The sequence below is a fragment of the Diadema antillarum genome, unplaced genomic scaffold (assembly GCF_040938485.1).
Source record: "Diadema antillarum isolate AM-2024a unplaced genomic scaffold, OU_Dant_1.0 scf00000047, whole genome shotgun sequence".
NCBI lineage: Eukaryota > Metazoa > Echinodermata > Echinoidea > Diadematoida > Diadematidae > Diadema > Diadema antillarum.
The window spans coordinates 984,014-1,128,192 of NW_027270936.1; the positions used below are offsets into that span (position 1 = coordinate 984,014).

Below are 144,179 nucleotides of genomic sequence, written 5' to 3' on the forward strand. Positions count from 1 at the left end.
TAATTCCAATGATAACAACGCGTTGTTATTGCTGCACCCTCTCTCCCTCTCTCCCTCTCTCAAGCTATCTACCTCTCTTCTCTCTCTCTCTCTCGCTCTTTCTTTCTCTCTCAGTCTCTTGCCCTCCCTCCCTTTCTCATTCCGTAATTTAACTTATAGATGTATATCAATGGAGAATAGAGTTATTGCGACTAGCTCTCTGCGCAATGTACAAGCAACATTCAATGTCACTATTGAGGTGTAGATAAGAATGGATGAATGACGAGTGATTGCGGGAGGGGGGAGCACTGGAGTTTAGATGAAAATCGAAGAAAAGATGGAAATTTCTATCTTGTTATCCTCTGCTTTCTTTGACTCACAACAAATGCCTTTTTTTTCATATACCGAATTCGGCCTTTTTTAAGGAGCTGTCGATGTGTTGCGAATGTACATGTTAAAAAAAAGAAGAAAAATCCAGTCTCTGCATTCATCTTCATCGATACATTTCTCTTGTAATTTCGACAATTTAAGTCCAATTCAGCCGCCCCAAGCCCCCATGGCGCATCCTCTGGGATCCTCTCTTTTATAGAAAAGCAGATACAGAGAGGAAATGGCGGGAATTATTTTCTGCCAGTAATAAGAACAAATGACTTGGATTGGGTTCGAGGCGCTTGGGAGATTTCGAGGCCGTTACATTTGTCACTTTACAAATCCCCGCCACATCTCTCTCAGAATCGTTTAGGCTGGAAAGCAAGCCGACAATTGACATCGTTCCCTTCTTGTTAGCAACACGCGCCGAAATATCCGCGCGCGTCCGAAATTGATACCGCAACCCTCCGGTTTTTAGAGAGCAATAAATTACAATGGACAATCATATTGGCGCTTTATTGCCCCTTTTTCGCTTGACTCTCATCGTCGTTATTACGTGTGACTTATATGAATACAATGGCGAACGCAGGAAAATACCAATGAACCATTTTCCTGCAACTTCAGGGTTTGCTTCATAAGTCAGATAACTATTTCTTTCCCTCCCCCGTACACTTCCACAAACAAACAACAAGAGAACAAACATGTAACATGCACTCGCGCGCATGCACACAAACATGCACTCATATAGATTTCATTCTCAGGAACTGAGGTCTGCTAAAGCAAATCTGTGAGATGCCAAAATACAAAGAGCAGAGGTGAAGTTAAAAAAAAAACCTACCTACACACATATAGGCGTACAATTACACAAGTGCCTACTTTTTAAAACGGCATCTTAAAAAAATTGGAATACTGCTATACACTGTGATATGCTTCAAAAGTATATAGCAGCCATAATTTGCAAATCATGTAGAACTTGAGATTGAAAAGAAGCAACAGAAATAAACACTGAAGCATACAGGCTGTATATTGACGTCATTCTTAGCGCACAATAACCTATGATCATCACTGCACGGTGCATCGATCTTAGCTGTTAACACGACATCAAGACGTGAAGAGCGAAAGCGAAGTCATGCAATTAGTTACTGCTTGTGCGTATTTCTTTCTTTAAAACGTCTGTAAATGATACATAATGGCTCTCTTAATGTTGCACAGACGACATTAAAAATGTGCATCAGGAAATCGTTAAATTGCTGGGTCTCGTTGGCTCTCTGGATGCTTTACATCGAGTCATCCCGATCAAATTGAAAGCCATATTGCGGAAATCGTGTCTTATCATTGGTACCAGTTCCGCACAGATCAGATTAAATGACACTTTGGAATGGAAAACAATCATTATGTTTACAGGTAGACGGAATATAGGATTGCGGCAATAATATTCGTGATATCCGGGACAAGCCACCCAAGAGATCACATGTTTGTTGCGGGATTTTTCTCTCTTTTTTTTTGCGGGGGGGGGGGGGGGGGGAGGGGGAGCTACATGATACATTAATAAGTATACATAGCGGACGTCTGTTTATACAAAGAGACCACAATCATAAAAGACATGTTGGGTCCTCTTGAATAGGAAGTATTGGGCCCATATACTAAATGAATTCAAAATTATTAATATTTTTCCTTAAAGTCACATGGCAACTATAGCCACTTAAATCACCTGTTCCTAACTCGATCTCTGATTATAATAATTTCACTGCACAGAATCTAGTTTGCATACAACAGTTTATTGCTGTATCTGGAAAAACTAGAAAAATATATATAATTGCTGTCACGTACCTTTCCTTTGTTTTTAAGGTATGTGCGTAGAATAAGTTATTATGATTGCGTTAGTGTAAACAAGTCAATTTGATCGCTTCATTCTTACATAAAAAGTACGAGATGGAATTGACTCTTCACCTCTGACCACCTAGAGTTATCTGGATTTTAAAAAGCTTGAATTTCGGCATAAGGTCCCAGGACATACCAAATCGCAACGTCATTCTATTGACATGAGTATATACAAAGCATCCGCTAATGGCAGTCAACTGGTTAAACTCATTATTTTAGTGGAACTCTTTAAAGGGACTGTACAGTACTGGTTGAGGTGGGGATTCATGTTTTGCACATTCCTAAGTGAGATAGTGAGAAACCTCTTATGAAATATGAAAGAGCATGTAATTTTAAGAAGGGTTCAACGTTTATGTGATGAAAATTGGTTTTCAAATGGCTGAGATATCCAAAAAAGTGATAATAATAAAAGGCGACATGCCACAACTTTATTAGGATCTCTTTGTTTTACCTGTTTTTGGATATCTCAGCCATTTCAAAACCGATTTTCATCAAATAAACTTTTGATACCCCATGGAATTGCATACTCTTTGACATCTCATAGAGTAGTTTCTGAATATCTTGCAAAACATTAAAAGCTAAATCCTCACCTCAACCAGAACTGTACACACCCTTTAAGAAACCACGTGGAAAAAAAAGAGCAATTCAAAAGAGCAAAGGAACAATGTCATGTTTACTTATTCGTGACTAGACCTATAACGCCTAACATGTTGATGCTATGATCATGACCGTGTTATTGGAAGGGTTAACCTATCCGATTCGAAGATATACTCAATATGGGGTTACAGTCAGAAATATTCCCCTTGTGAATTAACAAATTAAATGTAGACTCAGGGAGAAAAACCTAGATATATATGGCTGTTTGTCAGTTCAGTTCAGTTTGTTTTATTCATCCACTACCTTTTGTACACATAAAAACAAAATAACCGTAGTGGATCAACGACAACAAAATCTGTGATAACTAAATTTACTCATAGCATAGATATACACAGGTTCCTATAGCACAGAGATACACAGGTGCAATAAAGAAATAACATATTAGTGGTGTAAACATTAACATATTTCGAGGTACGACAAGTGGGAGGAGACCGTAATTAATGAGCAATATGTTTGACTGGATGACGACCTCGGAGTAACATATACTTATATAAAGCAATTCAAAATTCAAAATTCTTTGCATGATCCAAACAAAAGTGTGACATGTTTAACTATCTTCAATGGTAGATAAAACTAACAGAAAGAGGAAGAATAGAGACGAGCCAAGTATATACATCGTTCATCTCATTCTACTGTATTTGTGGCCTCTTCAGATTTTTTTTTTTTTTTGCCACGCTTTGACTTTACATTAAGTGTGAGTTCAAGTAAACTTCGCTCTCAAAATAATGTTTCGCTATTTTACGAAATAGATGCGAATTTGTACCATAGTTTGACGATAAGACAATCGTAGCCCTTGCGTTCAGACAATCATAGCAAGTGTGTTCGGATTAAAAAGGTTTTATCTCTCCTGTTATTTCTAAATTTTCGTTTTCGTTTAGTGAGATCAACTTAGTAGATTGAATCTCATAGTGTTATGATGTAACTTTTGCGTGTACACGCTCGTATGTCATACATCTAATAATGATAATAATGATAATTATACTACTGCTGCTACTATGCTACAACGACGACTATAGCACTTATATAATGCTTAATACTGGCGTTTCTAAGCGCATTAACACGGATTATATCAGCATCAAGATAATTGTATCGACTTGAACATGGATAAGAACAAAATTAAAGAAAGAAACAATGCTGTCTATGCTATAAAGGATGCCTTTATACATAGGATACAGATAGAAACACTGCCAATGTCAGTGCGGTAGAATGCCACATCGTATGGCACCGTACCTCACACATCAACAGAAAACTGGCATTACAAAACTTAGCAAATACCTAAAGTGCAAGCGTTCAAATAACAGGGGGGGGGGGGGGGGGCTGCCCTTAAACACACCCCATTTAATGTGCTACGTAAACGCCGCATGCATATAAATGTGCAGCACTCATTTTTTTTTTTGTGAAAAAGGGAGTCCATTTTAATCAACTGCTCACATTATTAGTTGAAATACAAATAACGCGCTTTTTTTTCATCTCGCTCTCCGTCGTTTTCTCTTCATCTATCTATCTGACTACCTTTTTATTAATCTCTTTCTCTCTCCACTCTCTCCCCTATTTCTGTGTTCATCACCATCATCATTATCACTGTTTAAATTGCTATATTTCCTCAACACTCGATTAAACATTGCCAATCCGGCCCCGACCTTGATTCGCCACGGTGCAGTGGGCGCTCCCCGCTTCCTAGAGTGCTGCATCTCTATTCGTATTTATTTTGACAGAAGTAATTTGCCTCGCTTTCGAATCGCACTGGAATAATGGAAACGGCAAGTGCATTAGTAATTGCCGATTTCATTTTGTCGTCATATGAGACGATTACCAGAATATTTCCTCTTCCCAGCACCCTAAAAAGGGGAAAAAAAAAACTATTCGTATTGTTCATGCACTATTGGAGACGGGGTAGATCCATTTCCTATCATTTTTGTAATTCATTTGATGATCCGTTGCAAATGAAAGTAATTGCTTATATACGGGAAATGCACGGACACTATCGGTGAATATAGTGGTTTTACTATCGATCCAAGGTCTCAGCAGCCTTCAACAATTTCATAACATAGATAAAAAAAGAGCAAATGTGCTACATGCTTGGCGCTGAATTGACTACCGGTCTGTCCTGCCTATGAAAATGTTCGCATCCGATCCCAACGCTGCTTTTACTTAATTCAACCAAAACGAATAAAAAGATCGATTATGTTAATTGTTATCAAAATCTGCGGTCGGTAGTCAGGATGTACGAATTGACTGAAATCGCACGATCATAAACTAACACAAGCACAAGCATCTATGTTGCCACGTGTATTGTCCAAAGCTGAAATGGAAGGTGATATTTTGTGTTGCAACGGCTAAATAATTAATCGATGCGCAGCCGTAACACCTCCGCTGCACGGCGAAATCCCCGAAGATTTCCTTCTGCGCAGATCGTGCCATTTGGCGCTAAGAAAATAAATTGACGCGTTCTCGAATGAAAAGTAATGGGAGAGCTTACCGCTGATTCGAGGATACCCGGCTCAACAGTGCACAGTACAGTGCAGTCAAATTAACGTAATGTAAACTTTTAGTTTACGACGCGTCGATTAAACTTAGGGGTGTTCGTAGAAGCTCTGAACAGAGAGGGTGTAGTAAATTAGTCAACTTCACCATGTTTAGGAGAAGCAAGGAACGCAATTTCATATTGCATGGTCAGTGCAATATTCACTCTGCTAGGCAAGGGATTTCTGGTCCCTTAACTTTGTTGGAATTGTTTAGTATATGCTTTCTTCTTACTTGTCCGCTTAGACGGACATGTTAGACACCCCTCTCATGATAATGGAGTGACCCGTATTATGACCTATGTAGATGTTTGGATTTACACGCGAAGAACCAATGTGTAGCATTTATTGTCATTTGTAGAACGTGATCGCATGGTCGCCGCGAAAAAGAACAATTCTACAAATCGTCAGTCGAGATTTTGCGACCAGCTGGGAAGAACCGCGCGTGTGGATAGTTTAATTCATTTATTGGGAGCTCACCGTTGCGGACCTGACTCCGCTTCAACCAGGTTATTCTTTGCCGAGCAGCTTTCGTGCATCGCAGGGAAATCTCCCCATTCGTGCTGTGGAGTGATAGTTTAGAAAAGAGAGAAAGAGGAAAAAAATAAGATGGGAAGCCCACCACCAACGCAAGTTCCCTTGAGTAGTGTTCTCTACAAGCTCGATCGTGTGGCCTACAGTACCCCGCCGCCTGTGACAAACGATCCGGCCAACAACGAGTGCAAGTTGATCGAGTATAGAGGAGCGAAAATCGCCAGCTTCAACATAAATGGGGATGTAATGATCTGCCTCCCTCAAGCTTTTGAGTTGTTTTTGAAGCATCTTGTCGGGGGACTACACACAGTTTACACCAAGCTGAAGAGGTTGAACATTACGCCCGTGGTTTGCAACGTAGAACAGGTGCGCATCCTGCGGGGACTTGGGGCGATCCAACCAGGAGTGAACCGCTGCAAGCTACTGACCCGAAAACAATTTGATATTCTCTACGAGGACTGCACAACAGCCAGGTAAGGCTTTAGATACTGAGTATTATTTAAAAATCGTCAAACTGACTATGTACTAAGCAGGTCATTTACGTTTAAGGCTTGGTAGAATTGTTGAAATTTGATTTTGTAACCGAGGTGCTTCTACCTAGTCCTAGGCCACTAGCTAGCTGACAGTTAGGCGATATTTCGTTGTTAGAATTTGAATTCATTGTACGGCTGTCTGTCGTATCAACTCCAACTCGACTCCTAACCTGTCAGATATTCTATCATTCCATTATCCTGCACGCTTCTAGAACAGCAAAGTAGGCCTATTATTACTTGAATTTCTGTCGGAAAGGTGCGAAAGTGTATTTTTCCAAGTTTGCTACCCTGAGTGTTATTACACTAGGAATAGAGTCGAGAGTATTTCAGTTCTCAATTGTCTGATTGATGCGTTCAACGTCCAATTTTTTTTTTTAATTAACTTTGGATTTAAACAGAGGAGTAAATGTACAAAACACATTTAAGGTCAGTCGATAAGTGAAGAGTTACAGAAGTAGAACAACACAGTTACAGGAGAAATTGTGATGTTGGCCCTGCTGTTTCTTACGAGATCCGAGAAGTGCTGCCGCACTCGTCCTTTATGTATAGTGGAGCAAGGAATGGAGCGCTTGCTCATCAGCGGCCAACGAGGTTGTGCTCAGCGGGCACCTTTCCCGACGGAGGCCATTCGATGCTCCGTTGAACGCCGCTACACACGGCTCGTGTGCGGTGTGTGCCCCCTATTACTAGTACTACTCGGAATTGTCAAAGATAGACTTGTACAAGGATCCGATAGGGATACTCCACTTCTTTGGGTTTACTATTATGAGAGTGATATAATCATTAATTGAGTGTAGTCTTTAGGATTTTTTTATTGTAGGTCCCTATTGAAGTATTATATAAATTCATTCCTGTCATTAATGTTTTCACATTTTAGTGCAGACTTAATGTATCATCTCCCTTAATCAAACTTTGTATTGTCAGTATAAGTGCAAATTAACATGACTAAAACTCTCCATGACACATGTAGAAACAGTACTGATTAGAATTTCCAACTTGATATTCTCCAATTTCTATTTAGTTGTTGCAATATCCAATTATCGATGTTTTAAGTTTCATAAGGTTGATTTACTATTAAATGTGGCATTGATAGGCATCACTCTACCTTGCTAGATATTTATGAGAAAAAGCTTCTTGACTTAAAGTTTTTAAGTCAGACTGAGGAATAATGAGCTCTTTGTAAGGATTTCAACTACATGCCACTCTTTGAGAGAAAAGGAGACAAAGTGCGTATATAAGTACAGACTGAACATTCCTTTCATTATTTGTATGGGAAGTGTGCAGAAAGGGGTACAACTGTATTAAGTTGAATGTACAACATTGTTGTGTTATTTCATGGTATGCTCCTGTCTGTGATACAGTTGATAAAGAAGTGACACATTGTGTACAAATTTTCGTAAGGACTGTTATTCATTGAGGAAGAATTTCTTTTTAGTCAATCAGGAAGAGGAAGAATTTCAGATCATCCTGGCGCTTGACTGCTGTCAGATTCTTACTAACTTGATCTTTTTGTGAATTCTTGTTGTTCTTTTCATATCTATAGCCAGAATTAGCAACAATCCTCACATCATGACTGAAATTCCTATGTAAGGACCATGTGCTTGACAGAGAAGGGTGATAGATTGTTTCTCCCTCACTCCTGCCCTTCATTTGTCTGTGTGTCTGTCCATCTTTACCCCTCCCTCTGGCCTGCCTTGCTCCTTTCACTTTATTCAATTGCCTTCTGGAGGATACAAACCTCCTCTTTCAAAATCACTCTCCGTCTTCAGTGGGTTCCCCCTCCTGCCAGTTATTCTATGGCAGACTGGTGAATACGGGATGGCTCGGGGCGGTATCGGGTGGCAGTTGACAAGCCAAGTTGAGAGCGAGCGGTCAGGAGGTCTGACTGGTCAGAGGTGTTTGACGTGGCTTGTGATGGAGGAGCAATAAAGAGGGGTGGATGACAGGTCAGCCTATGAGTGATTGGGGGGGGGGGGGGGGGGCTGCTGAGCATTTAGGTTTGAGAAGACTGAGGACAAGGAGAAAGAAGTAAGCAGAGAGTTGAACCATTGAGCTGCTAGTCTCTTGTAGTGGCTCCATGGTTGAACATTTAAAAAAAGAAAACTTCTTGTTGTGTCATGAAGAGGATGAATAGATTTTGTCTTTTTATTTTCATAGCACATCATTGCTTTGATCATTAAAATGTGTGCTTCTTATTAGTAACTTTGATTGAAAAAATATACACCAAAAGAAATAGATGTAAAATGTCAATTTGTGTGGTGATTAAAACAAGACATGAAGAAGAAAGACTAGTTGGAGGCACAGTGATTGTTACTTCTTGTATTCTGCTTTCAGGGATAGTGACCAAATGGGAGAGTATTATTTGGTGGTCATAGTTAAATCATGGAATGTGTATCAAAGAGAATTATCTCACATGCTTAGAGAACTTCAGCAGAAGCAAATGTTTTAAGGAGGGAAATATGGATTTGGCTATAACACAATGGAACATTTTGGCAAGGCCTTACAAAACAAGAAATCATTATAATCAAACTGCACACATACGTAAACGACCACATGAATAAGAAGATCGTGGTGTTTGTGAACAGACACCGTCCAGGATTTTGGAACATTATGGCAGGGTGTTACCATTGTACCATTAAGAGGATTCTATGCCCACTTTTTCTTTGACCCACATTGGCAACAAAGTCCTAGGATCAGCTGAATGCACAAAGGGCGAGCAATTTAGATTTAATGATCTCGTGAAATGCATACAAAAGAATGTCCCAACAAGTTGGATGACAATAAAAAATCACACGGTCGAGAAGACCTGTTGGAATTTGCCAGATGATACCAAAGGTAATGCAAGCATTTGCAGTAGCTGTGGCAGTGAAGTAGGGGAAATGTGTGGAAGATCTGGCAATTCAAAAGAGTTTGGTTTTATGGGTGAAAACAAGCTCTGATGGAATGACAGGACCCTTTTGTCTATATGATTGTAGCTGCAGCATCCATTGAAATAAGTCAAGACATACTGTTTGGCTACATTCTTGGGAATAATCTTTTTTAAAAGGAGGAATAATGGCAAAATATGTTATATGAAAAGAGATGTGTCTTCATGATGACTGGTTGGGGCATATTTATTAAAGCTGGTACCCCAACTTGGAAGTAATGTGAAGATTCCTTTTAACTTATTTTAATTTTGTAGCCTACATGGATAAAGAAAAAGAGAGAAGAAAAAAAAGCCCTTCACATTAACTGTAGCCATCTCATTAACATGCACTTCAGAAGCAATTTCAAATCATGCAATGCATAAAAAATGACCTTAAGTAAAATATATAGCAAAAAATAAATTGATTGATTGATTTATGAGTGAATCCATTTGACCATTTGCTTATTGCTTTATATTGCAAAAATTATTGAGGGAAAAGGCTGGTGTGTCAAGCATGGAGAAAGAGAGAGAGCTCTGGATGTATACAGTGGTAGTCATGTAATGCTTGTCTGACAGTAGGAATGCAGATTTATGAGTTATTCATTTATTTTTGATGGATTTTGGCCTTCTCCTGGGAGGAAAGCCACCCAAATGAAGATTTTATTTAGACTTCAAGGATGCACTTATTTCTGACCTGCGGCGAGAACAATCCACTTGTACAGTTAAAATATGATAGACCCTATGTAATTGTCATTGGCATGCTTCTTAAATCTCCAGCCGCATAAACATGACCTGGTCAGCGGACCCAATAATAGTATGAAAGTGGGAACACATTAAATTAATGTTGTTTATTGGAATCCTAGTGGCAGAAAAATCCCAGCTCAGCAACATGAACGGACAGAAATTGAAGAGGGATAAAAAAACCCCAGTACCTGTAAGTAGGAAACATGGGGAAAAAGAGAGAGAGAAAGGGGGGACAAAAAAAAATCACATTCGGTCTTTTATTGACCAGACCATCTTGTGTCCATGCCATTTGGGTGGTCAGTGCAAGATCTTTATTTGCAGTTTATTGATGTTGACCAGTCCATTGAAGGTCAAGAGATAGCTAATGTTGTGGTCAGAGGGGAAAAATATTTAGATAAGCAATTCAGTGACCGCCATAATGGTCATTTATTTGGAAGGAGTAAGGAGGGCTGTAATGCAGGGATTTACTGCTTTGTGTTCCTGCTTAGACATCTTTCCTACTTGGTTAGTCATATTTTGCCCTGACTGATAATACTGGTTTTATCAGGTAGGCCTAAGCCCTGTACTCCAGTTATTTACTCGATAAAAAAGTAGGGGTGGAGGAAGAATAGTTTACGGTCTAATACATGTATACGTTTATATTGAATATTGTATGTATGCATATATTTTTCATTGTCTTTGAAATTCATTGTCAGAGTATTTAAAACTGTCATCATTGCTACAGGAGTTTAGGGTATTTGGAGACTTGTGTGAATTTGCTTTGCATTACTGGGTTCTTTCAGCAGCTATATCATGACTGGATTAGACAAAGAAAAAGTCACTCTTAATTCTTCAGTATGGCCTGCCAATATTGTATTTTACTCTTTCAAAATATAAACCAGCAACAGCAATTTCCTCTCTATTTCTGCCTGGTAGAATTACAGCAGCTTTGTTTTCCATCTTCATATATGCTGATATTATTGGTCAATAATAACCAGTTGTCTGAAATATTTTCAAATAAATATTACAACATGTGAGGTGAATTCAGCATTGAATTTCTACTTCTTTTTTGCAAATGCACAATAGCAAGCTGTCGATATTGTCATTTTCTTTATTAGAATAATTTTCCCTTGCCTGCCCTGTAAAATATATGACTGCTGTTTTTTTTTTCTGTCCTTAGAGTGGGATTCTTAGTCACTAACCAGCAATTGGCAGAAAATGTTTACAAATGAAGATTGTGTGAATTCGAGGTGAAATGGAGCCAAACAAAAGGCACGTCAACCATCATGTTTCAAGGAGTTCTTTTTTCTCCCATTATTATGGGGGGGGGGGGGGGAAGGGGAATGAAAGAAATAAGGATTGACTCGGAGAAGAGAATCAGTAGGACAAAGTGTCGTGTATGCAGGGAGAGGCGGATCAGACTGAACTTGACCCCGCAGCTTGAGTCGCCTGCCCCCAAGTCATGCTCGACGATTGACCTTCGCAGCCTGCCGGGGTCATTGACTCGGCAATTATTTGCCGATGAGAGAAGGTGCTTGCAGTCTGCACCACGTACGTGACCATTCATAGGAGTAGAGGGTTGGGCCGGTTTATTCGTTCCTCTTCAAATGTTTTTTGATTTCTGTTCAACCATTATTTCTGTGGCGAATGACAGGTTCCGATTACCTTTCTCCTTCCTGTCAACATTAACTCCATTTTGCAAGAATATCTCGCTGACAGAGTATTGTGAATGTATTTGTCACGTAATCGCACGATCAACACATCAGTACGGCATGTGAGTCAAAACAATGGAAATCGTTTGAGAACTGTAAGGATATAGCGACGGATTGTAATCATGCAGCTCATGTCCTCTTTGCTGTCCGTGTGAGGCCAAGTGCTCACAAATCAAGAAATGACTTCCTTCCCCCTGCAAAAAAGTGCAGCATTTGTTAATGACGTGTGTGATGACAGTTTGATTGCTGTCATGATATATTGATATGATGTTATGGGATGGGTGAATCATGTTTTAATTATTGTGCATTACATCTATCACTTGGCTTTGAGTGCAATGCTTGTGTGTGGACAGAGCCCCGTGTGAGAGAGCGGGAGTTGGTTGCAGTTGCCAAAGCCGTCGCTTGTAATGAACCAGAGGGGACGGTTTTCCACTTGCGCATAGTGCATGCACCCCTCGTCAGCAGAGAGAAAGAAGAAATCTGGCTGGTCGTCTAGAACTCCTCACTACCATCTGAAGAAGAAACTGCCTTCTCTCACTGATATCTCCTCCAAAAGCCACAGCAGAGAGAGAGAGAGAGGGAGAGATAGATAGAGAGAGATTGTAGGGAAGAATTAGAACTGATAGAATTTCTCCAGATGTGATCGTAATTCTGTCCTGATGGGGCTTCCTTTGTAGTGGAGGTGTCTTTTTGATCTTCGCCCGGCAAGGGCGATTTCTGGTTGCTCAATTGGCCGGCGACTGTTATAGCATCGCGACTCCCTGCTCGCTGGCCCAGATATAGGATAATAATTGTCAGCAATCAGCTCAGAGTGCGACATAATGTGATAACAATCATCATGTTCACTTGGGTGATTTTATGAATCTGAATCCCGAGTACTCCCGCAAAGGAAGTGGGTAAACGCACTTTGCCTTCTCTGCAAAGTGATAGCCTCTCTTTTTATTTGCTGAGACACTGCACAATTTCTTTCACTCCTGTTAAGTTTCACCTTCATTGGATCGCACTTGCTTGCATTTTTACCAAAACAGAAGGTGTGAGGAATATCACTTGCATAGACAATGTACTTCATGTATTTGATTGTTTTTAGCAACAGTTTTTCATGGTAACATTTGTAACTTTCCTCGTAGACCTAAAGGGGGAAATATATTTGTATTATTACATACAGGTCCACTTCAATCCTCCGCTCCAGATTGTACTTCAGTTTTATGCTTCTTTTTTATCTAGCCATCTGTTCTTTCTTGTTACTTCAGTCTTTGCAACTTTTCTTCTTGTTTTTTTTTTTTTGTCTTTCTCTTCATCTTCTAGTGTTTCTGTCTTTCCATGGCAGATGTTAGTGTTACTTCTTACCAACGTCATCAAGTCAACCTGTTAATGAGGAGTTGCTACATATATCAACTCCAGTCAATTTTCAACAAAGTCCTTGACTTATGCTTCTGGGCCTATTGGTGTGTGTATTTCTCTGCCAACACTTCAACCAACAGAATGAGATCATTTCTTCAACTCCCTTCCTTTTTTTTTTTGGGGGGGGGGGAGGTAAGAGGGACTCCAAGATGTTGTTCTATGGCACGCTACACCCGTTCATGGCGAGTTTGCCATCTGCACCAATAATGGGGCAAGACAGACATCATGAATTACTTTCCCATTTCCAATGACTATTTGGCGGTTCCTCCTCGTCGTCTTCAAAAAAACGGTGTCGAGCTCTCCCCCATCTCCACTCTATCATGAAGGTCTTCCAGAAGGAATCGTCATCGTCCAAACGCGCAGGAGTGTCCCCTCATCTGTTTGAACATCTTGTTGGGGACATGTTTCTTTGCTTCATCGGTTTTTCGCTATTGTACCAGCAGGGGTGATGTGTCAAAAGAGGAGGAACAGTTTCTTTGATCCCGGCAGTTGGTTCACTTCACAATTGCTATGTAAGAATACATGATATTGATATCATTGACACCTACACTGTATGTAGTTGTTGTAATAAGTGACGCTGTGCTCTACGTTCTGAAGAACCTACAAATTACTTGACTTTAAGCTTCCAGTATCAAATGATCAAATGTAATTGAACTCTAAAGAGTGTTTGTGCTTGAATGGAACACAATGTAGGCCTATGCTATCATGTAATTCTTCCAGGATGTGTCAAATGTCTTCAATATTCATAACTGCAATGCACATTCTGAGAATAGATGATTGCTCTATAATGGATGTAAACTTATACTCTGTAAATGGAAACATCTGCCTTAATGTGTGAGGGTTTTGTTTTGCTTTTTTTTTTTACAATTCAAAAAATTGTACATTTATTTTCTTCTGCATCAATCCTGAGCTGAGATACACTGTAGTGTATGGCAAGAATTTCCTTTTGTTCTGGTGGGCATCACATTGCAGTCAATTTGTGTGGAATGGAGCCATTAGGTGAGCCAGTGAATCAAACTTAGACTTTGAGTCAGCATACTGAATAAGCATAATTGTACATTTGTGAAAACACATCCAAATTCATGACATAATAGATGTGAGTTTTGATGGTCATCTCTCAACCTATTGATATATATTGCCTGTGACTCAGGGTTTGTGTTTTTGTTTGTGAAGTCTTGACATGAGCGGGAAGAAAAAAAAAAACGGGTAAGTATCGTAAATAGGAACAAGAAGAAAACAACAACTACAGGCGGAGAGTGAATCAGCACGTGTATGGATGTCAGCTCAATTAATGGAGAGGTATTGTGGTGATTTCCTAGATCGAGTGTGAGCGGTGTGACCCTGGCGATGTGCTTCTTCACCAACCTAAAAGTTGAGAGATTCGGCAGGGGGGGGGGGGAGGGAAAAGATGAAGATGACGACTTGGAGTAAGTCTTGCTCAGTCTCAATTATGATGTGTGGTATGATGATCGATAGGGCTTGACACGCCATAAGGTAAACTCGCTCCAAGACAAAAACAGAACATCTCTCAAGCCCAATTTCCGAGGAGATGTTACAAGCTTGGGGTACAAGTGTCTGGGAATGGCTCTGTTCTAATGTTGTTCAAATTTGATAAAATATTGGAGTTTCAAAAACAAAAACAACGAGAACAAAACACAGACAGAAAGTCTGGTTGCATCTTAAATGTTTGTGTAAAAAGGCAAAATTTTTTAAAAAAAGGTGCACAGTCAACAAATGTTTGATATACACATAACTCTCTACCAGTTGCTCGTTGGACCGCTTCACAGAAATATGGATAGAAACTGAATAATGTTACCACCAAAAGAAACAGACATTACTAGCATGTGAGAATAAAAAGTGTATGCATTTTTTGTTGTAACCCATTGGTGACTTGATCGTATACAATGACAATGGCATTTTTGAAAGATGGTCCTGAGATTGTTAAAGGTCCTGTTTACCTTTGGGAGGAGTGATTTCAAAACTTTTCAAGATATTTTTTCTCAATAAACTATAACTGTAGATGGTTTAGTGTGGAAACATTTTTATTATACTTATAGTTCACATTTTGTGTATTTAACAATACTTAACGTCGATTGTACGGATTCAAATGTTTACAGTGGTTGTTTCTATCCCTAACTCTCATTTTAGAACTATTTTAAAGCACTAATGCTGGGTTTTTGTTTCATCTGCAAATGTAAATTATGCCTTTAAGCAGTGGAGAAGAAGAAATGTAAGTCTGGAAAGGCATGGCAGGGAACCAAAGAACAAAGTCCCCAGTGGACAAAGCAAGGACTCATGAAGGAATTGGAAATGGAAAAATATTATATTACCTATTAACACCTGTCCTACCAAAAAGAGCTACACAGAGGAAAGTAAGCTGCTGTTGTAATTCTTCTTGGCTACATGTCTTTAGTGACACTGTTGTGGCTGATGGTTTCTCTTTTTACGAATAGTATTTCGATTTTTCTCACTTTGTTAGCCTTCACATCATAGTTTATGATTAGCAGATTTCACAAGAAAGCTGGTATCCATGTAAGGTTTACATGTCTTCCTGTGTTACCAACTGTTTCACATGGTTCATTACCCCTGGAACAATGAAACTAAACAAAAGGAAAACATGGAGGTGGAGTTTCAAGTATTTTCCTTTTTACTGATGCAGTTGTTTTTGTTTTTTCTTATTCCTTGAAAGTGTCACCATTCTGAAGGCGATAAAAAGCACACTATGCATACCAGCACAATGTCTTAGACAAGGTAGAATCCCCTCCCCCCCCCCCCCCCCTTGAAAATGGGTTGATTACACCCCTTGCTTCACTTTGCTATGTTGCTGCTGCTAACATTGATGTGGCAGTAATTTTCTCAGTAAAGGAGAGAGGTTTGGGCAAAAGTGCTGGTACAGTCAACAGTTTGTGTTTACGATATTAATTATGTGCCTTTGTAAATGCAGCCTGTCTCAATTTGTAGATGTGTGCAGTTGCACGACAAGCTTTTGGCACAATAGCGACAAGGAACTGAAGAGATTCTCAAATGGTAGAGGTTTATTTTTTTTCTGTCTCTTTTTTTTTTCAGATAATAATATTCCTACATCAGATATTGTGCTCTCTGTTTTAAACGTATCTTACTTGAAAATTTTATGTCTCAAATTGTCTTATAAGTGACTGCTAACAATATGTAAGAGCATTAAGGATATTTGTATTGTCTGGAAGTTGGGCAATACATGATGGAAAGGGAGTGCTTTTTATTGCAGGGATTCTCTATAAAATCTCAAACTGTGGTCACACGAAGATAAGGGAAAGGAGTTGTTAAGGTTAATTCTCACGTCCATCAAATGAATAGAGTCATGTTTATAATATGCTTTCGCCTCACATTTAACGATGTGTTTTCTTTCACAGATCAGAAGCGATAGTGTCTCTTGTTCGTGGACATTATTGAGTGGGACTTTGTGCGATGATAATCTGTAGATACGACCCCTCGGATATTAGGCAGAGACCAATTGTGCAACATGAGCGTGTCACAGATCATTTAATTGCATTTGCCAAATGGTTTGTGGTACATTGAAAGCAAGATTCAGACTAGATTGATGTGTGTGGTTTCCTCATCCACCGAGCCATGCTATTCATAGTAGGATGTGATAATACGCTGATGGCAAAGGAATGGGCATTTTGTTGGTTTTGTTAAGGACTCTGGTTTTGAGACCTCTTCAAAATCATCTCGACTCTAAAGTTGGGTAACCGCATCGACCTACACATCCCGCATTTCTACAAACTGTGGCAGCGTGGCTACATCATTCTTCATTCTCAAGCTGCATTCACAAATGATTTAACAAGATCCTCACTGCCTATGCCTTGTGTGCTGGTGGTGGGTAAAAACAGGGAGGTGGGAAGAGATGAAAACAGGAGCAATCTTTCCAGGAATCAGGAAAATAGGGCGAAGGGGAGCACAAAGCATGGGAAGTGTATACAGCACTGGTCATTCAGTGGATTCCCTATCTGCAAGATTAGCCACAACAATAGGAGAAACTTGGATGGTGGGGGTATTAGCTCTGGGGAGTCAAGAACTTGGAGGAAAACCAATAGTACTGACAATGAGTGTTTGACTTGACAATGGGTGGTAAATGGGAGATTTTGAAGAACTACCAGACAGATATCTTAGGTCATAGCAACCCCTTTTCCTGTGTGAGTGAGGAGTTGGGGGGGGGGGGGGAGGGATAGGGGATAATGGTTCATTGGAAAAGAATATGAATGCATTCATTTTGTGTGATGGCAGAGCCGCCATCTTCATAGCTGCTCAGAAGCAAAATGTGTCTGCTAGCTACTTTTCCTATTCCGAGCAACGGTGAAGTATAGTAGTCTCCTGTGTATGTATGTATACGTGAGGGAGTGTGTGTGTGTGTGTGTGTGTGTGTGTGTGTGTGTGTGTGTGTGTGTGTTTGTGTGTGTGTCTAAAGTCAGGAAATAGGCTGTGGATATTGCAGTATTGTGTGTAGCTCTCCCTATATGTAGTAACAATTTTGTATATGATATATGCACCTCTCTTTTCAGTGTAGGTTACTTGGCATTGGCCCCAGCACTGGAAATAGTTGACTTGGAATTGAATGCAGAGTCACCTCAGAATCATCATAAAAAATTCACAATGCAAGCACTGGTGTCACCTTTTTTTTTTTGTTATTTAGTTTAAGTAGGCTGACTTGCAAAATTATTGTTTTTGCACAGAAAAGAAAAGAAAAAAGAATGGGTGGGGGGGGAACAAGTTCATCATGAATATTGCTGAGTAAATAGTGTGTTTTCTTTTTCGTAGGTGACTTAAATGAGTCACTGTATGATGATGATATCTGTACTTGACAGGTTAGGATGGATACATTAGTGCATAGTAATGGTACTGGAGCTAGAGAATCATGGGTATGCAGCATTTGGATATGTAAGGAACCTTTTAAAATGGCAGACTTGACTGTAAAGAGTTGGAGGAGTTGAGGAATTGACCATGGTCAAATAAATGTCAGCTTAAATATAAAGTACAAGTAAACAAGTAATGGACAAGTACAGCTGAACTAACAATGAATGTCTTTGAAATGACTGTGTGTCTTTTGATAGTTTTTTTCTTTATCCCCCCCCCCCCTTCCCATGTCCCTTCTTCAGACTCCATTCTTCCAGTTTTTGTTTATTGCTCCCTACTGGTATGCAAGAAAATCCCCAGCTTATCTCCTCAATTTGAATGATAATGATAGTTGGAGAAAGATTGAAAGAAAGAAAGATAGAAAAAAAAAATCTTGAGTTTGTTTGGTCCCTTTGTTTGTGTGCCTGGCCACCATGGCTGACTGAGCTGATTTCCACTGGAGATGTGGCCAAATAAAAGCTCAAGTTCAAAAGAAGAAGTTGGCCATTAATCTTCAGCATTGGAGTGTAAAATGCAATGGGGTTACATATCAGTGGATTATGTCTTAGGCATCCAGTAATAAAGAAGAGAATGGGAGGGAGAGAGAGAGAGAGATGGAGAGAGAGAGCGAGACAAGAGACATTTTAGCTTGTAACCCAAAGACACCTCTGGCTCTATCAAACAAAGAAAGGATTGACTCTGGTTATCATCAGGGATAGAGTTTCTTTGTTCTGGGCAAGCGCTGATGCCAACTATAGGTGGAAATCGTCATCCCAACCCTAGAAGGAACTGGTGGCTGAATTTGAATAAAGGTCACAACAAAGGTTTAATTAACAGCTTATTGCTCTAATAGAAAACAAGAAGGGGGGGGGGGGGGGACTCAGTATGTCTCTGTACTGCCATTATCATATGGAGACTTTACAATTTGTGCCTCCTTGTTAACACTGCCGGAACAGCTAAGCATCATGTGTAAACTAGGTACAATGTAGGTGCACTGCTTTACCTGATGAACAAAGCAAGAGAAGAAACTTTTCCTGTAGTGCAGCAGATTTCCAGAGCGAGTTGTGTATTGTCAGTAAACACATAAATGGATTGGAATGTTTCTCAACCATTAGAGATGACAAGTTTTCATCAAAGTGAACACATTTTGCTGCCTACATAATCTCTTTGTGGGTATTCAAGCTTTTGAGTGTGATTTCAAAGGAAAATTATTTCTTGATCGATTGTAACACAAGAGTTGAAATTTTGTGCCTATTTACAATACCATGATTTGTTTCTTTTGAAAGAAAAATTTTGGAAACATTCATCAACTAATTTATGAATAAATATTCTGCCTTTTAATTAAGCCAGTGTCAAAAGTATACGGCATTAGGAATATGTCTATTGATATTCTTGAATAGAAATATGGTTCTTTAACAATTTCACAATTAAGAGGGGAATAAAAGGTTATGCAAGGCAAAATAGGAACAGGAAAACCAGAGGAAAAAAAAATACATATACTGTAATATATATATATATATATGTATATATATGAGAGGGATAGGAAAATGAATAGTAAATATTGATGGAAAGAGACAGAGCACAAGATGGTAAGGGTAGGAAGAAGAGGAGAGGCGTGATCAAACAAACAAGGGATGAATATTTTAAGATGATTAAAGTTCTAGATGAAAATCTAGTGCATTCGAAACAGGCAGAGCAGTGCAGAAAATTTCACCTAAAAAAAGAAGACGTTATATTAGGGCTAGTGAGAGGCCTGTATAAGATTAAAAGCATCATAAACTAGGCTAATAAATGCACTCACACACACACACACGAGAGGGGGTAACAGTCCCAGTCATTATTTGCTCCATTAACTTTTTTTTTTCTCTTGCAAGATTTGATAGGGAGAGAAAAATGGAAGGGTTGCAATATATGTCAGTTACAACTGACCAAATGTGACCCAGTTTTCAGCCCTGTTTTCATGCTATGGTGTGTTAACAAAATTTGATATTTAGCATATATCATGTAGACAACAATGACAAAACAAACAATGCATGTCCTGCCGTTCCCGCCCCAGTGCAAAAATGTCAGTCTGATTTGCGGAACGAGCCACATTCCAAACAAAAAAGTGGCCCGTCTGATCTCCATATTATGGAATCCTACTGTCATCATCATCATTTACCTAGATGTGGCAGCGATACAGCCCTGCCTTTCCACCTCTCGGCTCATTAGAATAGTTAATCTCCCCACCATTATCCACATTATAGTCTGATTGGAATATCAAATGCACCGTAATCTGAATATTTCATCGGTCATTTCGACATCGCTCTGTCATAAGTGTTAATATTTGATGTGCCGATGCTCTCCAGTTTTTTTTTTCCCCATCATTAGTCGATATATCTATCTGTGTGAGATCTCTGGCTCATGAATGCTAATTACTGCACCGACAAAGGCTAGCCGTATTAAAGTTTGATGATGGCTGTAAATTAGAGCCCTCCGATGCCACCTGATTCTTGCTGGAGATCGGGGGGATTCTGTTTCACATCGGAAATGCATGTACAGTTGTTTCATTTTTGCCCTCGCTATCTCTCTCTCTCTCTCAGTGTCTGCTCGTCCGAGACCTTGCGCCCTCGATCTTGTCTATACCTTGTGGTGATGACTCTCTCTGTGGCGTTCCCTTGTGGTCGCATCCTATCCCTCATTCTTGATCCTGCCGTTACATTTCCCTTTAAAAAAAAAGACTAACAAATCAACATGAGAGAGGTTATTGCTGTGAATGTAATGGAAAGAAATGTTTTTGTGTGGATGTGTGTTCTCAATCGAATAGTTCCTTGAAATTTGATTTCCGGCGGAGTAATTTTGGATATGTGACATTTAAAATTGCACTATTTCCATTTGGGATGATGCCAAGATTCAGTGCATGTGTTCATCTGCATTAGTATTCACTGTTACTTCCCTTCTTGGAATATTTGACGTCCCTTTTTGGAATATTTGGAAGGGAATTGTTTTACACTTATGACGTTTGAGTGTTGTTGTTTTTTTTCCATGTGGTAGCAAAGAGATGGAAAAATAAGGACAGTGGTGCCATTGCATAACATTGGCAAAGATTCCAAGGGTATTTACACTTTACATCTGAGACTCTCGAAGCATACACATTCACATTACACACAGACCTTCATTGGCTCAATTTCAAAATTTCTGAGATGGAAATTTTTTTGAGCAGAAGTCCAGGAAATGACTTCTTGTTGCACTCTCGGTGATTTTCTGCAGCAATTAATTCCCCCACCTACGCTGCTGTGTCGGGGAACCCGGTCACAACTCGGAAGAGCGAGCGGACAACTCTGCATGCCACGAGCTCGCGTCCACCCAGCCCTACAGGGCTGGCTGGTTGGCGAGCTGTGTGTGCTGGCTGCCTGTGCATTCTGTCTCTTCCTCTCTCTGTCCTCTTCTCTCCTCGCACTGCTGCTCATGGAACGGGGAGTAAACCAGGCATAGCAAGGAGACGGCCAGCCCAGCCAGCCAGCCAGCCAGCCAGCCAGCGACAAGGGGTTTTCCTCTTTGCTGTTTATCTTAGCTGCAATTGTTACAGCTGCGCTGATATTATTGCATTTCTCTCACGATTGTTTACCCTATAATCCATCCCTGTTCATGCATGCTCCATGGTCTACACAGGGCTGACTGGTGAATTTTTTTTTTTTTTTTTGTCAAGGGGAAAAGATTGGGAGGGGCTCTGTCATCTCAGATGATAGGGTGTGGGAGGTTACCCTTCCTTCATTCTGTGTATGAAGGTCAACATAATGTAATGAGGATGCATTACTAGATTTGGAATTCACCACAGGTGCACTGTATGAACAACAAGAAAATCTGCATCACAACAGTGCATAGTCAGTGGAATACAAAATACAGCACAATTGATGAACATATTTAAATTTTAAATGTTTAAATGTTTATGACACCTACATGATTCTTGGTGTGCTCCCTTCTGTATGAAAAGGGGGAGCACCCTCATTAGGAGGGCCAAAGTAACACTGGCAAGTGGCTACCACTTTCTTTGTGTACCACTACCAGCAGTGTACATACAATACCACTAGACAGTTGTGCAATCATGTTTCACTTTGTCATGTGATTAGATCCATTCGGATGGAAATGTATTAACATCATTGCACTGAAAAAGCAAAAGGGCACTGACTGCTAAGCTGCAGAGTCTGTGGAGCTAAAGCGCCTTTTGTTTCCGAACCGACAACATTACCAAAATTTCCGGCCGATGAGTGGGTACCTGTCATGTCAACCTGCTAAAAAATGATGTAAAAGCCGTGTGCGATGATGAAGGTGGGAGGAGGAGGAGGGGTGGATGCATGGAGGGAGGGAACGGAAGACGAACAAGAGTGGAACAGGAGAGGAAAGGAAACGAGAGATGGAGAGAAGGATGAGATGAGAGAAGGATTGAAATAGGAAGGATGATGAGGGAGAAGGAGGTAGGGTTGAGGGTGGAGGATTTGGTTTGGTGAGCCAAGCGGCCTGGAGGAGTGGGGAGGTAACCACGGCCACAAAAAAGGCCGTGGCACGATTTTGCCCGTCAAGTGACAGGCAGCCTGCTCGGAGGGTACACTTGTATTCACAGCATGCGTCTCCTTCTCGCATGGCGTAACTCAAGCTGCCGCGAAAATTGAGTCGTCTTTAATCCAGCCTCCCTCCAGACTGAATCGGGCTCTCACTACCAGACTTAATTGAAACAAAATAATATGATTGAAATGAGAGCAAATACAGAGGGAAGTTTCCGATTGTGGCAAATTTTAATTTCAGACCTGACTTGTTTGAACCAACATAGCTCTGATCCCCCAAATGAATGACCCCTCAGGAATATTATCCCCCTTTTTCCCTTTCTTTCTTTCAATTTTGGTTGGTTAATTCACTCTGTTTTTCTACCAAAAGGTGATTAATGTTGAGAAGGAGGAAATAAAACAAGAAACAGCATCAATCTTTGGCTGATTGGCATTTAATTTGCTGCATGTCTTTCAGAAAGAGTAATATTGTCAAGGAAAATTTTAGAAGAGAAAAAAGAGAGAAGGAGAAAGATATACAGTGGTACATAGAAAGGAAGGAGTTGATGTCTTGGACGGATGAAGTATTTGGGGAAAGGGGATTGCAAAGAACTAAATGTATGACAGTAGTAACAGTTAATGGTATGGTAGCAGCATTATTAAAGATGGAATCTTAGTCAAGCATGACACATGGACACCCACACACACAAACATACATGATTGAGTCACTTCTCAGTCTTTTAGTTCCCATTTTAAAGTCATTGCCATCGTAAACTTGAACATATCTTTCAGCAATGAATATGTAAAGTCATGAGAGAAATTTTGACAGTTTGTCAACTCTTCAAGTAAAACCTCACATTGCCAGTTCTGAACAGATAGGACAGTAACCCCTTTAAGCACAGACTTTGTACAGTGCTAATTTCTTTTTGTTTTTCAAAACTTAATTGCCTTACGTTTGCTCAACTCCTTAGACTTTGCTTTATTGTCAACACATTGATACTTCCCGACAGACGATATACATTGTATGATTGGATATGTAAACATGCTGTAGAATAAAAGCCAAATAGTGTTTCTTATTCTGCTTTCCAAATGGCGAAATGATATAGGCTTACCATTATCTTATCTGTAATAATATGACAAATTCTTGTAAGTAAAATGAAACAGAAAAACAAGAAATTGGTTCTGTAACATGATGTTGAAACATTTCCTCTGATGATAAGTAATATTTGTAGTCCCACAACATCATAAACATGTTGGATGCTGGTCGTAAATATCTTCAGTGAGCGTTTATAATTTTGATGTCCAAGAAACCCCTTATTTCAGAATATATGGGAGGTAGCATAGAGTTAATCACACTCACAAATAAAGTCAATTCCCATTGAAAAGTATTGTTACTAGAAGCACTGAGGCATGCAAATGATAATGAAATCTTCATTTTCTTAGGGGGGTAGTTCCCTCAGGTTGTATGGATGTACGTGGGTATATTATTGTGATATTATGTATATATGAGCTTTAAATAGCAAATTAAGTGCCTGTGTATTTATGTCGCATGTCGTGTGTGTTTTTTTTTATGTGCCTTAAAATGAGCATGTGTGGAGTTGTTGACTTGCCCTCATCTTTTGTCGGAGATAGTGACATCACATAGGCGGATTTACAGATCTGAGTGAGCCGGAAGTATTTGTGCTCTTTGGAAACATCTTCGTGCAGCTCCGTCGAGCATCCCCTTGCCGGGATTATCTCATTACCTGGGCTTCGTAACAAATAGCAAGAGACAGGAGGGGAGGGGTGGAAGCAGGCGGGGTTATATTACAGAGCAGTAATATTCAGTAATATTTGTGATCTGACCCAGGTTCTCTCTCACACAGTGACTTAGCTCGTTTGCCAATTTCCACCGCAAAACATTTCCCCCTCCGCCATGCCTTCGGCTGGGACAAAAAAAAAAAAGGAGAAGATAGAAGCACCTGATGTAAAACATAGAGATATATACATAATGAGGCAGGCATCACTTCTGTCCACAGACAAAAATAACACCCTTCTTGATGGATACAATTGTCTTGCATTTCCACCTCAGATCCTGTCAATAATCATAAGCTCTTCCAGATACCCCAGCAGATTTTTTCCCCCCTAGATTCCTTGCATTGATAGCTCCCATCATACTCTGATCTCTGATGAATGTATGTTTTAGCAAGTCACTCTCCTCCATGTTGAATGCTAGATTCTGTTGCATTAAGGGCTCATAGTCGCATCGTCTATTTGCATCACAGAGAACTGCTGTAGGAACATATCACCTTTTGCTGTTGATCAGCCTTTTCATCATGGAGATTTTTGTTCTTTGTTTTCAGCAGCGATATGCAATGAGATGCAGTTACTGAAAATGAAACAACTGATTTTTCTTATCGAGAGCACGTGGCACAGAAAACCCTATAGTGTTGTGCATGCTGTCCAAAGTCCCTGGCACAAAAAGGATTAAACTGTATTCTTGGGCTTTTGTTTAGCTTTTAGATATGCCATGCAGCTCAAAAATAATTTTTACGATGTTTGCTCACTAAATCCGTTTAAGCCATGCTTGTGCACGCAAAGAATTAAAAACAGAAAGAACCAGTGTGTAATTTGTTTTGATGTCAGATGCAGCTTGCCTTTTACTTTTTAGCCCTCATTCATGACATATCGTAGGGGTCATAACATGAAAAGTAAGGCTCTATATACTGAAATGGAAGTTCATATACAATGTAGTATTTTACAACTCATTTTTCCTTTTTGAGAGCTAAACTGGTGTGGAATGTTAAAATTTATCATCCCTGCTTTTGTGTTTTGAGGGTATTGGAGAAATCATAATTGATTGAATAAGAGTCAGTATTGATCCTCAATGACAAAGAGATCATCATCTGACTGTGACTTCCTTTCCATATGTCAATCAGTGCCCCATTTAGTATGTACATAAAATGACCAAGATGAATATACTTATAGTTTTTTTTTTTTGGTTTTTTTTTTTTTAGGAACCTGAAAAACTTTACGAGAGTCACAGATAGAAGAATTCCATGGAGATATGGCAAAGTCAGTGAAAACCCACTGGATGGCATATAAGAGAAGAAAAGCTGTGCAGAAGACCTAGTCATGTGATCAGGGTGGATCATTTTATGGTCTTCATAGGGCATCCTGGTAGATGGTTCATTGATGTTTAAAATTAACTAAAAATTATTTATTTATTTATTTATTTTAATTTGGATTTGATCATATATGTGTACATGTGCTTCATCACTCCATTTTATTTTATCCTTTTTTAAATATATATAATTGAAAAATGAATTTTTACTTTCTCTATGGTGGGGAGACTTTTTTAAAATTGAAAAGCTCTGGTGGCAAGCAGTTTCTTTGCATGCACAGAGATTTTTGTGAAAGTATGGACAGGATTTCAGCTATAAGTATATAGTCCAACCCAATATGCAAAAATTGTCAATTTTCCTGAGGAATTCATGAGGTTCAGGAGACATTGTATGAAGATTTCCTTCAATTTTTATTGTTCCTTCTGAATATGAGAAAATATATTGAAAATATCAATAGAAGTTTTATAAGCAAAGTAGAAATTAGAATATGTTTCTTGGTAAAAAAAAAGAAGAAAAAAAGCAAATCTAATCTATCCATTTTTTTCTCTTTTTTTTGTCACCTTTGAATTTGTCACAGGTGTGAGAAGTTTGTGATATTACCTACAACAGCAGGTTTGCCTGGGGAAATTCAAGGCCTACATCATCAAAGAAACGGCTCCTGTCACATTTTATTAATTCTTTTGGTGTGAGCGTGCAATAAGTTTTTGGCATCACCTTACATTCAACTGCCCAAGATTTTGATCATGTATATTGTCAGGGAGTTCTATAGCGTGAGCAGCTGAGTGATAAAAATAGCAATATAAAAGAGTTAAGACATTGTTTGAATCTTGTTGCAAAATGAATTTAAAAAAAACCAACCTTTAACAAGCAAACTTTAGTGCATTGTTTCATGCAAACTCAAAGGAAATGTTTTGTAATTTTGTTTATCATACACTGGTTGTCCTCATTATGATCCTGTCTGAAACACTTTGATATTCCAAAAATTTTGAAACTGTCGGCCTCAGAGCCTTGGAATAATATCATGAAGAATATTCCCCCCCCCTCCCCCAGCACTCACGCACTGGATCTATTCAATTAGTCCCCACTCTCCTAGAAATGATACATAAGTGTAGTATGTATTCCTATGGTATTCAGAGTGTGATACACAGAACAGTCATGAGATAGAATGATGAATCTTTCCATCTTCTTCTCTGTTGCACTTGCAGTCTTTCTTTAACAGCTGATGTTGTAGTGAGTTTCAAAATGCACAGCATATTTTGGTGCAAACAAATTTTCTCTAATGTCTTTTTAATGGAACTACTGAACATAGACGTACATGTCCAAATTTCTGTGTACGATGAGACGGAGTAGACCAGTGAATAAGGAAGTATGAAATTGCACAAACTTGATTGGGAAACCCTGCAAGCTAAACAGTAACTTGTACATGTACAGTGCAGATATGACATTATGGAGGAGTTATTTTATGAGCAGCTCATTTCATTGCTGTTGTTCATCCGCCAGCATACTAATGAATCTAGTGCTGTAAATGGTCAACATGCATGCCCATTAAAAAAATTCAGGCAATCAATCCTAACTACAAGTATACTGCTGGTTGAGAGTATGATCTCTACCAGTGTAATTGAGTGAAACTTTGCTACATTACCTCTTTCTTCTTTTGTTAATGAGGAAAAAAAAAACCTTCTACGTCTCAACACTTCTCGCAAGGTTTTAGCAAAGTTGCTCTGCACCCCCGGAAGATTGTCGACATATTTAGAAAGGATTGCTTTCCCCCCCGCACACCAGTGTTAGGAGGTTAACATCTTTCCCCCCATCCTTTTTTTTTTTTTTTTTTTAGATGCCAAAGGAGAATCCTCATCAAGGGTACTGTTTGCAGAGCATTTGTCTTGTGAGTTCACAATCCTAACCCAAGTTCTCCCGTAGAAAGAAAAAGAAAAGAAAGGGGGGGGGGGGGGGAGAGGAGAGAAAGAAAGGAGACAAGGGGGATGGTATCCCAGAAATAACTGTTTCTTTTTCTCCATCTCTCTCTGTCAGTTCAACTGTAATTAAATTGCTTCGTTTTGTGGAATTTAATTAAATAGCACAGGCTGACATATTTATCCAACTCTCAAACTGACAGCTTTAATTAAAAAGAATTTGCCGAGGAGAGCTGGGGGGGTCGTGTACCTGGTGGATAACAGTATGACCTAATATTTGCTTTATGTAGTCGTGGCTGAGGGGGGGGAAAGCCTCTCGGTGTAATTGTGACAACATGGCCTGTATTTGCCCAGAAATGACTGGACACACAGGACAAATTAAAAGTCTTGAAGATTTGTTTGGTGGAAGGGTGGTAAATAGAGACAAATATTTTTACTTTGCATTGAGTAGCGTTCAGCTTGACCCCCTCAAGAAAATGATTAAAGATTCCGCGACCCCCTCCCACAAACTTGTCTTCATTTCTATCGTTTGTCCCCCCCCCCTGCTAATTCTTCCTGGCCCAGAGATAGAAATTCTGATTCCTCCAAAATGAAGACTCGCTCTGTCACTTCAGAATGTAGGACAGATGGCCCTATTTGAAAGATAAATTTAATTAAGGAATTCGGTCAGAACTGTGAAGGAGTTGTTGAGAGGGGGAATGTTCCATCATTAGTTTCTTGAAACGCATTCAAATATGAATATGTGCCTCCTTTTTAACCAAAGAAGAAAAAAAAAAGTCCACTTTCTTCTCTGCTGGATTGACTTGAGAACTCGTAGAGGAAGAAGCAGTGTAGCCAAAGGGATGTAGGTTTCTCTAGCGTGTCTTTTTTTCTTTATTAAAGGGGTTATTTGCAATTTTACATATTTTGTGCCTTGCTGGCAGAGTGTATTTCTTCACCCCTATCATTTGGTTTATAACACATATGGTTTCAGCACAAATCTTGTTGTGCGGGGCAGTTTCATTGCTGATGGCATTCTTTTTTTTCCTCCGTCATGGACTTATGCTTGGTCGTAGGGAGTGAGCCTCGGGTTTTGACGAATCCAATCGGAGGGGGGTGGGGTTGATGTGGAACAGTCTGGCAAGTTAATTTGATTTGTTGAGACAGAATTGATCTAATTTCATGGCTTCTGGGAATGCCAAATTATAGGATGTGTCTTGATTTCTGGCAGATCATCTTTTCATGCAGGGGCTCTTATTGGTATCTGTCTCACACCATCACCAGGGCAAGGCTTGTCAGCTCTGATTCTACCCTGTTTCTTCCTTTGTAATAACCACTTCCTGTTGGCTGGGACCTGAAGTCAACAAGCAACATGGAATCCAATCAAAGAATAGCATCATACGCCAAACACAGACCATGTATACCTGAGGATCTCTTCATCCAATTACGCAGTTAGTGTTTCCACCAAACTCACTAATTGATTTGTTGTTGTTGTTGCATCATTGCTCCTCTATGCTGTTATCAATTTCACTATTTATGGTACACTGGATGCGCACGGGATGGAGAAAAAAATAACAAACAGCACTGTCTATGACACAGAAATACAAAATCACTATCTTTAGTCATTATCGAGTCAACTACGTGCTGACTACACCACACACACACCCACACACACACATAAACACCTACACACAATGTTGCTAGAGTATAACGATTTTGTCCATTTCAGAAGTCCTTTTGCCTTCTAGATTTCAATTAAATTATTGCTAGGCTAAATAATTATGCTACTGATAATAACATTAAGGATGACACAGTGACAATATATTGTGTATGTGTTGTTCACTTTTGCTACTGTAATTACCACAACTCTCTACTTTTGCTGAACAGTTTTACTTATGTCATTTGTTTATATGGAAAGAGTAACTGTTGTTAGACCAAAATACACATTCTATAAATGCCAGAAAGTTACAAATTTTACATATCTTTGACTGCACATCATATGAAATATTAAAACCCAAGCGTGTACATTGGATTTAATAAAGCAATGGTCTTATAAGGATCAAAATTTTACAGTCACATTTAATATTAAGTGACATACACTTGAATTCTGTAATGAGAGAAAAAAAAATTGCAGCACTCCTACAAACCATTATCTATAATATTCTTTATGCATACAGCTCTACATAGTCTCTAGCATACAATCAAAATCAAGCCATGATTTCTGTAAAAGTATGCCTGTCAACACAGTCACATAGAATTATGCAGTAATGTTTGTCATAAGCCAGTCAGAACGAGATATTTTACTTTCCTCTTTTCAGATGAGTTTTATTTGTCCGTGAAACTGGGCTGGGTTTCCTATAGCCCTTTTTACACTTGTGTTTCTTAACCCCGTACTTTCTCTGACCCAGGACTATCGTTAGACCTGTACCAATCTTTTCAGCTTTTTACACTCGCCAATAAGTCCCATACTAAGCTCTTGCCCGGGGCTAAGGAGAAATTGACCCTTTTTACACTCGTATTTCTGGTACTTTCCAAACCACATGAATATTCATGATTACGCTGTGCACTGTACACGTACACGCACGCACCGGCAGCACTAGATTATCTCGTTTCTGATTGGTCAGTGGGGGTCGGACTTCGTCTCGGTCGCTTTTATAGCCCCGGATTATTTTTTCGTTCTGTTTACACTCGCTTGCTTGGCACCGCAATTGCGGCGCTAACCCTGCTATTTTGCAGGGCTGGATAGTACGGGACTATCGGTGGGGCTAGCCCACTTTGGCAAAAACAAGTGTAAACAGAAAGTGGGCTAAGGAAAGTCCGGTACCAACGGTGGGGCTAAGGCTCCCCTTAACCCCACCGTTGGTATGGGACTAAGGAAAAATTTGCAAGTGTAAAAAGCCCTTCAGACTCAATCTTGGGGGAAGAAAGTTGTTATCTGAGCAAATCATGAGTGAACAGCTTTACCGGTCAGTAGTAGTCATTATCACTAATCATGATTGAGATGTTTTACTGGTCAGTAATGCTCAAATATCATTGCTGTATTGAATGCAAGTTCCTCTGTTGACCATTAGAAGCAGAAGAGGAGGAGGAGGAGAGGGAGATGGAGGTTGAGGTTACTGGGGCGGTCAGTGGTCACCCTTCAGTTGGTCAAGAGCTCGGGCCTTTGCTCCGCTAATTCCGGACAGTCCAAGCCAAACTGGCCAAGGGAATTTGCCGATGAGATCAAATGTTTGAAAGTGACTGGAGAAAATTGATATCATGGGACAGACTTATGGGATGGAAGGAAGCAGAAAATAAAATGAAAATGACTTGGTTCGTATTCCTGATAGGTTGGATGAAGTGTGCGGTGACCTGACAGTTTTGAATCCAATTATTCAATCTGTTTGATTTGCAGGGGCCAAGGCGACAAAAAAAAGGGAGAAAAGAGATTGAGTTACATCATTATTTATTTAGTTCTCAACCAGGAACTGCTCTCTTTGTATATCGAAATAGAAATCATGGAAAATGAAAGCGTCATTCATCACTGAGCTTTAAATTTTGAAAGCTGCACTTTGTTGTTGATTTAATGGCCTGAAACTCGGATATAATGCTTGATAATGTTGAGAGTAAAAGTGCTCTCTGGTAATTACCATCTGATAAGATCACAGCAGTAATCATAAGTCATTTATGTGGAACATACTTGTCTGCGCAATGCAATTGACGATACTTGTCTCATTCAGGATTGCACAAATAAAAAAATAAAAAAAAACACAGAAAAGAAAACTGATGTAGTCTCAGGTACTGTATGGGCTGAAGCTCTGAATAGGAAAATTTCTGAATGAATTTTGTCAATCGAAAGATAGGGCAAATGGTATGATGCAAGTTGGCAAATTATTTAGCACTCCCTTATGGCCTCTGTTGTTGTTGAAACTTTGCAGACCAGTTTACCCGAAAATGTTTCACTTTGTGTTTTCCAGAAAGCAATTCAAATTTGAAGACTCCTACCTGAGTGATGCATACATTGTGTGCCTGCATCATGGATGACCCGTAGTAGCTCAAAAATGGATAATTCAAAGTGTGATATGCACTCTGTTTTGTCTGTAAAATTCATGAATGGATCAATAAGTCAGCTCAAAGCTGTGAATCTTCTGGGATACTTTGTCAGGGAGCGAGGCATCCATTTTACATCCCAACCTCTGTCCTATTTCGCTGGTTCTCATTTTGACTGAATGAATGGTACAGGTCCATCTCGAAAAGTTCAGGGAATTTTTTCTTTTTTTAGTGGGGAGAGGGGATGTAGAGGGAATAGTTTGAAAGGGGGAGGGAGAGTGGGAGAAAAAGAGGGAGAGAGAGTGAGGGAGATAGAATCTTGAACTTAACCCTTGTGGTTATGAAATGACAGACTTTTGCTGAGCAGTACTCCACAATTTCTGTAAGCTAATGGCTTCTTAGAGTTTGTTTTTGAGTATAAGTAGTTTTGTTATAGGAGTATTTTGCTGTTGGAGGAACCCTGTTCTCTCCCTTTGAAGAGCATGACACAATCATTTATTAGCTAATATGCTAGATGGATGGAAATAAGTAGATGGATAGGTATATAGGTAGACAGAGAGATAGTCTGCATAGATGAGAGATAGATAGATAGAGAGAGAGATAGATAGATAGATAGATAGATAGATAGATAGATAGAAAGAAAGAGAGGAAATCAGGTGAGACAAATATGTATGAACAGATAGAGGATGTATGCAGAGTGTTTGTCGTAAAGAAGGGGCTCAGATGCTATAGAATGAGAGGTGTAAAACTGATCTAGTTGTGTGTGTTAGACTCGTGAGAGGAGAGAGTCAGAGAAATGAAGGCAAAAGAGATGGGATGACTCAAGAAGAAAAAGAGACGAAATGAAGATCAGGCTGTACTCAGGCAGGACCCAAAAGGGAGAGGGGAGAAAAAAAGTGCACAGCAGGCTTTCACTTCGGGCACCACACTGCATTCACTTTGATTAATAATTGACTGATGGACAAACAGCACGTAAAATGTCTGAGGCTTAGCATCCATCAAAGCGGGTACGGGGTGAGCACCACGGAGCGGAGTGGGACGACTTCGGCTCGGGATGTCTGTCGGAGAGTTCGCCCCTCATCAACTGCAGCGGGGCGTGGTGAGGGTAGCAGCACCGCATCCCAGTGATGGTTTGCCGCTCCCCACAATAGAGAGCCTGAAAATAGAATCCCTCGTCTCCGTCATTATCTCGCTAAATAGGCCGGCTTCTTGCTGTGATGTGGGCATGTGAGAGTGAAAAGAAAGCAAGTTTGTTTTCAATTGTGAGATCGCATTTTTAGTCATCGGTCTGTACCTCCCAAGAATTTGTGCTGTAATCTACATTCGGTGAAGCAGTACACCACAACTACATTGCGGTGTAATGCAACATCCAGTGATGATTGCATTAAAATCATTGTCAAGTCATCCCCTCCTTTGGTTCCCTCCAACGCTGCCTGTAACTATTGTAGTATGGAGCCCTCAGTAAAGGAAAAATGTCCCAAATTACCTTTTTTGTGGCTTATCACAAGTTAATCAGGTGAATATATTTAGACTGAAGAGGAGCACGCGTGTGCTTGTGTGTGTAAATCAATCGTTTCAGACATTGTGTGTGCGGCAGGAAATCAAATAGCTAAAGAGTAGGATGAACAAATAAGAGGTTGATATACGTGCAAACACCCGAGATCTTGTGACATCAGAGGACTTGTGTGGAAACTGTATCCTGTATTCTACTTCATTCAACAAAGAGAATATAAGTAATCTTCATTACACTCAAACATGTCAAAATTGAATATTACTTGTCATGGAAACACAAGGAAGAGAGTATGTGCAATATTTTTGGAGCAATTTGAAGAAATACTTCTCTTTCTCTCAAGAAAAAAAAAATCAACAGGACAAATTGAGTGTGTGCATGTTGCCCCATGAGCTTGGACTCAACTCACAAGCACTGCCTAATGTGGAACAGAAGGGCCCATCTGGTTAGCATTCCAAATTAAGTGTAGTTAGCAACTAAACGTTTCAATAATTGATACAGGCATTGACTCGTTTTGTTTGAATTGGCGTATTTACAGAAACGCAGAAATGGCAGCTGGAATTTGCCCAGTCTATTGCCAGCCTGTAATATTTGACAGGCCGGCAATTAAAAGCAATCATCATAACTGAGAGAAGTCTAAACAGTCATGCAGGGGAAGAAATACACATATATATATTTATATATTTCATCTAGTTAGATATTAACCATTTTTGGCTTTGTCTCTCCCCCTCTCTCCCTCTCTCCTCATTCTTCTCTCTTTCTCTCTTGCTGGCTCTTGTGAGTAATGTCTCTCCCAGCTCCGTGTTTGTTCGGGCTGAGTAATTTAGATTTCTTTGGAGGAGTTGTCATTGTTTGTTAAGCGAGGTGTGTTGATGCTCCTCTGACAATAGAAAGATGCTTTTGTGTTGTGCTTTTTATTCACCACAAATTTGTCAAGTGTTTTTTTTTCTTACAAGGTGTCTTCAAACCACACAGTTATAAAACCCCTTCCTTGCCCACCCCCCCCCCCCATAGCAGCCCTTCCTCCATCCCCTTATAAACTGATACCTCCAGTTACTGTAAAAGTGGATATTTTTGCGCGACTAATTTTTTGCGCTTGGCCATGTCAGAAGACATTCGCGTGGTTTTAATTCCGTGGAATCAAGACATCAAGTACTGGAACATATGGCATGCAAAAATATTTGTGTGCTTTTATTTTCCCGCTAGCTTCTCGTTGCGCGAAAATTTCAACACCGCGAAAATTTCCACTTTTACAGTACGGTAATGTAATCTTTTTCCATCTTCATATAAGATGAATGAATCTTAGAATCTCAGAGTCCTATTGTGTTCCTTTGTAGATCACAATCTCCTTCTTCAAGACTTAGTAACTCCAGATTTGTTTAGCAAACACGTACCCATTCTCCTCCCTTCATCCCACTAGTTGGTCAGAAGATGAGAGCGGCACGAGAGAGATGTACCAAAATGTTTGCCTGACACCAAGAGAAGAGAGAGACGGAGAGGGAGAGAGAGAGAGGCAGAAAATGTAAAAGGAAGAAAAAGCCATTGTTGTTTGCACAATGATGCATCATGTCGGGCATTACACAATATTTAAATTGAGCAAATATTCCCGTCATTAATCATCATCGCGCCAAAATTGATTTGTTCTCTCAGCTGTACAGAGTGACCTGTTTGGGGTCACATTGTATCTGGCTCTTGTGCCTAACAAGCATTTAGATATTTTTCTGTTTATTCTTTCCATTCTATCCAAATAACAAACCTCATTGTCAGATCTGGAACAGAGCAGAACAATGCATTTCAAATGTTTTTCATTGAGTGGCCATAGATTCTGATCTTGAATAACTGTGGGAGTGTTAAGACCACGAGATGTGAAACCAAACAATATTATCTCAATTAGTAATAACCTTAAGGATAAAAATATCTGAGAAGAGGACACTTGTATTTTTTTTTCTCTCAAAAATGTGAATTCATATTGTTTTAAGTATGTAATCACTTTTCACTTTGATGTTGCAACATGTTTTGCTACTCAGTCCGGAGTTTTGAAAGTGGGTTTTTAATTGTTTTTGCCTCATTTCCTGAAAGTGTGAAATGTTTTGGTTGGAGATTCTTATGTGATGAAAAGGCAGCGTTATTTCATCTTTATGTAGCACTTTTCAGCCTGTGTTACATTACCATTAATTTAATGACTTCAAAATAGAGGGCATGAATAGAATGATTGTTCACGGTTGCTTTCAACATTGTGTGTGTTGATTTCACGCAAAGCTTGTAAGCGCAATCTTCATCTATTATCAATATGCACGCTTAAAGGTTAAGCCATACTGTGAGTTTATTTACCAAAAAGATTAGGCATCATGGGGCCTTGTGGGCGGACGATAGTTCCTTTGTCATTGTGTATCTGTTTTCTTTGTCAATATAGCCATGTGTAATTACATCGATTATATTGTATTGTGTTGTTGGTTTCTTCTGTGTACAGTCAGCAAGTGTATTGGGGATATCATATGTGTACGGTGTTCTTAATGACATTTTTCTTAATGACACTGTGGATGATACACCTGTAAATAGATGCCTGTGTATTTAATTTTTTCTTGCATTTTCTCGCATTTACTATTTCTTCTGCAGTGTTGGTATCTGAAAGTAGTAATTAGTCTGACTCAATTCTGATCAAAATGAATGAAGTCGTAGCCTTTCATTCCCATATGGACTTTTTCACCACCTTTTTTCCTCGCAGATGATACCAAAAAAGACATTTAATACGATCAATATGGCACAGAATCTTTAATGATTGCTTCGTAATGTAAGAGACTGGTGTAGTACTTTCATGTGAATATGAAAAGAGTAGAAAACTGTTGCATTCCATCTATACTTGGTCAGAATTAAAAATGATCACTTATGTTCTTTTTTTTCCTTTTTTTTTTGGGGGGGGGTTTACTCACTGATTTTAGGTTTTGTGCTGGCACAGAAATAACAGAGCTGTGTTTCTACAAGGAGAGAAGAAGTTTCTTCCATTTCCTCCCGTGGGAACCACCCTACCAGTGGATATGTGCGTTTGCCTTTAACCTGCCTCCTCTAACCCGGAATCAATAACTGTGAAGTGATTCCCAATCCAAACGGAAGTCTTTGTGCACAATCATCCCCCTGATAGAGAGAGAGAGAGAGAGAGAGAGAGAGAGAGAGAGAGAGAGAGAGAGAGAGAGAGAGAGAGAGAGAGTTTTTGTTTCAAATTTTATGAAGTGGGAGTATGGAATCAAAAGTACAAAAAGAAAATCCCACTCCCACGTACTTCTTGTCACACTTGTTTCTGCAATCTGAAACAGGAGGTGGAGATGGATGAACATTAGAGCAATGCCAACAGGCAAATTCACAGAGATTTGTCAAAGATGAATAATTAAGATGGCGTCTTCTGAAATGAGGCCCATTCAGCGAGAAGACTAAAGGGAAAAAAAAGGATAGAAAAGAAAGAAAAATGACAAGAGACAAAGAATTTGTGAGAGAGAAATGAGTGGAGGTAAAGTGAGAAGTTTGAGGGAGAAAAATCCAAGGTGTTTAGCCAGACTACTACACTGCCATTAATCAATCAAAAGAAAAAGAAAAAGAAATGAATTTGAAACAAATAGACCCCCTAAAAAGAGACAAAACTTGTGGGGAAACTGAGCGGGAAACAAAGGGGGAAACGGACGAGGGGGGCTTAGAATGGAAAGATGTGAAGGTGTACTTCTGGAGAGCCTTTTGCATAAATGCATTCTTGCATCGTCAGTTTGTGGTCATCTGTGATGTATACCTGCCCCTGAGCAAAGTATTCGTACGGATCGTCAAAGTCGGATTTTTGCACGATTCACCAAAAATATCATTCACACATGAGCAGAATCGGCATCCAGAAGTCGGCTATAAATCATCGACCTATCATCTGCTTTCGTCATCATTTTTCTCCCCACCTCTAATTTAGGATCTCTGTCCCTCTCTCTCTCTCTCTCTCCCCCTCTGTCTCTCTTTCATTCTTTCCGCCTTTCTTCGGGAAAAACTCTCCCCCCTTTGCCTCGTTGATAATCTCTCCATCTTCCCAGACTGGTTTGCTTCACACTACACTTGCTGTGCTAAGCTCTGTAATCCCATGCATCTCACATTGCTCTTGAGTAACCTCCGTGATGGTTTGATAGGTTGTTTAGCAGGAATGCCAAGAACTTAAATAACACACACACACATACATCCAAACACGCACATACACACACACACATAAATATATTATGGATGTGAATTGATTGTCCCTATTGGTTGGAGTTCAGTCATATCATAATAACTTACCGATAAAGCTTAACATAATGATCAATACAACTGAATCACAAACTTTGAAGTTTGCTGGATAAAAGGCAATTTATGAGATTTTTTTAATGCTTTTGCTTAAAGGGTACCATCCAAAGGCACTACCAGATTTATTTTTGTGTTTAGTTTTACATTATTTTTAGGGAAAATAGCGTAATTTGATTGGAAATGAGCTTATTTGAAAAGAAAGGGAATGTCACTGTAATAGATAGGCCTACATGTTGACATACAATTTTGGAGGTGTTCATCATTTTTGATAGGGTCTTAATTATAGTGTAGGAAGGTGCAGCATAAATGTTGAGTGTCTTGTCTGAAGTATGAGGTGCTGATGTGGACATTTTGTTGTTGTCGTTGAAGGAGTTAGAGGGTAGAAAACATGGGCTTGTTAAAAGAGAAAAAAGAAGAAGATATGCCTTACTCTGCACATACTAGCTGTCAGTCGATGATGAGTCCACACAATTATGTTTTGAAGGGGAAGTTTTCTTTAATTCAATCGTCTAGCGCAAGAGGGGGTAGGTCTGCGAACGCTCCAATAAAACGAGGGAGGAGCTAGAGGAAGATAAGTCGGTAACTTTATGAGTTGTTGTTGATGTAGTTGCCTGAATGACGATGAATTTTTCTTTTCCTCAGTTTAGATTTTTTTTTTTCAGGTAAATCAGCGTGTGACCTGGTCTGAATTGCTTGCATATATATAGAGAGAGATGTGTTTATTAAGGTCATGAACATTGGATGTGTTTGAGGCAATATCCGACAACAAGACATGAACTTCCACCGTAATGTCAACAGCACTGAGCTGCTTCCTTCCGCTGCACCCTGTAGTCTTGGTAGAAGTCTCCTGTGAGAAAACTAGAAGACTGCTATCAAAACGTGCATGCAATTAATGTCTTGTATCAATAGCTAAGAACGTGTTTGTGGTGCAGTTTGGATGTGTGTATTGTCGTCTTTTCTTGGACTCTGCCGATTCAGAAGCACAGGGCAAAATTGGTGTAAACAAAGAAGTATTCACAATTAACGCCAAAGCTGCCTTAGGACAGGGACCTCCCTGCTTAGGATAATATCCTTCCCACTTGGCATTTATGCATGCTGTATATACCATGCAGGGCAAAAGTAAACTGGTGAAGGATGACACAGATATGTGTCTGAGACAAAGACTAGTGAGCCAAGCCACTCAAGTGCCAGATGAACATCAGTTTGATTTCAATGGGAGTCAAGTTTATTGTTTGAGGCAGAAACATCAATATTACACTTCCAGTCGAGAACTCAAAAATCATTTCCAGTTCCCATCTGTGGCTTTTTGTTTTTCCTTTTCTTTTCTCTCTTTCTCTCCCAGGTGACATCTTGAAATCATTGACAAACTTGATATCCAAATGATATTATATCCCTTCCTGTTTGATATCGCTCTTTTAGAAGGATATTTCCTTTCAGGATTTCAAGGGCATTCCAGCTGAGCCCTACTCTCTCTCTCTCTCTCTCTCTCTCTCTCTCTCTCTCTCTACTCATGGTCGTGAGAACCTGATAGAAGAACAATGCACAGTGTGCAGGCAAGTAGGTCTCATGCGCTCTATCACCAAAAACACAACAAACATGAGTAAGATAAACTGATATGCATGTTGCCTAAAATCTCCCATGTGATAAAACAAAGCAAAGGAAGAAAATCTATTTACATACATATGCTATCTATGTCTCATGATACACATACACAAAAACATAATTTAAGTATAGTATAGTTTCATAAGTATATCTGTAAAATATATATTTATATACACCATATATGCATCTCATATGTTTATATGAAGAGAGAAAGAGAGGAGTATATATGATCATAGGCTTCACATTGAGGGAGAGTTTGATGAGATTTGTTTTTAAAGGGGTACAATGAATTGAGCAGTGTCAAATGAGGCTAATTGATGATATCATATTTTGCCAATCCAGTCAGTTTCTGTCGTACTTTATTATTACTTTGCCTCTCTCTGTCATCTATCCATGTTCTTAAAAATTGAAAAAAAAAAAATTGAAATTTAAAAAATTAAATGATTAAGAAAGATTCCAAAGAAACTCGTCCCTCACCCTTCCCCCACCTCCCCCCCCCCAAAAAAAAAAATCAGACACTTTGCCATCTTGTCGAAGGGAGTGGGGAACAGTTTGAGGTGGGACGATGTGATCGGTGCGGATTTAGAGGGGTGAGGGAGGGCCGAGAGATGGGATGAGGAAAGGTCTTAGGGAGTCGCAGAGTGCGGACAGATTCGGCCAAGGATCAGAGGCTGTAATTACCCGCAAATGCGAGGGCCGGACAAAGAAGGTGTGAAGTCGGCGTTATACAAGTTTCCTCGGGATGGCGGGGCAGCGCAGTGATTGGTCGCTCGCAATTGTTTCAGCCGCAAATCATACAGACATCTCTCAAGGATACGCGCTAGTCTTTCCTCGCTTCTTCTTCTTCTTCTCCTTCCTCCCTCTCTCTGCAGATTTCCTTTCTTCCGTCTACTTTTTTTGCTTCCAACCTAATTCTCGGACTATCTCTCCAGTCTGTGTGCCACCCGGCCTTTGCTCATTCATTCTCTTTCCATCCCCCCCCCCCCCCCCACCCTCCGAATGTGTCATTTGTCTGTTTTTCGGGGCGGGTGTGACTGCCACCATGATCAGTTACAGATGTTGATTTATGGCAGGGGCCATCTCCATGGCGATGGGTTGCAATTGAAGAATGGGCTTCATTTGTGGGTGGAAATGAGGAGGATTGCTTTATGATTTATTCAGGAGGTGATGATGACACCCCTGGATTTATCCTCTTGTCTGTCTCACAAACGAACGAACGGCGAGGCATCTTTCGGATACAGTTTCTGCGATAGGCCAATTTCAGTATATGGGGATGTGCTGCACTTAAATCACATGAAGAAATCATTCATTCATAGACCTAAGAAGCGTTTACTATTTCTTTGGATACTTTTTTTACTTACTGGTCACAGTTGTCTGTTAATACAAATTTATCATCTAGAAACATCTGTCATGAATATTGTCAAAGGAATCAGATTTTACAAAATTCCATCATTCAACAAATTTGTTGAAATAGTTTTCATAGAAAAAACTGTAAACATTTGATTTGAAAAAAAAAAAATGTCCTTTAACACAGTGAAAGAGATAACGTAACCCATGGTGTATACACTCCACCTGATCTGCCGCAGGTGTATTGTGTGAATAGTGCTGCGTATTTGATTCATTCTTAGCGATACCTCACTATGGATGTGATGTTCTGCAATTGCACGATGTCTAATTATAGCAATTTCTGGCCTGTTGTGACATATCATTATGAAGCATTCTGGCAGGGCAATTCTTGAAATCTGATGCTTAACAAAAGGAAGTATTACATTTGCTCAATTTCGGACTTACAGATTGCCTTAATCCCGCTGAAAACAGAAGCGAAAAGAGCGGCATTGCAAAAACACAGATTTGTTTGGAGGAAGTCTGGAAAATTGCGGGCCATGCTATTTTCCCCTCTGACCTCGCATGGGTCAAGCCGAACCAGGAACAATTAACTTAGACAAAAAGGAAATTGTTTTCGGACACTCACCCCAAGAATATCCCCTCCCTTCCCTGTTCCACCCCCTTGTGCCCACTCAATTAAAAGAAGAGTTTTTCTTTGCCCTCCCCCCCCCCCCCCGACCCGTCTGGATGATATTCCATGACAGGCAAGTGGCACATACTCTAGGGCATACAACTGAAAGTAGAGGAGTGATAAAAAAAACAAAAAAGACAGAAAAATCCATGTGTCATACACTGCAGATGAGTTTATTAGCACCTCAGCATTTCAACCCAAAAACTTCCGGAGTAGTAAATGTCTCTTTCGTGTGTATTGTCTGTCCATCAAAACGTGTGGAGCAACTTTGTCTGAGGCAGATGATAAAAATTATCGCAAGAGATTCGGGCAAGTTCTCAAAGTCATCCGTTCAATGATCTACACTTGGGGTGGAATTTCATCATTTTGTATTAAATCTCGTCTTGTTCACAAAGCAGCTATTGACCCTGTCAATTTTCGGGGATACATTCTGCTGTGTAATGTTCCATTCTATTGAGCTACTACCTTGGCTCTAAAAAATAAGAAAAAAGTGATAGCCTGCGAATTGTTACGAGAGAAATCAGCTTCGTCATCACGACATTATGATGCAGAACAGAATCTGTCAAGTTATCCATGGAATCGATTTTTATTTTTAATGAAAAAAAAGACCAAGAGGGAAACTTGGAAGGTAAACACAGTGAGAGTGATTAATGAGAGGCTAGATAGCATGATGTATAGAAAGATTATCAACCAAAAACTAACTGGATGATTAAAAAAATGTATAGACCATGACAAATTTGACTGCATCAATATGGAGTTTGATATTCACTTGTGATGGAAAACTTTGGTAACATCAATTTTAAGCAGTGGCTGGTCTTATCATCTATTTAATGCATCAACTCAGCCAGGCAACCTACGTAAATGCTCAAGCCATGACATACTTACTTACCTAGGAAGTCATTAATACAAAAAAAGAGGAAAGTAGAGTAAGATTATGTAATGAAATCCTCTGAATTGAAAGAGGGTCCTGCCTAGAGTGCCATGTAATACTCAATATTGCCATGTGAAATGCGTGACAAATTGTCTCTTTCAAAAGCGCACTCATTGCCCACAGAAATTGATACATATGTCTGGGTAGGAAATCAGTCCTCGGGGGGGGGGGGGGGGGGGGGGGTGGGGGGGGGAGGGAGGAGCAAAAATCCTCTCATATGCAAAAATAAGTCTTCGCCAGGAGTGACAGTTAAAAGAGTTATAGACTTCCTGTCTGTGGAAAGGGTGGTATATGTGAAACGGAATGGAGTGTCAGCTTAAGTGCAAATGTTCCTTCAATCATTCGTAATTGAAGAGGAAATAATATATTATATTCGTGTGGAATCATCATCCAAGCATCAACTCTATATTGCTTATGAGATAGAACTTTTCTTCTTTTTTTCTTCCTCTTGTCTTTTTTTTTTCTTTCAAAGGGACAAAAACATACTGAAATAGATCTGGAGTTGTGTGGAAAATAGGACATGCATATAGGGCAACCTAGTAATGAATTCTTTGCTGTTTGATGATGGTTCTATTTGGGACAGATCTTTTGTCTATGACCGACTCCCTTGCCAATCCCAGCCAATGATTAATTCAGAGATATTATCTTGCTTTGTGTGTGTGTGTGTGTGTGTGTGTGTGTGTGTGTGCATGCACGTGTGTGGAGACTGTATCTTGGTACAATCGTTTTCAGAAATTTGTGCAGATGGTCTAGAATTACCAAACTCCGCGATCTGGCAGCTCTTAAATTTTCATAACCCATAAAAATTCCAGTGTTGTGAGATCTCCAGTTCTATGTTGACAGGGTCATGTCTAACCTCAGTTGTTGCGATAGAGAATCAAACAAAATGTGACCTGACACCAGGAAAAATAGCAGAAATCCTAGATAAAAAAAGGGTGGATTGTTTATGACTTCAATTCGAGGGCCATTGCTCTCCTAATCCAAATAAAAAAGGTCAAGAAGATGGAGGCGAAGATGGGGATGACTGAAAGCTTTTGGTTCCTTTCTTCAAAAGTTGTCATAAACAATGGCTCAGGGAAAATGTCTTACAAGCAATAACAAATTGTTATCCTCTTCAGCTTGAAGCCAAGGATGAGGAAGCACAAATTTGATTTCAAATATTTCACGGTTTATTTAATGAGGTTAGGTGTTTTTCTTAGAGGGGTGTGTGGAGGACACCAGTATTTCACTTTGTTATTGCGATGATTTCTTGCCCTTTTTTTCTCTCCTTCCTTTCATATAGAGTATGGTATACCTCTGAATAATAAACAGTCCATTTCTTCTGTTATTTAGCTGTTTTATCACTGTCATAGCGGAGGTCACAGGCGATTGTTTCCGTTGGGCCCAGAGGTCATTCAGTATCTCCTTCTGTCATTTCGGTGAAGGGGTTGAATAACGTCAGCTGCTATAAACCAGATGTAGAAATATGAAGTATCGCAGAAACTGTGACCCTATATATCCAACACAAAGACTATCTGCCTATTGTCTGTCTACTTTGCAATTACTTGTGACAAATGTTCTCATGTTTACTACTAATAAGAAAAACTACCTACCGTGTGTGGTTTATTTTTGGCATCACTTGCGAGGAAACCCTTTTCTTCAGAGTATCACCAAGAGTTTGACAATTAGATAAGTACAATGTGTCTCAAACTTTGCCTCATTTCTCCAAATTTTTTGGAAACTTCTGTTGTTGTTGTTGCAGTTGTTGTTCTTGTTGCAGGAGAAAAATCAAGAAAAAAATAGAGTGAAAAATTCAAGAAAACACAGCAACACAACTTAACTTGGTAAGACACACACACCTTTTGCCCTTATTCCAGTATTAGAAAGAAAAGACAGTTTTCTTCCCTTGCCATACTCTAAAATGATATAGCTCCAGTGTAACCCTTGACATAAATTGATATAATGAAAACTATCTGTGCATCTGCTGTTTGCTACAATAGGCCCATTAAAATAAAATGGCTATAGGTTCCAGTGTTTGCATTCACAAAGGAATTTGTAGTTACTAGAAGTCAGGTGATTGCAGTTATCGTAGTACCATCTAAAATAAATGGTCACAGCTGATTTGCCATTGTTCATTTGCCACCATTATCAATCGTAATCATTGTATATTTGCAATTGTTGATAAATCACTTTGTGTACAGTGTAGCAAGGCTATTGTGCTAGCATTGAACTGTACACATATTTTTACTGAGTGTCCTTTTTTAAAAAAAACACAAAGGCAATGAATTCAACTCTTTACGTCATCTTATCATGGTCTGGTTCATAGCCTAGCTGTGATGAAAAGAGTTTGAGTTTGTTAGTCATTGGCCAGAAAATAGTGTAAATGATACATCTGTTTAAACACTGATGTGGCAACTGTAATGTCATGGCATTGTCACCTTTGAATACATAGCTGTGACTGATAGCACTGATTTGTGGAAACATAGTAAACATATTAATTCTTTAACTGTTACTCTTGGTCTGATTTTAATGAGAAGTCTACTGTTCTGTTCATCTGATGTTACTCTGCTTATTAAAGCTGTCTTAGACATGGGGTGGGAAGCCATTCATGAATCTATGCCTGCTTCCTTAGCAAGCCAAAGCAGGAGAACTGGTCCAGTCACCGTCTGCTCCACTCCCTGTCCTATGGGGTACACTGATAAGGCCCCTCATGAAGTCCTAAGGCAGCTCAGGTCAGTTGGTAGGGTGGGGACAGTAAATGTGGAAAGTGGGGGGGGGGGGGGGGGGAGTATATTGGGAAAGACGTGATATGACATGCAGGTCGTAGGGTAGGGAGAGGCTGTAGATATGACATAATAAACATGATAATGTGATCTGGAAATTGCTCAATGACAGTATTCCAAATGTCATGGCTTACAAATCATTTATTCCCCACCTCTCTAAGCAGAAGTGGTCTGAAATTTGAAAACAAAACGGATCCCAAGAAGAAAAAGGGGGGCGGGGAGAGAAAGAGAGTAAGGGGTTTAAAAAGAATTGTAATGGAAGGTGTTGAGTGTAATGTGGCTTCAGCTACATGGATGACAACTTCATTACAAAGTGCCTAGTGCTTGAGGGGGAGGGAACACTAGTTTCTTGAGGTTTGCTATTCACCCTTCTTGTTCCTCTTCTTTAGCCCCCTTCTTCCCACCCCCCCCCCCCTTCAAAACCCATTTGAACTCCAGTACATCATTCTGGGGAGGGAGGAAAATGCTAGTTTCTCAACGAAAGTGCGTCCAACACGAGGTAGATATTTACCCTCAGATTTGAATTGTCCTTTGTTTCACTGTGCGCTTGGTACATGCATGTCCCCATATTGGATGCAAATGTAAGCAGTGTGTAATAATAGTCATTATCTGATTTTCCTGGGGTTGCGAGAATGAGTACGCTGCCTTTTGTTTTTTTCCCATTCATTCCTTCCCTCTGCCAGGCAAGCGGCAAGGAGCGGGAAATGGGAGAAAAAAAATGGAAAGAAGGAAATTTACAGAAAAAAAGAATGTCGGTTGAGATGTTTCACTCCAATTGATCGAAAAGCATGTATCAATCAGCCACCATTGTTATGGTTACTGCTTTTTGTTACAGTGAAATATTAATCTTGTTGAAGATAGGGACAGATTTGTGATTTGCGAGCGAGATAAGGATTTACCCAGTCACTTCTGGACTCGAAGCGCGCCTGTCACTTGTGAGGGCGCACCGGCTCGATAACTTTGACGGAACAAAAAGATGAAAGGGCGTGATAAAAGAAGTTGTATTTCTTGTGTGTAATTACAGTTTCAGCCGTATTGACAGATGTTTGAGTTTAGGGGCTCATGGTATTGTTTTAGAGTTCCTGATGGCCAATTTCAGACCAACAAAGGAAACAGAGTGGAAAGGGGAGGTATGAAGTGTACTCTCTTTCTTCTTGGCGGAGCAGTATTTTTTCTAGCCAAGGTCAATTCAGCCAACACTCACCATTTGCCATTCATGTCTTCTTTGATTCACAGAATTGGTTTTGAGTTGAGATGTTTTGCTCTTGCATTTACATACTTGAAAAATAACATAAACAGGCTCTTTTCCTCCAGATTTCTTAAAATCTCTGTGCATTATGGGACAGATTATGGTGTTCAATGTCACTCAAGCTGGAATATTTGTTTTCCTTAGGCTGTGGTTTTTCCCCTTTGTTTTGGTTTTGTTTCAGGTAAGCTACAACTTCTGGGTTTTTCAGTTTAGTGAAAATAACTCAGCTTGCCACAAACCTGCAGAGCAGTGGAATGCCATGAAGTGTCCGTCCATGTTGTATTTAGTGTGCAGCCTGAATAGATTTGCATCACTCTTCACTGTCTTTGTTTTTGTACACATGACCTGTATGTACTGTACAAGTTTGTCTTGATGAGCATGCTACTATATCTAAGCATCACAGAGAAAAATGAACATTACTTTCACACGGCCATTTCTCAATGTAGGTGTTAACTGTTATCAGCTATAGTGTATTTCAGCAATTTGTTACTCTCCAGGGATAAGGTATAATGAAAAATATTACTAATGGGGCAGCATTCTTAAATTTCATGTAGTAATCACTGAGAGTCTTATGTATCAGGCCCAGTTTAAGTAGAAAAAAAAAATCACTCTACATCCTGTTAGAAATTTAGTGAGTTGTGAGTTTACTTTTTCCCCCAGTGGAATAAGATCTTGCTTTCATCCCGTACGAAATCCACCCGTAGAAATCAGTGGACTTCCATCTCTCATTTTGCGGTAAGGGGATCGCTGGAAAGCGAATTCGGAGAGGAACATTTGTTTGGTGGTGTTTCCCCTGGATTGCCAGTTATCCCCTTATCTACCTCCAGTTGGCAATCTCAGAGCACTGAATTGGGTACATACAGTACGTCTGGGGACCGAAGGAAGACGACAAAAGTCTCCGCAGGTGTATGGTGGTGTTGAAGGAGCCGACGAGTCAGCGCTTGACTCGTTCTGGGTGCATTTAACTTGACAAGTTTAACTGGGATCACAAATTCTTCTTAAATAACAAGACTTTCCCCTCTCTCCAGTTGGATTTTCCTCCCTTCTTATCAATCTTTTCAAAATAATATTTTGTTAGAAGGCATTCAGGAATACAATGATGGTAATCTCATTTGGGCACTTACTGATTAGACCTATCTTTAAAAGAATAAAAAAAAAATCATGAATAATCAACCAGGTGTATGGCTTTATGCCAGGGGTTGATAGCTTCATGTTGTTAATAAAGTTATGTAATAAATGAAAGACAATAAAGAATGACTCTCTTTCAAGCCCTCATGCATTCTTACCTGCCTTTGGCAACTCAAATTCCTATAGGTCAAGTAAAAGGCTGAGGCTTCTGTCGTGGTGAATGTAGAGTGGAAATTTGTTCTTGTTTCTTTGTCATGTAATATCAAAGATGTGTGGGCTGATCGACCTCACATGTCATTTTTAAGTGATTTTTTATTTGCATTTTTTTTTTTCATCTTTTAGCCTCTGAGCAATCCCTGTAGTCAGTTAGAATGAAAAAGGGTAACATTGAAAGGGGAGGGGAGGGAAAAAAAAGGAAAGAAAGCATTTATTTAGGGGAATTGTCTGTTCGCAGTTTCCCCTGCTGCTGTGTACAAATTTCATTTATAAATTACTGCTGTTGGCTGCTTCGCTGTGTGTTTTCTTTATATCAAACATTTCTGGGCCTTCTCAGTCATTTTTTTTTACTCTCTCTCTCTCTCTACACACATCTCACTCTCCCTTTCTATATTTCGCCCCGTCGTGCTGGCTGTATCCTCATTCAGTTACCGCCCTTCACTCCCCCTTTGGCTACAGAATGTGTGATTGAACGCCACCAAGACGAAACAGAAGGAATTGGGCGGGTTAGGAAAAACAAATCTAAAATGATTTCTCAGGAAATCCTCAAAGGGAACTTGAACAAATCAAATGAGGCAATTGAGAGAGGGCAAAATGAATCAAATTTATTCTAGATAATGAAGGGACTCGGCCGATTCCAAGAGAGAGTAAGCCGGTGCCTGATATGAAAAGCAAATTTACAGATCTCGCATTGTCTCCCAGCAAAATCATTTGCTCAGTGCTCCATTAATTTTTCCCCCTTCCTCCCTTTCCTCCTCCCCCCCCCCCCCCCCCAATTTCTTTATCCCCCTGGTAATGTTTCTCTTGTTTGGTCACTATAGTTTTTGTTATTGTTTTATAGCAGTGCCTTGAATTGAGCAAAACGTACACAGGCATTAATGAATTCTTTCCTCTGCCGGTGACCCCAAGCCCCTTACAGAGGGGGAGGCGAGACGAAGGAGAGAAGGCAATGTAGGAGAGGTGGCGAGGTATGAGAGCTGGTTAATTGTGGGCCTTCTGAGGAGAATTTAACTCTTTAACTCTTGACCTTCTTAAAAGGAGGAGGAGGAAAAGGAGAGAGAGATGGAGTGAAGACTTGATCTTGAATGTCTTCTCCATGAAAGAGCTGAGGCTTATTCATACTGTACAAAAAGAGAATGTAATGTGTAAACTACCGTAATGATGTTATCCTTTCTGTAGGACTGCAAGCTATGATATGATTATTACTGTAATTCTGTAAGTGTATATATGTGTGTATATGCTTGCATTTTTGCAGGCATATATGTTTTCAGTTTCTAGTTCTTGCTACCTTCACAAGCAGTTAATTGCCAAACTCACAGTCAAAGCGCTCATCAGTTTGGTTTAGACAAATTTTGATTTCTGATAAGAGTGACATAAACAGACATTTCAAACAGTCATAGAGAGAAAGGCACTAAATACTCCCTTATAGATACTCCCATGTAAATATCACATTATGACCATAAATCTGATCATGTGATTAAAAGTAAGTGGACTTTGTCGTCATTGAAAGCTACATACAATTAGCCTGTTTCAATGTGAGATAATCAGGATGTTCAGTAGTGTCTTCTATACACTGGGATAGAACAAACACCAGGCTATGCCTCTGTCCATTCAAGTAATGGGATCAGTTGATACCAAATATCCCTCAATGAACTAGGGGCATTAGATTCTTGGCCATTTCCGGGTTTCTGTTTCATCATTAAACAAAAATATGAAAGAAATAAAACAAGAGATAAAAGGCTACAGAGACAAATAAGAGCAAGCATTTGTTTGATAGTAGCACAAGCAGTGCTGAGTCTTTTCTGAAGTAATTATTTCATAAAGGAGAGATGAGATACGAATCCTGCCGTAGAGATGGCAAGGGGAAACTTCGGCATCTCGCACATTCACACACCCCCTTTTCTTCCCCCCAGTAGATGGATATTTATTAACTCAAATACACAGATGTATTTTTCCATTTGCCCCGCTAATACAAATGCCCGAGTAAACAGTTTACCCAACCAACACCACCAGGGTTGGTTAATGTTTGATGCCACTAATGTAGCAGGGATTTAGGGCCAATTTAAAGGCCAGATTGCTCATAAAATTCATTTCTCGGCACTCAATTTACTGCACAGAAATTTAAATCTAGATGATTTCCGTCAAACAGCCAACACAGACATCCATCAGTGGTGAGTCAATACTGGTAGGTAATGTCTTTGTTTTATTCTATCCCATTCAGTGCCAGGTTTGTGTCTTCAGTGTTAAACTGTGCGTACATTATGTCGTCAACTTGATCACAAATATCAGTGTCCAGAAATCCAACAGCTGACCAGTGAGTGTGGTGTCCAGACAAAAGCTGCATTCCGGAAAAGTTCTGATTACTCGCTGGATTTCCTATCACAAGCATAACAGGCTTGAATTACGACTTGGCGTGGGATGGGACAATCTTGCTGTATTCAGCGTCATGGAGCTTTATGAGATATTTGTTGATATTTGTCTGCAGTCCATATCTGAACTTGACTTAACTGTGCAGCTACAAGTTGTTGACTATGCCAATACTTTCTTAATGTTTGCCACAAAAAAAATCCTATTTATAATTCATTTTATAAAATGACATAGAAATCGTTGTGACACAATTGTGATAATTGTGAAGACAATGCATTACAAGTCTCCTCTGACACTTATGATCAGGAAATTAAATGACATGAATATGATTTTTGTGTAATGTTTTGTACTGCATCCTGCCAAAAATGCTTGCTTTCAATTAAAAACACACACACTCACACACACACACACATACACACACACATCCAACAACTTTCAACCTGCTTGAAAGCAAGGGGCTGGGAAAGGGCTTTTCAGAGCCAGCCCTTCTTTTCTTTATAAAAAAAAAAAAAAAAAAAAAAAAAAAAAAACCTGGACGTTAGAAACCTTTAAGCCCCAGAGAAAGAGGAATGGGCATTTGTAAGAGGAACTGCAGACTCTAGAAAACATGGGAATTGATGAAATGCAAATAAACTGATGGATCGTGGTAGATTAGTCACTCTCTGAGCAAATAGCCATTAGAAATGAAGTGTAGAACCTGTGCCACACTTGCAATCACAGTCTTCTTTCTTTCTTTACCCGTGGATAATAGCGTTTACTACAAACAAAGCTTAATTCGTTGGGTAGGGGAGGACCGTGAACATTCCATCTTGGAAATTTTAGGTAGAAAACTTATTCCACAGTGATTAGAGAAGAAGAGAAATTTGTACAAGCAATTACATTTCCTTTTTTCTTTTTCTTTTTTGAGATCTTGTAGATATATTTTTTTATGTACAGTATATGCATAGGCCTCACCGCTTTGTGGTTGTGCAGATGTTTCATCCAATAAAACTTGATAGTTATTCTGTGGAAAATAGCAAATGGTCATGCAGCTGAATTACAAAAGGTCATTGTAATGATTTAAGTTAATTGATCCAATGAGATAGGTGAGGTACATAGATTAGTTCTCAGTTGACCAATTACTGGTTAGAGTTTTTAAGAGATGGCCGTGAAGTCATACCCTATACTCCATTATGGTACGTACAATTATCTTTACTTTTCACTGCCCTGTGTATGCCAGTGATGATTGTTGGATGATTGGAATAAAAAAGATGTCGTTCAATGGCAAGAAATGTGTGTTACCAAAATGACAGCCAGACATCTCATATGATTCTGTGGAACTTGTGTGCTATTCACTAGAGGAACATGTTTTTTTTTTTTTGGGGGGGGGGGGGGGGGAGGTGAAGGAACCGGGGATCGGGAGGGGGAATGGGGAGGCGAGTGTGGAGGTGAATGACCTGCAGAAAACGGGTGAACCGAATGTTTGCAGCTCCCCACAGCCACAGCCACAGGAAAAAGGGAGAGGGGCAATTGGGGGGAGAGGGGCAGGAATTAGGCTGATAAGGCCTTTCAGTGGCTGGATTAGAGTTCATTCAAGTCGCCTTATCCCCGCTCGTCTCGAGCAAGACTCCGGAATAATGAATGAGAAAATACCTCTTATTTAACTGTTTTGTCGGTAAATTTTCTGTTGAGGTGGGTTACAGAGAATTTTCTCTGTTTAAAATAAGGATGCAGGTTATGGGTGGGTATGAAAAAGGATGTGTGTGGGATTAGGTAGGTAGGAAGCAAGTATTACTTCTTTCAATTGGCAAAATATCAAGTTATCCCCTTACTCTGAGACAAGTGATTGTGTTCTTGCTTTTTCTTTTGGAATCTGATCGCAACAGAGAGAAAGATCACATCTTGTATCTTTCCAGATACTAAAGATGTATTTTTTCCGCTCTGGTGCTGTTATTTACTGCCTCTGTATGGGGGTTATTATAAGAATCCAGTTCTTCTGGAATCACCTTGGTTGGGCCGAGTTGTGAATAAGATTCCTTTCATTGGGAGGAAAATGAAAAAAAAAAGTCAGAAACAACACAAAGATAAGTCTCGTGACACCTCTCTAATGGAGTGAATCAATTAATCCATGAAAGTGTAGCATTAGGCATCTTCTTTCTCGGATGTGGTCATATTTTATTCACCTGTGACCTTTGAACTTTGAACCATGCTTCAGAAATTTCACTTTGATGTCTTTCATTGAGGAGAACACAGGTACCATTATTTTACCTACAAGAAGAGGTAATAAAAATGTGGCTGGAATGTTATTGATTCCTCGCAAACCATGCCAACTCATGTATGTTCAGGTGTCCTGAAAATGAATATTCGAATAGGAGTAATTAAAACAAAGAGGAAAAGCACCTCCCTCAAAATTACCTTTTGAGTGACTGTTTTCCATTGAGAGACACAGAGAGACTGATCTATAAGGAAGACAGCTAAAAAGTAAATGGCCCTGAGCTAGGTGTGGTCCCATGTCTGGCTCTCGTCAAAAGATGGAGATAAAAGGCTAGCCAGTCGCTAATGACGGCCATCACATGCCATTGGTCCAGGCATTGATCATGTGATGCACATACATTCGGTCAGAGGTCAAGTCTTGCGATTCGTTTTGTGGGGATTCGTTCGGGAGGGGTCTTACACAAGGAAGCGAGAGCTGTTGTCAACAACTTTAGAATTTATTTAGCCTCTTGTAGAAGATCTCTGTACTTTTTGTGTGTTATGTGCCAACTTACAATGTATAGTCTGTAGGCCTATACACTGAGTTTTCAAATATTTTTTGTTCTATTCATTGATCTCTGGATGTATTTCACGAATGGAATTTGTGTAAATATTGAGAAATGAAATGAAATGAAATGAAATGAAATGAAATGAAATGAAATGAAATGAAATGAAATGAAATGAAATGAAATGAAATGAAATGAAATGAAATGAAATGAAATGAAATGAAATGAAATGAAATGAAATGAAATGAAATGAAATGAAATGAAATGAAATGAAATGATGTCAGAGGGAGATTTCTGTCCATCTGAATAGCTGCAAACTAATCTTGGTGTTTGGGTCCCGATCGACATCCCCCTAATTTGTCTGTGTGAACAGCTTGAAACAGATGAAAAAGGCTACTCTGCCATGTTTGTTTGGAACTTGAATTCTTGAATTGATATGTGTTTTTTTTTTCTTGGTCAGCAACTAAAAAAAAAAAAAGATGCTTATCTCTTTTTTGTATTCATTTCAAGATTGTGCACTCAGCAGAAGAGAGAGATTTCCACAAGAGCATTAGAATAGGAAAAGGACTCTTGAGTACATTTTGTGGAAAACTTTCTTTTTTGTACTCCCCACAAAGTCAACTTCTAAAAGCAGTATATGATGTACTTTGCTGCTGACTTTTTTTTTCTTAAACTTGAAGTGAGTAACCTGCTGTAAACTCTGTGAATAGACCTATGACTCGCCAAACAGGACTTGAATGAAGAGCAGGATGAAGAAGAAAAAAGGGGGGTGGGGTGGGGGAGGGTTTTGGAATTGGACAAAGTCACATGACTAATGCGGTATCCGTTCACTTTCCGAAAAGCAAAAACTGTCAGTATCAATGATGGCCCCGGGAGTGACAACTTCATACTGAGTGTGATTTTTGGCTGAATCACTGTGCTGTATCTGGGTGTGATTTTTTGCTTCACATGCTGAATAGCGTTGTTTGGTTCATGGAACGGGATTCATTTCTCCTTTCATGTTTTACCATCCCGAGAGGAAGACGCACTTAAAACCTGGCGTGCAATTGATGCTGAAGCAATGCACACAAGTGACCTCTTACCACAGACACCCAACAGAGTTGCTGTATCATAATTTTCTTTTCTCTCTTTATTGAAATAACCAGATTTTGAACTTTTTGATAGTTTGTTCCATTTCATCTAAGAAAAACAAAAACCTACTTATCACAAAAGGGTGAGAAACCTGTTATCCAAAATGAGCTTATTTCTGGAAAGAATTGGCATCAAAGATTTAGCTGCAGTTAATTTTTTAGGACACAATGCATTCAAACAAATAAAGGCCAATTTGAGACACCATTGTAACATGCCTCTCTCAAAGCAAAACAAAAGTTTCATATGCGGAAAACCTTCCTGATCTTTGGCATTCAGACAAAAAGTATTAAGAATACCAAACTCTCCTTTTCTTTCCTTCAAAAAGAAAAATTATTTTTATATTAGGAGCAAAGCACATGTTTTGTTTTTTGTTTTTCTAGGGGGGGGGGGAGTCAGGTGTGTTTTCTTTGGCAGTAATATCTCCAACCTTTAGCAGAAAATGTGATGATAGGCTGTATGTTGGCAGTATTGTACGTGGAACTCTTTTGTTGGGATGTGTGCAGTCAATATCTGTGCCAGATAAAACCATACAGGGGTGATCTGTTCATCACTTTTGTATTTCATCATGAATCATGGACTACACGCCACTTCACTCCAGAACATGGATTGCTATTTTGTCAATTCTGAAGTGCAGGTGCCAAGATGTGACTTTGTCTAAGTGACCAACAAGTGTAGAACGACATTCTTTATCGTGGAGAAGGGAGGCATAAGAGCCATCATATTCAAAGGAAATATAACTTATGTGGCTTTAGAGGAAAACGAGAAAGGGAGAGAGAGAGAAAAAAAAAACCATGATCTCGTCTTACCTCAATTTATATGATTCCATGCCTAATGGAAATGATATTCTGTGGCTAATTATCGGATGCACCAGCGACACTCTTGGTGTATCAATCTCCCGGCATCAAAGGCCATAAAAGAGTTGAATTACGCCTCAAATCACCCACACAAGTGGTGCTTGTCACTAATTGGAAACGAAAACTGGATGTAGGTTAATGCTTGAGATGGCCAAAGAGAGTATATGGTTTCCCCCCTGAGTTTCTTAGGCTATAATTCACCAAACTACACTTGCACCGAGATTTCTCTCTCCCTCTCGTTTTATTGTCAGTCCCTCCTTCTCTCTCTTCTCAATTTTCTCTATACTTTCCTTCATCTTTTTCTATCCCCACCCTTGCACTTAAAGTGAGCCCGCTGGATAGGCAAATAATGCAGTAATATCATCACCCTCCCACTCTTTTTTTTCCCTCCTTCTTTCTGTCTCCCTCACTCCTCTGATCCCCTGTCTTTTCTGTTTCCTTTTTGTCCTTCCTAAGTTACCATGTTTCTGTCAAGTGTACTCATAATGAATCACATACTTTCTCTTATATTACCTGCCAAAATATTTCCTCATTCCTCTTATTTTTACCATTGTTCTTTACGTCCTTTTGTCGCACTCTCTTACATCTTTTTTTTTTTCCTCTCTCTCTCTTTTCATTTTTCCCCCTTTCTTTGTTAAGTCAAGGAATATTGTTAGTATAACATGAACGCACATCACAGGCTGCACATAGGGAAAATATTCTCACAAGTTGTATGGTTTCTCCCATTGTTTTAATCCACTGTTTGGTTACACTTATCTCCGAAGCCAAGCAGCCATTGGGAATGGTTTAGAATAATAAGAAATGTTGAGAAAAAAAGAGAAGATCATTCCATTCTAAGTCTGTTGTGTGTGAAGTGATACCTAAGGCCTATAAATCTTCTGATCTTGAGGCTGCATCTGGGAAAGAAAATTGCCCTTCAGAATATATCGTCCCCCGTCTCGATCATTCATTCCGTCATTTGGACAGGCGTACATTTTTTTGCGTCATAATGCCTCACCTGCTAATTGCAAAAGGGGAGTGAAGTAAATTGTACGAGTTTATGAGTGTTGCTCTTGAACATGACATACAAGGTATTACGCATTGTGCCAGTTCTGAATGCCGAGGAGGCGTAATTCACGCTACAAATTGCTGCAGGAATTCGATACTTCTCGTCATTCTCTTCAATAAATAGAGATGAAGAGGCAGCGTGGGAACTCGAGTCATGATTTCCCTCGTCTGCCACCTTTTCAGGAGACTCCGTCAACGAAAAAAACTGGAGGTGGACCTGCAGTTCTGTGTAGCCCGAGTGAGGCTAAGGGAAGAGGAGATGCAGCCCATGAAGAAGGGGAGGGGCGGTAGTAAGAAGGAGTTGGGTGCACAAGAGCCATTGCCTCTCAGACCATTAGCAGTAAAATGGCCAGATGTTCAAATCAAGCCCCATCTCTAATCCTCTTATCCCTGGCTATCAAACTCTGTTGTTTTTAGCCTCAATTAGACCGTTCTTCCATCGCCGTTCCGTTTGTGGCGTGGGGAGAATCATATTCATTTTGCCGAAATTAGGTGTCCATTTCCCTTTGTTTGACGGTTGCACGTCCCAATCCCAAAGTTTTCATTGAACGGTGTATGGCAAAAGAAGGAAGGTGTAAAATTTCAGCATGTCATCATAAATCTCCAAGTAAAGCTAGATCTGTTGCAAGGTAAGCAGTGCATAGGTTCTGTAAAACATCCTGATTTTTTTCCACCCTGTTTCCTTTGTATTGTTTCGGTTTGTCCTGGTTGTTTATTCAAGGGGTTTTTATTACCTTGGACTCGGCACAAATGATGCAGAGATGTATTTTTCTTGGAGACTTGGAATAATTTTTTATGAGTCTATTGCCAAGCACTGACTTACACTATTTCATTGTGAGTTATCTGTCTTGACAAAGCAGGGATGGGATCACCCGTGGCGAATGTGATCCAGCGATTATGAATACAAACAAGCATATTTTGGGAAATGACAGATGTTTTCTCTACACTCGCTCTGAAAAGCAGGGCATGGGACTAACTCTTATGAGATAAGCCGTTTATGACTTCATTGAGTGACCTTTGAAAAGCAAATAGTCATTAGAATGGTTTCATTTCCATAAATTTCTCAAAGTTTTTCTCTCATCAAGATATTTGCCAACAATGGTCAAAGTTCGGTGTATTTCTTTTTTCCCAGCTCAGAACGCTGTGAGATAAAGGCAGATATTTGTATTTATTTTATTTGCCAAACAATTGATAGCTGTAATAGAAACAAGTCTGAAGTGAGCCACAAATGATTATATCACATGCAAGGGGCTGCATGTTATGGAACTTGCAGTTATTCAAGGCGATTTCAACATTCATAAATGGTTTGCAGAATAGTTTTCCTGTAATCCCACAGCATGATGATATGTTCGCCATATTCTTTCACTATCATAACACATGACGTCATTCAGCACCAGCACCATTGTTGTCTCTGTCAATATTATGAATATTACCCATTACTATTACTTTTGATATTATTGTTGTAATTATTGTTGTTATTGTTGCATTTATAATTGTTATTACTGTTTCAGGTTCCACTCCGGTGCGATGTGTTTCTTCCACGAAAATGTGGCATGGCAGGTTCAAAAGCAATGGATCTATAACAATCTTCTCTACTGGAGTAGTACTGAAAGGAGTAACAATGAATTTGAATGTATTAATATGAAGACAAGTACGCCTGTATGTTTAGATGCACTAAAAGAATTACCATACTTTAATTTGGTTATTAGGCTCTAATACACTGCACAATGTGTGCGGATGAAATGTATATCCGCTTCTCAAATTACAGTTTCGTCAAGGAAAATATTAAGGAAATGCCACCTGTGTTTTTATTACAGCACTGCATGGGCTGCAGGCTCACAAGATAGTCACTGTGCATTGCTTGGTAAATGGTAGAATCGTTGAAATGTGTCATGCAAGACATTAATTCTCCCCCACCCCCCCCCTTCCCATCCCATGACATTTTTGTGCCCATATACAGTTGGTTTATGTCACTGAAATAATTGATAGAAAGGTAAAAGTCATGAGGCTAAAAAAGACTTTTAATTGACTGAATTTGAACGTCTAAATCATCAACCTCTGTTCCGTATTTCTCTCTTTATACCCAGAGTCATTGAGGGTTAATAGAAAATAAAAGAGAATGTGAGAGGGAGAGAAAGAAAGAGAGAGTGAAGGAAAAAAAATGAATGAAAATAAAATTGTACTGAACTCCAGACGGGATTAATAGCACACATATTGGATGAAATCCATACAGCCGGGCCAGTATCTTTCACAAAGACAGTGATACCACTGCTGTTTAGACAGCTGTGACAAAGCACATCGCTTTGAATTTAATCCCTTCTTGTCAAAACACAACATTTGGGCCGGACAGACCTTGCACCTATCAGCGATCCAGACTTCTTCTTCTTCGGCAACCAGTTCACGTGCCTCCATATTTTTTTGTTCTTATAGAAATTTTCTGTATTTTTTTTTCTATGGCTTCTTTACAGGATCAAGATGATAGAAGCCTTTTTCATGGCCATTTCTCATGGATGATTTAATATTTTGCAGTGCCAAAAACATTGATGTGCGATGATAACCATTCACCTGGCCTATCCTCGATCCCTTCACAAAAGACACATTTTGAGATATTCCAGAATATATGGAGCTATGCTGTATGCTCACATAGCAAGTCTTCCTGTGCAGACTATGTTACATCCTAAACTCATATCATGCATGCATCATATTAAAATCATTATCTCATTAGCTGTGGTTTTTTTTTTTTTCTTTCAATTCACTCATAATGCTAGGGGTGTTGTTCCCTCTGAAACTGTGGCAACACAAGACAAGATAGCCATGTTTATACATATTTCACTCATATCAACAGAGACGACAGCATGTCAACTTGAGACAATATCTGAATGTGCATTTTAGATGTAGAAGTCCGGACTTTCTTGTAATTTCACATTAGACTTTCTTTTATATACCGGTACTGTACGAATTACAAAGAGCCTGAATGCACTTGTTTGCTTAGTTTTCTTTTGTGTGTGTTTGTTGTTATCTACTGCATTTGCTCATGATGTATAGCTGTATTTTCTTTTTTCATCATTCATCAGTTTGTGTGTTTAGCACACATTGTTCACACATGCTGACTCAAGAGTCACTATTGATTGTTTAAACATACAAGCTATATATGGGCCAATGAGTGGGACACTTGCTTCTTGTCCTATTCTATTGCAATTGTGTGGGTGTGTGTGTGTGTATTTGTATGTGTATGGAAACTTTTGAGAGCTGTGACCAAACTGCAATGTTCCTATAATCAACTGTTTCAATAGGTATTGTATCATCATTCCTTTTTTTCAGAATGGAAGTGAAGTGTGAGTAATGTGGATACATCTTGACAAGCAGTAGTCAGGAGATGTTGAAGATGGGTCCTTGCTTTCTTTTTGTATGTAAAGTATCCTATCTTTCTATCTGTCTTACTTCCACCTCCCTCTTTCTTCTGTCCTTTCTTTCATCTCAAAGTTGCTGCTTTTTTTTTCTTAATTTGGTTTTGTCCCCCTTTCCCCCAATATATTCCATTGGATGCTACAATTCATTCTTCGTTACCATATTTGAGGTGTATGAGCCATCGTCAAACCATGCCGCTGCACCATATTTTGTGTGTTGCCATCCTACTCCATAGCATCTCAGTGTTCGGTTGCTCTGGAACTTGTCAAAAAGTCAGAGTGGGTGAGCCTAGCATGGTGCCATTTAATGCCAATTACTTTTGTCTGTCTGTCTGTCTGTCTGTCTGTCTTTCTATTCTCTTTCACTTCTTCTTCTTCCTCTTTCTCTCCTCTTCTTCTGAATGTGATAGTGAAAGTCGATGACATAGCTCACCAAAAGCAATCAGTCCACCATGCTCTGTGTGTCATATATTTCTGCTGATATGTGTTCTGTCTTCTCACCAGTCCCAGTCACCAAGTCTGTCACTTCTCTCTGTCTTCCAATTCTAGATCTTTTGTCTATGTTCCCTTGATTCCACAACTCCAGTGATGTATTTTTCAATTTCAAGAATTAGAAGAATCCTCACTTTTTTTTGGGGGGGGGGGTGGGTAGGGGGCTGGGGATGCTCATAGATTTTGAATACATATTTTGTGTCCCTGGAATGGTGCAATATTCAACTTTGTCATAATTGGGGGTAGATAGACTTAGGCAGTTGTGAGTTAAGAGTGGAATACTTTTAGATAGAGAACACTCCATCAATTGATAACTTTTGAAATAGCTCCTTGCGGCTTGAGGATGGATTATTTCATAGAGGCATTCATCGACCGTGATCATCGGTTTGTACATGATAGTGTACATCTCATCACCAACTGATTCATGATGAAGGAAATATATCTTGCATTCACAGTCTATCTATCTGTTTGTCTGTTTGTCTGTTTTTCCTTTCTCCCTTGCAATCACCCCCCACCAGCAGTACCCATTACCAGTCTGCAACTCCTGAATGGAGGAGCGGTGTTGCCCGCAAGTCCCTTGACCCTCATAAATACTCGCCGGTAATGGACATCTAATTGGGGTTGGGGGATAGGGTATCACCGAATTATGACAACTGGCCAAGTGCAAGTGAGGAATCAAATTTCAGCCTCTTCTGACAAATTCCATTTTTTTGTTTTTTTTGCTTTTTGTTGCTTTGTGTTCATTTCTAGGTAAAAAAACACACCCAACAACCAGTGTTTCTGTAGTATATTGGACATTTGTTTCTTTTTCTTACAGGATGTGATAGCATTCTGTCATTGAAATTGGGATGGGGTTTTTTCTCTCTTTCTGTCTAGTTCCCAAACTTTTTTTTTTTCATTTTGAGATGAGCAAGGTTACTGGTGGCATTTTAGCAGAAACAGTATCAAGAGTTTGGCATAGCTTTCATCCACAGAGCACATGGGATGATGGGTGGTATAAGTCACATAATGGCACAATGTAGTCATGGCAACCAAATGATGTGGACTGTTGTCAGTGTGTATGGAGAGGTCCATGATCTGACCACCAAAGGTGGAAGATTTAATGAGTTTGTGCCATCTTGGTGAGAGGATGAATTGCAGACAAGCTGAGAGGGGTTAAAGAGTAGAGGGGGGGGGGGGGGGTGGTTATTGACAGCTTAGAGATTATTGAATCAAGTAAGTTTTGAAGAGTGACTTCAACGTTTTTGACATGAATTTCCTCTTCTCCATTTCATCTCTTTGCCCCCTCCTTCCTCCCCCCCCCCCCCCCCCCCCGTCCCCCATCCCAACCCATCTTCGTGAAAGATGTCAGGACAATAGACTTTAGAGTTGAGATGCTGTTGTTAGGGAAAAGCTTAAACAGAGACTGGAAGTGGGAGGGAGGAGGTTTCCCGGTGAATAGAGACAGAGAAATAGAATGAAAACAAGATTTGAAAGCTGTGCTGCTTTTGTACCTATATCAGTTTTCTTCCGCCCTATCCCCCTGTTTGGATAGGGAGGACTTGGTGCACAAAAAAAAAAGGGGGGAGGGAGCTTAGGAACATACATACCACTGGGCCACTCAGGCGCAGCCGAGCGAGGGCGGAATGGAAGCTAGCTGGCATCAACGATGTGTTCGTCCGACACGAAAGCACACAAAGGACCCTGGCAGATCCGAACAATTCTTCGCGTTTGAACTTGTTGTCAGGAAGTTGAGTTTTTGTCCACCTGCCCCTTAGTTTTTCATGAGTGCACGCGTGTTTATACCGAGTAAAATGAGAGATGAGTTGGGAGTAATGTGTTTCAACTCTTCTTTGGTCATATATATCATATCTTCACCTCTCCCGACCTGATCTCAACTCCATCCTCCATGTCCCTCAGAGATAAGATGAAGAGTGAGATGGGATCACAGTTTTTAGTTATGTTCACACCACGTTCCTAAACTTAAAGATTATCTCGAAGCATCTTAGTTTAACTCTGCAAGCTAATCATTGAAGTTTAAAACTTCTAAGATCACATATTTTGTGTGAACATAACTTTTAAATCTTTTTTGGGGGGTATAAAAGAAGTGGGGACTGATGTTAATGATGATAGTGGGAGTGATGGGGGAGTGTGAAAAAGATTCCTAATGAAAAATTTGTAAAATTGTATGGTAAAGAAAAATTTATTGTAGATCGTAAAGATACTCATGAGAAGGTGAAGCCCACTTTTGAATTAACTGTGTGCCCTCAGGATACTGTATATGCCTTGTATTTATAATATTTTGCAAATGCGACATGTGAGATGATATAGAACTCTTGTGATGGAACAAGAAATAAATACATTCCATTTCTAGAAAAAAATTTCTAGAAAAAAATTGCAATCCCAAATCTTGGATATCAAGTACATCTTCTTTTGTCTTGTAGGTGGCGATATTCTTTGCAAGTTATCAATTTTGCAAATATTGGTCGGCCCAGGAAATTCACAAAAATAAAAACACCTCAAAATATTGTGTGTATACAGTAGTACACTGTTTGAGCCTGTCACTCACTGGTGGATGGTTCCACGGTGCCTTACCTCGGTCCACAGACATGCAAAGAAACTCAAAGCAACGCTTCTACTTATTAATACCACAGGGGACTAAGAAAAAAAAAGAATTCATCGAGATCTCTGGCCAGGTGTACATATGGATTAGTGTCGCCACTGAGACTAAGCATTTGTAAAAACACAACTAATCATGAACAATGTCCCTGCAATTCTTTTCCAAACATGCCCAGGGGGCCCTCCTTTTTATTTTTCGTCACCTCGAAAAACATGCATTTCCTCTGCCAAAGCTTTTCACTTTCCTGATATTTTGAGCATTTCTTTTTCTTTACCCTATTTCCGTCCCCTCACTCTCTCCTCTCTCCCTCTCTCTCTGTGAATGGCCCCAAATCTGATAAGAAATCAGTTTATGTTAGCAATCGTTTTTTGGTGGTGTTTTTTCCTTCTTTGAGACTGTAGCTACTGCCTTAACATCCATTCCTCCTCCTGTTCTCTCTCTTTCTCTCTCTTTTGTCATCGGAGGAGGGGTTACCATGCCGATATTGGGCACCAATCCCTCTAATGGAATCACATCACTGCATCACGATCGCTCCCTGTCGCAGTGGCTTCGGCTGTGTGCGGGGGTTCAGACAGTGAAATCACCACGCCTTGCCTTTGTTGGGGAGAAATTAGTCTCATCCATATGCGTGATTGAAGTTAAAGAGAAGCACTAATTTCTCTTGTCTGTGAATACTACATTCTTCATGAAGTATCTTATTCTTTTATTACTCTTCAGTAAATTTTGTAGATCCAAAATAGCACCCATCACATGCTTATTGTTGTTATTTGGAGTGTTTTTTTTTCTTCATCATTACTACTGAAATGGATGCATGTTGATGCTATTCTTATCCTTATGGTAAATGTTATCCTTTTCTTTGTGGGTGGCTGAAAGTTTCCGTGAAAATCCGCAGTTCCTTCAGTAATCAACCACACTTGCCAATATACATGTGCCATCTCAGCTAACACTATCCACTGTAACATACTGAGAAAGAACCACAGCACAGTGTGGTCACACTAAACACACACACACTTACAGTGACAGAACAAAAAAACAGAAGACGGGGGAAAAGCGGGTCTGCTTTGCTCATCCACACTGTCTGTAGAGAGACCAATAATAAGTGTCCCTCCTAATTCATTTTCTTTTTCTTTCTTCTCTTTCCAAGTTCTAGTCTTCATTGAATCTTCTTCCCTTTTGTTTGGAGGGGGAGGGGGCAGAGTGTGGAAGGATGAATAAGGACAAACACTCCCAGGTTTTAAGATCCCACTGTAAAATAGTCTGCATATTGATTCAATGAAATCACTCTAATCCGGTCCAGTTCTTGGTACCAGTGCCACAATAAGGACCTGATTGCTCTAGTCTGACTGACCCCAAGTTCAATGTGGTAATAGGCCCAAATGCTTGGACTTTTCAGTCTCTAATCCATGACTTATCCTTGGAAATAAGACTGCAATAGGATTTGTTTATCTATGCTCTTTGTTCTTTATTTTCCTCTTCCTTGGCATGTATGGGATTCCTGGATGGAGTTGGGGGGAGGGGGAAGGGGACATTGAACAAAGAGTCGTTTTTATTAAAGAGAATTGCTGAAATTCTGCCCACTGCTGCCCTTTAATGGTGTTTGGGCGGAGGATTTATTGTTTGGGAATTAAGCAGCGGATTTACAGTGGGAATGTTTCAGCCTGAGCACACATGTTGGGAGAGAATTCAATTGTGCCGTTCCAAAAGACTGACCCCCCATCAATTGTTTGTATTTTACTAGGAAATGTCATTACATCATCTAATCCTGGACTTGAACTACCGGTATGAGTTCTCAAGTATTCTTCTCCTCCCCCAGTAATTGCTTGTTTGATATCCAGATGTCCCCCATGCCTTGACAAACTCTCTCCCTATTAAGCTTTCCACACTGTTGTGCAAAATCTAACCCCTCCTCAAATTTGGGTAGGCTCAATCTTTAAAAAGTACCACTCAGAGAAGACCAATAAAAATGCACCCATCTTAATACTTTAGCATTGCAAGGCCACTGGATAAAAGAAGCTAGAATAGCAGAGAGACTCAAAAGATGTTAAAGGCAAAAGTACCTCTTGAAGCTCCCTAAATACCTTCTTCTTCTTTGTTTCCTTAGGCAAGAATTTGATGGGGAGAAAGAGAGAACTAACCTCTTCCTAGTTTAAGGAATGTGAAGAACATATATGAATATTAATCAAGATTAAATGAAAGCACAAGATTATTAACCTGTTGAAGACGAGTCCCAAGCATACCCGGGCAAGTGTCTATGGAAAATGCATGTTGTAGGAAATCAGCCCATCCCTCAAGAGGTTACGCAGAGGGGGGCGAAGATATGAGCTATGAGTTTTCAATAATTTGTCTGCCCACTGTACAAATGAAATTTGTGAGATTGTGGTTATTCAAGGTTATTCCAAATATCACTGAAATTTATCCTGGACAACCAGGGTAGGTGTGTAGTGGTTATTGCTTGAAGAAAGAAGCAGATAGATTAAAAGTACTCACATTAGTTCTGACTGTTGTGGGATTCTGTTGAATTTGACTAGTTTGACAGCTCCTATGACAGAGCTTGTTGCCATCACCCAGGTTCATTTCAAGTCCTCTACAGGTCTGCAAATTGATTGCAAAGCACTCCAAAGTACAAGTGATTGATGAAACAACAAAGTTTGTTGTTTCTGTCGAGGTCTCGACCTATTGCTCTCTATGTTTGATTGAGACAGAACACGGTGAAGATAAACCCAATATCACTGAGCATTTCTACTTACATGTGCCATCGGTTCATGTGTCGCGTAATACGTGTTGACATTTTCACTGGAAGCCAAATTGTTTTGAGTTTGATTTTTTGTGAAGCATGGACTGAATGAACCATGTCAAGGAACCAAGATGTAAGGGGCCAGGAAATGGAGTGAAAGATGAAATCATGTATTAACCCTGTTATTCTCTCCCCACCCCAACCTCTCTTGTCCGCTTCCTGGATCCACCCAAGAATCCATTCCCATCAAGTGGCCCTCACTGTAACCCCCCACCTACCCCTATCCTTACCCCCTACCCCCCCCCTTTCCTTCCCTCCCTTCAGCCCCCTTGGGCAAAAAATATTTCTCCTGATGACAAGTAAACTTTGCCACAACCTACAGTCAATTTGGGAAAGTCAACATGATTTGATAAATCATCGACGGATTCCATGTCAATCTCGGAGCAGGAGGACGAGCTGAAGGTCCACACAAGAAGCGCCAGCGCTCATTTTCGGCACATTTGTCTCGGGCTTTCGAAGAGTAATCCTTGTACATGCATAGATATGCGTCCGCTGTGATTTCTCTTGATACTTCGGAATGAAGAATGACGAGGAAAATAAAAAGGGAGAGGCCAGTCATTTCTGTTGGTTTTGATTGATGGGAATATTTGGGTTGAATTTTCAATCAACATCTCCTCGCTTTTCCTATTCTGTTGTGATATGAGAAAAAAAAACATTTATGAGAAAGGAAGTTTCAATATTATTTTAGCATCAGATCAGCATATCTGGTGAGCTTAAACACTTTTTGATACTTGTCATTATGTTTATTTTAATTAGCAAGAGTATTAAAATTTGTATCGAAAGTCTGCTTCTACAGAGAGTCCAAATCGGATATACCAGGTCATTTGATATCACCTGTAGTTGACTGCATATGCACACTCCCACTTAATGAGTTGAGTAATTGTTTTCCCCTTGTTAGTTTACTGAATCATGGGTCCATGACTTGATTTGATATAAATTCTTAAGTGCGTATTTGTTGATTTTTGCTTGTAGTGTTCAAGTTTTGTATCAGCAGCCCCACATTTGTAGAGCCCACATTCTGTTAACCCTTAAACTACTGAGGGTACTTGTAACATTTCTAGTTTTTGTCCACACCATTCTTCTTTTCTTTTTTTTTTCTTTTTTTGGATTATTAAAAAATATTAAATTTCTAATGTTTATGCCATGCTATGCCCCATTAAGAAGAGGATAGACTGAAAATTCTCTAACAACATTCCCTTTGAATAAATGTTATATATCATTATAATATTTCATACTAAATGCAGCTTTTTATATTGAAAAATACCATAAATTTTGGAGAAAATGACATAATTATATTTTTCAATTTTTTTCTGGATGGTTTTCCATATTTTCTTCTAATTTTATGAATTAGTATCTGAGGACACAAATACAGAAATTTCAGGTATTTGTCTTTTTTTTACTTTTTACTACGATGTTTGCATCTAATTGTGAATCATGTCTGCAGTGTCCATGTAGTCCCGTATAATGATTTTTCTGTCTGTAGTACTTTGTGTAAAAATACATATTTTGACATCATTTGTTGTTTTAAAATCCCACTTTACAACGAAACTTCTGTTTTTATACATTTGTTAAATGTGTGTGAATGAAATAACATGGGTTTTCACTCAAATACACGTACATAATGACAAAAAGGCACAAAATGTAGCAAAGGGCCAACTGGTCCTTTATGGGTTAAGTCTTTGGGCTTCTTTCCCCCCATTCTGCTCTCTCTTGTGCTCTCTCTCTTTCTTTCTCTCTCTGAGCTTCATCTCCTCGGCTGCCAAAGCTCTAGCTGAGGGGGCTATTTTGCCTCCCCACAAAAGCAACAAGCGAAAGTTGTATTTTTGTAACAGTCAAACATGCTTTTCCAGCGCCGATCCCCCATTGTCGCCTGCGCACCAACGAGTGAAAGGACGGGGGGAAAAAAGTAAAACACAATGGGATTGCGGACAGGGCCTAAAAGACGTTTTAGCCGGCATTGACTTGATGTAATCGAAATAGAAGTTCTGCTTGATGTGTTGTGTGTCAAAAAATAAAGAATAAAAAAATCCCTCAAAACTGCATCCTTCTCCTCCTCCCTCTCTTTGAAATAAAAAAAAATAATAAAATAAAGAGAGAAGGAAGACATAAGAAAGCTTTAGCTGCTAACGGACTTGGTTCCTGCTGTCCCAACTTGACTGCCACTTCTTCTTCAGATTTTCTTTCCCTTTTTTTTCCCTCGCTGATAAAACAAGCTTCAACAAAAATTGTGTTCGCAGTCCAAAGCCTGCAACTCTCCTTACCATTTTTTTTTTTCTCTTTCCTCATTCTCTCTCTTTCTGCCACCTACAACACTTCCTTTTATATCCAGGATATACCGTATTTGTCTAATGCCAATTTCTGTTTTCCCGTGCCTTGTGATTTTATTTTTGTACCATTAATGCTTGACTTGGGAAAACAACTGGTAGAAAATGACAAAGCTGGGTATTGTTGAGAAATCATTCCAATGATGTTTGTGCAGTATACCAGAGAGAGAGGAAAGGGGGAGTAGGAGAATCCACATCTTTCAGTTCTTAGAAAAGAAAGCGTGTTCTTGAAAAGAAAATTCACAAGAAAAAAAAAACAGCAACAAAAGTTAGTTCTTGTTTTCTCTGGTATGTCATTGAATGTGTGATGAAAAGTTGCAGGGGCCTTCATGTATATGATGGCCAGGAATGTAATCCACGACATGTCGTCTTTCTTGGCATGTGGGGCTTCGGGGGAGCTGTCAAACATGTAACAGGGAGCAACAATTCCTGCGCTGCGTCAACTTTTATGTTACATCCGTGAGAAAATTGGATCAGGATATTTTGGCCAATTATCAAAGAGATATTTAATCCCTTTATTTTTTGCTGCCTGGTTCCAGGGAGTGCAGCTAGCTAGCGCATGATTGCTGGGGACTTTAACCCCCTGCCTGTCCCATGGCTTGCTCTCGTTTGTAGTTAGCTTCCACTCATATGTTAACAAACCTATGACTCTCATGCTTGGCAGAGAGGGGCTTAATATTTAGCCTGACATCACTGAAAATAGCTAAAATGACTAAAATCACTTTTTCTTCTACATGTATATTTTGGGGGGAGAGGAAACAAAAAGGGTCAGCCTTGGTGTCAATCCTATCTGTTGGAAGTAACTAATAATAGACTGGAATATTCTCCTTTCATTTCCTGGAAAGTCATTTCCACTTTTATTGCTTCGTAATCAGCATCTAACGATGTCAAGAGAAATATATGACTTATCACATTTACAGAGAGAGAGAGAGACAGACAGACAGACAGACAGACAGAGAGAAAGAATATGCTGGTATATACTAGTAAGAGCAGTTTAGTGTGTTTTTTCATCATAATTTTAATGAGCTGACTATGACATTTTGTCTTTTCTGTGATGTTCACATAATTTCCTGTTTCAATGTTAATCATGAATCAAGGACGCTGAAGCCGCCTCGACAGATTGAGATATAGTATTAAGTGCTTTGTAGATGCAAGTAGAAAGAATGTGGAAATCAACAGTGTTTTTTTGTTTGTTTGTTTTTTTCTATGATTTTGCATACTCCCAAGAAGAGAATAATGAAAATCCATGGGTAAATGAAATGGTGGTCATTATCGGAGGTGCTTTTTGCTTTGCAGTGCCATGGTAATGCCATCTATGCCTTGTGTGATTCAATTTCTACAGCAGGTTGTTGAATATCTTCAAATTGAAAGCCTTGTCCCAGTTTGTTTGTTTGTTTTTATTTATTCATCGTTAGCATATACTCAATTTTTGCAGTGTCTGTGCTGCATCTAACATATCCATAATACACCACGGCAAAGCAAAATGTGACGCAATATGTGCAGAGAAAGCATCGTGGAAAACAACAAGCTGGAAGGAAATACCAAATTGCTGTATTAATATCTGTGTGTGTCAGTATGTAACTTGATGTATTTCTGGTTCTGTTTTCATTTTACTGATGATCATGTAGAGTCTGAGAGATGTCTTTTATTACTTACCAAGCCTCTGTCTCAACAGATGCTGAAGGCGGTATTGAAAACAAAACCGAAAAACATATATACATATCATATATTTTTTAGCTTTGAGTCTTGACTTTATTATGGAAAGCACATTATCATTTTCATATTGACATGAATCTACTACTGTTTGCACTTTCATTTAAGAGTGAGTGGGAAGGTACAGACATTTTCAAGATCTAAAAAAAAAAAAAAAAAAAAAAACACCAGAAAGTCCTACTGCAAAGGTAGCTGATGATGTAAATACAAGCATTTCTCCCTTCTGCATCATCTGTACATTCTCATGGCAGAAGAAGGACATCGGAATATGTGTCTAATTGCCTCACCTGTTCAAAATTCTCGGCCCTAATACCCCTTGACTGGACATAGACTGCCGTGACCTCAGAACTCGGTCTGTGCTTTACAGATAGAGAGCCATCAGTGGGAGGGATTGTTCCTGATTGAAAATGAGGAAAAAAAAAATGAGGACTGGTTGTGTATCTTCAAGCCCAATTTGGGCAACATGACATTGACATACACAGATCATGTAAGGGGTTTATACAATTTCCTTTCGCAGTGAAATGCATACCAGTTATAGAATAAACAAATAAAATAATCACGTCTCATTATGAAAGTGAGATTGAAATAGAGTAGTTAAAGAATTCGGCAGTTTGTTAATTACATTTATAGAAAATAATGATATTGATATGGACTCATATGAGGTGTTGATATCATCTCTAAACTATCCCTCTGGCCTGTGCACACATCTTCCTTTAATTTCTCTTTCTTCTAATTGTGCTGATGCACTTTGCCAACTAACTTTTACGGAGCTATGTTTTCAGCATCTGATCGAAATTCCCCTCTACAAAACTTGGTCGCAACCAACACGTGAACCCACTCAGGTGTATAAAATGATGCCTCAGTCCCACACAAAGGCCAATGTGATGGTGATAGTTATGAAGGGGGATTCCATAATCCCACTTGACAGGCTGTCAGTATTGGGAGTTCTGTGCTGATGTATTGACAAATGGCAGAAGGAAAGGTTGCTGTTGGCAATGGCTTGCCAGAAATGCAGCAGATCATCCTCCGTTCATAAGTCTTGTCACACAGTTGTCGGCCATCCCATTCATATCCGAAGCTGAAATTGGCAGATGGTATTCAGACGTTAACAAGGGAAATTTGGAGATTACCTGGTCATTGGGAGTGGGGGGGGGGGGGGCAGGGGAAAAGTGAACACTGTGTGTATAGCAAGTAGGCCTATCTACTGTGTGTGTGTGTGTGTGTGTGTGTGTGTGTGTGTGTGTGCGTGTGTGTCCGATGGGTATCTCTAGTTCATTGGATGTTACATGTGCCAGAGGGGTACACGGCTTCCCCTCTCCCAGAAACTTATAATAGGCACGTCACTCGCGCGCACCCAAAAATCAGCCATTTCAAAATGATCGTGCGTGTTCGGCCATTTTCATGTGAAGTGAGTGATGATACTGGGGTGAGAAATCACGATTGTTTTGTCAAATTTTTGAATGATGAGAAATAAAAACATACATATTTAAGAAAAAAATATCTGTTTCTTGCGTGTCTGTGTTGATGTGTGTCTGTTTTTGATGACAAATACGAAAAAAAAGAGGCTTGAAGCGCGGCTTACCGACACGGTCAGGGAAGCTCGAACGGCGATATCTCGGTGGCAACCTCCGCGCCACGCAATTTCGTAACCTGTTTGTGTGTGCTTTCTGCATCGTTTCCGGGTGCCACACGTAATATATCTGGAAATGAGGTTGCCAATCACCAAGCTGTATACCTTGGCATCGGGTACCGAGTCCCGAAATTTTCCAAGATAGCGACTCGCGCCGGCAAGCGACGGGAAGGCAAGAAGATGTACTTTTTTACCCGAATTTGCTCGAATATCTAAATTTCGATATCAGATTATTAATTTTGAAGTATTTTCCTTTCATTTGATATATGATTCATTTTTCAATTATTTTCATGGCATTTGGGACAGCTTATTGTTTTCCGCCTTCCACTCTTTTTTGCACAACTTCCTACGCTACGCTACGGCCGCGAACCACGAGTCAGGGTTTGACCTTGTGCAGCGCTATGCCTATCTTTTACACATGTTAGCTGGACTTAGTTAATTTTTCAACAAATTTGACTGGCCCGTCAGTGATTTCATGACCAAATTGAGGTATTTCCACGCTTTATTACAAGAAAATTACAAAATTCTGAATGCTCATTTTTTCTTTTCTTTGTGGTATGTCCAGCTTTCTAGCAACTTGACGGTGTTTGGGCAATTATGAATTTATGATTTTTTTTAAAATACTGGGTCAAAATGTGCCAAAAATGCAATTTTCCCAAAATGGCTGAATTTAGGGTCTTTTTTCGAGTCTTATTTTTCGCATAACTCGAGAACGAAAAAACGAATTTCAATTTTTTTTTCTGTTTTGTGTTTCTTTTATGCCCCTCCTTCCTCTGCAAACGGTTTTAAGTTAAAATAAAAAAGTTTTAAAAATGGTGTGATATGCCTACTTATAAGGTTATTAAGGTCACAGTAAATACCATAATTATACCCTGAGATGGAAGGGAGGGGAGAGTGAGAAGCACAGAGACCTTTCAGCGAGTAAGCAATTTCATGGGCAACCAATCTGTCGTGTCACGTCCAATGAATTGACGGGAGCATCACCATGGCGATAAGCGGAGCATGAAAGGCATAACTCCATGCGACAAGTGACATGCTTTCATCTGGTTAGCTGTAGCACTTCATGGAACCATTAAATCATCAAGCACTTTGATGAGGAATATTTCTATGTTGTTACTCATTTATCACCAGAGACTCTGCAGTGGCTGGGTGGATAGATGGAGTAACTTGAATGCCCTGCAAAAAAAAAATTCCATATTCCATGACATCCCAGTGCCAAAATTTCATGAAAGTCTTGTCAAGATTGTGCTGGTAGAGTGTGTGCGCAGACCCCTGTGTAAACTCCTCAGTTCCTTGGTGAAAATCAAAGTCACCTCCAAGGGGGGTTCCACAAACAAAGATGCTCACAGTGTGTTGAAACAAAGCCACGGATCTCAGCAGAGAATGTTTGAAGTCTCAAGACTCGGCATGTTTCCATTGCTAAAGTGAGGTTAAAATGCACAAAGTTTGCCCACACGGTCAATCAATCAATCAATTTCGTACTTTTATAATTTTCACCTGGGCCGACCCCGGGATTGAGGCCTTTTTTTCCATTCTCTCTTTTCTTCATTTTTTTTTCTTTTTAATGCTGTGTACACTCTTCTCGAGTTGCAGGCAAGTCAATGACACGAAAACCAAAAGCCAAAACCATTTCTCAAATTCCCTGTTTCCCACACTGGAGCTCCCCAAGCTTGACTCAAGTGGCTGGTCTTGAGGAAATCGTAAACTGGTCCGGAATTGACACAGCTCCCGTAAGTTACATCTCTTCCCTGAATAAATAGGTCAATCGTTGCCTCCTTTCTTCTTCCCCCACTTGAGTTCCTCGCATTTCTCCCTCTGTCACAAATACGTGTTTCATTCGTCATGACATCGTAATCGCTGAGCAAATGAACAGATCCTTTCTCCCTAGCATTTTTCAAGCTTTTTTTTTTTCCTTCCATTTTTGTACCATGGGTCTCCCCCAGTAGCCCCTGCTCGGTTTCCCCGCTGAGGACGGAGTGACAGTGGACGGTGGACCGAGCGAGTCGGGGCGCACGTAAACCGAGCGTGTTCAAGTTTGTCTAACCCAGTCTGGTATAATACGGCCTGTTTGCTCAGTCTAGATGTATCAATGACGGTTGGGTCCACGTCCCCACTCAGACTTCTGCTGGGTTCAACGACATCGCGTCAGCCAGCCTCTGCCGTCTTCTGGGGGGTGCTCTGGTGTCTCCAAGTAAACCCCCCTGTGCCATATTTTTAACCTCTGTTGTATGCCCTCTTTTCTTACTCTCCCACTATTTCTCGCGCTCACACAGAGCGTTTGGTTATGTGTTTGTGTGTATGCATGTCTGTGTGTTCTATCATAGTCAAGTGCAGGCAGTGAGTTATGAGGCTGTGTTTTGTGAATGAAATCAAGTTGATGGAGGCTTCCGAAGGGGACTGTCATAGTGCTAGGGGACTCATAAAACTTTGAAAAGTTCAGGAGCGATATTCTAGGGTTTCTTTATTTTTTCCTCCTTCTCCTCTTCTTCTTCTTCTTTGTGGGGGAGGGGGTAAAGCAGTAGGGGAGGGATAGGGTGTTGTGTTCTACCCCAAAGTAGAACAGGGTTCCCCTGCTGATGTTGGTATGGATTTTAACCAGTTTCTTGGCCTGGAAGTGCAATGCACTTTGTGAAAAATGGAGCCATGATTGGCATTCATGTGGGAATGTGTGTTTAGCTGAAGACCTCTTTCTGCATGCTTATTTTTCTTTTATTCTCCATACTGCTGACTTGCAGAGTTCCACACAAGATACATGTGGATGCTTACCCACTCCTGGCTGTTACCTTTAAACTTGTAATCTTGTGTGACATTTTTAAAAATCAGCTCTTTTGAGGGAAAGTTAGTCTTATGTGTATATTCCCTTTTATTAGCAGAGGGGACATCACATTGAGTATCCTTGGGATATCTGTCCTTATCATGCAACCACATCAGTGATGCTTTCTTGATGTATGGAGATCAGAGTAAGAAAACCATGAGGTATGAGATGATTGATGCTGAAGGATGAACAGCCTTTCTAGAGTAAGAGCACACTTCTGCTCACCCCATAGTGACTACATTACTGACTATATATGAGAACCTGTTTGTGAATGGTTTGGTATGTGGTGAAGTCTCTGTCACAGAAAATTTGCACTTGCGTACATGTGGTTCAACGTACTGTTGCTTTTTGACAGTATACTGAATCAACACATGCTCATGACTTGAAGCGATTTGGTCTATCCACCAGGAAATATATGTTTCCAACAATATCATTTTGTAGGGAGAATGCAGTCTGTATGTATGATTAAATAACAGTATAAAAGGATGAAATACTCCTCTTTTGCTGCATTCCAGCCACATCATGTGTGTTGTTTATTTGTCAGTTTGAGTGGGATTTATGAACATTTAAGGTAATGATGTCTACTGTTTATGTCTAATGCAAGTGTTCTCTTCTCTCCCCCCCCCCCCTTCTCTCTTTGTCTTACCCTTGTCTTCAGCAGTCGACCAGGCAGGCCGCCGAAGCGCAACATTCCGCTCTCCCTCACACCCACCATCCATGGACTCTCTCGCATGGGACACGGTCTGGATGTTCTCAAACGACAGAAACTTGAAAACGGTAAGACTAAAAACAAAACACTGATACAAATTGAAATGATAGTAATAATCATTCATCATTGTTCTTGTTTTCTTGGTGGAGGACTGCTGTAAATCCAGAAGCATTCGCAACATGAGACTTTTGTGAATTTCGAGCCGATGGCCAGTTTCGCAGCATGAAACTTTTGCGAGTCTCAGCTCTTAGCGAAATTTGCGAAACTTTTGTGCATGCAAAAATTTCTAGTTCTATAGTCATCAAGATTGTGTGATGTCATGTTATATTTTGTCGATGATTGATAAGCAGAAACCAACCAGTTCTCTTCTGAAATGACTTTTTAGCATATTGATGAGCTTAGGGTTAGATTTGAATGCCGCTGGTGAGAAATCATTCAAGAGAGCCAAGTTTTCATGTCTTGCGATTATCAAGAAGAAAGGGATGGCTGAATTATTACCCTCTCAAGTGCTTTCAAAGTTTGCAGCCATAACCCTCATGCAAGAATGAAGAAAACCAAACTTCTGGAGAACAAGGCTAACTCACATCATTATTGCAGTATTCTTCTGCCTTGTCGTGTCTTATTGTTTACGCACTGTGTGGCATTAAACGCTGCATACTGTCACTGTGTTAGCCCCACAAGCTGAATGCCTTCAATGACTAATCCCGCATCCACAGAAATTAATGATATCTGACTGTCACGGAGATCGACATCGAGAGAGTGAGAGCTCCCAGTTAACCCTTCGGAAGCGAAAGGGGGGATGAGGAGGGGATAAAGCAAGATTTTTTTGTGTGCTTTTGTCGGAGCATGAGAGAGAGAGATAGATTTGCATTTGGATAAGACCAGGCATCCGAATTTTAGTCACTTTCCTGAGTGGGTTTGTTTTGGGATTATAGCTCTGTGAGCATCCCCCGTCCGATCGCATCCGTCAATCGTGAGAGGGCACACAGGCAAGTTTCTTGTCATTTTGTGGTATTTCTAGTGCTGAGGGAGCATAGAGGAGGAAGTATCTGTTTTTGTGTGCCTCCTAACTTTCTTGGGTCTTCTTTTTTTGATATTTAGAAAATTCAAACCAGGATTGGGGAAAAAACAACAACAATAGATCTGAGCATATCACGGTAGTCTAATCAGAGGGTGTTGAGTGGTTGAGTTGGACACAAGCTCCTCTGTAAATTCTTAGGTGTGTAAAACGAACACACATCTTAGTCTGACTTAGATGAATGATTCCTTTCAATGAGATGATTAAGATTAAAATCGTGTGAATATCAACCCCACCAAAAAAAGAGACAAAAATAAAAAGCAACAACAAAAATATCGAAAGATAGAAAGATACAAGTCTATGATATTATTTTAGGTGTTGCATCTTCACTGCTGACATACTAAGCAATGTTGTAAAAATGTCATTACTAATCCTTGTCCTGAGAATTTCAAGGACTGTTGGTATCTTATGATTCCTTAAACAGTCACTGTAGACCACTTTGAGATCCAAGTGTCCTGCCTTTCATGCTGGTGTTGGTTGATTCTTTTAGCCTGCTGGAGGGTCATTATTTCATGTATTTTGATTTGATGGGGAGGGGGTGAGGGGGGGGGGGGGAGAGAATGTCAATTCTGGTCTATCTGCGTGATGCGAGTGTTGAATGCAAATGTCAGATGACATTGGTCCTTCATAGGAGTGCCCAGAACTAGACACAAAGCACATGTACTGAGTTGACAGACTGTGAGATAAGAAGACTGGTAACACTTCTTCCCTTTCCTTGCTGTAATACATCATCATCATTGACCACCCCCTTCCCCACCCCCACTCCTTGGAAGAAAGGGTCACCTGCTTGTCTGTCCAACTGGCTCGTGACACCCCATCTCCGTTTCCCTGCCCAAACCAAAATCTTGCACGGACCACGGACAGACGCTTCCGTGCCACTTTTCTGCCGAATCACACTCAAGGAGAACGCGAGTGCGAGGACAAACGGAGGAAGAGAGCAAGAGAGCAAGCAAGAGAAAGGAAAGATGGAGAGAGAGAAGCAAGCGAGATGGGACAATAAATGCCGGGACTCCCGTCTCATGCTCACGAGCGTGTCGGTGAGGCATCTCGGTTGATGCGCTGCGCTTGCCGTCTTGATAGACATCGTTGCCCCCCATCCCGGCCTGTCTGTTATTTGTGGGATGAAGACTTCCTGGATTGGGTTGTAGACTCGGCTGTATGTCTGACATGGTCAGAGTAGGTAATTCTGTTGGTTCTTTGTCTCTCTTCCGCCGGCTGTGATGTCCACCGGTGCATTCGTCTGGTCAGTGTTTATCTTTGCTATCGACCAATCAATCAGCATGTCATAGTTTTACCGTCATTATGATGGGGGAGTATTTCTTGTGTAATTGTTTATAGTGTATTAATCTCTCCACAATGCTGCATGATTTTTGAACGGACTGATATTCCTGTTGACTTCTTTGATGCCAGCCATGTGTAAATGTGAGCTGATTTGCGCCAAAAGATGGAATTCGCTGGCTGAATGAGGCTGAACGAGTACTCCAGAAGGACTAATGTTGCCACTTTTATCCTATCTCTGTGTATCTGATCTGCGTAACTGATTTTATTCCACCTGTTGTCCACCAGTTTATTCTCCATCTGCTTCTCTGTTCAACAGTTAACTTTTCAACCAAAGCCATATTCTCTACCCCACCCCGAAATCCTCACTCCTGCCTCTTTTCTCCCCTCACCTTTCTCTAACCCCCCCCCTCCTTCCGTGTGCTGAAATGCTAAAGTTAGCATGGAAAAAACAAAAATATGATTCCTTGAGTTAAGAAAATAAAGAGGCGCTACGCTCCAACTCCCAAGTGCCCCTCACTCATTTGGTTGCCATGGCAGCAGTGCCAAATTGGCTTGTTTTCATTGGACGGTGTCATCGACTTTTAAACTCTCCTCTCTCTCCTGTCTCTCCCCCTCTCTCCCTCTCTTGCACCAATATATGTCCACGGAGAAGAGTAAATAGATGGGGGATGTTATTAGTCGGTGGATGAAAAAGCATGTGATATTATTTCAGGGCTATATAGTTGCTGCACACTCAACATTCTTGCCGATGGCATCAAAAGTTAAACGTCATCTTCGAAACAGGCAGAAGGGGAGATAAAGAGCATCACCCAACGTCGTTCACCCCGTTTCTCTGGTTACAACTCCACTCGGGTCTTCTTTGTTGAGATAAACTGTTTCAGAATGGTCGCTGTTCAACTAATTTTTTTCTCTCTCTTTTTTTTTTTTGCTGTGTCACAATGATTTTTAAGAACAAGACGATAAGAGATCAAGCGATCAACAATATTTGTGGAGTGTCTCCAGTGGAACTGGTGCCTGTATCGTGTTGGACAGGTGAAAAAAGAAAATTCAGAAAGGTGTTGTATCTGAGCCAAAAGGTGCGTAAGCAGTTTTGCTCTTTGTTCAGATTTAGGGCCTACTGATTATTCTCGTACACTTTCATGAATTGTGTAGCAGTGGTTCATACGTAGACTTGAATTGTCTTCCAAATACCTTTCAAAGTCTTGTGATGTCTTTTTCATGTTGGACAGGCAATCAACAAAAAAAGAAATGTGATAGGGAAAAAAAAATGTGCTGTATCCAAGCCAAAAGTGCATGAGCGTTTTATTCCTTGTTACTGATGTTCCGTACACTTGGAGGGATTGTTGTGTAGTATTTCATGATTGTTCTAGTTGTAGTAGTTCATAATTGTCTTTCAAATACCTTTTTAAAAACTTGTGATTATATTGGACTATCATTCGTAATTTCCTGTCGCTTTCTTTTGCTTCAAAATGATCCACATTCAGATCCAGAAAACGAAACAATACAGATGATGCAATGATTATCATTCAGCAACAATGAGGGTTTTTGGCTGCACTTGACATCTTTCCCATGATTGAAACACGTTTCAATGTCCTCCATCATAACGCGTTTGCAAAGGCCTTTCGGATCATGTTTCTTGAGTTGTTGAGTTTATCATCTCTATCACCAGTCAAGAGGAAGATAGCTCCATTTTGCTGTTTGAACAGAGGAGCAGAGGTCATGTAGTTTGTGTGGGTATGGAATGAGCTACAAGTGTGTTTTAAAATGACTTTGTGTTTATCATCTCTACAGAAATGCATTTTAGAGTGCACTTTTTTTGGCGTTTCAGAAAGGTTTTTCAAACCCCATAATCAAAACGGCTTTGCATTTATCATCTGCCCAAATTTCCCTAGAAGTCGTATGGAAATCTTAATCCCACGCCAGAAGTGAGTTGATAGTGAGTTGAAGTGAGTTCACCCTTTGATAGACTTATTTTAACCAACTAATAAGTAAATTGTCTTCTGGAGTGTTGTATAAACTAAAACTGTAGTGTAGAGTCTTTTGCATTGAAATACTGCATATTTAAAAGGTTTTGATGTCAGAGCACTGAAAATGTTGGTTTTAAAATTGCAACCTGATTGGACTGTACATGGAGCCATTCGCTTAGACAAAGAATCACCTTCTATCAGACTATCCATGGCGACTGTTGTTTAGAGTGCCACTTGACTTGCAGTCAAAATCAGTCGCAGATGAGGGGAAAATGAATGCCTCTGTCCCAAAACCTTCTACCCCCCCCCCCCCCACAGGGACAGTTTGAATTGAGTCCACTTTCATGAACACGTGTCCGATGCGTTCTGAACGATAGCATGAACAGAAATACAGATAGCAATCCCCCACAATTGGTGACTTCCATCCGCACAAAACCGACAAATGGAGCCAAATTATGTTAATTTTGTTGTTGTTGAAGATTGCAGATCAATAGCAAAGAAAAGAACGCCTTCAGGGGACAAGCAAGGCAGGTAGCGTGAATGATATCATATTAGGTTGAAATGTCATTTCTCCTTATTTTTCATTTGATTTTTTTTTTTCTGTTGCGGGCATCGGTTCTCCTACGGACATTCTTATCATTCCAACCATCAAAATGCACAAAAGCCGTCCCCTCTTAGTCATGCGAGGTGATTACTAATGTCTTCCTATCAGTGCAACCTGTAGGTGAGCTCCCAAACACCGTCGCTTGATTTTTATCAATGGAAATGTTGGATGAAATGTCACAACTATTAATCGTCAGCTGTAAGCTAAGCTCACAGAGGAGTGACACAAATCTTATGAAATCCATAGATAAAAGCTGAATCCCGTTTCAATTCCTTGCCCTTCCTCAACTTCCACCCATTTTTTTTTTCTTATTTTTTGTTAAAGTCAAGTGCTCCCTTCAAATTTTTGACCCTGTCCAAGGGAGAGAATGGGAGGGAAAGACTGGGAGAAACTTCAATCATAACAAAACCTGTGCAGGATTTAATCTGAGGTCCCACTAGACATTGTTTCCAATGTAGAATTCTTTTATTGTTCGTCTTGTTTGAGGAAGAACCTTGGAAGAGAAGAGAAATATGGGTAGGACCTGATGAGATTAGGGAATGTGGATGTATGTGTCATGTACGCTTCCGAAGCATGATTTTGTAACTTCAGCTCCATGTGTGCTTGTACCCAGGAACAGTACAACAATCATTTCTGTTGGGTTGTTTTTGGGTTTTTTTATACTTTTGATTAGGAACCATTGAACTTATTGTCTTTATTGCCTTCAAAGTCATATTTGTTTGGTGTTTAGCCCTTTGCTTGTGGAGAAAACTGGGTAGCTCTTGTATAAAGTTAATGGGAATGTGAGAATTGAGAAGAGGGCATCGCCGCATTTGGGAAGCCACATTACTTACTTAAATTTTACTTTTCATTTTTTGCTCCTATAGTGTTCCCTTCCCCTTTTCCTTGCTCTCTTTTCATTTCTCAATCTCTCACCCTCTATATCTTACCTTGTCCTCTTCTGTCTTTCTTTTTCAACTCCCTCTGATGATTTTCCTTTTAAATTTGTGTGACCTCTGTGTCATTTCAAATTCATTTCCCGTTGTCATTTCTTTGAATGTAAGATGCCATCTTGATCATGTGATGCTATTAACATGAAGCATTATGGTGAAAGGTATTCAGGGAAGGGGGTAATGTGCAATTAGCATGAAACAAAGTGTAAAATAAACAAGTTTTCCCATTTATTTGACTTTACTTATGTGTTACCAAGCTACCTCCAAGGACTCTTGGTTGTGTCATCTCGTTCATTGATAATGGGTTATCTTTCTTTTGTTACCATCGATCATTCTTGGCGCAAGTGAGGGAATTATGTATTATTCTTATGACAATATGCAACTAATCAGGCCATTTTGCATTTTGCATTTAGTATGCCAAGGGCATTGTTCCTTGTTGTATCACGTCCTAGTTTTCTATCCCTTTTGTATCACTTTTTCTTTGTGGCTGTCTGTACGAGCATTCAATTCATCTTGTCTGTAGGCGACAGTAAGCAACTCTTTCCGAACTGGGAAAATCCCATATTGGAACTTCAGGATTGGCATTATTTGAGAGTTGATAGGTTTATCCCTTAGAAAAATTAATTGACGGGTCCTCAACAAAGAGGACTATAGTTTGTGCAATATGTGGCATGTCGTATATGTCTCGGAAAATATTTTGTATATCAAATTGTATTATGAATAGAGTATGTTTATGTGTTTTCCTTCATTTAATAAGGATGGACAGTATTGGCTCACTTGTCATGATGGAGAACTTCTTGATTACTGCAGTCATGACAGATTGTGTTCAGATCACACAGGGCCAGACTCGGCTCATGTCTGAAATCCACTGGGAAGCTGTTCCATGCTGTTTCCTGCTGCATATCTTTGCCCTCATCGATTTGTACTCCATCCCCCAGAGTTGCGAAGTTTCTTTCTTTTTTTGCTCTTTCCCTAAACCTCCGAAAAATGTTAAAATTAGATGTATTATTCACAATACCCACGGGGATGCATGTTCTCTCTCTGTCTCCTTGTTCGATTTGGTCCCTTCTGGCTTGCTATAGGTTTTGACAATTGCAGAAACAAATAAATGCCAGGTGTGATCTTTGGAGGTAATAAGTGCCCCCCCCCCATCTCACCGCCTGGATGCAATTGATAGAGATGGAGTGTATTGAATGAAAAGTGAGAATTTCTGTTTTGCCTTTTTATTAAATGTGGGAGGAGAGTGTTAAGTCACTTTTAATCACTTTTGACAGAAGATTTCCTTTCTTTGACTCATGAGCACTCATGGACATAATGCTCAGCAGTCTTGCAGTTGCTGTTGTCGGTTTTTTTTTTTCCAACATGGAGAAATAGGCGTAAAACTTGACATTTTTCTGTTAGACAGTGCTTTGACTCTTTTTCTCTCGTTAGTCAGTGACTGTCCATCAATTCATTCCAAGGTTGACAGCATAGCTAAGTTTGGGATAACTTTGTGGTGCATCTCAGAGTTTGACACAAAATGGACTTTAAAAAAAAATTATTCAATGTTGGTATAAAGTGAGACAGTGTGACTGATAGCAAAAGTCAATGTGAAACAATGATTTTACAAAGTGATATTAATGCATTTTTTCGAGCCACATAGTTTCAACTGAGTGAATAACTGTACAAGTGATGCGGATAGAACTTTCAAAAACGTTTGCCAATTTATCTCAGCCTGTTTGTGGCTTGATGAGAGTACGTTCAGTCCACGCGCTATGCTTCAATGATTAAAGTGATGCGTTGCCGTGGCGACTTCATGCCTGCGCACAGCATTCTCTCAGTCAGCTGTGAATGAGGATTTGAAAAGCTTCTATTGTGAGCAACATTTTTTTTTGTCTATTCTTGTTAAAAGTCTGTCAATTGAACATTACAGTCAATGCCTCGCCAATATTAATCCTTGATAAGTGGGATATAATGGAGGTTTCATCATTACTTGCATAAGTTGTTGTTGTTTTTTGTTCTGTCTCTTCTCTGCATCAATTTCAAACTTGCATTAGCTGATTAAGTCCTGGTATCATTTTACAGATGTCCCAAAGAGCATCATTTTTGTTCCCCGTGATGTCGGAAGTAGAAGCGCCAGCCATCCTCGCATCAATTTTCCCCCCAATAACGACCTTCATGAATAAGAGATTGTCATAATTTGGAGTTGTATTTACTGGCGGCATTCTCTCGATTACATTCACATTCCCATTGTTTTAGCTGTGGTAATTTGATTGGCCAAATGGTCGGGCAGAACGAACTGCCGTGTGCAAACAACATAGTGTGAGGGGGAGAAGTAATGTTCTGCAATTAATCGGCAGACTCACACGGTTTTTTGTCAAATCTCGTGTGAAGAGACTCTCACTTGGTGTAAAGTATGTGGACTTGCTTGTCTTTTTGTGAAATTTAAACTTTTGTGGCAGACTTCATGTAGCAAAGCACTGATTGGTGACATCATACTGTAAAAACAGATTTTGTTTTATGTGTGTGCTTGAAACTTTTTATTTGTGAGAAGTCGAGATTTGCAAAAAATAAAAAATAAAATGCATGCCATTTTTTGTTGTGTACAGAATGCATTGAATGCTAGTATACATATGCAGTATACTTGTAATCTTTTCATGGTTGATTACATGGAAGTTTCATGCCATAAAAAAGGCGGTCAGCTCCGATTCGCAAAAGTGTCATGCCGCAAATGTTTCTGGTATTACAGTACAGGTACTTTGTCAGTGGTACAACAAAACGTTATTGATGGGAATGGTGTCTCAATTTTGAGAGGTTTGCTGTGTGTTCAGCAGATACATAACAATGTTAAGGCATCATGAGCACATTAACAGTGTATTTGTATAGGACAAGTCATGAAGAATTTCACTGTATGTTTTTTAAGTATTAGAAAGTGGATAGTATTTCTCTCATTTTACATTCACCTCATGTCATGTGTGCAAAATGTGGCAGACAGTGGTGTGTGCATCAATCAACAACACATCAGATGCCTAATTTTCATTTTGTCAATTCACCTATAGAGCAGATCAATGACCAAGGAACCCCTTCTATTTATTGACCATCATGATATTTACAGGGTGTGAACAAAGTTCAGTTCTTATGCACAAGATGCCAGTTTTTGGAAGTTTTTCACTCGAGTTGCCCAACAGGATTTGTTAGCTGTCATATACCAATATCTATGTTTTCTCATAATGCAGGATCAACTACAATCTAGTCATATATGTCTGTATTTTAGTACATTGTCCCCTCCTGATGTTAATGAAATCTATGTCAATATTTTGTAGTAAAATAACAACTATTATTTACAGAAAGTGAAGACCTAAAGTCCTTCCTGAATTGTCGAAGCAAACCAAATCAAAACAACTAATAAAAGGATAAGAATGAAAAAGTTCAAATTTGTAAGCATCACTGTAAATATGTGTTGTTGATATATTTATGTCCATATGTTTGCTTCAAAGAAGGTTAATACAATCTTCAGCAGTGGGACTGTTCATCAGTGGAAGCAAAGGATGGACTCAGGCTCTTAATTATTGTGCACTAGCTACTGAAACTGTTGTGATTATTTCTAAAGTTTTATACAAGGCATGGATGATGCAGATATGGCTTAGCACTTTGATAATTTTGCTTGTTGACAGTCAGCGACATGCAGTTGAGTGGAACATATTCCAAGAGATTCAGTGAGACAAAATTAATGTTTGTTTTTTTTTTTAGTATGTTCACAATTGTCTGTGTGTGGTGTAATTGATTGCCATTAGGAATGTTGAACTGTCACACAAATATGTGTAGTACAGTATGTGACATCACCTTTTTGAAAACTGAGTGCTCACAGCACAGAAAATATTTTCACAATTATGTCAACGTACTAAGAGAGAGAATCATGCATGCATTAGAAGTACATGTGCTCCGTTGACATGCCAATATGATTAATTCTGTATGATTTTCCCAACCAAAAATTCAATGAACTTAGTGATTGTGATAACTGTTGAGTGTACATGTAGCATGCAGACCCAAAAGCAGTATTCTGTAAACCTCTTTACACTCTATCTGTGTATTTTGGTTTCAGATGGCCTATCATTCCTTCGTCTCCCACCTACAGGACACCACCGTCTCCCCTTCAATGGCTACGAGCATCTCGCCGCCGCCTCCCCCTACCTCTTGGCCACCCATCCCGCTTTCATCCCATCCTCCATCGCCATGCCGACCAACCACCTCACGACCTCGCCAACCAAGGCCAACGATCTGCACCACCTCCACCCGGCCGAGCTGGGGGCGGCGCACCTCCAGAACCTGCACAAGCTCTCCGTGGGTATCCCCAGATCGGTAAGAGCACATGGCTGCCATGGCAACGGTGATGATGACCGTGAAATGGTTGAGTGACCACAAACTTTTCTTGCCGATGTTATGAAGATACCATAGGGTGCAATTGGTGATGGTGCTTGCCGTCTGCACAGGATATGAACCTTTTTGAGGATCATTTAGTTTTAATAGAAAGCAATCAATAGTACAATTGCATCTTGATACGATATAGATTGTTCAAATGTGTAGGCTGATTTGAGAGTTGAGAATTTCATTCAATGCCTAATAGATTTTCGTGAGATGTATGTACACTGTACTTTAGAAAATGTTGACATGAACTCAGAGAAAAGTTTATTTCCGACAAACTCCCCTGAAACCAATGAATTTTGACTGAATCTGATTGTTCAATGCAGAGATATGCTTATATTTCATCAGAAATGAATGTATGCATTCAGTTGTGCTATTTGTTGCTCACATTTTTTTTTTCGATGACACCATGGAGATTTATAGTTCTGCATTTAAGGAGATGGGAACTAGGGGGAAGAGGCGAGAGAAATATAAAGGTCTACTTTGGTGGGGGAATAGCAAATGGCGATACTAGCTCCCAGTGCAGCACACATGGAATCAAAAAATGATGAGCGCTGCCATAAAAAATAGAGTCTTACAGAGCAAGGCATGAAATAATGACAACCATAACTGACCCCACCCCACCCCCCTTCCGCCGCACCCCAACCACCCACCCATCCCATTGTTGCTAGGCGGCAATCTAAGGCTGCAAGTCCCTCTTAGTACACCTCACCCCAAAGCCTTGACAGTGTCTTCACTCTGCATAGCCATGAACTCATTCATATTCATGAGGGCCATTAGATCCTCAGCTACCGGAGGACTCTCGTCAAATATTCATCCGACTCCTAATCACCATAATTATTTCACCATAATGCTGTCACAGTCGCAGAAAGAGCGACAGAGCGGCAGGCAGGCAGGGAGGGAGAGGGGAGTAGAGAGATGGGATGAGAGAAGAGAGCAGATATCTGTCAAGAACCATTGCGAGGTTGGGAGAGAGGAGAGAGAGAACGAGAGGGAGAGGTTTGATGAGGAAGAGAAAGAAGAAGAGAACTACAGGCTGTTGAACAGTCTGGTTGCTACGTCGGATCATTAATTTCTGCGACTTAAGAAAAACTGTCTGAACTCATTTGTCCTGTCCCCCAAACTGTCCTGTGCACTTTCTCTGCACACATCTTCCCGTTTTGTTTTTGTCTTATCGTCGTCGTCATTTTTGGTCTTCATCCTTTTTTTTCTCCTGAGTTTGTCTTCTTTTGTGCAACCCAAATGTGACGTGACCTAAATAAGTAAATTTTTCTGCAGGAAGATGGCAGATAGGGGCAAATAAGGGGGGAGGGGGTGTAGCCAAAAAGGGGAAAACAGTGATATGAGGATTGGGTAGCCAAACATGTGGAGGAGGAACATGCTCCTGTAGTCATGAATGTTGCTGGCCACAAATTGCTAAGTGCATCATTACTAAATCCTAATCGTTGCCCATCATCGTTCAGCGGACAATTGATTCTGCATTTAAAACTATTAACTTGACTACCAGTGTGCATTAATTGATATTAGCCTTGACAAAGGGATAATTGTTTTGCAGGCATTCTTCAAAGGGAGTTGGCTGGTGAGAGGTAGCATTAGATGATTAGAAATTAGATCCAACTGCCACTTAGAAGACAGGACTCATTAATGGGCACTGCAAAATAGAAAAGTTCTTTTCAAAAAAAAAAAAAAATCTTGCGCATATGAATTTGGGGGGAATTATAGGGCAGACTTAATTTGGACTGGTGAAAAGAGTGAGGGGCATTTACATTTTTGCCTTCTACAAGCTGAAATGATTTAATCAGCTAATTTAATAGGTGCATACGGACAATCCAAATGGTAATAATTGATGGGGTTGTTTCAATTCATATTCAGTAATTACCACATCAGTACACTTTAATCACCTCCATACTTCCATTGACCTTTAATCAGCTGAAATATAAATTTTGTTCAAGGACGCACCACTCCGTGGCCAATCAGACAGCTGCCTTGTAGAGAGAGAGAGAGAGAGAGAGAGAGGGAGGGAGTGTGTGAGAGAGAGATGAGTTCACCTCCATTCCAAAATTAACCAGGTGTTGGAAGACTTTGACCATCGTCATGTGTGTATGGCCGTGTGATGAAGTGACCAGGAAGGCAAGGGCTAGTTTGGTGCTGGTGGAACAAAAGTGGCCGACTCCAGAGTTTTAGTTCTGCGGGATCATCAATTTGGCATTTTTATACCTCTCTCTCTGTGCTTTTCTTTGAATAGGATTTTACACTATACTTCTGTGGAAGACAACATTTTTTGCATAATTTTGTAAAGAAGATCATTGGTATTTGCATGTCATCTGCGAAATAGGTGTACTGGTATAGGCCTATCAGTTTGCATATTTTTCACAAGTTTGTGTGTGTGCAGAGGTCCATATGTGCATGTCGGAATGTTTTATAATTTTGTGTATACCAGACAATATTCAGTAAAGCATATGGCAGGGTAACAAAGCAAGGTTTAACTGCCTGTTTTTCAGTCCTGGTGTCTGTCAACCCCTGCAATGACTGTGAAAAAAGTGCAAGCTTTTAACTCTGTTATCACTGCTTGTTAAATATAAAGTGAAATATAGCAATGGCGCTGTGACAGTTACCTTTCTGAGAGGGATAAATTTTAATTGTTGCTTGTGTGGGATGGGGAAAATTACTTCAGCTTTGAGCAAGTTTTACCTCCATCTCATCCAATTGAAAGGTGGGTGATGAGAGTGTTATCAAACTCTCCGATATTAAAGATTGCAGCAGCAATTTGTGATGCCCACTGTTGACACTCGGATCTGCTTTGTGCATAAGACACTAGCTCATTTCATTGAAAGTACAGAATATGAGACTTTCCCTTCTCCTTTATCCATGCTGCCCCCTGCATCACCCCCCCCCCCCATCACTCCAGTTAACCCTTGTCTTCTGTGCCGATACTGAATGCCTAACCATGCATTCAGTTTGGAAGCCTAATTGCTGTGTGCTTATTATTAAATTTTAATGTAATTGGGCCTCAATTATTGAAGTTGAGCAACTGTTCGACTGGAGAGGTGGTGGTGTGATGCAATTTAGTCGCTAAATATTGAAGGGCTATTGTTTCCATTTGAAAAGGGCACAGGGGGAAGGTTACAGACATAATATATTCTGGTGATAGTGGAGGGGGAGAATAGTTGAAGATGGAGAATATGTCGCTAAAAGTGTGAAATTAGTAATTAAAAATATACTGATCGTGCTTGTTCAAAATGCCCACTGCAGGAACCAATTGTCTACAAGATGGCAATATGCAGTGCAATGAGAAAACGGTTAACAAAGGCGAGTACATTATCCGGAGCGTAAAATGCATCGACGAATTTGACAAATACTTCAATATTCTAGCAGAAATGGGTCTGCCTCGCAAAGAGAATAGGTATTCTGCAAATGGTTAGTAATTTACAGTTGCATCAGAAATAACAGGGGATTGTGATGTGCAAACTTGACACCATGCACAAAGAGAGAGCACTCATGGGTGCAAATGGCACACCACTGAAATGGAATAAATTGCATTGCAAACATCCCCTTTGAGAGCCATCTCAACAAGTTTGCCCTCACTTGAGACCAGCCAAGAATTTTCCCGGCAAAAGAGGGAGAGTTTTCCCCATCAAAGATGCATTGGAAGTCTGGGGGAAAGGGGGATGCTTTTTAAAGCAGTGATACGTTGAAGGTTAAGGTGTTTGCACGGCCAAAGGAGACAGACAGAGCCGAACATCATCGTGTTAGAAGCAGAAGGTTGTTAGATCCAAAGAGAGCCATACAAATGCCCTTCTTGCTCCACACTCGATGGCAGGTGCAGCACGAGAGATACAAGGCAGATTGAGGTGGGGTTCTTGTTTTCCACCTTCACTTTTCAGTCCAGTAAATTCCTGTTATTAGACAGGCTGAACATAGAAGCACAGAAATGCCTCTTGCCTCTGTCATGACTTTCACCTAGGTGTAGATAGGAGAGACTGGCAGGGTGCCGATATCCATGTTTGTTGTTTATCGCCTGTGAGCATCCATGCATGGCAACAATGCAAACCAAAAAGGGGGAAGGGTCTCATCAGTGATGCAAAAGTCACTGCCATCTGTCGGTCATCCTGGTTTCTCTGACCAGAATCGACTGGTGAAGTTCTGCCTCTTTGTTTTTCCTTAGTTGGTATGTATCAACGCCCACCCCACCCCTCTGCTTCCAAAACAAGCTGCAATCATCCGCAGACACCTGGATTGCATTGGAATTTGTGTCTAGACTCTGCGAATAGTTCAAGGGCAGAGTCTCACCAGCTCGACGGCCAGAAATAAGATCTAGGCCGGAGACGAGCAGGAGAAAGGTGCACCTGAGACGTGATGCACGCTGATGATCAATTACCTTCCTACATTTTTATATCAACTCATTTTTCTTATTAAGGAAATCATCGCAAGTTAGTGCGACCTGCTTCCTTCATCTATCTGACCACTATTTTGACTTGGGGTCTGGCCTTGATTTTTTTTTTCCTTTGATACTTCTTTTTTTTTCAGTTGAGTGTTGAGGAATATTTTGAGTGGGATGTTTTTAAAGGGGTTGATGTCAAGCCAAGATAATCCTGCATGTTCAATGATTTCTTTTTGGTTTGTTTTCATCAGAAAAAAAAAGTTTGATCCTTTTTCAAGTGCCTTAGAAAAGTAAGAAGAGGTGAATTTTTTCCAAAGTGTGTCCGACAAGCTGTATGTCAGGATCGTGGGAAATGGCAGTCAGTTCCTTGTTTATACTCTGTACGTGGGCGCAATTTGGGTAGAGGAAACAGGAGAGATGGTAGGTTACGACATTAGAGCAATATGAATCAACAAATAGACAACATCCTTGTCATTGTATGTTGTTCATATATGTATAGAAATATAAACTATGTGTGTTTACACATACACATATGTATAGATATATTTGTCCGATGCTAGGGTCACAGCAATATTCTGTTACTTCAATTAACAGAATCTGCAATAAATAAAATGAGGTGGGTGGGATCTAGATGCATATAATAAACCTTAGTGCCATAGTATCTGCTAAAATTATGTGATAGAGCACTAAAAGAATCCACTAATGGAAAAACACATTTGGACTTTACAAATGCCTTTGTTTTAGCTACAGCCTTTTATCAGCTGCATCCCCTTATTAAATGTTCTGGTCTTCCAGGCTTAAATTATGCATTTTAGATGTGATGAGAGGGTAGATATAATTATCATTTTCATATAATGGAATGCAGCGTGTGGATAGAACATGTCAAGCTTTAAAATGAATCTCATCATATTTTATCATCTGTCAAGTCTAAAGCAGATAAAGATATAGCCATGGTGGTTGATACAATTTCTTTATTATCATCAACATGTCATAAGTAACATTTTGAATACCATAAGGTATACCAGATAATTATCCATTACAGTAAACTGGGCCAAAGTATTTGCTTAATTATTTTTGTAGACAATAAAAGTACTATGTCCATCTTCATTAATGATAAAAAATTGACATTTAAACATTCACAACCTTTTTAAGTAATCTCCATTATTTCTTAAATGAGGGTACCAAAAATTATTAATACCGGTAATCATTATACTCCCCTCCCCTCTGCCAGTGACTTATTTACACTCCAATAATCATGAAAGTTTCATCTCATAATTTTCAAGACTTTAATGTATTTATGTTGTGGGATTGTATTCGTAGGAACAGAAGAATGTGTCTGGAGCTCAAGCCTTACCTTGAAACAGTTGAAGGAGGTGTAGCTGGCTGACTAATATGATTCATACTCCTTGAAAGGCTGGTGAATATTTCAGCTAAATGTCCTTTGTTTAGAGCAAATCTTCGACGTCACATAAAGATTACTAAAGAGAAAGAGAGAGAAATTGAGGGGGAGAGAGAGAGAAGGAAGGAAGCGTTGAAGTTCAGTTATTGTATGGTTACTTCTTTGATTTATCATTAACTGTGTTGTCGAAGCATACATCCTGGAGCCCCGGAGTGATGGAACTTTTATTTCCACCGAACGAGACGTGAGCCGCAAATAATAGATGAGAGCCGACGAGCGAGAAAAAAACTTGGCGACCGTTTCGGGGAGAGTGCTGTGCTCCGGGAAGTACAGCGTATAAAGAGCTCCACTTGATAGAGATATATCCCTTTCAGAGACTCTAGCTTGGGTGTGCGGGGTTTTTTTTTCTCTCTCTCTTTCTGTTTGTGTGTATGTGTGTGTGTTTTGTGTGTCTTGTCTGTGAGCATGGATGTAGTAGGGCTGGGAAGAGATTTATGAGAGAGGTCACCATAAGTCAGTGATATGTGGAATATTCTCAGTGTGATTAGAAAAGATAATGAAAGAAGAAAAAAATAAATGAGGCAGACTTTAAACATTATTTGCGGGGAGCACATTTTTTTGTTAACATCTGGTAAGATATATGCACTCACGTGGCACACAAAAATACCAATGTATGCACATGTGTATATATATGAAATATGACGAAAGAAAAAAATACATATATGTATCCTTGTGTGTGCCTATGTATATGTATACATTTACATATACAGGTAGAAAAAGGTGGATATATAGATAGACTAAGAGAGAAAGAGAGAGAAATATCTTTTTTAATGGTGACAGCAAAAGAATAAGAGAAGAAAACATATACGCAACATACTGTGACGCAAACACAAAAGTGTGAGGAAAAGTTTGAAAAGCTTTATCTGGATGCATTTTTTTTTTTTTTTTGGGGGGGGGGGGGGAACAAATCTGTCAACTATCACAGGTCTGCATCAACAGTAGAGGGGGTTGTACTGGATCTCTTTGTTCCGGCCAGCGACTGGTGAGGAATAGAGAGAGAGAGAGGGAATAATGACTGTGTGTTTGACTCTATCATTGATGAATGCTCTTGATGTGCAAAACGCTGTGAAGGAGAGTGATGCCCTCGGAGTGAAAGGGGTAATTACCACAGCCAAATGGAGGGAAGAATTGCCGTCATGGAAACGGGACCCCCTCCTCCATTCTCTCTTTTTCTATCTCTCTCTTTCTGTCTGTCTGTCTGTTTCTCTCTTCTTGTTTGTCTGTCTGTTTATCTATCTCTTTGAGTCAGTCTCCCCACCCCCCTCTATTTCTTTCTTTCTCATATCTTTCAAAACAGCAGTCCCCGGATATTAATGCACAAGTTTGTTAACAGAAGGAACGGTGTGATGTATGACGATATTAAACATGCATCACATGAGCCCATTTCGGGTCGAGCTTGAAAAGAAACAATTGACACAGTTTTCCAACTCTTTCTTCCCCCGATGCTCATGAATTATACCCCCATTTTCACGGTTTCCGCGGCAAAAGCAGAGGTGGATTGGGGGAAAAAAAAGTTGGGGCAAGAGAAATTGATGTGTTTTCTCTGGCTGTATTCTTTAACCGGGGGCCCATGAATGATTGACTCGCTGATTTATTAATCGAACTTGCCCCCTCAGCATGAAGGTTATGTCTCGCCCAGTAACAGATGCAACATTTAGGAGGTGTGGCTTGCAGATTGTGTAGATAGAGCTTCGAACCCAGGGGAGGGAGGGCAAGAAAGAGTTGTAAGAACTCCGGTCTCTCTCTCCTGGGCTAGCTCCATCACCTCAGACAAAGAGCCGTGGCACTTGTCATAATTCTTGTTTTGTTTAGGGGATGTGTTCATTCTCGCAGGAGTATGTCCAGTCATTCAAAGACATCCAGTGCCATTGTCTGGAAGGAGTACATCCCAGTTATACCACATCAAATGTATCTGGCACAAGCAGCAATGCTGCAATTGTCATATAGTAGATTACCTCATGAATGTTCAAATCATTGTCGCAAATTACTTCACCAGTATGGATGTAATTCCAATTGTGTGGACATCAGGATTCAGTGTACTATGTAAGAATGTCCAGTTATTTAGAGTGACTATAAAATTGTTTTTGATGGCTTATGGAAGCCCCTGTGTAGTAAAACGGAGAAGCAAGAAAAATCGGATGATTTTCACCCTGTAGTACCAGCAAATTGACTTCAAAAATCTAATCTCTGCGTGACATAAAGTGTCGGTGAATTTGTCAATTTTAATAGTTGTCCAGACATGATGCAAATGCAATGTCTTGGTGAAAGGTCAAGTGTCATGTACAAAATTAAAGGAAGATACAGAAAGATGGTATGATTTAACCCTAAAAAGACTGGGCTATTTTGGTAGCTCGAAAGACTGGGGGGGGGGCCTAAAGGGCCCCCCCTTAAGATCTCGGCCGTGGATCGCGCGATCGCCGCGGAAATTTGCACAATGGTAGTGTGCGATGTAATCTACAAGATCATATATTTAAATTTTATAAAATAGTCTTCTTTTATTTTATTTTGATTAATTATGCTAATTTATGCGAGAAATCAGACTCTTTGATCTAAATCAGTAAATAAAGCTCCAAAAGTGCTCATTTTTGGTCAAATTATTCTTTGTGGCATTCTTAGCAAATGTACTTGAAAAAAAATTCAGTATCAAAATTAATTTCTTATTTATTCTATTGTTTTATGAATTTCTTATGTATTTCCTTGTTTTTTCGACCTTTTTGTTTTTGTTGTTTTTTTAACAAAATTTGTGGCAGACACTTTTTGAAGCATAATACTCCTAAAACAAATTAATTTCAGCCATTGAGAGTAAAAATAAGCATATTTATATGAACCATGTGAAAAAAATCAATTTGCATTGACTTTGTACACAAAATCACATTTTTGAGCCATTTTCGGCCTCACGTGCATGTACAAAAAGTTATGTAACTTCAGAACCGTACCCCCGGGCGTCACAAATTTGGTGTCAAAATGTGCGGGAAACTCGAAAGAAAAAAGTCATAGAGCATCGCCGCGAGAGCATTGCATGTTGCAGAGTAATCGCGCGAAATGTCGAGGGGGGGGCCTTTTAGGCCCCCCCCCCCCCAGTCTTTTTAGGGTTAAAGTTTGTGTGTCCCATATTCAATGCTGAAAATTAGATTCCTTTCATAAGCTGGCAAATCGTAGAGGTAGGTAATTCAGACCTTTCCTCCAAATGATAAAACTGGATACTTCTTTACAATGGAGGGGGAAACAAGACCCAAGATTTCCAGCAAATTTATTCGGACCCCCCCCCCCCCCCCCAAAAAAAAAGTGCCAACCATTATTCTCGGTACAAAATGGGATTATATTCTTGAGTGCTGTGGGGTTAGTTATTCATTTCGTTTGAGGTGTATTATTGTAAGATGTCATACACAATGTTTAGGTACATTTCTTCTTCAACCATGAATTTTTTTTTGACATTTGCAAAAGGAATGTATATATGCGACCTTTGAGTGATTCTTTGAACCACAACGTTTGACTCTTTCATTTGACATGTCTGTTCACAGTCGAGTCAGCCCAGTTCTCACAGCCATGCCTCGGCCGACATCGACGACCAGGAGGAAGGGCTGGAGAACGGGGAGATCTCGCCACGCTCCTCTGACGGCCACAGTCCCGGCATTGGCGGCTCGCAGGGGGCGCTGTCCCCAAAGAGCACCGGCTCGTCCGCCATGAATGAGGACGAGGATGAGAAGGAGAGCGACCGCATCCACGAGGAGGCCATGGCTGCCATGGAGCACAGCCTAGGTACACGAGATTTGATTCGCCAACATCTTCACGCAATGAGCAAGTATTCCGGTTGGACTTCCCACACATACCCCACCTCCTTTTCACTCCCCCAACTCCATCCTCCCCTCTTCCCTCCCCCCCCCCCCCAAAAAAAAAAGAAAAAGAAAAGAAACCACCCAACCTCATCCCCACTGTAGAGGGATACTGTCAGATCACGTCTACACAAGAAGCCAGAGCTGCAGAAAAAGATATATATGGACTATGCTTCCATGATTTTTTTAAAGTCACTGTTTCCATGGTAACAATTCTATTTTTAGTCAGGATTGAGATGGTGACTCCTGAAAATTTGTGGTTGCCAGTCAGGTAATTTTGTCTCCGTGATATTTATACACACATCTTTTTTCGGCACACTCTTTTTATAAGATACGCAAGTCGTCACCATTATTAGAGCTGTTCAGAATTTGGCTAAGTCATCAGATGGGCATTATTTGCTTGTTTGTTTTCTAAATCAAGGTGTAAATCAGAAATGGGGTCGGGTTGACAGTGACAAAAAGAAGATACCCATGTGGGAGAGATTTTTTTTTAAAGTGTATTCTTTATAGCCCACATCCGTTTCACCAGGAGAGTAACCCCTCCTCCTATTTCATAGTTTAGAATCGATGAAATGGTGTGCCATGGTACGGCTACATCATTCCGACAGCACGGAGTGAATAAACCAAGAAGTTTCTCGCTAGCGAGAGCCGTTACCAGGAGGGAAATTTTCGCTCAAATTGAAGCCCATACCAAACTCAGCAGACGATCATGCATATATATGTGTGTGTCCATTGAAAACACTGAACCTCGTTTGGAAATTTATAACCTCTCACTTCAGGCACAGGGCAACTAATTTGAGTCCACTGTTGTCGGCAAATGAGGCTTGTGACATGGTCATGTGAGGTCTTTTTCTCCCCTTTTTTACCAACTCTCCCACTTACTTATTTTTGATGAGAACCACTTCAGATGAGAATTCAATAGATCCAAATGCAGCGTCAATAGCAGCTGGCTGATGCATTGTGGGAAGGATATATGAATAAGTATCCCCTAAAATGGGTGTCGCTTTGCAGAATTCTGTTGTGCAAAGACATAACCAATCAGATAGGCAAGATTGGGCAACTGTCGTAAAGAAAATTATTCTGAACCGCAAACCATGTTGTTTCATTTTTTTTTCTTTTTATTTCTTAGTGCCAAGGTTTTGAAGGCAGGAACTCCCCAATGCTTGGGGCAACTCTGGCTCTGTGTGACTGCTGACCATCCCTCTAAAGTGTCTATTTATTCCATGTAATCTGTAATTCTGCCTTTGCAGAGAGGTGATAACTTCAGGTTGTATTCTATGGTGCATTTGCTTTATTTGTGAGATAGAATGAGTTGTTTTCATTTTTTTTTTTCAAAATAGATATCAAGTGGAAAAGAAAAACAGTTGCTGGAATTTTGTATGGACTTTCTTTCACTCGTTCATCCCTTCATTTCCACAATGTACACAAATTCTTCATGTAAGGAGTTTTGATTTCCAGTAACTGATGAACTGATGTTATGAGAAGCTACACTTTTAATTGAACACCACACTGCGATGGGGGTAGTGTCATATTCAAATAATGAAACTATTGCTATGATTCCTGTCTATAATTGAACCAGACATGCCAAGCTCAAGCATGCATTCCAACTCGAAGTTCCAATTTTGCTTTCTTTTTTTTTTCTGATTTAAACTTGACAACTTGATCCAGTATCATCCACGAGAGGGAGGGTGGGGTGAGAAGGAAGTGGATTTTGTTGTTGTTGTTGTTGTTGCTGTTGTATTTGTAGGATGAACATAATCCTGTGAATCTTCATTAGTGTTATATTGAACTTCCTCTGTTAGTGCTTTGTAATGCTAGAGTGCACTAAGGATTAGCATTTCATCATCATGGACATTGCGTTGAAATTAGATGAAGGAGAAAGCATTCAGTGGATGACGACAGTAATGCATTCGAATAAGTTTTATTTATTTATTTTTTTCAAAGTAAGTCACTTTTAAACTAGAGTTTCCGTCAAGAGACAGCATATTCTTTGCATCATTTTAAGACCATTAAGTTTGCATGGTTTTTTTTCAAACTCTCGTCCTATTGTTTCTTCACTCTTTCAACAGCTGCAACCAGGGAGGAAAGCAAAAACTCTGGCTTGAGTAAGATTTATTTCCAAATTTTAATTTTCATCTCTGCTTCCTTCTACCATAACACTTAACAACATATTTTTCTATAGGCAAGGAGTATGAGAATATGATTTGAGGTCCATGGTTCTTTTTTTTCTTCAATTTGCATGTCTTTTAGCTTCATTAACATCAAGAAAAAATATTATAGCATTTGCAAGCATTTGAATAACATCTCTCTAAATGATTTTTGTTGATGTGAAACTCTAGCTGTTGCATTTTGCAGAATTGCTAGAATCATTGTAGAGATATTCTACTATTTTCACCAGTGCTTACCTACAATCAACTCTAACAGAAATAACAGAAAATGTGTAATTGATACTGAGCTCACCATAATGTTTTCTCTCTTTTTTTTTGGCATGGCAATAGGTAGTCTTGTTCATATCAACACTTGTGAAAAATATTTACAAAGATTGTTACAGACATGCAGTGGGCTGTGAGATATAAATGTCACAGTTTGCATACTAGAAATGCTTGATTTTTGAGGAATTTAAAATCAGTCTTCAAGGTTTTGAAGCATTGTGTGAGCCCATGTGTGCTAGTGATGTTTATAGTATAAAGAATATGTGTGGATGATCTTGATCAGAAGTTGTGTAGGTTTCAAATTATTATTTTTGTTATGGGGGGGGGGAGGAAAATTGCAATGCAATCTACTCTTGTGGCTGGCTTTGAGGAATGCTTACTAAATGAGAAAAAAGATTTAATGGTGAGTACATCGTCCTTTCCCTTTTTGTCCACTTCAGATGGCTCCCTGACCGAAGGTGTGTCCCACCCCAGGCCGGACGATTATGAACAGCTCCACGGCAACAGTACCAGCCAGTCAGCGGTCACCCTGCAGGGACTGACCGCCAGCGACATGCTGACCCACCAAATGGTAAGCAGGAATGAATGTATGTCCGGTGCAGTTGGGGGAGAGGGAGAGTAGATTGGTCAGGAAGGGGGGAAAGAGTGTAAGAAGGTGAGATAAAGAATGGGGTTATGGAGGTTAAAAGATGGATTGATATCATTATACGGTATTTTGGACTGTCAGTACAGGTAGAAAGTTAATATTGGTATTCATGAAATCTACTTTGCATGGCTTCACTTTTGTCCCATTTATGAGGTTCACGTAGCTCAACACCTTGTACATTCACTAGTCACTATGATATGTGCTCAGTATCGAGAAGACAAAACAAAGACAATACAGATGATGTGGTAGTCATAATGACATGTTATACATCATTCCTGGAGGGACCCAAGGATGTTAGAGGAAGCCATAGACCCTTGTGACTTCCATCCCCTCTAGGCTTCAAACCAATGACATCTCCTCTTTTCTCTTTGCTACAGCAGGGTCCATCCTCCATGGAGACACTGCTCACCAACATCCAAGGGCTCCTCAAGGTCGCCTCAGACAACGCCCGTCAGAGGGACAAGCAGATCAACCTAGAGAAAGGTAAGCTCCCATTTCATCCTCCTCCTCCTCCCAATGTGTGCGTGACACTTGTGGGATCTGTTCCCAAGGTCACTAGGGTGAATGCAAAATGATTTGTTGTGCCAGCTCTAGCAAGGTTAATTTCACAAGTTGGGTTTCCATAGGTCTATCTCTTGTTTCCACAACTCATGGTGAAAGATGATGAAGTTACAAATGTTGTCAGATTAGATAAGTTCAAACACACATTGAAATCCGCACACACAAAAAAGTTCCCTCGTTCACATCTTTTACCCCCTGCCATATACCTAGGAATAGTAAATTCCTTGTTTCCCCTGCTCAACAACTTTTTAATACGCCTCTTCCAAGAATGGTTATTTTTTTTTTCATTGATAGCGTACCAGAATATGACAGATACCCAATGTCACATGATTTCCCAGATCATGTGATCTCTCCACCTCGCGTGATGTCATCACTGTCAGTTTGTATCAGGTCTCGTATTCTGCTGAGCTCAGCTCATGATATTCATGCGTGATGCTTCTAAATTTTGTCTTGAATACTGTAGTGGCCTCCCCTCTTCCTCCCTCTGAAATTGCCTATGTAGTTTTTGCTTTTCTGTTTGGAATGATGTCATAATTGTTACTGGCACAGTAATCATCACTTGTAGCATTGCTGGGAAAAACAGACACTGAAAGAAAATGAGCTTTTTGTTTCCTTTTTGTGCTAAATTTCGCGGTCGACCAAAAATTGGGAGTAGAAAACAAAACGCTGAGGCACAAGTCACTGCCATTCAAGAAAATATGGTGGGCTAGTCACATGTGATTTCATACAGCAAGTAATGTTAGTAGTTGAGTTCCCATCGACCAGCTGCACAGCCACTGGCCGCTGACCCAGTCTCCTTGTAACCTTTGACCTCTCTCTGCCAAGCGCGACTGTGGGCAGAAGATTTTGACATGTGCAATTGTGATAGGAAGTCGGAAGAAAGCAATTGACACTGACAAAAAAAAGAGAAGCTTTGGAGCAAGGTAAAAAGATATTGCAGTCAAGCTAAGTGTATTATTTCCTGTCCATGCGTGACAATAGGGTCGTGAGCAGAACGGTTTAACCAGCGGTCGTGGTTTCTTTGCCACAATTAGATACATACACCATGTTTTGCGTGCATCCTGTTGTGACAATACTAAAATGAAATGAAATACCTGCCACCAGGCCTACTAAATAGCTCGATTCCCATTGATTCCAACTCACGTGATACGAGTTCATTATTACATGTCACTTGAATTCATGGCGTATTGTCTTTGCCGGAACGAGGGGTTGTCTTTATTCAGTTTCTGTTCAGTTCAGTATTTATTTTTGCATTCCACTTTCAATGCAATATAGTAAAATGTAACAAAGTGTCGGCATGATTAAATGAATTACTTACATGCACCAATTATGTAGTACAATCACAGGAGAAATGTGTACATTAAAGACATAAAGCAGTGTCAAATTGTAGGTACACTAGCAGAGAAACACTTTGAATAAAGTTTAAAAAAAAAACCTGTCCAATTGGAAAGGTGTGGGACCATCTTCATGAGCACAGCTTGTTTAGGTAAAGGGCCCCAGATGAACGTACAACATTAGGTAAACTATCATTTAATTGACTGTAATATTTTATCATTCTGGGGGACACTATAATTTATTTTTTAAGGAAGAATGAAAAACAGTGTATTTGTTTTCTTTATGCAGTTTGTTAAATCACAGACATGTTTCAGTTCCTCAATAATTTTGTGGGTGGCCTAGATGTAATTAATCTCTTGTTGGAAATGTTTTTACTCTGTAAAGTCCTTAGAGCTGTCCAATAAAGTAGTGATAGAGTTACCAAAGTAATTTTTTCTAATCAAGGATGTCACGGGGGAGGGGAAAAATGTTTTTTGTAGAAACAGGAAGATTTTCTTAATCAAGACCTAAAATTGGCAAAGTGGCAAAATTCTGGTCAAGAGAAAACGAGGTTTATTGTCCCCGCCGAACGAGTTCGAGCAGGGGACTATGAAACGGGCTCCGTACGTGTGTGTGTCCGTGTGTCCGTCCGTCCGTGTGTCCGTGTGTCCGTGTGTGCGTCCGTGTGTGATCAAAATCTTCAATTTGCTACTTCTCTGTCATTTATGAGCCAATTTTGATTCTGTTTGCTTTATATGATAGCACTACATGGGAGCTTTGAAATTCTACACAGAATTTCAGTCGTGACCTTTGACCTTGACCTTTGACCTATATTGTACATTTTGCTACAAAATGCTACTCCTTCGCCATTTCTAACCCGATTTCGATTCCGTTTGCTTTATGTGATGGCACTAGGTGAGGGCTTCAAAACTTCTACACAGAATTTTGACCTTTGACTTCTTTGACCTTTGACCTTGATTTTTTGACCTATATTGTACATTTTGCTACAAAATGCTACTCCTTCGCCATTTCTAACCCGATTTCGATTCCGTTTGCTTTATGTGATGGCACTAGGTGAGGGCTTCAAAACTTCTACACAGAATTTTGACCTTTGACTTCTTTGACCTTTGACCTTGATTTTTGACCTATATTGTACATTTTGCTACGAAATGCTACTCCTTCGCCATTTTTAACCCGATTTCGATTCCGTTTGCTTTATATGATGGCACTAGTTGAGGGCTTCAAAACTTCTACACAGAATTTTGACCTTTGACTTCTTTGACCTTTGACCTTGATTTTTGACCTATATTGTGCATTTTGCTACAGAATGCTACTCCTTCGCCATTTCTAACCCGATTTCGATTCCGTTTGCTTTATGTGATGGCACTAGGTGAGGGCTTCAAAACTTCTACACAGAATTTTGACCTTTGTCTTCTTTGACCTTTGACCTTGATTTTTGACCTATATTGTACATTGGCTACAAAATGCTACTCCTTCGCCATTTCTAACCCAATTTCGATTCCATTTGCTTTATGTGATGGCACTAGGTGAGGGCTTCAAAACTTCTACACAGAATTTTGACCTTTGACTTCTTTGACCTTTGACCTTGATTTTTTACCTATATTGCACATTTTGTTACAAAATGCTACTTCCGGCGGGGACATATGTTACGCACCGCGTAATTTCTACTTTTCCTTGTTATTTCTAGACCAGTAAGGTCACCCCTTAACTGTGTAGGAAGATGGTTTATGGTGGTATAGATATGAACAGTTTTCAAAAGAAGAAAGACATCCAAAATTTACTGAAATGTTTGCGAATTCGTAACAGTGAATGAAGTTATCAAGCAGCGGGCGGGGGGAAACTCGGCTTCAAGAAGCCAACAAACCGTACCAAGCACTTTTCATCGCACAGAAAGGTCAGGGCTCATTCGGCTTAGACGAGAAGTGAAGAGTGGCTCTGTGACATACGACCATGGGGGAGCAAAGTTTTTGTGCTCAATGTCATTGTATCTTTCCTCTCACATCTCTTGCATCTCTTTTTATCCTTCTCTCATTCTATCACTCTCTATCTAACCTTCTGTCTATCTTTTCCTAGTTCATATTCCTTCTCTTGTCCTCTCCCCCATAAAGGGATAGATCAGAATTGGTTGAAGTGAGAATTGAGTTGTTTACCTTCTCAGAGATACTTAGACACCACTCTATGAAATATTAAAGAGCACTCAAGTCTAAGTTTATTTGAGGAGAATCAGTTTAAGAATGACTGAGATATGCAGAAACAAAGTAAAACAAAGCAATTGTAATAACAGGTGGGATTAATAAAAGGTGGATCCCACCTTTTATTAGGATTGCTTTGTTTTTGGATATCTCAGCCATTTCAAAACAAATTTTCTTCAGATAAACTCTGAATTCCTCTTAGAAAGAATTATATTCTCTATCATTTTTTTAAGAGGTCTCTCATTATCTCACACTAAAAAGTTGGAAACCTGAAGCCCCATCTAAACCATAAATATGCCATCCCTTTAAACCATTTTCCATGTCTTTTTGATCTTTTTTTTTTAAATCTCAAATGTCAGTATGCATATTTAGTCCTTTCCAACATATGACGATGACAAACGGTGGTGACAAGACGGTACCACAGAGAAAAACAATATCCACTGTGGGCAAAGAACCAATTATGCTTTCACACAATGCACTTGATGTTTCAATAATTTGTACGACTAAACATTCCGTGCATGTGGGGGGGGGGGGGGGGCATTGTTTCTTCCTCTTTTTATATGGCAAGAGAGCCTTCTCAGCATCCGCTCTTGTTCTCTGGAACTCCTTACTAACAGAAATAAGGAAAAGACCTACATTTGCATTATTGAAGACTGTTCTTAAGTGTAGATGGTAGAAGAATATTTAACTGTTACTCTAAATACTGTTAAGAAAGTTATGTCATTACTTTCTTAACTTTTAGAAATTAATTATGTTAATGTTAATATCTGAATCTCACTACATGTACAAATGTTTGTAAAGCACATGGACAATATCTTGATAATTATTATGTGTTATATAAATCACAATTATCATACTTTTATTTGACTGGATTCTAATTCAGTATTCCCCACCTGCTTGTCTATTAGATATATCTGCTACTTTAAAGGTAGGGAATCCCATTTGCACGCCTTAAATGAAGAGTTTTATAAATACTATGGTATGTTGAAGAGAATATCATTTTAGAAACTGCCATAAAGTATTGAAAGTGGAAGGTAACATTTAGTACATTTTTTTGACGGTTAGATTTTGAATTGAATTGTTTTCGGGGCTCACCGTAAATTCCAGTACATTACTAGGCTACCTTTGCAGACCCATGTACTGCATGTGTGTCCATCATGTATATTTTGTGAAGAAAGTTCATCAACACTTACAAACATTTCTATATACATTCTTACCACACACTCTATATGTTATTACATCAGCTCTTGTACTTTTAGATTTGTGTTTATAGATCACAAATACAGAAGAATGCAACAAAAAGGCTTAAGTGTGGCTGACACACAGAACTACTGAATAGTTGAGTTTTGTGCATTATTCAAATTTTAGATAACTGTTGACTTCCAAATTTCTAAGCAGTGGCCTAAGCAAGTCCCCTGAGGTTCATATTTAATGTTTTGCTGCATTTTGGGAGGTCTGTAAAAGGTAACCCCTACCTTTAATTTGCAGGCATACAGTGATGAACATGATGGTAACTGATGAGTGCTAGTTGTAAATACAGTGCATAATATTGCTTCAATAAAAGTAATATGCATTCATTTCCTCAACTTTGTGGTATCGTAACTGTGTCTTTTGCATTCGAATACTCCGGAAATGCACTGTTCATTCAATATTCTCCTTGCTGCAGTTATCATATTCACTGGGTGCCATTACAACTAAGAAAAAATAAAATGAAATACAAGGGTGTGAAGAGATTGTGGTTTGACTATAACTGGGTGTATAAATTTTTGGTTTGCATTGTGCCGTGAGCAGCTATTACAGGAGTAGATATCATTGTTGTGGTAATGATAGTTTTGGTTCCAGTTGCAAATCAACTTTTGATTATTGTATATGTAAATATATTCATGTATATAATTATACACACATAATTGTATGAAGTGTTTGTGTGAGTGTGTGTGTGGTGTGTGTGTGTGTGTGTGTGTGTGTGTGTGTGTGTGTGTGTGTGTGTGTGAAATAGTGTCTTTGGTTTGCAACACAAGTAGAAGATGATTTATATCTGTCATTTGGTGATTGTTCTCAAAGCATCAACAGGAACCAAAAGTTTATGAAAGCATTACCAATACATGCTTGCCTAAGCTAAAGAGGAGTACCTGCTACATAGAGAGTACACCAACTTCTGCTCTGGCTGTATATTCATGTTTGAATGCAGAAGAGTAAAACATTCATTGGAAAATTGTATGCTTTTCAAAGTCTTCTTGAGCTAAATAACTACTTGATAATTTATTAAACCTAATTACACCACATGGAATAATTCTCCAACTTGAATTTGAGTAGCAATTTCAGCAAATAAATAATTCAAATGGTATCCTTTACACTTCTGTGGACGAAAATGGCTAGTCAAAAGGTAGTTTGTGTAGCAGTGAGTGTAAATAGAAAATGCATAGCAAATTGTGATGTGAATACTCTGCTTTGAATGTGGTGACTCTTCATTCAGTTGTCAAATGTCATTTTGCTACTTCAAGATGGTGAAATATGAACAATAAATGGGCATATTTGATAGTGATACTACTACTACTACTACGAATGATATTAACTTAAATTGCATCAAATTCACTCTGTAGATGGCTCAAGGTGCATAAATACAGAGCAAGATTAAGAAATAAATATTAGAGTTTTTAAATGTTTCTTGAGGGAGTCGCATGCCAGTCAAGACACCAGTCATTAGGAACCTACAAAAAGAAAGGGTTAGCTTTGAACCAGTCTTGTGGAGTTTGACTACATTATCAAAATGATGTCTGTTGTGGGTGAAAAGCGGCAGTCATGTGCATGCCATTAATGAAAAACCAACAACAACAGAAGATAATTGATGAAGCACTGAATGTCATGAAAGATAATTGTGTCTGCCATAATGCCCTGAGAAAAGGAGCTAATACAATTTTCTAAATGCCCTATCAAAACAAGGTCAATAAATCACTTCGATTGTGTGTCTGCTACAAGTGCTTTTTTCCGAGGGAAACTGCACCAGCCATTTATTCCAGAATTTAATTGTAATGCAGCCATCACTTTCCCACCGTTGCTAGCATGCAAAAGTAGAGGCCTGTGGTCAAAGTGAAAGCTGGTTGGGCATTGTTTTCCCAACTGTTAGTGTTTCTTACGTGCGCCCCAGTTGTCATCCAGTGATTGCTACTTCCTATCCCTTCAAATAACAACCCTGTCATAATAGTACTCCTGCTCGTTTGAATCTTGGCTTGCAGATTTGTCTCTCTACATTCACCCCCCCCCCCCCACCACCCCCGACCAATTATGAACTGCAATTAATATCACAAGATGTGATTGTTCGAGTGTACTTTCTTTTAGCATCTCAAATGTGCGGAGTTGTGATGATGAAAGTTTTGAAATGTAATTGGTCCATTGAAATACGAGTTGTCAATAGTATCAGGAGTTTTGTTTCTCCCTTTGTTTGGAAAAATGTAAAACCACATAAATGACTCGCCAGATCTCGGTGGTAGGAATTGGTCGGTGCGAAACGAGGTATACTTTTTTTTTTTTTTTTTTTTTTTTGCTACTTCTCAGTTGGCAAGATTTCTGAAATCCTTTTTATGGTGCCAGCAATATGCAAATAAAACAAAAATGTTACAGTTTGTGTCTGCTCCCCGTTCAAGTTCCAAGGTTGACAAAGGAAAAGAAGAGTAAAACAAACAAACAGAAGCAAACAGTGATGGCAGATTTCTGAAAATCAGATTTATGATACATATATAAGTTTTAGTATTTTCAGCAGTCCCCCTTTTTTTTAATTCTTCTTTTTCTGACATGAATTCTATCAAAGGTTTTATCCTTCTTATCAAATAACAATAATAGAGTTGAAGTAATGAAGCAGTGATTAAACTTAGAGCTGCTAAATTACCGACTAAGGTGAACAGTTTTACCAAATATGTGTATTTTGAAACCACTTGGAGAATTTAGTGGGTATGAGAATTATTGCCTTATGTAGCTGGCTTAGTGATTGGAACTGATATCACTATAGTTTCTTGAAAACTTGTTCAAATGGCCAGCTCTGATAACAATGTCATTGTTTGTCCAAGTTTGCTGAAAACCTCTCACTGTTATGATTTTTCCTTGGTTTTACTAATTTGTTGTAAAGTTAATTTTAAAAGATACATTCACCCAAATACATGTGTGGATAGAGTGAATGTAGCAATATTAGTACAACACATTGTTGAAGGTTTGAGGAAAATCAGACAAGATAAAGAAGATTCAGCATATTTTCATTTTTCTACCACAGTAAAAAGAGCACTTAACTTGCCTCCTACAGAAGGCAGGGGGAATAATAGTACCCTTTTAAGATATGTCAGTAACAAGTTGGAAGGAATGCTTACTTTTCAAAAAAAGAATGAAATTTTGTGGAATTCTCTTCTAGTTTCTTTATATCATTCTATGCATGTGACACCGCAAACTATAGCAGTCTTCTCATCCAGTGGTGGTGGCACTGAAAAGAAAAAAAGCCAAAATCATAACTTGTGAGTGGATTATCCGATTTTCCTCGAACTTTCTTTGATATGTTCCACAAATCTTGCTGCATTCACTCAATCCACATGTATTAAGGTGAACTTGTCCATTAATGTGGAATTACCTCCCCCTCTTAATGGTCACAGCTATAGTGCTTCAGATGGTAAAATCTGCAGTATATTGCATCACATATCCTTGGTTAAATACAATGCACTCGCTATCTTGCCTTGGGATGCCTTACCTTTTTTTTTTTTTACACACTAACAAGGTTAGTGGTCTCCAAAAATGAAAATAATGATATCAACAACAAAAAAAAGAAAGAAAAGAGAAAAATGTCATCTTGTTTCTCACTCCACAGCCCTAAATCCCTTGATAAGGGAGGAGTCGAGAGAGCTGTAAAGTAAATAAAACCTTGCGTCTATCAATATGTATCTCTTGTGGTAAAGAAGAATCATTGCAGGATGTATATTCAGTCTCCGTTGTTGGGAAACGATGGCAAGAGTCGCAGGCAGCCAGCAATCAAAGATAAGCCCTTCAGGAAACTCATTCAGCTCTGTGTGACATAAAGTTTGCGGCAAAATAGATCAATGTCACTTGTTGTTCCTTGTACTCTGAGGGCCGTTCTCAGGCTATTGTTTGTGGTAGTCAGTGTGCGTTCACTCACAGTTTACTGTCATTAAGTGTTTTTTTTTATTTTCACAAATTTCATCCAGTGATATGCAGTAAGAATGATTGTCTTATTAGGCCATGCAAAAAAGAACAAAATTTCACTCTTCCTGCGACCCTAACATATCAATACGACTGAATATATTTAGCTTTATTGGTATCGTGTTTATATGTATTCATATATTATATACACACACACACCCAACACACACACACACACACACACACACACGCACACAGAAATATATGTATACTAGTATATGTGTATATGGAGATGAGTAGAGAGAGATAGGTATGATATGTGATATATGTTCATATAATTTCTGTCTGATGGTTTGCAGTTTGACGATGTTAACTGCTTGCCCAAATCACACAATGTTCATTTGTTTATCTTTGTTTTTCTCCCCCTTCCTTTCCTCCTCCTATCTCTGTCTCTGTCTGTCTGTCTGTCTGTCTGTCTGTCTATCTGTCTATCTGTCTATCTCTGTCTCTCTGACAAACACATATTCTATATTCTCTCCTTCAATCTGCCATCTTTCTCTGTGTCTCTCATTATTTTCTATGTCTCTACTTCTCCTGGTCTCCTATCCCATCCCCTGCTGCCGCTCCCCCCCCCCCCCCCCTCCACAGCCGAGCTCAAGCTTGAACTTCTGCGGGAGCGAGAGCTGAGGGAGTCCCTGGAGAAGCAGCTAGTGGCGGAGCAGAGGAGATTCGGTGAGTCCATCCCGCAACGTTGCCTGCCACATTGTTGTGTCCGACAAGGAGATCGAAGAGATTGCTGTTTTGAATAACCCAACTTCTCTGTTTTAAGTAACCCAAACACATGTTGTGGATATCTGAATAGATTTCCTTGTTCTCTGCAATATAAAAGAGATAAGAGAATCGCTTGTTCTACAACTCTAGGACAACACACATGGCACGGGGTTTTGAGGATAATTCAAAAACATGAGATCCAGTTCATAACTATATCCTCTTTTGTCAAGTTAGTTGATATAGACCGACGAGGTCTTGGATGGAAAAAAGTTATGCAGCTACACCAGAATTGTGAACAATTTTTTCAAAAGCTGCTCTCTATAATTGGACAGAAACAAGATGATCTAAAAATGTTGATTGCTTGCATGTAGGATTCTATCAATCAATTCTTTTTTAAACTGAGCAGAAATGAAGATTTATTGAAAGTTCGGTGCTTTTTTCTCACTTTACATCCCCCATCCTTCCCCCCTCCTCAGCTATCCTTATCCGTCGTCTGAAGAAGGAGAAGCGCAGCAGAAGACGACTGCAGGAGCAAGTGGAGTCATCCAGTCAGCAGCAGCAACAGCAGCAGCAGCAGCAGAAGGCCATGAAGGGATCCCTGTCAGACCAGGAGCCCAGCCGCAGCCCACCCATCCAGACCATCCAGCCCATCCAGGCCGCTCAGGACCCCTTGCGGGCCCTGAATGGAGGGGACCGCCGGCCCAGCTGCCAGGATGTGTACGAGAAAGGTGAGTGGGGCTGGAGGAATTTTGCAGAGGATGTGGCTTCGGTTGCATTTATAAGATTTTGCGTACAGAGAAACACGGTTTTAAAATGTGCTCTGAAAGAGATCATTCCGAGCACATTTTTGGCTCGCTCGGACTGTGCCATTGTGCATCTCATTATGCTCAGCTCGTCCCTTGGCAATTAGATTGATCAAACAGGGTGTGCACAACTATGACATCACATAAACAGTGTTTCAAATCACAGTTGCAGTTATAAGACTTTCAAAACCTTGTTTCCAGTGACACATGGTTTTGTATTGCACCTTCACAGTGCATTTCAAAACAACGTGTCAAACCTGAGTTTGTAATCAAGACTACCGTTTATAGCAAAATTCAAACTACAAAATACGGTTTCAAAATCATGTTTCTACCTCGAAAAAGTTTGCAAAAAACGCACCCAGACAGAGAAAAAAAAATAGAGAAAGAGAGAATGAGACAGCATGAGAGAGAAAGAGAATAAGAGAGAGGATGAGAGAAAATGAGAGAGCAGGAGAGAGAGAGGAGAGAGAGTGGGAGCAAGGGAGAGCAAGGGGATGCTTTTAAAGAGTCAGAAGGAGAATGACAGGGGAAACAAAAACTTAGGGAGGGCTGTGTTTGTGAAGCAATTTTAGCCCAAGGACTTCCTTGTACTCAAATTCTTGGGAAAAATGCATGACAATTCATTTCCTGCCGTGAAGACACGCGAATTAGAGAAAGTTATTCTGGAGAAAGTTGTTGTAAGTTATCGTCATGGCGATTGAATTTGCCGCGAGGAAACTCCTCCTTGATCTCACATACTGTATCAGTCCGGTATCACATATTTGCCAATCCAGTGCTGTTCCCTTCGTCATTTTTTTTTTCGTGTAAAAACAGAGCAAAAAGCCAACTCTGAAAAAGAAAATTCAATTCACGTCTTTCTCGATGGACAACCTCATTGGCCAGTGAGCAAGTGAATAGTGAAAGCTGTTGCTATTGACGACCGAGCTTCATAAAGCTTCCCAGTACAGAGGGCCTCCATCTCTAATCAATTATTACTGGAGCTTCACAATTTGTAGTTTCAAGCTTTGGTCACGATTTGTGGAGAAAGGCTTATCCGACAGTAGACAAAAAGAAACAAAAGACAGACAGACACAATGGCAAAGATAATAGTAAACACAACAGGTATACCAGTGAAATGATTGTTGTCGATAAGCTGTAAAAGCTCCTCTAAATGTATGAAGCGAGACTAATGATTAAAGGAACGAAACAGATAAACTTTATATGGGCTAGCGAGGAGAGAATAGAGTATCAAATTTGCTTGAAATATATCCCATTCTCCAAATAATTTGATGTGATCCTGTTTCATTTTAATAATCAGATATACTGACCAATTTTATATGCCACAAAGAGGAAGAAAAGAAAAAATTTCACTGCCAATGTAACTCATTTAAAACTTGGGAAAACAGATGCAATGATATTATGAGTTAAGTGTGGTTGTGGGGTGAGATTGTTAGCGAGAGAAAAAAAGGAATTATGAATGTGAATGAGACAAATGCTGAGTGTGTTTACATGTTTAGTCATGTAATAATGAGTGTGTAACCTTGAGCTAGCCGCTGGGAACGTAATCATTGCGTCAGCTGGCCAACTGCCAGAGATGTGGTGGGTGGGGGTCTGTATGCAGCTTGTAACACATCAGCCCATCAACTTCAGCAACAGGGTGGCCTAATTATGCAACGATACCCACACAAGATAGGCAGTTTGAATGGCTTTATTTGTCTACTTCCAAAGCTGGGCAGGAAAACTAACTGACATTTGTGAGCCCCAGTGAAGGGGAATTTTGAACAATTGTGAAGGTCGAACCTTAGTAGGCTACCCACCCCCAGTGTAGAACAAGAGCATAAAGTTTATGCGGACAAACATATCACATGTTCTGGATTTTCTTCAGTCAAAGCGTGATCCGCCTTTTACGCCAAAAATATCCAAGTGGCTTTATTTGTGTGCCGTGTTATTTTTCTCCTCAATTTGTGCCATCACAACACGCTGATGTAGTGATTGACTGCATGTGATGTCTTCTGACTCTCTTGCTAAGTTTGATAAGTGTCAATTTCACTAGTGGGTACAACAGTGGGAAGATTTTGCGTGACATCAATGTAATGTAATTTATGAAAACAAGATTAGCCATGTCTCAAATGCTGAGAATAAAAAATTACATGTGAGTTCATCTGTGGATAACATGAAATCCCCCCCCCCCCAAAAAAAAAAGAGAAGAAAACAACCGACACTCTTAACATTTACCCATGTTTTATTGTGACTCACAGTACACTCCATTCTGTATACGCCATATATTTCACAGGGGTTTTACCTTTATGAATGTCACGAGTCCGGTGCTAATCGCAAAAATAACAACTCTCTAAAATGTTGACTCTGACTCCCCGACATGAATGTAACGGGCATGCGTTCATTTCTCCATTCATTGTTGCACTCCATGATCGCGAATTTAACCACTTGCAAAATTTGTGGGAAGTCCTGATTCTCAAAAACATTGACTCCGGAAATATATGGCGTATACACTCTACTGTATTGTATTCTGTTGCAGAAAGTGGTCACTTCGGTGGCTCACGACTGCAAAAAAAAAAACAACAGCAACAACAAAAACAGCACCAGAGCATCATGGCATTGACATTCATTCATTCATTCACCCTGATTATTCTCTTTTATTTTTCTCCCCGCTGTGCAGACAACATGTCACCTGAGATGGAAGTGGATCGCAGCAGCAGCTCCTCCCGCAGTGAGGTCGTCAGCCGACTCCAAGGTATTAACGGAAGCACGCATCCTTGAACGGACAGGTGTGGCCCCTAAAATGACCCCGCCCCCATTAAATGTCACCACCTCTTATCATCTCCACCCCACCCCACCCCAATCCCTTTCTCCCCTCCCAACCCTCCCAACCCACCCGACACCCCCTTCCTCCCACCCCCCAGCAACACCAAGTAACAACTCGACAAAACAAAAGTAACCCCATAAACAATTGTCATTTCCACTCAAAACTAATTGTCATCCTCTGTTATCATCATGTGATTGTCTCAAAGCAAAGTCGTATTGTTTTTTTAGCAGTGACCTTTTTCTGTCCTTCTTTGTCCAGTTGCGTCGTTAGCACCCAAATTTCAGTCATTTTGAACTGCTTTCCTACACCTTCTTCTGTCTTTGTGGTAAGATCACATCTCCTTCCCAGAAATAGATACACGTGTAGTGAAAGAGAGGAAAATAGGAGAAACTAAAAAGAATGGGAATTTATTGTAAAAGGAAGGAAATTTATTGTAAAAGGAAATATCAAGGATATAGTTTTTCTCATTCTTAACCCTTGGCCTACTAGAACCCGGGGTCTGTTTCGTGAAATCATCACGTAAATCTCAGAATGGCCAAAGTCGCTCAAATGTACATGTAGCTGTGAGAGACTTTAAAATCCACTTCATGAAGTCTCTCATACTTGTGTCTTATCAAAAAACTCTCATAAGACTTTCATGAAATGAACCCCCTGTCTACTGCTGCTACTTACCATTCATTAGAGAGCATTTTAAATCCAATATGAACTTTCAGTCTGATATGGCTCAGAGTTAAAAGAGAAACTCCACTATATTTAGAATCATATTTTACCACAATGTAACTAGAGATATCGTGAAATGAAATTACTACAAATGCCAGGAAGCATACAAAAACAGTAAGCAAAAAACGGTAAACACTTCAGAACTTGCAAAGAGATCGGTCCATTTAGGATTAATCTTTCCATGTGGGCATGACATTTATATTTATATCAATATAAAAATCAATGAGAAATTAAGCGTTTTCCTCACAGAACATATTCGTATATAATCTTCCATTCTTTCCATCTTCCCCTTTTCACACTTCTTCTGTAAATTCTTATTTACCTTTTCTTATTTTTTTTTCCAATTCACTTTTTTTTTCCATGTGAATTGTGCCCATATCCTGAATAGATGCATGGTGATCTTGTGGAGTTGGCAGTGTATTTTAATCTTCATTTGAACAAAGTTTTATAGCATTATTCTGTTCCTGCATTTGAATAAGTCTAGTTTTGGAATGTTGATGGATGTTGACCTCTTATTGTTACCGTAATTGATTGACATTTCTTTACATGTAAGCTTTCCCACATGTTTTTTTTTTTTTTTGTTCCGTCACTTTTATCTATTACACTATGAATAGTGCATTTTTTAAATATTTATTGGGGTTTTTTTAAATTTAAGGAGAGAGCTTATTTTTCTGTCTTTTTTGTGAATGTTTTTTGTCTTTGTGTGTGTGTGATCATTTGTCGTGTACCATTCATGCTTGAACATTCGCTAACTGACTAAGTCATTCATAGCGGTCCCGTGCTCACTGTGTGGTCTCTACTTGTGCAGTTTACTGCACAATTGTGCAATTTCTCATCACCACAAAAAAAAAAAAAAAAAAAAAAAACAAAACAGAGACAAAAAATGATTCCCAGGGGCCCGCTTAGAATACTTCTGATCAACAGTGCTTTCATTTGTTTGTTCATTTAGTCCATTTCTGTAGTCTGCTCATCGTTGTGATTATTCATTTCCTTTCGTCCTCATATGACATGATTTTTCACTTTCACTTACAACGTCACCGACCACCAGAAGTCATTTTCACTTGTCCTTCCGTCTTGTCATTTCATTCCGCTTCAGCTGTCATTTCCTTTGTCATATTCTCAATCATCTCTTCCTTTTCACCATGGAACCTAACATCCCATCCAGCCCTGGTTATTCTTTTTTTTTTTTGTTCACCTGTCCTGGATGTTTGATACACTTTAAATTCTTTTATTTATTATGTAAGAGTAACGACGAAAATGATAACTTTTTTTTAATTTGTCAAGAGTTTTACATTACACCCAAGTACATTCATAGACCATTCTGAATGAAAGTGATTGTTGCAAACATTGTGCTAATTTATGAATTATGTATGTTTCAGTATATTCATGCATAAATCTGGGACAGTTAATCACAATCGATATGTGCTTATGACAATTTGAAAGTTGCTCGTAAGTTCCAATGAAATTAAGAGTTATCATTTTGGGGAAAACTGTGAATAGTGTTGGTTTTCAACTGGATGCGTTAGCAGTTTGTGGCTTCAAATTAAAGTATGTTGTTGATATTTTGTGGGAAAGTACAGTGAAGGAAGAGAGTTAAGCAAGAATATAAATAGAAAAGATAGCTAGTTGTAATTTTTAGATGTGTGTGATGACTGCATTGTACAGAGCTTGTCTAGAGGCTTTGAGAGAAAAGTACATTGTCCCTAAAAGAATGTTTGAACCATTTACATATTCAGATTTCTGTGTTCAGTGGTAGATGGCAATTTGCAGATGTTGGTGGCAACCTATATAAACTAGAATACTCATTATTGTTATTTTTTTTTTTTTGCTCAAATGAAGTGACCCTTTGTTTCATTAGAAGATTCAAATTTAACCAAAAAAAAAAGAAGAAGAAATTATCAAAGTAAGGATTGCAATTCTTCATGTGAAATGCTTCAATGTGTGTATACATCATAATCTTCTAGATTATTACTTCAGTATTCAATGGATTTCCTGCATTAGCTATCAAAAGCAAATGTGTGCATACTTCTATAGAAAAAAACAAATGGTTTAAACTTATGCTCTCTGCCTACTGTCAACTTACAATTGTATTTTTAAGTAGAAAATATCTTTATGTCCTGTCACGATTCAAAAGTTGGTACCACACAGAACCTACATGATAATGCTAAGTTGGCCACATGACTTCACACCCTACATGACTGTGAACTATTTTTACAAGATAGTGTTCAGTCTTTCAGGTTGGTTGACTGTGAAAACTTTTCAATATTACAGTGCTGGGTTGATGTGAATGGTGATGGTAGACAACATTTTTGTCGCCGGCATAGTTTGGAAAGGAGGTGAAGGCATGTGATGAAGCGTTACTATGGTAAACAATGCCTGCCAAATTCAGACTTGGTGTCTAATTGATTAAAAAATGAATGAATAAATATTGAGAAAGATGGTCTTTACCACTTCTTTGACTGGCTGACATGACAGTATGAACAAACAGTAATGGTTCATCATAGAAAGGAACCACAAAAATTCAATGCCTGCCCTTGATCACCTGAAAAAGGCTCCTTCGTGTTGGTGGATGTGTACATGTACTATGCAAGTGATCACGTTCCATAGCTCAGAATTAATTGGGCCTTATATAGAGCATCCATAAAACACTGGAGTGTGCTGAACTGATGGCTAATTAGCACACTCATCATTGCCGGGTACAATTACTCTTGATTGGCACACAAGAAAACATTCTTTCCACCGCCCCCACCCCCCTTCCACTTACGCTACAAATAATTCCAGCATCTGTCATTCAAGGTGCAAGGGATCTGTTCATATTGAGTCCTTAAATGATGTCGTTTAGAAGAGATGGGAATTGAGAAGTCATTTTATTGAAGAGCATCTACTTCAATCATGCCATCTTGTTCCTGACAGATGAAGTTTTAATCTTCCTTCGCCAACTCTGAATGGCAAAATTAGCGTGTTCTGCCTCATCAGTATCGAAATTGGGGTGTGCCTAATGAAGTATTTTGTGTAATAGTCGCAGTAATAATAGTAGATGATTGGTTGTAATCACTCCACAATGTACAAATGTTGGAGGTACGTGGCTCAGTGGAGTGGAGCAATTCATTTCGCATTTGGAGCCCTTGAAATATCATATGCCATCTTCTCACATAGATGGAATTGGCAGATCAAATTGTAATCTAATGTGAATAAATGGTTTGGCTAATGGGTTAGCCTATGACCATGTCTTCGGCATTCATTTTCTAATTAGTATTTGCCCAACGCTGGGGTGGAATTTGCATCAGCATTACATGTCGCAATGAGAATAACACCTACTTGATGGCAGCATGTGATATTAGATGTAAGTTGAAGAGTGGAATGCTATGAGACCAAATTGATCACTTGTAGTACTCATTGTATCACCAGAAACCAAAACAAAGAAGAGACATACAAAACAAGTGAATACAATTATTGAAGAACTTGTTTATTCGTAGGACAATTCATTGTTCAAGAGTGTCAAACAAGTGAATGTATTAACTGAAGAACATATATATTATTAGGACGATTCACTGTTCAAGAGTGTCACACAAGTGAATGCATTAATTGAAGAGCTTGTTAATTTGTAGGACAATCACTATTCAATCTAAAATAATGTATTGGCGCTCTGTATTTGCTTCTTAAACTACAATCATGATGGGTGGTTCATGATAATAATAATAATAATGATAATAATAGCTAGTTTTTATAAAGTGCATTTCACACTTGTTAAGTATCTCAATGCGCTTTACAGACGATTAGCACCCCGGTCACTGGATACATCATTTCTAACCAGCACAGACAGTGCTCACTCTCCACTCCCTGGGGAGTGTTCCAGCCAGTCGCAGCCATTTTACAGGCGCGCACATGCTGATCAACCAACATAAACTATCTCTTCATACCGGGTTCATGCATAACTTCGTACCCAATACAAAATGAAAATGTACACATCATCTTTATACAAATAACACCAAGTGGAAAACTTCACTGTCATAATAGTAGTATTAGTAATGATGAAAGCGGTTATTTTAAGAATGCGAGTAAGGATGAAAACAAGAATATCACTAATGATAAATAGGACAATATGGCTTTGAACAGGAAAAGGAAATGAACCAAGGATACCCACTTGTGTGGTATATATATATTAGCATGCCAATGATTTAAGTGGAGTGAGTGTTAAACTACAGTCAAGGAAAGTAATGTCTGCATGCTGGCAGCATTTAAGAGAAAAACAAGACAACAAGAATAACAAAAAGTAAAGAGAGCATTCAATCCTATATTTTCAATATTGGGATTGAACTGCAAATAGTGTTTATATCAGATAATAATTTGTACATGATTTTTCTTCATGCTAAATAGCATGTTATCATAGATCTATTGCAAGCTGTGTGGAGAAATATAGTGGTAGTATCCATTTTTTTAAGGGATGAAAACCAACATTTTATGTTTACCAATGAGCTACATGATTGAAATAGCTGCATCAGAATTTTCCTCAAATGCACATTGTTTGCTCCATATAATTAGACTTTCCAAAAAAAGAAAGAAAGAAAAAACATTGATAAGCTTTAAAAGTATTTTAAACACATTCATCAAGTAGGTATCACTTTCACTAAAGAGTTCTCCAATCTGAGAGGGCTCTTGATGAGTTGACCACTAGGTCGTTTCTGTCAGTGTGAGGGGCGCATTCATCTATTTCTTTGTTAGCATTAGTCACCAGTTACCTGACACAATGATAATAGTAATGAAAACAAATAACATTTGTATGAGTTACTGCCAAAAGGAAATGAGAGAAATACCCTGATGTTTGTATTGGGCAGTCAGTGTACATTGGCAGTGAAGGGAGTGTGGTGGAGTTGGCATCACACAACTTTATTTCGGGGGTGAATCAAAAGTCAGAGCCTGCACAATCTGTGTGCAGGACTCTGCACCACAGGTGTGTCCGCTATTTAGTAGCGATTTCTCCTATTTCTCCCTCTCTCTTCTCTCTCTCTGTCCCTCTCTTTCTCTCTCTTTCTCTCTCTGTCCCTCTCTTTCTCTCTCTTCTCTCTCTCTCTCTCTCTCTCTCTCTATCTATCTATCTGTCTGTCTGTCTATTTATCTATCTATCTTATGTGACAAATGAAAGTTGTTTACCTTTTTATTTATTCTCTTTTCTTTCAAACCATACAGATGCAAGATTATACTTCAAAAACTCACTTCTCTTCAACCCCGGACTAGCCACATAGACAACACTCAACCTGGCATTGTCATGGCAACCACCACACTCGGAGAAAAAAAACACAAAAGAAAACAAAACAAAACAAAAAATCATGCACAGGGCTATGCAGACACGTGCAGAGATCGATGGAGAAGTTGTGAATGCTCAGCGACTTCTCAAGTCTATCGACCTTTCATCACTCACGCGCATGCTGGAAGCGAGTCTCAAAACGCCGTCCCGTCTTTGCTTCTCTGATGGAAGACTTGTTGAATGGATTGGATACAATGGACAAGTTTTGAACTGAGCGAGGCTTGGACGAATTCAGATGCCTGTGTCAAGAAGGAGAACGCCCCCTACGGGTAGAAGGCGATGCACTCTTTTCGATTGTGACGTCAGTGTCACGACATAAAAAAAAAGGACACTTTCTGGAAATGGCTTTCTGTAATTGTGTTTGCGATATTCTTCTCTAACCTCCAAGGGTTCGATGACCTTGTCAGAGAGGAGCAATTGTTTATATTTTCCCTCGTGGCGCAAGAAGCTGCTTCGCTGAATCATTATAAATGTTTTAATGTGATGTAAATACTTTTATGTGAAGCTTGACCAAGTATAAAGCAACAACAACAACAAAAAAAGGTGTGCTGTTATTTCCCACCCTCCAGACAAGAAAGTAGAGGATTAATTTTCAGAATTGAAATCTGGATTGGACTATTGACATCAGATTCTGTAGTTGAGCTCTGTTTTGATACTCGGTGAGAATTCTATTTGTAAATGGATGTATATATGCACTGTTTTTAATGTTTGACACACAGAATTTTTTTTTCCACAAGTTTACAGACATTGGTCATGCACTGTACATACAGGCAAAAGAGTTTTGGCAGCATGTATGGAACTTTTGACACAGTCTGTTGAATCAGATCACAGGTGCGCCCTCGTCAGACAGCGAGAGTAATTTAGCCGATAAGATGTTGAAATTGTGCAGAAATGTAGATGCCTAAAACTTACCAACTAAGCTGAAATCACCGCACCGATAATGCCAGGTTTGTGCTACTGGCAGAATTTGCTTCTGTCTTTTTTTTTCTTTTTTTTTCTGGACATACCAAAGTTACCACGTGCAAGGATGGGTATGAGGGAGAACTCTATATATTTAACTTAAATAGGAGGAATAATTAGTGACAATGTAGATGTTATCTCAACTTTTCATTATTCCTCAATTAGATGGCGTTACAAAATGTTTCCATTCACTTGCTTGTATTTATTTACACCTGTAACGATACCACTATATCTCGTGTGCAAGCTGTAATCAGGAAGCCGTCTCTAGTCAAAATAGCATAACTATGGTGTCGTCAGTCGCCATTAGCATTTTTCATTGTGATGTCCACTCAGAATCTGTCATTATATGACGTGCTACATGTTATTGATATATTAACCCATGGCACATTGGTGTCATGGTGGGTTTTTGTTGTCCTGAAGCTGACGAAAAAGGTGCGTCAGAAGTACGTCGTCCTAGAAATTGGCTCACGTTTTTATGCACCAGCACTGCTCCATCATTTCCTTCATAATTGCCTGTAGTGATCATGGCCACACGCCTCAGACGAGCTCTGACGACTATAGGAAATCATGCCAAACCAATACTCAATAATCCACCGAAGCCACCTCCCTTCTACCAGTCACGTGACAATAAGCAAGGAGACCTCCTTCTTTGCCACTCTCATGGCATGTTTGTGCATTAACCATGAAATTGACCACTGGATCACCAGATACTTTGATTAATTCAGTGAACAGCCAGCAAAGTTTCAAAAGGGATAGGAGCAGGAGCCTGGAAGGTGGGAGGGGGGGGGGGGAGGTGGGGAGATGTTAAGAAAATTGAAAGGGTCACCAATGTTTTATTGATTAAGAACGTGACAAATTTCTGGGTGATTCGGCTGTGATGTGGATCCATCAAAGCCGGCAATACCCGCCTGATTTTTCCTCATTTCAGATACAGTCATGACTTGCCAGAACACTATGCAGATTCTTTTACTTTAAGAGGTACTCTGACGTGGGAAGTAGAGGTATGTTGTAATGCTTGCCGTTTTATGCACGAATAACTATCTCCAAAATGGAATGAAAAACAGCCCTTTCTCACACATTTACCTGCACCATTGTAGGGAGTTTGGAGTCGTGTTTCATCGTTGTTGTTTTTTCTCTCCGATAGTATTTTCTTATCCCCTTGGGTTGTCTCAAGCCCACAAATCTGTACACTATTACTGTGAATCATCAAATTGGCAACAGGCAGGGATCAGGTTTGGACACTGTTTGAATTGATCGGCCAACCTGTGCTGTGAAAGTAATGAGAGGTTTCAGTCATCTTTCTTTTTTCAAGCTCTCAATCCCTCTCTTTTTCTCACTTTATATTGCATTCCCCCTCTCACTGCTGTGCAGGAGAATGCATAATCATATCGCCGGATGACTTATCATATTCTGGCGATCATGTATTTTTAGCCCAGATGGGACTTGTTCCAGCTGTTCTCAAGCTGACGTTGTGGCAGAGAAATTCAGCATTCTTATCATATCTTCACTTGCATCAGATAGATTTTATCTTCCCAAACGTTGCATATATAGATGTAAATTTTTATGAGCATTCTCTGCATGAAACATTTTTTTTTTTTCTGTGCTTATCAACTCTTATGGACGTAAAAATTTGCAAAGTACTTGCTACATTTGATGACAGATCAGAAGAGCTTTTTTTTCCAAATGGATTAGAGCTGCCCTTTCTTGGAGGCGGTGGATTGCCGTCGATTTGAAAACTCTCTAACATTTGTTTGAATTTCTGTGCCCACCGAATCTCCGAGAAAACTTCTTATACAGACTGAACTATCCGCCATCTTGATATAGGTACACCCCACACCCAATCCCTTTTATTGTATCCTCTTTTCCTTTGTTTCTTCCCAAAGTTCTATTTCCATTGGAATCCCTGTTCCTTGTCCCACCTGTTCTGCCCCTCTTCCTGTGCTATGCCACACTACCACTCCAACAAAACATTTCTCCCAAGTATATGTTTGCTAACCCCCCCCCCCCCCCCCCATTGCAAAAATAATCTGCCACGAATACGTAGGTTTATGTGATTAGTTCACTGTTTTTTTATTAGAGATTGATAGTATACCAGGTGACTGTGTTCTAATTTGTTATGAGCCAGGATGTTTTTGGTTTTTTTTTTCTGTGTGATTATGTGTTTTGTTTTTATAAATCATATCTTGTGTGATTTTGTACAAACAGAGAAACAGATGCTTTGTGGATATCTATAAGACCACCACCTTTGACTTGAGAGAAATCTTGTGCTTGAAATCATAACATATGATCATTATTCTAGACTTTAGAGTGAATTATTATAGATGTAAACAGGGTTTCACTGATTCCACATCCACTTATGCTATGTGCAAGCCAATGCATTATGTGGTCAGTTGCTGACCGTTTAGCCTAGTACTGAGTACTGTAGTGACCACTGGACAATATAGAGCTACTGTAAATCTCAGTAGAGCATCTCAATCCACAGAAGATTTTACTTATTTTGAAGTAGACTATGGTATTGTTGCAAATGTAACTTAAGGAAGTGAAAATATACATATATCTATACATGATTGTAAATATATTGATATTAAAAAAATTGAGTGAGTTTCTTCTTTTTTTTTCTTCAATTTAAGCCAACTGTGGATAATTTAAATTATGTGTGAGTGTGTTAAAATACAGTGATAGTGCATATATGAATGTGTTACACATCTTACAGCCCACCGTTGATCACAGGAGTGAGCATACACTGCACCTCACCAAATCAGATGCTTTGAAGTCGGAGATTATACTAGAAGCTTTGTCATGCATGACTTACACTTGAAGTTCGTGAGAGGATGTGTTTGGTGTAAATTTCTTGTGCGAACTCCAGCTCGTCCAGTTCGATGACGAGTGACGATAGCGTGAGATCTTGCCTAGTGCATATTCAGCCCTAAATTGGACAATGTAGCATTTTCCTATTTGTGTTTACTTGATTTAATGAGTAGAATTAATCACTTGACATTCCTAGATGATGAAGAATTATGAACAGTATTTTTTTTTCTTTCTTTGTTTTCCTAAGACACATTGTGACCAAACCATGATTTTGTGTCCTTTTCTTTCTAGAAATGTTTCTTGTAGAAATTAAGATTAAGTGTTGTCAGATAGACATATCCCATGTACTTTTTTCCCATCTGTATATTATTTCATTTGTTAAACACCCTTTTCTTTCTATCATCTGTCAATCATGCAGTCGTTATTGTCTGTTGACGTTGATAAATGTGATGGCACTGCCAGGGGATGATGTCCCTCCGTCTCATCCCTGGTATCATCTTCAGTTTAAACTCAGGGTTTTATTTTCCTCTGTCCTAAATTGTCTCGCCAAAAACATCTCTTGTTCCTCTTTTCTTTCGATGCTGTCGTTCTAGTATTTCTTCTTCCTTTCTTGTCCACACGATGCGGTAGCAGTTGATATCAACACGAGACAGTATGCCAAGCAGAAATTGTGGAATATGGATTTCTGTATGTATGTGTGTGTGTAATTTGCTATTCCACGTGTTATTATCAGTGACATATCCCATAATGTTTCCATCCTAATCATAGAGTGGTCAATTTTTGGACCAGTTTAATCTTACTTGAGCATGAGCAGACTGAGAGATTGTGTCGCAAAGTTGCAGACACCATTAGTTGAAATGTTTTTGTGAATATGAGAAAATGCAAAAAGGTGCATGCATCTTTGAAAAGGTAATTTACAATAGAGAATTAGAGAATCGAATGGTATCAGATTGAAGTGCTACAGACGCATATTGTGTCTCTACCCCAAAAGAGTCCAGGGGTGTAATGTCCATCCTTGAATAGAAATAGTACTCGGCACTTCTCTGGGTTTTTAGAAGTGAATGCTTCCCATGAAATCAGCTCAAATTTCTGATGACTATAATTTGGTTTGACCGCCATTCTGTCTCTTGGCAAAGAATTTTTCTCTCATGTAATCAATTATTCCTACTTGATTGTCAGCCATTCTTGATTTCAGAAGCAGTCGACAGATTTTTATCGATGAAACGTGTCGTGATTTTTTCCGCCACCTTTAGAAGTATTTTTGTGACTTGAAAAAAATAATGTGTGACTATGAATAATGCTATAGCAAAACGGAAAAAAAAATATTCTTGTATGAAAGTCTGTGTAAAATGTACAGTTTCGGACAAAAAAAAAATAGTTGCAACATATACAGAATTGTAGATATTGTGTCTTATCGTCATTGAAGGGTTGTAGCTGTACATTTGTTATTTTTTTCTTCTTTCTAGATTTAGAGCCCTGTTACTTTCATCTTCACCAATGCTCCTTTCTCAACTGTTGTTGATCTATTATGTTTGGATTTTTTGTTTGTTTTTGTCTTGTTTGCTCTTTCCAAAGTCAATTATTTCTTTTAATTTATTAGGGAAGCAATATTGCAATAAAGTTTGGGCCAGTGCGTCCAGGTATGACTTCAGTGTAAAAAGAGACCGAAGACATGTGTGATTTGTCTGAAGTGCTTTGTTTGTGTGTCTGTTTGTTTGTTAGTTTTTGTGTAACCAGGGTGGTACAAAAAGTAACCAAAAGAAAGAGAGAGGAAAGACAGAAAATTAAGAAGGTAATGGATTTATTTTCTGTTGTTCTTTACACTCTTAAGCAATATCCTCCAAACCAAATTTCATGTTCATGATGCCAGACATATATCGAGAAAAGTTGTCATAGTTGAGTGGTTCGGTCACTTTCTACAAGGAGGTCCAAGGTTCAAGTCCCTGCATGGATGTGTGAATGGACAACACAGCTGAGAGGGAGCAGTACATTGATGTGGTTAGAATTCAAGGTGTGGTGGGGTGCTCCTCGGGGAATAGATGAGTGCATGAGAGGTTGGGTGTGATTCCTGTGACCCGAGTCCAATCATAAGGGATCGGAGAGAATCCTTTGACTCATGGTGAATTTTGATGATCACAATATGGCAATATAGAATTAGCATTTGCTTGTATATCTACCCGAGGTAGATTTTTCTTTGACAAAGTAAATTTTTGGAGTATTGTGAGTTTACTGTAGGTGAAGTTGACTGGAGGCCCTATGTTCTACGATGCTTTGATAGATATTCAAAATGTATATGCACTTATACACACACATACACACACACGTAATATGATATATGATAAGTGATATATAATATATACATTATATTACATATCATATGTCGTATTACGTGTGTGTATGTGTCCAGCGTACATATGATATATGATTTATATTACATATTGTATAATACGTAATGCATGATGTATAATATATAAGTACATTTATGATTATATGTGTGTTTGTGTGTGTGTGTGTTTGTATGTGTGTGTGTGTGAAAGAGAAGGGGAGATATACTCCTGATAATTAATCATATTCCTGTCGTTAATTGATGACAAGGGAAAATACCTATGAAATCATTAAATAATCAATTTGATCCCAATATCTCACAGTCGACATGGAGCTGCCTTGCAGTGAACAACGGAGAAGTGAACGTGATCCTCGGCATCCCCTTTACTCTGTTTAAACACCGAAGCATCCTTCAGTAATTTTTTTCCTCAGTGATAATGTACAAATAATTGCTTGCTGTACTTAAATTGCACTTAATTCCAGACTAACATAATTACCTGGATGCACTGCATCTTTAAAGATAACATTATGAAGTTTTGGTACCTCAAAAGTTTCCCTGAGTTTCTTTGTCTTTCAAATTCATGAATTTCTTCCGTCGAGATGTTTTCATTGCAACTGATTGACAAATTGCCCTACATCGACGTAAAATAAGCACTGAATTGATCAGTGTTTTTAGTAGTAGCCATGATAAAAAATCATGGGCGTACATACTCGAGCAGGATTCGAACCTACGACCTCCTTCTTGGTTTGTGTTTCAGGTTAAAGTACCTTTCATATAACTAACACTGTGAGACTTACTCGCCCCAAAGTGCTCTCATGTCTTAGTAATCATGCAATAATGGTTTCGTACAATACGTGTATATTGATTCTTGCGGTACCGTGTCGAGTCAAACCAACGGCTCGTTCGAATTTTTCAGAGCCCGCTCTGCTCTGGTACGAAACCATTACTGCATGATTACTAAGACATGAGAACACTTTGGGGCGAGTAAGTCTCACAGTGTTAGTTATATGAAAGGTACTTTAACCTGAAACACAAACTAAGACTAGGAAACTCAGGGAAACTTTTGAGGTACCAAAACTTTATATTATCTTTAAGAAGTGAAAAATTGAGACCTGTTTATTCATTATTGGATGGAAGAGGGAAATCCTGGACTTTCTGTTTATTTTTCATGTTGTTTGTGGTAATGTGTGGGTGAGACGGAGTATGTTTAGGAAGGTGTGTTTGAACAGCCAAAACAACTGTTTGGCCAATCTTGATATCGGAGAGATGAAATTAATATGGGACACGAAAAATAATAGAAGAGAAATGTCATTAGAAGGTGTACCCTTGCTCTATAAACACAAGAGCCCAAGTCGGGAATGCTATGCGTGGGTAGGATAGCTGAAAAGTGTCATTTTCTACTAGGACTCGATAGCGCTCTTGTTTATCTTTGTGATACTTAAAGGGATCGTACACTTTTGGTTGAGACCTAATTTCAGGTTTCTAACATTTTTTTGGTGAGATAATGAGAAACCTCTTATGAAATATGAAAGAGCATGTAATTCTATGAGGAATTCAACTTTTATTTGATGAAAATTGGTTTTGAAGTGGCTGAGATATCCAAAAAGAGCGATTCTAATAAAGTGTGGGACCCACACTTTATTACAATCACTTTGTTTTACTTTGTTTTGGGATGTTTCATTCATTCCACACCTGATTTTCATCAAATAAACTTTGAATTCCTCTTAAAATGGTATGCTCTGTACTATATCATAAGTGTTTTCTCGGTATCTCGCAAAAAGTTACAAGCCCAATTCTCATCTCCACCAATACTGTACTATCCCTTTAACTAAGCTCTGAGAAGGACACGCATTCATCCCGTGGAAGGCGGATGTGGACTCATACTGCTCACTGTTTGTAGGAATTTCAGCAAGAGTACGACCAGTGAGTACGTGCGTGTGTGTGCGCGCACAGTTGTTTTAACTAGTCAGACAAACACATTTCTATAATTATTCACAATTTCTGAGTGTAAATGTGTAACTCGAAATTGATACTTCTTACAATTTCACACGCAACTTTTCTGTCACCTTTAGCCCAAACGAATATCAATAACATTAAAAAAGGTGAAAAGTGGAAACTTTTAAGGGCAAGCCAATGCTTCCCCGTAGAAGATGTTGACCAGCAGGCGATGGCGGCATTTCAAAGCTCCGAAGTAGGCGAAAACATAATACGTTCTCTCTCCCTCTCTCTTTCCCTCTCTATACATACACACACACACACACACACACACACACACACACACACACACACACACACACACATATGTATGTATAAGAAATAGCAAAGAACACAAGAAATGTATCATGCTGTCTATAACACCAACAGTTTATTTGAAGAACACACAAATTTTCAAGATCACTTGACAAAGGGCAGGATCAGGAGCCCGAAAACTGAGTGTGTTCTTCAAATAAACTGTTGGTATTGACAGCATGATACATTTCTTTAGTTCTGTTCTATTCTTTATATTATTGTACCAATTATCACACACATACACACACACACAGGCCTATAGAAAGATAGATATACCTGTAGATATGAAAATAGATATCATAACTTACATATCGAGAGAGAGAGAGCTAGAGACAGACAGACAGAGGAAAATATACAAGTTTGTGTGTTTGTGGGCATTGATGATTTTGAATTGTCAGCGCGCTGTTTTGAGTCGTTACAGAAAAACAAAAACAAAAACAAGATTGAACTTTGATTCAAACTCGAAAATTGAAGTTGGACAATTTTACTGTCAGTCATGTTCAGTCCATTCAAAAGATTTACGGGCATTCGAGTGACAATAATATCGAAATGATTTTTTTTTTACTTCCATTTTTTTTTTCGCCAGTCTGTTGAAATTGTTTCACTTGCTTTCATTGGAAATATTTTTCCCTGTTGGATTGTACTTCATCAATACTAAGAAAGCACCAAGAATGATGTGTCCACGAAACCGAAATCTCCGTGGAGGTCTTTTGCTTTTGATAAAGTGCGTTTACGCTCATGCCTTTGTTCTCTTTGTCCCGATAATGACTCGATGAATTATATCGCTGCCTGTGTATTAAAGAGGACATGATTTTTATACCAACGAGACGCTTTGAAACTCACTTTGTGTTGATCAGAATCATTACGAAAACATAGGCTCGCATCAAATTGCGGAACTTCCGTAATGGAATTATTCAGAATTAACTGTGAAAACGCGTCGCGACTTCTATACCTAGTGATACTGACTACCGACGTTTCCCTTCTTCACACTGTGCAGAGCATTGGGGCGCCTTTCATATTGACCATGAACGGTATATTGCGAACTCCGTCTTTGCTTCTTTGTCTTTGTGTCAATGCTACCATCGAATACTTAATAAACATCGGTAGATTAAGTGGGAATTTATGGCCCTCTGTTACCAAAAACTTGATTTCTAAACCAGATTGGTTGACAGAAGCAATTTTACGACCAAACTTTCATCCAAGCCACCACGTGAACTGAACGTCTCGTTGTTGAGTGTATTGCTGTGATGGTGTACTGTAAGCGATTGATTGATTGATTGATTGATTGATTGATTGATTGATTGATTGATTGACTGAATGATTGGCTGATTGATCGATCGATTGATTGATTGATTGATTGATTGATTGACTGAATGATTGGCTGATTGATCGATCGATTGATTGATTGATTGATTGATTGGCTGATTGATTGATTGATTGATTGATTGACTGAATGATTGGCTGATTGATCGATCGATCGATCGATCGATCGATTGATTGATTGATTGATTGGCTGATTGATTGATTGATTGATTAGTTGATTGATTGACTGAATGATTGGCTGATTGATTGATTGATTGATTGGTTGATTGACTGAATGAGTGGCTGATAGATTGTGGATGACTTGTTATGTATGTTTGTGTTTGGTCACGCATCAATTTCACCATAGCAACACAGGAAGGTGGGAAGATGCTACAGATTCCCAAGTTTTGTTTCCTTTAGTTTGTATGATACAATTTCAATTTGAATCGTTGTCAGGGAAGTATACCTGTACTATACCAGAATGACGTAATCCTCTTTAAAAAAAATACTTTCCAAAATAAAATACGTGGGCCGCACTAACGCGAAAACAGACACTTATTATATCATCCGTCTATTCATCTTGTGTCGGTTTTGCTCGCGTGACAACGAGTTAACCCATTTTAAGGTTTATTTTATTAAGGAAAAACTAACAAACAGATGCAATGGAGGGAATTGTAGTGCAAGATATCGCCTGAATTTGTGATGAGATAACTTCCATCAATTAAACATGTTTACGACCAGTTTGTCTGGCTATTAATCTCATTTGATGAGATCCAGCAGGTAAATTTTAAGGCAAAACAAACATACAAACAAACGAAATTCCTGCGGAAGAATATCGCCTGAAATTATGATGGCATCCAACTCGCATCAATTATGCGTCATTTACGACTAGATTGCCTCAATTTCTATGTTTATTTGATGAGATCTGAAAGTGAAAACCAAACAAAGTACAAACAATCATGTAGCGGGAAAATGCCTCGCAAGTAATATCGGCTACGTGATCAAGCTGATTTCCAGTCAGAAAAAATAGAGTTGCGATAGTACCTAATCTACAAAATGGCTAGAATTATCACCCTCCTTCTGCGTGTACTTAAAAGGCATGGCCCAGAAAATGAAGAGGGGCGTATTTGTTTTCCTTAATTGATACTGAAAATAAACGAGCACGTTACTCACAATTTCCATCAGCTGAAAAGCCAAAAGCAGATCGTTAGCCCACACGTCCGACGTAAATAGATCAGCGTTCATTAGAAAGTTGTCCTCTATATGATGATACCTGTAATATTTTACACCTATTCAAACACTCATGTTACAGTTTCAGGTTAAGATATTGGAGAATCCCTGCTGCTACTGCTATATTTCAAATCTAATGCATCTGAGATTACATGAACTTCATCGGTATAAAAGTGAAACTGAGAAAGATTCAAGAGTTTATAATTAAAAGACGGATTTGAATCAAACACGCGAAACGGTAGAATTAGTTTCATTTAACCCGATTATGGGATAAGAAAGTTATGGAGTCCAACAACCTTCACACATTTTCACAAATCAGTCATTATGTTGATAGCAACTGCAGATGCATATTAGGTAAAAATTATGATGATAGCGTTATAGCCTCTCAGCACTCAACGTTTATAATGATGATGACGATGATGGTGGTGGTGATAATGATAATAATAATGATGATGATGATGATGATAATAATAATAATAATAATAATAATAATAATAATAATAATAATAATAATAATGATAATAATAATAATAATAATAATAATAATAATAATAATGATGATGTAATAATAATAATAATAATAATAATAAGGTCTTCTTTATTCAGGGTAGCCTCTTCAGTGTTGCCACTGCTCTACTAGAGGGCCATGCCATTATCATTACCCTTGCGTTGCCAGGTACCTATTTATATACCTGGGTCGAGAGTGGACATGGTAGGTAAAAACGTCTTGTCCAACTGTCCAAGGACGTGAGAACTTGGAGGGAATCGAACTCGGGTCCTCCGATTGGGAGTCAGGAGTCTCATCCACTAAGCCACTATGATCGATGATTTATGATAACTATATACAACCTGATCACTTTAGAGACAGAGAAAAAAAAACAACAGTCATGTCTGAATTATTGCAACTCTTTAATGCGTTGAGGCTGAGGCATATAGTTTACTCATTTCGTGTCATTTCAAAAAAAAAGAAAAACAAACATTTAGTGACGATTTGCAAGGAAGTCGGTTATGGACAGGTTGTGAAGTAACAACCTCATCTCTTCGTTTAGTTAATTGCACATTTTATTGTGACTTAAGTAAGTGTTTTGTGACAACACGTGAAAATACATGTATAACATTCCATGTTACGTCATTATTCTACATTACTGATTGAATTTCTACAGTGTATGTATGTATACGAATTTTTATTATATGTATTACAGTTAATATGTTAACATGCAGCAACGTTTCACAAGTATTCATTATGTTTCGTACTTGTCGGCAGGCTTGCCAAACGCTGTGTCCAACACGGTCATTTTTAAACATCATTTAAAGTTGTGGGCATGAGAAAAATAGCCTATAAATGCTTGATCATGATTATGCAGTATACGTAACACAGCGAAGCGACTCATGATTCACCAGTTAAGAGATTGGGGAGTGTAGGAGGAGGTGGATAAAGAGAACGAAACTAAAGCCATGTTTAATCGGGATTTTGAGATCAGACCCTCAACATAATGTAAGGAACTTCCGACTCGATACCTTTCTACACACTTTCCTCTCCAAACGGTAATCAGCACTTCTAGCAGGGTAAAACAATGCATTGAAAATTACAGTCCCAGAGACCTAATGGCTTTATACCAAGTAACTAATCTTCCTTATCTCCAACTTGACTTTTGACAACGGGGAATAGATTCGACCATACAGAAAAAATGAAAGAATCAATGAGACAAAATCAGGTAAAATTAGGTAATGGAAGCTTGAAGTTTCAGACTTATTCAGCTATAGGTCGCAAATATGCCAGTAAAGTAAGGTGTTGACGTCATTCTTCATCCCACAGCCCTCTAGACTCGTTCATATTAATTATCATAACAATTCTATTTTCAATCATAATAACTATGACTCCACCTTTAAAATCCATTGTCGTAGAATCATTTAAAGCCTAACAGGAACGTCATGAGAAGAATGTTATTGTATTTCATCTTTTAATAATGTTTAAAAATGTGAAACTATAAAGACTCGTGTACAAGGCAGCGGAATACTTGTTAGGCGATGACATCATCACATCACTGGAGCTACATTTGATGTGATTGTGACTTAATATATCACCACGTCGTTAAACAACTAAACACGGGATACTTCTAATCTCCATAGCTTTCTTTTTTTTTTTGCTATCCACCCCCTTTCCACTATTCCATTGTCCTGTGTTCAAGTTAACTTGTCCATTGGAGTGTTTATGTACGCTTCACCACACATGGCTTTTGTTCTGGAGCAAAAAAGAAAAAAAAAGACTTGTATACTGTAGTTTCAACTCGGAAAAATGACGTCATCATCAGAAAATTAGCTTGAGTCGCATAATTCTACAGTTATCACAATAGTTGTCATGTCATGTTTGATAGGCCATACCGCCCCTCCCAAGTTTTTGTTGTACACAGATTAACCACTTAGAAACGTATAACAGCCAATATTATTTGAAATGCGGAAGAGAGATCAAGAACATGAAAAAAATTTTCTTCCGTGTGTCTAAACGTCACAGGAACCACGGCAAACTTGCTTACTATGTGTTTCTTTATCATGTGTGGGTAAGTATGAATATGTATCTGTCTGCGTGCGTGTGCGTGTGTGAGTGTGTGTATGTGTGTGTAATGTGTGCGCCAGATTATGGTCAAGTTTTAATCATGAGCCGGTGAGTTTCAATTCCACATCTCAGTCACACAACCTCAAACAAGTCAGAACTACAAACAACGCGTTCAAGTTTGATTAGCGTTTCCTGCAGTTAGGTGAATACAATGAGCGTCGTCAAGCAACTGTCATCGCAACCAACCTGAAAGCATTGTTATATTTTTATAACTTAACGTGATTGGTCTATCTGACTGTCTGTATATCTCTTTCACCGTCCCCCCCCCCCCCCCCCCTATCTCGGTTTCTCATAATGCCAACGATATTCAAGATTGCCGCCCTGCCGAGGATCGCGGGCAATATTGTGACACAGACCGAGAGAGATGTGAGATTTGCCCGTTTGATTCGGTGTGACGGTCGAAGGCCCACTTTAATCGCTGACAGGAAACAGAATGTTACAAACTATTTTCACTAGGAGAAAGAGACGGCTTTTCGGAATGGAACGATGACGAGTCTCCCTGATGCACACCGGCCTGTAACGACGGCGAAAGAAGCCTGAAGTTTTCGAGCACTTGGCGCTCCCCATCATCTCCCGCGCAGCCATATACTCATCATCAGTGATTTGTTGTCTCCTCTTTTGAAAAGAAGACAAAAAGATACATTAGGAATTGACCCATTTCTGTTGAAAACAGCCCTCCCTTTCATTAATCCATCACGGAGTGGCCATGATGGTTAGGAAATTGACGTGGATGATGACGCAAAACAAACAAACAAACAAACATAACCGAAAAAACAAGCATGTAAGCTCAGATATTTTGTTCGACTTTAATACCAGGTAATCATTTACGTCCGTTATCATAATTTTACTCTATTATGAGGTCATAATCATTAAGTCTCGACTATCGCTAATATGCTCCCGAGGTGTGTCAAATGAATTCCAAATAATGAATATTTATTTCCAGATTCTAACTGCCTATACATTATATAACATTATAGTACTCATCCGTATTTATACAATCCCTTACTTCCTATATCCTTAGGCCCATGATGGGTTTAATTCTCCAATAGTAATAGCAAATAGGTTGATAAATCTTTGATAAATCTTTTTATGCTCTGCCAAAAACGCAGGAAATGGCGATTCAGAAGCCAAACTAAAAGGCCATTGCATTTGACGATGTAAGGACAATAGGTCGTTAGATGTATTTGTGGCTCAAGTAATATCATACGTGCACTTGTTTCCCCTCGCTTTAACATTACGTGATAATATTCGAAAGGCGCATTTCCACCCTTGGTCTCAACGTATGATTACTAGGTAATTATCACATTGTTGGTGTATAGCACAACAATGGGGAAGAAAACTCCATCGCGTTCCGGTGTGGTGACATTCATGCGAGCATTACGAAACAACCCTTTTGGGTACAATGTGTACGTGCGTGTTTCTACGTTTTGTTTTCATTGCAGAAACCTGTCATATGCTACTAAACTTTGGTCTAGTTTCGATGCAGTTAGTTTGATTTATCTAAACTCACCTTCCAAAAGATATTAATACATCCGGACGATTCTTGGAGACAGTTTCAATGAATAATTATTAATTTTGCTGTTTCTTAGATTGTGCTTTTCCAAAACAATTCACATTTTCGTTTGAAGTCAATGAAATGAACAGAAAATGTTCCTCTATAGGCGATCACTGCATCAGTGATCGCCAACGGGCAGTGACGTCCATGGCAGAACAGAGACAGATAGTAGATCAGAATGTATCAATATTAATAGAGCGCAGAGGCAAGTAGTCTTTTGAAAACCATACAGCCAAGGTATCTGTTACTGAGGAAGAAAGAAATATGGGTGAAACGTTTCTAGGTGATGTCATTTTTATAGGCTAGAAACAAGTGATGGATCACGAGCAATAACAACTACAGCAATATTATGCCCACCCGTGGTAGAGAGAGCGTCTTACGGTTAATCTGGGCGGCAGCTCGGCCATTGCAGACATGAGTTCGAACCCTAGTATAGTCACTTCGCCTGGTCCATTGGCGAAACTTTTTTTTCTGCCGTTCATTATTTGGTTTGTAGATAACCAGGGAGGTGATAACTAACCGTTTGCTCTCTTGTTTTTTTTCTGTTTTAGCATACATCATTCTTCATTGTGCTTTTGTTTTATTCCATCTTCAATTACAATTTTTTTCATTATTAAATGGAAAACAAACAAAACGATAAAAGTTTCATCGAAATCGGACATTGGAATTAAAGTAGGAATTTGCGGAATTTTCCCGTGTCCTCACGATACAATGCTGTTGATCGCATCTACATACTAAAATGACTTGAGGTGCTGGCATAATCGCCTCACAGATTTTCACTTTTTCCTTTTCTTTTTAAACCCACGAGACAAAATATATCCCTCACATCAAATTCTGATCGTATGTAATGTAATAGATAAGAATATTTGCTGTTAGGAGAAGATTGGTTGTAGTTATCGACCAAAAACAAAAAATTGGGTCGTATACTCACTTTTGCACTAAAGCACTCAAAAGAGTGGTTCGGTTGATTATGTCATCACCTCACATCTCATTACATGCTTAAGTGTGGTTGCCACCAATATCGCAGCTCCGTGAAAGCATAATTATGAAGCTTATCAATTCATAAATATTTGTTGTTCTTTGTCCGATATGTTTTTAAGTTGTCTTTATTTGAGGTCACCCTATTCATTAAAGCTAATTTACATGCATGGATGGAGTGAGTGGAATTTCAGTTTAAAGCTTCCATGCAGGTAATGGTATTTTGTGTATACGCGCCTATTTTTGCTAAGATTCTGTCTCCGCCCCCTCTCTCTATCTATCTCTCTCTCTACTTTCTTTTCGCGGAGGGTTATTATCTATTGATATTTTTTCCCTCTCTATCAAATTATCCTCTTCCTCATCCTCCGGTCATTGTCTCATGTCTATTCGCAGGCCGCATGCTTGTCAAACATAATATCTCCGTTTCCTCTTTTCTGCATGTTTTATTTTATCACCCACCCTCATCATCCATAGCGACGTAATCCTGGAAGTGAGCGAAGGCGGTTTTAAAAAAATGATAATAATCATCAACAACAACAACGACAAAGAAAAGTTCTAACCATCTTAGTCAATCATAAATACACATCAAATTACTCACTCCTTCGCCAACACCTTTTTTTACGGCTATAAATAAAAATGGGTTGACATAACGTGATCTGCGTGATGGCGGGCGAACAAATGAGACGTGATAGACGAATGCGTTGTTTGGTCGCATCAAAATAAATCTCAAACCACACGAGTGCTGACAGTCTATACTCGGTGATGACTAAAATGAAAATGTTTGGTTGAAATGCCGCCTAAACCCCTCCCGATTTGCCTCCGTGAAAAACTAGGTATCGTCTGCGTCAAGACGAGGGTCAAGGGCATTGCAGGCTTCAACATTGTGACGTTTCTTCTCCCTTTCTCGGGCTTTAATAACGAGGATGAATGATTTTCTCTCTTACACAATGCGTTTTTGTCAAATTGTGACGAATCTTTGATGGAAGTTTTACAATTCCAGTAGTAGGACATTTCTTTCTCCAACACTTAAGACAATAGCGCGGAATGTGTACACAAATAGGAAACTGGAAAGTGAAATTAAATATTACACACATTCAGTGATATTTGATAAAGCCCTTTGATAATGACAAAACAGCCGAAGTGTTACACTGACTCCGCAGAAACTGATTACTGCATCGCTGTCCTTTATCCGAAACGTACCGATGTATGGATGAATTGAGCTTCCTATCCCGACGGATTGGGTCACTGGGGCAATGGGGTGGGGTGAGTGCATGGGGGAGGATTCAATTCCCAGGGTCCCAGATATTCTCAATATTTGCCCAGGGTCCCCATGGGCGCATGCGCGATGTGTCCCTAGAGGACCGTGATGACTACAGGAAGAGCCCATCCATGGTTACAGCATGCAACAGGCATGCACAATGCACTGACATAATGATGATGTCTGTTATATGACAATACTTTTTTTAGGGAAACCATAACGCAAAGAGAAATGTGGATTGAGTGAAAGCAGCAACATTAATAGAACACATCAGTGAAAGTTTGAGGAAAATCGGACAATCGATGCAAAAGTTATGAATTTTTAGTTTTGGTGTTGGAACTGCTGGATGAGGAGAATACGAGAGGTTATGTTATGTGTGGACAACAATATAAAGAAAATATAAAGGGAATTCCACAAAAATCAACATTTCTAGCATAATGAAAGAGCACTTGACTAACATTCATTCCTGCATTAGGCCTGATATTCTATTATTTGTTTTTCTTAAGAGAGAGAAAATGGGGGTATCTGAATCATGATCACATTGTAAGACTGATGAGTGAATTTCTTGAAAACGATATACTTGGTACAATGTCACCAATTATGTTACTAATAATTTTATTTCAGCTTGGTATTTTCAGTTGATGACCAAAGAGAAAATGAATACTAAAATGAAATTGAATTTACGTCCTCGCCTTACAGTTCTTTCATTAGCTGGCATATCTTCACTTAATGAAATAGAGAAGGAAGTAAATATATGAAATAATAATATATACAATAAATCTTAATAAATGATTTGTGAATGTCTTGATTAATAATGATAATAAATACAATAAATCTCAATACATGATTCTTGAGTGTGTTGATTATAGTCGTGGAGACTTTCAAAGGGGTGACGGTGAGGGTGCCAAGCACTTAGTGATTTGCGTAAAACTCGTGAAAATATCTGAATATCTAACCCCAACTTTTAACAAACTGTCTTAATGCATACTCGTAACTGCTTAAACGAGGAAAAATCACAATAGAATTCGATAATCCGTCGTCATCGATGCTGCTGATGGAAATACGTGTCCACTTTTTGTTAGGTTTCATTTCTCTAACGATTTTTCTCGAATTGCATTTCATCTTTGAAGCATTCAGCTTCGTGCGCCATATATGAAGTACCTTTGACCATGATATATCCTTGTCCGAGTAAACTCAGCAGACAACGATGAGTATTCGTTTCCTCTTCCTTTTTGTGTAAATATTTGCAATATGTAAAAACAAGTATAGACTAGAATATTGGTGAAATCGGCAGAAACGATGCTTTGATTTCATCCCGCACACATAAACATCCGCCATCATTAAGGCGGAGCTCAACGAGATTGAAAGTCGCAATTAAAAGTCGTTGCAGACAAGCACCTCCTTTTCGTGGCAATTAAAAAGAAAATAAATGTCACGAGTTAAAGAAGTGAACTGACGCAAATAGCACAGTTCCGTTAATTCTAGAACAAGCTGCAATCTAATAATTATCAAAAATGAGGTGCTATCACCCACTAGGTAGAATGAACGAACCAAAGCTGGTATTTCTGCACCGAAGAGGGCACCATTTCACGCCGATAGACAGCTTTCGACTTTTCAATGTTTTGGCCTCATTTTCACATGAGAACAAAGTAATCACCGCTGCGCCGTCTGCCTGGATAATGATGATGATAATGATAATAGAATGCCTGGCAAGAGTAGGGCTCATTTGTTTCCGTGACCGATGACAAGAAATAAATCAATTTAATTGTTACTCAAAAGCGGCATCTTAGTGTTAATTGCAAATGAACCCTTCACTGTAAAACCCCCAAAACAACACTTCTTTCGAGTGTTTATTTCCTTATCCGTCGTAAATTTGTTTTGAACGCGATTAACGCCATCACTAACTGGTCTTAGACAAACAAGACACAAGCTGATGATGGCATATTAACAGCACATACGAATAAACACGATTCATTTTTCCTCAATTTAGCAAGATAATACTTTTCTAAAAGCCACCATTACCATGTCTTCACAATGCTAAACAGAATAAGAAAAAAAAAATAAAAGAAGTTCAATGATTTGCGAGATTAAAAAAAAGAAGAAGACAATTGTAAAGGCAATGACATCATAACTTTACATAATCTGCATATTGTGACTCTGGCTAATGTACATGTAATTGTACTGTGAAAAGCTTAGATTCCATGCTTACATGGTACATGTAGTAGGCATCTGTTCAATGTTACTGAATTTTCTTCATTTGTTGTACCACAGAGCACTCTCTTTACTAAAATCAACACGAATGTGGAGTTCAGTTTATCTCAAAAAATGACAATGACCCTTCACCTCCACTTCATGTGAGAAAATGATGATAGCAGCAAGAGTGGCTTGATTTGTGGTAAAACAACATTTATTGAGACAGTATGCAGAGGCCGCGGAACTAGGCCTTTGGGGGCTGCAGTACCCCCCCCCCCCCCACGTTTCTTTGGTCTGAAAAAAAAAAAGAATTGGGGAAAAATCGGGAAAAAATAGACAAAAAAAAAAATGGAATGAAATCACAACACTCAACACTCATGGCTTTCCGAAGGGGGGTACCATTGACTTCGTATATTACCTTGTACAGTAATATCAAATTGAATTGTTTTTGGTATTATCTGAATGGAAGTGCATATTATGGGGTGGGGGGGGGGGAATGTGTGTTTGAGTGTGTCTATAGTATTCTTGACTTATCTGAACTGATGTTCAGAGGATGCTGCTAGTATATTTGAACTACACATGTACTTTCTTTTGACATTGTCCGCATGCCTCCCTGTCCACAGACAATGCGCTGGTAAAATGGTAAACTTGCAATCAGGAGGTCCCCGGTGGTACCAGGATAGTCAAGTCATTTAATGTTTATTGTGAAAACAAACTTTGTAACTTTTGATTATTAAATTATTATGTAAATCAGCATGTGTTTTGAAACACATGAAATCTAAACTTACCAAGGTAATGGGGACCTTTGTCCATGTCTTTACAAAAAAAAAATTATGCCTGTTAAATTATTCATTCCCTGTTGCAGAATACACGTACTTGTAGTTGTTTCCAAAATTTGTCACACAATTTTGCTTTGAATTGTTTTCTTTGAATTGCCTAGTTCTTTCCACCCAGATTTGTATCAAATATGTCATCATGCAATGGGTTTCTTGCCCTTCCATCTCTTTACAGGGGTGTTTGTATGTCTTCATGGCATTGTAAAGTTGTATTGTACGTGTACATGTTTCAGAAGTTCTTGCTTTTTTTTCCCCCTGCTCTTTTCATCAAAACTCACATACTGCTCGGTTTTGATGGGTTCAGCCTATAAAGATCACTGGTCTATTGCTAAGTGAGTGCACATTTTCACCTGTTTGTTTGCTTGGTTGTAATGATTTGTTGTTGTTGTTATTGTTGATGTCATCGTTGTTGTTGTTGTTGTTGTATACTCTACAGTATATTTGATCTCTGAAATCAATAGTTCTCTCATTAACTGATCTTTTTTTTTTGGGGGGGGGGGGGGAGGGGGGATATAAGGAAATTGTAATACGTAAAAACATAATGAATATGAAAACAAAGTGAATTGCTTTGCCACACTCAAAGAATAACTGCGCATTGACAATGTTGCTGTTAATTGCTCAATTTCTCAATTTACTCCACATATACAAAATTGCACAATTAGTTAGTCATACTGTCAAAGATGTACATGTACATGGATAACACAAAAATATCAAACAATGTCGAGCCAATAACACAAAATTATGTCTGGGCCAGAATTTGTGTTGCTACATAATTCACAGTAATACAACGTACGATAAAGTAACATACACAACAACATGGTATTCTATCATACCATGACAAAATACTCTACATCATAGGAAATTACATGAACAAAAGACAGTACGCTATAGGAAAAGACAGCTACACTTTGAGAAACAAATGCCAAATGGACATCAGCTGACAATACAAGGTTTTTTGGAGAGTAACATTTCATGCAAACTGACCCAAAATTGCAAATATCTTGAGACCCAAATTATGTTACATTTACATATGTATGTAGGCCCTATGTATGTTTAGAATATACACACATACACACACATATATGGGGGCTAGATTTTATACATAACACCCTGCAAAAAGAGAGAGAGAAAAAGACACTAGGTAAATCATGACCCTTGGAGGGATGGTACATATACTATCCTTACATCCACTAATAGCCATGATATAAAGCAAAAAGTTTTCCCCCAATAATCAATATATATGTATTCCTCGTGGTAATAATCTACACGTACCTTCAATACCCGCATGGGGCTATTTTGTGTGTAATGTATAGTGGCTGCCATTTTTCTGATCTTTTTCCCCCTCCCATGTGTATTCATCACGTCCAAAATGGTTACTTTGTTCTGTGTCGAGATGAAGAAAATGGAGAAATATAAACTGAATGCATGAAAGTATTTGCTTGTTTGAACTTTCAGAAGAGCATACATGTCTCTTTTTTTTTATTATCATACTGAGCATTTACTCAACACACTGTGCAGATTTCAAGAAAAATTTTCACAGGTTCAATGGGTCTCATTAAAACATAATTATATACCTTGTACGAAATACAAACTCCTCCAAGCTCCTTTCACATTATCGCATGAACACTACAGTACAACCCATAACATTATTTACCTTAAAAAAAAGGTGGATCGTCTATTTTCTCGTAATAACATCAACATTCATACATGTTGAGGGGAAAGTGTCAACACACTTTGTGTAACTAGGTGATATGAACTGCTTCGATTTTCTTGAAGCTGCAGTGTGCAGAGAGATGTATAATGTTCCCAGAAAGAAATGGTAAATGGACGGGGCAAAAGGGGCAAAATTTGGCACAAGGTAAACACAGGTGAGAGGATATCAAAGAGAAGACAAATACAAGTGTACAAGAAAACCTTGTTGTAATAAGCTGTTTGGGACAACTGAAATGTCCTTGTTATATCAGTCATCTTGTTATATCAGGGTATCTTGCTATATCAGGGCTAAAAACAAACCAACATAAAAGGGATGGGACCTGCAAAATTACCTTGTCATATCAGGGCACCGTTTCATAAAAGTAGTCAGCCCTGACAAGTTGTCAGTCTACGAAAATTACTAGTACTTGTATAGTAGCAGCTAGTGACCAGAGCTTCTCAGCAAATCAAAACGAAGGATTGTACTGAAATTGTCAGAGACTGATAACTTGTCAGGGCTGACAACTTTCATGGATCAGTGCCCAGGTATCTTTTTTTTTTCTTTTTTTTTGCGCCCAGATATCTTGCTATATCTGTTCTCGTTTTACCGCATTTCCACTGTACGTGAACTGACTCACAATCGGCTGAGTGCAGTAGGTTGACGAAGTTTAGGTATTGCTACATTGTCCAAATGTCAGTAGATTGTGTATGACCCCCCAAACTGATGTGCATGAATGTATGTTCATTATCATCACGTAATATCATCAGATCTCAAAAGTTTGTAACAATAATTGAGAGTTACTGAATGATGCCAGCAAGAAATCATTCTAAACAAAGTTTGCTCACTACTGTTAGCGCACCAACAGATGGGGCCCCACCTTGAATTTGTGGCCAGTATGTATAGTCAACTACAGTCCGGCCTCTCCTATCCGGCCTCCCTTGATCCGGATCTCTGTATTATCCTGATGCTTTCTCGGTGTGATTTCTTTTTCAATCTAATAATTACGGCGAAAAGAGGGATTTCAAACTCAAAACAGAATTCCAGCACAAACTCACATAAATTACATATTATTCTGAACATAATAAACATACATTCACATCTAATTTTCATCTAAATAACATGCATTCAGACATTCACTACTCCCAAATCACCACAAGAACATGGACAGAAAACTTTGCATTAAATCAGGGCACAGTAGAGGCAATCTTTCATTGAGCAAATTGTCAGAGAATTCTGAACGCAGGCCAGCTGACGAGGACGTAATACATGCACATGTAGCTACTGCTGGGTAGACAGCTGCATGTATTAAATATTTGAGTCTCCCATCAAGCGCCGGTCCCAACATGTCCGGATAGGAGAGGTCGGACTGCATTACCCATGGGAGACAAACTGGGTGTCTGCTGACCGGCATGAGACAGATGGCCACAGTACAGAGTTTCTATTTCTCTCCCCTGCTGAGTTTTTTGTGACTGCATTGAACAGGTGGGTGCTGTTTTAACTATTTGCGTGCCACATTCACACGCCCAACTAACTCAACGGCGTGTTGGGGGAAGTTCGCATATTCTGCTCAAACGTACAAACCCACCCAAACCGATCGAGAAATCGCCAAATGCCACAGTGCAATGAAAGCACTTCTTGCGATTCTATTCCTGTGACATGTAGCTTGCATTTTAAGTGGTGATTGACCATCAAGAATTGTTCCCTACTGGATTTGCGAGTGAATTCTTAAGTTTCTGTCACTGTTTTGTGTGTAAAATTCATGCCTTTACAATAATGTAGCTACTGTTCATAGATTTGTCACACAATTTAAATCAAAGCAAAGCTTGTCATTTTCCCTACCACTCTGCTCACTCTATGTCCAGGGCAACACAAATCTAGAAAAGTTACATAGAATTGAAAAAACAGAATGTTTTTCCAAAGCATGACTATGTTGCTGTCTCAGAATAATGTGGCAAACAGGGGGTTTACACCATGGCACATAAAGAGTGAAAGACAGCTTTGAATGCATGTGCAAATTCATGTGGTGACTTCTGAATCGGGCATTTTGCTGCAGTGGTTGCATACAAAAATGTAATGAGTTCATGTTACTAGCATAATGAAATACTATGTTTCTGCTTGGGTCTGAAGCAAAATACAATTACTACCGACACATTTTCCTTACCTGATCATGGACAGTGAGTCTAATCTTTGCCACAATCATTTGCCTTGTGACAATCCAGCAGAAAAAGAGAACAAAACGACCCTCACACGATGCGCAAATGCATTTGACATCACATTTCACTGACGCAGTGTACAATCAAACATGATTTTGGACTGTGGAGTACAAGAGCCATGAGCTTCATCAACGGTTGGTTTGATTGATATAGCATGTAACAAAGAAAGCCCTACTTCATATGCAAAAAAGATTTAAAAAAGAGAGAGAGGATAACTGCTCACACCAAATCGGAATATATTTTCACTCACTCTGGAAAAATATACTACATCAATAATGTATATACTAGAGATTATACAATAGAAATTACTTTCAGTTTGATTACATTTTCTATTGACAAAATTCATAGATTCAATTATTCATACTGTCAATTCCATCCGCTGAGCCAAAACACTCTCCAATTACAAGACCACACATCTTAAGGTCAGCGGAATGAAATGGTACCCAAAACCACATGCCACTACTTTCAGTACTATCCATCACTACATCACACTTCATTATTGGCAAAGACTTCAGAGAATATACACAGTAATGCAGAATCAAAATTCATTATCTGATCCTGAAGTAACAGACCACTTCCAAATGGGTAGAGTGTCAGAACGCACCCAAATCCACAGATGTTTCCTCCACACTGAAGCACCCAGCTAGCTAGCTAGCTGACCCTTGGCCAGCTGCCTGTTTCATTTCATTTTCAGAGTCCACACTGTTGGTTGCTATGTTTGGCAAGCTTCAACATCATTATAGACAACTATAATTATGTAAAGGAGGTATGCACAGAATACCAAATAACAGTAGAGTAGCATACTCTCAGAACCCTAAAGGCTATCTCACTGTTCAGGATAGATATGTGATCAATATTGGTTTAGTATGGAATTGCTGTAACATCTTATTCTTTCACTTTTTTATTCGCATTATACAAATATCACGGCTATAGGAAATCTTATAAATTAGTTACCTGTCTGCATGTACTAAACTTGCATTGTCATTTGCTTTTATCTTCATCATTGCAAAAATGGTCTAATGTCCTTGTACCGTTTGGAACTACCTAATATCTGTGTGAATATCATTTCAATTGCGATAAGAGAATATCATGTGCAAGTGTACTTGATAAGATGTAGTTACTGTACTTTTATAATTGGTGATAAATACACACAAATAAAGTATTGTTTGATAAGTGGGAGAAATTCTCATCACTATCTGAACAAAAACATTTCAGTTTGCTCTGATGTGTGCTACATAAGAATACAATATTTTCTGCCCTTACAGTGTGTTTTCACTTCTGGGCACTATTCTATTTCTGGACCCTGTCCATGGTTGCATGCCATTAAAACATGTGCAACATAGATGTGTCCTGCTTGCCACAATTCAGCCACACTTAAAGGTTCAGAGCATAGGATTGGCAGCTGTCTTTCGACAGAAAGAGGTCATAACTTTAAACTTCAAATTGCAAAATCCCGTTGGTTGTGCCGGGTTCATGACTTAGTGGACTCTGCCACCTGAATAATTTGGACATGGTTAAAGTGTATCTGTACCCTGAAATTAGAATTTGAGAGGTTCAAGAACATGTTGTTAGTACCCTAGAGAAAGTTTTTGCTCATCCCAAAAAGTGCCCATAACTGAGAAATAATTTGAAATACATGTGTGTGACCAAGCATGCTGCATTAGTGGTCAGTTTGCAAAATATTAGCCATACAAAGCCCCTTGGCATGTGCATGTTTCTTCTGCTTGCTTCTGTCTGCAAACATTTATACTGAATATTTTCTATGAGTATCCCCTCGCTTATTGTAACGCCTGCAAGTATGTCCGTGGGTCTGCGAGTTCAAAAGGTGATACCTAACATTGAGATTTGCATAAAAAGTTATAGAACTACGTAATCGAATACAATCGGTAACACCAGACTACTAGTTTTTTTATCAAGGCGCTTGTAATTTCAGGTATTCAGGGACTGATCCTTTTAATTCAGTATCTCTGTATGAGAGCAACCTCACACTCTCAGATTTCTCAGAGATATTACTAATGGAATAAACTACAATGTCAGATATTCACATTGTTGTGTACAGATACACTTAATCTCCCAAAACTGGTTTGCAACCACCTGAAATGAGCTCATGTTGACCAAGCAGTCAACACCATTTGCAGCGTGCACTGTGAAATGTGCCTGATTGTCTACTGTACTTTTGAAGCTCTGACATATCTCACTGGAGAATAGCTCTTCTTTGGAAGAGATGTGCTGAAGATGGCTTCCAGAAGAAAGGGAATACCCCTACTTCAATAATTCAGTAATGAAAATGTTTGATGATGTTTATCTGTGGTCCTACAAATGCCAACCGTGTCATGATTTCTAATCAAAATTGGGAGACATGCAAAGAGCACTTAGTCCTCTGCAATGTCAAGTCTCAAGTCTTGTAATCAGGTGAGCAAATGCATGTTTAGTATAGGCTGTCATGCACAATTCAGGGTTACGGTAAGTTAGGGCAAGGAGGTTTAAGAGATGGAGTTCAAACTGGCTGTAATTATTCAAACAGATGTCATTTTTTCTATTGATGCATAAAAGAATTCCACAGGTGCTCTTGTGCCTTTGATAACCGGGGTTCCATGCCGCCGTCTTTTTGAGCAATCTAAAGATTCATTTTACACTCTAACTTAATATCACCTATATTCTGTTTGTTTATTTGTTAAATAGAATGAATGTTTACTTAATGATAAATCATATAAAACAAAAGTAAATCCCGTCCAGGATTATGTGCAAAAGTGTAAACCTGAGCTGTATGTCGGGAAAATATTTGAAACTGTAACCTCACTACAAAGCCGATTTTATCATCTTTCCGATCACTTCCGATAAATGAAACTGAAATAGTATAATTTTCAAATATAGTTCTTTATCTATTTATATGTTAGATTAGTGTAAAGTCATGTAAATTCGAGTAATTTTGATTTTTATTTCATAAATTTTTGAACATTTTTTATTCGCACATCCCCATGTCTGTACATATATGTATCACTTAATTTTGTAAGAAGGGATGGCAAAAAGTAATTACCATCATAAAGACATACTGTATCTTCCTTTGAGAGTGACTAGACCTAATCGTGATGCAATGACACATGAATCAGTTGTCTTCCTATTTGTGGGGCAGCTCCAGTTTAGCACATACTTCAAATAATTCTGTGTGGCGGCATGAAACATGGGATCAAAGGGAATGAGACTATTGTTACTCCATTTCTCAAACCTCCTTGGTAAGGGTGAAAAATTTGCGTACATCAATGATAATGAGTGGTCACTGTTTTGGCCACATACCCCATAACCTGGATTGTTCTAATAAT

The 144,179-nt window shown here is 39.2% G+C and overlaps 1 protein-coding gene across 1 annotated transcript; it reads left to right on the forward strand.

The window, feature by feature from the left end:
- Positions 1 to 5,787: 5,787 nt before the first annotated feature.
- LOC139715377 (dachshund homolog 1-like) lies at positions 5,788 to 118,324 on the forward strand. Its single transcript, XM_071626950.1, has 11 exons — positions 5,788 to 6,415; positions 73,920 to 74,035; positions 83,944 to 84,167; positions 93,592 to 93,868; positions 95,973 to 96,008; positions 96,776 to 96,906; positions 97,362 to 97,464; positions 106,851 to 106,934; positions 107,450 to 107,701; positions 110,433 to 110,507; positions 116,487 to 118,324. Exons 1-11 carry the CDS (start codon positions 6,018 to 6,020, stop codon positions 116,540 to 116,542), a joined length of 1,752 nt encoding a protein of 583 aa, XP_071483051.1. The 5' UTR covers positions 5,788 to 6,017; the 3' UTR covers positions 116,543 to 118,324.
- The last annotated feature ends 25,855 nt before the right edge of the window (positions 118,325 to 144,179 follow it).

Excerpts from the sequence above, each read along its gene's own strand:
- LOC139715377 (XM_071626950.1), top strand. The coding sequence starts at position 6,018 with ATGGGAAGCCCACCACCAACGCAAGTTCCCTTGAGTAGTGTTCTCTAC. Across the intron at positions 97,465-106,850 it reads GCAGATCAACCTAGAGAAAG|CCGAGCTCAAGCTTGAACTT; the intron begins GTAAGCTCCCAT and ends CCCCCTCCACAG. Across the intron at positions 107,702-110,432 it reads CCAGGATGTGTACGAGAAAG|ACAACATGTCACCTGAGATG; the intron begins GTGAGTGGGGCT and ends CCCGCTGTGCAG.